Source organism: Megalops cyprinoides, chromosome 1, assembly GCF_013368585.1.
Source record: "Megalops cyprinoides isolate fMegCyp1 chromosome 1, fMegCyp1.pri, whole genome shotgun sequence".
NCBI classification, from domain to species: Eukaryota; Metazoa; Chordata; class Actinopteri; order Elopiformes; family Megalopidae; genus Megalops; species Megalops cyprinoides.
The window spans coordinates 38,904,006-39,047,880 of NC_050583.1; the positions used below are offsets into that span (position 1 = coordinate 38,904,006).

The 143,875-nt window shown below is 43.3% G+C and overlaps 7 protein-coding genes across 9 annotated transcripts in view; 6 read left to right on the forward strand and 1 right to left on the reverse strand.

The window, feature by feature from the left end:
* Positions 1 to 18,311: 18,311 nt before the first annotated feature.
* On the reverse strand, positions 18,312 to 24,172 carry neurod2 (neuronal differentiation 2). Of its 2 annotated transcripts, none has more exons than XM_036544264.1 (2): positions 23,949 to 24,172; positions 18,312 to 20,284 (listed from the first exon to the last, which is right to left on the reverse strand). In XM_036544264.1, exons 1-2 carry the CDS (start codon positions 23,966 to 23,968, stop codon positions 19,189 to 19,191), a joined length of 1,116 nt encoding a protein of 371 aa, XP_036400157.1. In that variant the 5' UTR covers positions 23,969 to 24,172; the 3' UTR covers positions 18,312 to 19,188. The 2 variants fall into 2 exon arrangements, with proteins under 2 accessions (XP_036400157.1, XP_036400165.1); XM_036544272.1 differs by having other exon boundaries at positions 18,315 to 20,284; positions 23,796 to 23,968.
* Positions 24,173 to 35,056: 10,884 nt separating this feature from the next.
* Positions 35,057 to 54,193, forward strand: LOC118782089 (protein phosphatase 1 regulatory subunit 1B-like). The gene is made up of 5 exons (XM_036535722.1): positions 35,057 to 35,511; positions 48,503 to 48,586; positions 48,815 to 48,890; positions 50,615 to 50,779; positions 51,355 to 54,193. Exons 1-5 carry the CDS (start codon positions 35,398 to 35,400, stop codon positions 51,546 to 51,548), a joined length of 633 nt encoding a protein of 210 aa, XP_036391615.1. The 5' UTR covers positions 35,057 to 35,397; the 3' UTR covers positions 51,549 to 54,193.
* Positions 54,194 to 55,100: 907 nt separating this feature from the next.
* On the forward strand, positions 55,101 to 64,904 carry LOC118792636 (stAR-related lipid transfer protein 3). 2 transcript variants are annotated; one of them, XM_036550531.1, is made up of 15 exons: positions 55,101 to 55,153; positions 56,364 to 56,609; positions 57,163 to 57,240; positions 57,730 to 57,807; positions 57,926 to 57,979; positions 58,299 to 58,416; positions 58,686 to 58,787; positions 59,588 to 59,643; positions 60,197 to 60,289; positions 60,449 to 60,511; positions 60,672 to 60,767; positions 61,577 to 61,656; positions 62,477 to 62,581; positions 63,315 to 63,408; positions 63,677 to 64,904. In XM_036550531.1, the coding sequence occupies exons 2-15, from the start codon at positions 56,388 to 56,390 to the stop codon at positions 63,782 to 63,784; spliced, it is 1,347 nt and encodes a 448-aa protein (XP_036406424.1). In that variant the 5' UTR covers positions 55,101 to 55,153; positions 56,364 to 56,387; the 3' UTR covers positions 63,785 to 64,904. The 2 variants fall into 2 exon arrangements, with proteins under 2 accessions (XP_036406424.1, XP_036406431.1); XM_036550538.1 differs by lacking the exon at positions 55,101 to 55,153 and adding an exon at positions 55,200 to 55,743.
* Positions 64,905 to 68,766: 3,862 nt separating this feature from the next.
* On the forward strand, positions 68,767 to 71,083 carry LOC118784780 (melanoregulin-like). The gene is made up of 5 exons (XM_036539239.1): positions 68,767 to 68,858; positions 69,131 to 69,293; positions 69,792 to 69,882; positions 70,212 to 70,375; positions 70,853 to 71,083. The coding sequence occupies exons 1-5, from the start codon at positions 68,767 to 68,769 to the stop codon at positions 71,081 to 71,083; spliced, it is 741 nt and encodes a 246-aa protein (XP_036395132.1).
* Positions 71,084 to 75,694: 4,611 nt separating this feature from the next.
* LOC118783986 (telethonin-like) lies at positions 75,695 to 78,021 on the forward strand. The gene is made up of 2 exons (XM_036537953.1): positions 75,695 to 76,033; positions 76,395 to 78,021. Exons 1-2 carry the CDS (start codon positions 75,885 to 75,887, stop codon positions 76,783 to 76,785), a joined length of 540 nt encoding a protein of 179 aa, XP_036393846.1. The 5' UTR covers positions 75,695 to 75,884; the 3' UTR covers positions 76,786 to 78,021.
* A 5,269-nt stretch (positions 78,022 to 83,290) lies between these two features.
* Positions 83,291 to 85,243, forward strand: LOC118784865 (phenylethanolamine N-methyltransferase). The gene is made up of 3 exons (XM_036539357.1): positions 83,291 to 83,483; positions 83,805 to 84,012; positions 84,805 to 85,243. Exons 1-3 carry the CDS (start codon positions 83,291 to 83,293, stop codon positions 85,241 to 85,243), a joined length of 840 nt encoding a protein of 279 aa, XP_036395250.1.
* Positions 85,244 to 123,017: 37,774 nt separating this feature from the next.
* LOC118775921 (integrin beta-3-like) overlaps positions 123,018 to 143,875 on the forward strand; it is a 22,777-nt gene continuing 1,919 nt past the window's right edge. Inside the window, exons 1-15 of the mRNA XM_036525891.1 lie at positions 123,018 to 123,322; positions 126,077 to 126,168; positions 127,561 to 127,765; positions 128,799 to 129,051; positions 129,167 to 129,329; positions 129,890 to 130,051; positions 130,197 to 130,292; positions 130,592 to 130,681; positions 131,013 to 131,147; positions 132,509 to 132,938; positions 139,368 to 139,590; positions 140,017 to 140,117; positions 140,409 to 140,528; positions 142,741 to 142,907; positions 143,608 to 143,875. The exon at positions 143,608 to 143,875 is cut by the window's right edge and continues 1,919 nt beyond it. Of these exons, the coding sequence (XP_036381784.1) occupies positions 123,247 to 123,322; positions 126,077 to 126,168; positions 127,561 to 127,765; positions 128,799 to 129,051; positions 129,167 to 129,329; positions 129,890 to 130,051; positions 130,197 to 130,292; positions 130,592 to 130,681; positions 131,013 to 131,147; positions 132,509 to 132,938; positions 139,368 to 139,590; positions 140,017 to 140,117; positions 140,409 to 140,528; positions 142,741 to 142,907; positions 143,608 to 143,679 (2,385 nt within the window). The 5' untranslated portion in view covers positions 123,018 to 123,246 and the 3' untranslated portion in view covers positions 143,680 to 143,875. The remainder of the gene's footprint in view (positions 123,323 to 126,076; positions 126,169 to 127,560; positions 127,766 to 128,798; positions 129,052 to 129,166; positions 129,330 to 129,889; positions 130,052 to 130,196; positions 130,293 to 130,591; positions 130,682 to 131,012; positions 131,148 to 132,508; positions 132,939 to 139,367; positions 139,591 to 140,016; positions 140,118 to 140,408; positions 140,529 to 142,740; positions 142,908 to 143,607) is intronic.

Below are 143,875 nucleotides of genomic sequence, written 5' to 3' on the forward strand. Positions count from 1 at the left end.
CATGTTGATAAGGATCAGCAGGCCCTGTAGTTCTGTGGGACCTGAGATATAATTTAAGCAGTATAAGAAATTCTGTATTTATATCTCTAATACACAAACTCTGTTATATCTCCAGTCATGAATCTCTGTGTCCTGGTCACATGAATCCTTATGGCCTGGAAAATACAGTTTGCTTCTAAGATTTTGAATCATAGTAAACAAATGAAATGAAATCCGAACCATTCTGAACAAATAACAAATAGTTCCATCTCTCCAGTGAACCAACAGCTCTTAACAGTGAGGGCTCACTCTTAAAAGAAGTTTTACATGCACATTATTCATTATTTTGCTCTCCAATACACTGCATATCCTTCTCTTGATCACTCTCCTCCTCCCTCTCTTTCTTTCTCTCTCCCCCCACCTCCCCCCCCCTCTCTCCCTCTCTCTCTTTCTTTCTCTCTGTCTTTCTCTCTCCTCCCTATCTGTTCCCCCTCTCTCCCTCTCTCTCTTTCTCTGGCCCTGTTAGGTTTGCAGTCAGACACAGTCGACATATTGAGTGCCTGCAGCGAGATTCTTCCCCATGAGTGGCATTCCGGAGCAGGGGGTCCCAGGGGAGTGAAGGAATGGGAGAGCAGGGAGGGGGAGGGGGACAGGGGTGGATGTGTGGGGAACATGGACCCAAAGAAAGCGTGGGTGGGGAGAGTGACAGCAGGGAGAGATGGACTGTGGGTCCCAGGGGAAGCCTGTTTTTCGCTGTCACTCAGGTCAGCATAAGTACTCCCACTTCCCACACTGAAAGAGTTAAGAATCCCTGACACACGGCCCACTTTGTATGTGTGGAAGCGCAGGGCAGAAGTTCTGGTATGTGGTGCCTTCATTCAGCTCCATAGCCTTCCCTGAAGAGGACGTATCAGTTGCAGAGTGAGCCGGTCCTGGTTCTGGGCAGGTTTTCTGTCTCAACCACTTAGCTCCCTAATTATCATAGTTCAACTGTTCAACCCAATTATCTTTGATTTGCAGAGAACCTGGAGAATGTGCTGGGCTGCAGCTCACCACCTCAGAGCCCACTGTGAGGAACCTGCTTCTCTCTGTGACTTATCCTGAAATGCAGGGGTACTGAGGGAGGAGGAAACAATAATGTCCCTCACTCATTCCTTTTGTTAGTGACTCCCCTATAATGAATAGTGAATAATAGTGAATAATAGTGCCTTACTTTTACCAGTAGGTGGTGACACTAAGGGGGCTCACCAAAGTAGTACCTGAATGTTATTGAACCACCTTTCTTGGGTTTTGTGTGATACTTTGAAAACAGTGTTTAATCATTACTAAATGAGTGTTGAACATATTTTATGCAATCTTTCGGCTGAGACGTCAAAACAAGAGCGGCCTGAGATCAGTTTTCTATTTGTTTACAGGTTGGCAACTGTGGAAGAAAATTGTAAATAATTCACCACCATGCCAAAAGCAGAAATCTATTTCTTTTTCTATTTTCTTTCTTTCTTCTTGATTTGTGTTCAGATTGGGAACAGGAAACCAGACTACATTTCTCTCACTCTGAATGACTGCCAAGACCAATCCATACTTGCAACAACAACCAGCTGTATGAATGTGATCCTATGACTAGACTAGGCTAACTCCTTGCATTTCTGAATGTGTGAATGTGTGCAGATGTGTGTTTGTGGGCCAATGTGTGTTTGTCTGTTTTTGAATAGTGTATGCGATTTCCCATCCAGATGTTTCATTTTGTAAAATGTTCAAATTTATTTGTTCTTTTTTTTCAGTTTAATTTATCCATTAATAGGTGTTGCCTTTCTTCTTTGCAACCTGTGATTTTCCTCTTTTTAATTTTTGTTTTCTTCTCTCATCCTCCCTTTCTTTTGTCCTGTCTTTCCTGGTGTAAATATTTCATTTGGTGTGCAGTGGAAAGAAGACTGGTACATTAACCAGTTGTGCCAGTTTGACTATCTGGTTGTGGCTGGCTGTATAAAAATAAGCACACTCCAGTTGTAATGAACAGATGTCCCTGAATTTAAACGCACACTCAGCCCCTCCCTCCCCCCTTCTACATGCCTGTCTTACACACAAACATACGTGCACATACACATGCATGCACAAATGTACTTTCACAATCACACAACTGTGTGTAAGAACACATACGCATGCAGCCACACACACACACACACACACACACACACACACACACACACACACACACACACACACAGAATACACACAAGATTCACACACACACACACACACACACACACACATACACACGCACACAATGCACACAAGATGCACACACACACACACACGCACACACACACACACACATGCACCCACTACACACACAATATGCACACACACACACACACACACACACACACACACACACACACACACACACCATAGACCCTCTTCCTTGTGCCCTCTCACTTGGCACAAACCCGCCTTGGCTCCTGCCAGCTCTCTGCCGTCCCTGTGAGGCTGTGTGTAACACGGCGCATTTAGACCTCTCGTTATTGTGGGCCTGCACCGTTTAATTTATTTATTGGTTTCCTCACGGAGCCAGCCCGCATCCCGGGCGGCGGCGCCCATGTCGGTACACAGAGGGGGCACACGCCAGCGCACGGCTGTTTTTTCCCAGTGTTTTCCTGCTGAAGCCGTGCCAGGTTCTCCTGTTTCCTGGCTGAGAGTTTTCACTGCTGTTGGGAAGAGAGACAGAGAGCTGGAGAGAGAGAGGGAGAGAGAGAGAGAGAGAGAGAGAGATCCCCACTCTTGACAGCAGGGCTGGGTGAGCACTGCCAGGGCTCCACATGTACCTCTGTCAGCCTCCCTGTTCAGTGCTGGGTGGAAATTCACCTCGTCCAAACAAAAACAAATCACATGTGAGCCTTACAGAGCAGCACTACATCTACCTGTATGATCTGTCCTTCTCCTGCATGAAGGCAATCTGTCTCCCTGTTAAACTAGTTGAAATATACATCTGTATATACAGTATGTGGTACGTGTGTGTATATATATCACATGCTGACCGTTCCCATCAGTAGAGGTTTACATATGTATATCCAATTCTGTTGAATGGTTGTTTTGCATGATGTTAGGTTCACCTTAGTTATCATTCCATGCATGTTATTAATTGGATAATATATGAGAGTGTTTTGGATCTCAGATCAGATAAAGTGAGAACAGAGAGGCTTGTGTCTGGAGGCTTTATCATTAATTCAAGACCTTTCAGATGCCAGATTTGCAGAGGGGGGAAAAAAGGCTTGATGAGTGTTTTGTTATTCAGTGGTGTTTGTGTTTTTCCATAAACAAGTACAGTGCTCGAATGGTGATTTTAAAACTGAGTTGCGAGAAATCTCCGGTGGGAGATGACCTGAGTCTGTGTGGGGCTTATTGATATGTTCCATTACCCGAGCCTGCACGCCTGTAGGACCATCACCATGACTGTATCGTGCACTAATGTCATCCACCATCCTCTCGTTAATCCATAATATTGTCGTGATGCTGTTGTGATAGTGCAGTAGAGCAGTAATGTCACCATGTTCTGCTACAGTTACATACCGTCGGTGAGCATCTTATGCAGTCAGGGACATGTTGCACAAACTGTGTTCTTTGTCCAGCTCCCATTTTGAAACCATCCTATACAACCATCCTATCCTGTTCGACCTTGTTTTTCCGTCACAGTGCCCCCAGTGGCTGATTTTCACTCTGCAGGAGAAAAGCCTCAGGAAATGCAGTGCACCAAAACAGCCAGCCCACCATGGTACCTGAGTGAGGATTTTTACCAGATGGGTTCTTTGATGCAGGCCCTCCCATGGTCTCTTCAGGCATAGGCACTGTAGAGTTAGGCACAGACTCAATCCAGCCACAATGTGCTGTGCCCTTCATTTTTATTAACTGAGTAGCACATAATTACTCAGTTAATACATCAAGTATGAACTTTTCTGACAAGATAACTTACAATGTTGTGGAAGCAAGATTGCTATTCAGGGTGAAGGATGAAGTATGTTATGTTTGGACTGAATGGAGAACTGAAGCATCTAAGTAATGACAGTGCAATTGTCATTTTTTTCTGTGTCAGACTGTCAGGACAGACCGTCCTGCCTCTTGCTCTCAGTGTCCATTAACTGAATGTAAAAAAAGGGGCAACACTGTGTATGCTTTGCTGGCTGAAGAATGGTATTTCCTCTATGAAAATGAGAAGAAACCAGAGCACAATGAAGAATATTAGTAAAAAAAGGGAAGATCCAGGACAACTGCATTGCTGAAATGTCCAGATCCAGGGTCTGAATACAAATGACATACACTATATGGACAAAAGTATTCGGACGCCTGACCATTACATTGTAATGACATTGTATTCAAATACAGATACTTTAATATGGAGTTGGTCCCCCTTTTGCAGCTATAACAGCTTCCACTCTTCTTGGAAGGCTTTCCACAAGATTTTGGAGTGTTTCTGTGGGAATTTGGGCGGCAGTGTAGCATAGTGGTTAAGGAGCAGGACTCGTAACTGAAAGGTTGCCGGTTCGATCCCCGCTGGGCCGCTGCTGCTGTACCCTTGGTCAAGGTACTTAACCCACAATTGCCTCAGTAAATATCCAGCTGTATAAATGGATAACATTGTAAAGAACTGTAACCTATGTAAGTCGCTTTGGATAAAAGCGTCTGCCAAATGAATAAATGTAAATGTAAATTTGTGCCCATTCATTCTGTAGAGCATTTATGAGGTCAGCCACTGATGTTGGACGAGAAGGCCTGGCTCGCAATCTCCGTTCCAGTTCATCCCAAAGGTGCTCGATGGGGTTGAGGTCAGGGCTCTGTGCGGGCCAGTCAAGTTCTTCCACACCCAGCTCATCAAACCATGTCTTAATAGTCCCTGCTTTGTGCACTGGGGCACAGTCATGTTAGAATAGAAAAGGGCCTTCTCCAAACTGTTGCCACAAAGTTGGAAGCATAGCAGTGTCCAAAATGTCTTGGTATGCTGAAGCATTAACATTGCACTTCACTGTTGATGGGCCTAGCCCAAACCCTGAAAAACAGGTGTGGCCAAATACTTTTGTCCATATAGTGTATTTCAGTTTTTATTTGGAATAAATTTGCAAAAATTCCTAAAAAAATGTTTTTGCTTTTTCATTATGGGTTATTATGAATAGATGGATGGCCAATACATTTAATCCGTTTTAAATTAAGTCTGTAACACAACAAAGTGTGCAAAAAGGGGGGTCTGAATACTTTCTGAAGCCACTGTAGCTAACCTGTAGTCCACCTCCATACAGTACACACCAAACTATACAAGGCAAGGCTGTAACTTCAGGCATTTCAGGGAGATAGCTGTGACATTGTACAGTGCCCTGTAGGTTCTGTTGATTTTCACAAGGGATAAGTAGGGTCTTAGACGCACAATACATATGCAGATATTTAACATTTTAACATGTTAAAATGAAATTTCATGCTAAATTAATTTGAGCATTGCAAGTACCTCCAGCAGAAGTGAGCTTACTTTCAGTTAAGGTGCTGAGGGTTCAAGTGTGTGTGTGTGTGTGTGTGTGTGTGTTGGTGTGCATGCAGAGGGAGGTGTTTTAGATGCACAAAGATTATAATTTTATGGAATATGTACACCTCCCAGTATTATTATACTCATCCCCTATGGTGTGCCCTTGCACTTTTTTAAGTGTATCACTTCACCATCCTTACCATGCTGTCCCTCTCTGACATTAATTAATGTAAGCAGATGCTACTATTTAATTATTTTGCTCATTATTTAGTTTCATATTTCTGTGAACCATATTAGAGTTGATGTTTTTGACTGCTAATAAAAGGTTCAGTAATTACCTGCCTGCTTTTTCTTAGCTAGAGGCTACTAGCTAGCAAAAATATGACTCATGCATACACGGTCATACACAGAGAATGACATAAAATATTTTGTATGCCAAAACTCATGCCCATCAGCAAAGACTTTCATGGCATGTGCTATGTCACCATCCATGTCATGAATGACATTGATATGGTATTCTGATTTGGTATTGAATGGTCATATCACTTTGGATGTGGATGGTGACACAGAATTCTCTATGTTAGCCTTTGCCAGTCGGCCTAAATGTATATCCATATCTGTGCATTACTTATGACGGTGCTACATGCTTCTTATGAAGACATTATGCTTGTATGTAGCACCCATCATACGAAGTGTTAACATTATTGTTTCATAGACTAACCCTCATAACCTGCAACTAGGAGGTGATGTTGCACAGGAAGGTGCATTTCCATGGAGCATCTGCACTTTCACCAGCATCAGCACTGCCCACATGAATAACAGCACTTGGGGAGACACACAGTCTGCCATAGTTTTGAGCTCCTAGGGAATCAATGTATAAAAGAATAACTAGCTGTGGGTAACTAGGGGTGTGCATGTAAAAATGAGAATCGATCCAAACAGAATTTGAAAGTAGATGGTTCCCCCACTCGAAGATCACACCTCTCCAGTCACTTCTAGACATGAGCATTACTACACACCATCGAGACACAGCAGACCTCTTTTCGAGTCCGAATGGTATCTGCATGCAGTGTCAATAACATTCACAGCAATTTTGGCACTTATAAGATATGCATGTTAGAGATAATCCTGTAAAATGTAATTAAGGTTAGCAGACCAGTTGGATTATACAAAGATAGCTCTTGATGTTATCACAATCTTTCGCTGAAACTGTTGCCATGGTTGTAGTTATCATGGTGGTTAAACAATGGGAATGTCCATGCGATGTAGGGTAGTGCAGTGCAGTGCTCACTGTCAGTGTAATGGGAGTGTATTTAGTGATGCATCCATACTCACTTTCAGTCACTCTTACAGAAGATATGTTTTGCCCATTTAACAGTACATATTCATTACATGTGTGTAATAATAGGAGTCTGCATGGAGATATGTTGTGATCATAATCAGTTTAATGGCAGGGTAATGAGAGATACTTTGCATTCCGTATAGATATTGTAGGAAATGTGTTGTGTCCAGTGTTAGTGTACCTAAAGATGTGTGATGTATCATTGATTAGTCTCTCTGTGCAGCAGGTGGAGTATGCAAGAGGGAGAGCAGAAGAGAGGGAGAGAGATAGCAATAGGATGGATAGATGGTAGATGTGGGAGAGAAGATGAAAGTGTTGGGGGTGAGCAGTGAGCTGGACGCGATGCCATCTGACAGGTCCAGCTGGGAGTTGGCCCGCCCCGTAGCAGTGCAAACTGGTCAATATGGGGGCCAATTACCGCTGCCCATGTGACCACGGCATCATCTCAACCCCCACCCCCCGACTCACACAGACCATCTGTGCAGACCAGCAACAGCCTCCATAGCTTCCCCAGCACACATATACATAACCACACACACACACACACACACCCGTACACATGTGCATGCATATACACACACACACACACACTTATACATAGAATGCAGTAAACACCTCCACTATTAATACAAGATAACTGCATGGCTGAACCATTAAATTGTTTTGGTAATGGTAATCTTTTAAGTTTCTCAGTGACTGAAGAGCAATGGGGTACTACCACTACTTCTTCCTATACATTCTGCCCAGTAAGTGCCGACAAGAGATGAGTCAGTGTTATGATAAATTCCTTTGATGGTTTTACAACCTTCCAACAAAATGTCGGGCATGACAGAAAATGGTTCTACCAGCCGTTTCAATTCTGACCTGATCCTGCAGTGTGAAGGACAAATCAGTGGGGCAGTGAGTTTCCAACTGCAAAAATAATGAAATGCTTCCTGTGTTGTACTGCAGTATTTGTGCAGGGTTTATTTCTATAGAAATAAATGGTCAATGTGGTCCACAGACATTTGTACAATACTTACTTTAAAAAATAACTGTACAAAGATGATATATTTATATAACAATCCTAAAAATTTGCATGGTGATGATAAAACCCAATACTCAAATATTACAGGGCAATACAAGAATATTAAGCATATATAATATTACACACATTATTCCAAATTAGCTGTGGGCTTAAACAATTACATTTTCCAGTTATATTAATATAAATATATAAGTATAAATATAAAATATTACAGGAGTTGTTCTGTACCTAGGCCAATTGAACTACTTTGGGTATGGGGGTGGGTGTTTTGTTTTGGTAAAGAGTGCAGGTCTGCGGTGTGTTTACCCCCAAAGTGGGAACCATGGACTTGCCACGTGAACGTGAGTCTGCAGAGAGGAGTCGTGTTTCCACAGCGTGTCACTCAACTGTGTGAGGCAGCGCAAAGGCACAGAGCTCTGTGTAGACCCCCCCCCCCCCCCCACACGCACACACACACACACACACACACACACACACACACACACACACACACACACATACACACACACACACACAAACACATAAACACACACAGACACACACACACACACACACACACACACATAAACACACACACACACACACACACACACATAAACACACACACACATAAACACACACACAGCAGTGTTTCCTAGCAGCCTCAGTGACAGAATCTCCATTTTAGCCACCCTCGTCTCCCGCCCACGCAGTGCCAGTGCCATTGTACGATGGGTGAACAGATGTTATGGAATTTCGACCAAGCTGCCAGTCGGTGCCAGCCTTGCCCTTCGGTTTGGCGTCGGGCGTGGTGTACAGCCTGGCACAGGGCCTGTTATGGGCCGGGGTGGAGGATCCTGAAGGAGAGGCCAGGACCCGCGGCAGAGGCGCCCACAACCAGCCCGCTCTCACCTTCCCTGCTCCACGTCTGGGTGGAGACGCCTCTCACTGCTGCGGACCTCTTTTTCATCAGCCAAACAAAACAACTCTTGTAGAGTAACAGTAGATAACAAAGCCACAGGCCCCTGAATACTTAAAAATAAAGAGGCTCCCTTTTCCGGTCCATACCTCCCACCCTCATGCATCCCAACTGAGGGAATGAAAAGATCACTATTTTCCCAGTCGAAATGTTGTCTGTCCCTTGCTATCATAGTTTTTCAGTTTTTCAGCTCTACCCCAAAAGCTCTTTCTGCAAGCAGATGTATTAAAGCAAGCACTCTCTCTCCTCCTGATGGTAGTTCAGTGAAATACTGCTATTACACTGTAGATCACTGTTCTCTTTTTGAGTGTTTTGATAACTTGCAATATACAGACAAATGTTAACATGTATATTACATAGTTTTGTTAATAACATAAACACAGAATGCAGAACTGTAGTGATCCAGTCAGCTTTTGGATGAGAGTGGATTTAGTGAGTGACTGAGGCATGAGGTGGGTTTAAACCCCCACAAGATCTGTGATCCACAACTGCTCAATGCAGATCATTGTAAAAGAAGATGTTGTCACACACTTTTTAATATTTAAATTGAATATGTAAATATTTAACTAGCCTTCAAACAGCAATGACACGGTGGGGCATTCATAGGTTGTATTTTGTGTATACTAATGCACCACATAAAGACATAATGCGTTTAGTGCACATCTGTGTGTGTGTGTGTGTGTGTGTGTGAGTGAGAGAGAGAGAGAGAGAGAGAGAGAGAGAGAGAGTTTGTGTTTATGTCCAACCTTGTGTATGAGTGTGTTTATTTTAATGTCAGTGAAAACAAAGATACCATTTAAAGGCGATTAATGCTGATGGAGCAATCAAGGTAATATAATTCATTATCAGAATGTCTTTAGCACGTTCTATGGTCAGATTATTTCCAGTTTATGCAATTATGCCACAGGTTTAAAGGATTTTCGTTCTGTATATATGCTATTAGGAAAATTAAATCAAATAATAATTATGGCCAAAATCATACAGCTTAATCTGAGTGTTTAATGATAATTGGCATAATGCTCTTATTGTTGGTGACACTAAATCTATAGCCTAACAGTTGTCGCAAGATCAGCCTTACGACACGTGACTGTTGACCCTAAAAATATGGTTCGGACAAACAGGCAGTAAACCAGCCATGTGCTGCACGGATTTATAGTTAGCCACATGTCCGCTTTCGTTTTTAAAATCTTCGTTTTTAATATTGGGGCAGTATCTTAATCTGCATCGTCGGGACTTGCGTTTCCAGTGAACCAAGCACAAGTGCCAAAGGTTACACATCTTGAGCCATCGATGAATTGCACTCAAGGAACCACGTGTATGTTTGCATGCTTTCCAATGATCAAAGCTATTATATAAACTATTACTATCAGCAATAGTAACCTTACTAGCGGTGTTTCGCTAGTTCAAGTAGCCCACTAATTATGTTGTGTAGATGGTACAAATAAACAACCTCTTCAACGGATGATGTAGGCCTACTCACTTAATTGACACCAGAATTATGGACCGCGAAATTCGTCACAAGTTTGAGCTTGTGAAATGTCTGCCGGTCCTCCCTTCCACTGCTTCTTTTTCACATCCTGAACGCAGATATTTAATGTTATGTTTTCATATCATTTTTTAGTTTTACCTCAGCTAATTGCAGCTAGTTTGATTTGCATTTTACACCAGCTTGGTGGTGAAGTACTTAGTTGTGATATTTTGATATCGCACATTGTAACTGTTAGCGTCGTACAAATGTTTAACTTTTGTTTTCTCAAATAATATAACTCCTTGAGCGAGAATGGAGTGGGCAGGGCACGCTAATTTAAACACTGAGATTGATTCACTAATTCTCCGTTATCACTTTTTTCTTCAAACTTGAGAAAAGAGTCTGGTCGTGTGGAGGGAAGTTGGCTCACTCATGAGAGTACTGCTATTCATTTGAAGAGCTGTAGAACATGGTGAGACAAGGAAATGGAGTGCATGAATGAAGATCGAGGATTAGAGCTAACTCAAGTTAAATCGAGGAAAATATGTTCCTATAATTTTTACTGAACCGACACAAAGTAAACAGTAAACATAAAATGAAGTTACCTACCTTCAAATAAAAGTTTATCAAAAACACAAAAAACACTTGCTTGGTTAGTTAGTAACTATACATATGCACATTACTACTACTACTACTACTACTACTACTAATAATAATAATAATAATAATAATAATAATAATCGTCATCATCACCATCATCATCACCTTAAATCTCTGTTTCCTAACTGTTGCCTACGCTGGATGGACGTGAAGGGGAAAACAACATTTCAGTTGCGTTCATTTTATGTCCCTCATCCCATAAACTCAAATGGATAGGCATGCAGACATAAGTGTCAAGTACAGGCATCTTTGGTTTCCGTCTGTAACGCTATTTGAATACTAGAATACTCATGCTTATAAAGTGTTTGTCCTTCTGTCAGCCAAAGCAAAAAAAAAAAAAAAAAAAAAAAAAAAACAGGCCTACCCTGTTTCTCCTGCAGCGGTAGTAAGTAAAATTAGCGCGTGGCTACTTGTTTTGTTTCCAGCAGCGCCTTTGCAAATAGTTATGAGGTAATCTTTGGATTTTGACACCCGTGGGTCGTGTTAGTCTAGAAGAGTCCAGAAGAGTCCCGCTGCATGTTGTCTTATTTGCAGTCTTATCAGTTAGCCTACTCCCTTCCATTTGCAAATGTCATTTTGGTTATTGACACCTTCAAGCTTAGTTAACTAATGCCTACTCTTTGCCTGTGCTTCGAGTATTTTAAACCCACTCCATTTTGTGCACCTCTGCTTTAACTTTAAGAACCTTTTTGTTCTTGTAAAAAAAAAAAACAACAACAAAATGAGGGGAGTTCCAGAACATTGACGTGCATCACCCAGTCTTCACTGTACGGCTCATTTATTCTGATAGGTTCTTCATTCACCATTGCGGTGAGAGTAAAAGTTTTGCAGAATGGTTGTCATGAACCACAGTGACACGTCGTACAGTTTTCAACCCCCTTCTCTCCAAACATTTATAACAAATCTGTCAATTCCTTTCAACGTAAGTTGACTATAGTAGTACGACTGTAGTATTTTTCTTGAATTTGCAGGTTTTTACCATTGTGTTGGTTTCAATTTCCATTTAACAGCATGCTGACTACTTGTTAAAACATCGCATTTCTTTTCTCCCTTAGGCTGCGAGCCCTTGCGTATCAAATACACGTTGTGGATCTGTGGATTGAAAACGCGCATCGTCTTCAGCTGTCGATTTTGAGAATCATTTTTGTGTTTCACGAACTGCTTGCCTAGCGATACGGTACCTGGGCCAGTAACAAATTTACTTGAACAAAGTGGAACTCTCCACGGTGCTGAAACTCACAAGGACCCTCCCGAGCGCCACAGTTAAGCAGACGACACTGAATCGTTTCCATTATTCTTGAGTTAAACGAACAGGATACCATTGGCTGTGAACCCATGCAGACTCCGGGCAGGCTGTGGTATTTCAGGGCATTGTTGAAAATTGAACGCTTTACCTTGTGCACAGGTGTGAAATGAGACTAGGTCACGCGGCCACCTTGAACCCGACACACCATTAACTCCATAATGCCCCCTGTACTGCCCCATCTTTCTTAAGATTCCGCAGTAATTCGCTATATTGGCTCAAACATCAATAAAGCATCAGTGTAAATACTTCCGAATAAACCATGCTCGGAGTTTCGGTCATACTGAACATTTAGGCCAGGCACTGGCATTCCATTATTAAACTTATGTGCGTTCCCCCGGCGTAGGAGCTTTTTAGGGGGCGCACACGAGCTTTACTTTAAATCTGCAGGATAATGAACAGATGCCGCTGAATTAGAAAAGAAATACAAGCTCCTCCCAGCCGCGCCACTTTGGCTGGGCGAGCTGGCACACAGTACAGCTGGCAGCGCTGTTGCTGCTCTAGAGCCCGTATTTACTGGTGCAGAGACATTAAGCAACTTGGCACCGTTCACCACCCCGAGATGCCAGCTTGAGCCTCTGGAAACTACGCACCTCGATCAGGACGGGGAAATATTTTGATAGATGCGCCCTCCCCTTTTCCGCTGGGTTCGACTTGCCCCCCGACCGCCCTTCATGTCGCCACCGCTGCCTCAAACTTTCTTCTGAAGCTTGCTGTTGCTGGAAGTTGTTTGAAGGCGCTGTCAGTGTTCTGCTAGCGTTTGAGATAACTATATTTGTATGGTCGTTTGCTTTGCGTTTTTCTTTATCCCAATGCTCCTCCGAACAACTAAAATACAAATTTTGTGAAAACAAAACAACCATGCAGTTTGGCCTCTAGTTTTAATCAAAGACAAATTCAGTTTGCTGTAAAGCAACAGTGATATGCAAATTAGGATGAAATAATGTTATTTGTCTAAAAATTTGGCTAAACTGTGCCGGACAGTGGAAACAGGTCCTAACATGTCGCATCTAGGCGCAACCATATGCTGTACTTCTGTGGCGATCTTGTTGGCTAACGAGTCTTCTTAATTTTTTGCCTTACAATGTACACGTATGTGCTATAATAAAACGAACGAATAAAACTTAATGTCATTTAAGCTCAGTAGTGAAGATGAATCAAGTGACATGGAGACATTGGACTACTATATATAACTATGTGTGTGTGTGAATTCTGAATTTATATACATACATATATATATATATATATACATGAGAAACAGTTCTGCTGTGTTTCAAAATGTGTTAATGTGTTACATCCAAAAAGAAATTCACTTTTCCTATTTTAGTTTTTAATTTTTTAGTCAAATATTAGTCTTCAGACTAAATATCGTTAGCTTTTCATATTTTGGAAATATTTTTCCTGAACTAACAAACAATTGGCAAAGAAACGAAATGTATAATACTTTCCATAATAAATGCATTTTTCCTTTTCTCTGTTTGTGTGGCATTAAACAACATAGCTTCAATGTGTGGTGCTTCACCGTGTTTCGTGTTCTCTTGAGCTCCCGATGCCCGCCGCTAATAGCACCCTGGACAGTTTGCAGAACATATGGGTCCCGGGGCAGCGCTCCAAACCCAGCCGAGGTGGCAGCGGTTCATCCGGGCTCTGGGGACGCGTGTGAGGGCAACTGCTGCCCATCGTACTGTAAACCTTGCTGGACCTCTTGGACGCATGTCTGTGTGTATTGCTGATACATAGTTAGTATTCCATTTTGTGTTTGGAATACACAGGATTATTAATATCCAAAATTATTTATTGAACAAGTGGATATTGGATATATCTGAATGAAATGTAATATTTAAATGATGCAGTAAACAAATTACAAAATACAGTCAAAACCTAATTTCTAATTGCAATTTAAAAGACAGAAATAAAAATGTTAATTCTACCAATTAAGTTAATTTCAAGTATTTGTTAACTTTTCATACGCAAATTGCACACAAATATCGACCCTACTCGGCTTTTTAAATTTTCTTGTATTTTGTTCTAAATGTACTAAAACCTAAAATGTATACTGATAATTATATTCAATATTCACATTAAATCTATTTCACTTCACTAAGGGACCTTAACGAAATTGCTCACGTTATTCCACACAATCCTCACGTCCCAAGATATTGATGCTTAAGAAAATAAACGGCAACTGAAGAGTTCTTTAAATAATGTGTCATCACCATGTAGTTAATGAATTGTAGTGTCTGTCCTTAACTAAAGTTTTTGGTTCAGTGATATCATGGTGAGCTACTTTATTTTATTTTGCAAAGCCACCATTTTCGTCCTAGAAGCGTGCGATGTGTGGAAGCGAATAAGGACTCGGAACTGACTTTTTCTTGTGAAGCAGAAAATGTTGTGTCGTGGTAGCTATGTTATAGTGAAACATTTTTGAGAAACATGCTAATTACATAGCTTCTGCAAAACTGCCTATGAGGAAAAAAACAGTGCAACGCATGCTGTATTTTTCTATTTGTTCATCGTTAATGTGAATGTACCTGAAAGTGTGTACCTTTTCGAAAAGAAAATGTAGTTGCTGTTATTTATGTATGATTAAAGGCAGGAATTCTAGACTGCACCGGGGCAGGAGAATAATACAAACATGTCTGTTGTCGACATGACCCTTTTGAGACTCCCGGCCCATTTTTTCATGTGTGAAAATCCGACACTGTTGTCAGGTTGAGCATTCTTCTGAAGAGACTTATAAACTACAGCTAGCCCGAATTTCTGCGTGAAGATGTCCATGTTAAGTAAACAAGGTGTCTTCTGGCAAACATGCAGTCAGAGACAGCTTGAAAATATGTCTTATTAATGTCCTTTACAGAATTTGTCTTGTCCACTTAGTGTATATTACAATATAGTGTATATAACCAACAGAATCATAATCCTGTTTGAAACTTAATGATTCCTTGCATTGTGTAAAGGACCTGCTTGGCAGATTTTTACGCTTTTTATAGAAAATGTTCACCTAATGTATAACTTATCTGGTTACAAATGTGTTTTTTGCATTTAGTATGGGATGTATGTCAGTGGGTATTACAATAATAAGAAGTGCGCAGGTATTACATGAAATAAGTTTAATTTATATATTTTTAAAAACAATGTACAGAAATCAGAAGCACAGTGTTTCTAACCAATACGTGATAGAGCCTCTCGTTTCCGGGGGTGGGCATGATAAATGAATAAATGAAACGTTTGAATCGTTGAAACGTTTGAATCGTTGTATTCATCACAGTCAAGCAGAGCACAAATACGTAAAATGAAATGTTTTACAGTTAAGATAACGGAAACCTAAAACACAACGTGTAGCTTTGTTAACTTTTTACAGTGTCATAGTTAAAACATCTTTCACAGTTAAGAGATGCGATAAAAACGGTTTCATCTTCGTTTGCATTAGTTGTCATGGGTATCATTAAATGTGTGTATTTTTCCTTTTTTGTTAGAATGAAAATGTATGAAATTGAGAATTTAAAACACCTATTACATCACCGGTAAATTGATTTAAGTGTCTGAAACAGATTGGTTTAGGATTGAAAAGATCTTGAAATGTAACTTCAAATAAAGGAATACGATTTTTAGGCCCATCTGCCTGTCTGTATGGCATTGAAAGTTATTTTACCTAGGACACTATATACTGTGTGTGGCTGGTGTTCGAGGAAAGGGTTTTAATGTGTAATTTACACACAAAGTTTACACTGGGTTTTTGCTTTGCTTCTTGGGAAGGTACATTAGTCCGTTGCATAAAGAAATAAACTATGTGAAATAATAACAATAATGATAATAATAATGATAATAATGTTAATAATAATAATAATAATAATAATGATAATAACAACAATAATAATATTAATAATAATAATAATAATAATTCATTATTCCATAATCATGTAATGCTTAGATTTGGAGCATCAAAGCTTACATTCTCCAATAATACTGTGGTAAAATACTTAGAAGAGTAATTATCTAATGTAAACATTACTTATTCACATCATCTGAGTGCGCAAGAAAGACAGGCATTCTTGCATACGGTTGTTACTGGACTTTCAGTCTCTGTCCCCACAATGCACAAAAACTTATATCAGTTGTGACACTGCTTTTCTGTCTTCGTTGCTTTCTTGTATCTTATGCTATTGTCAGTGTCGTCCTGTTGTACTTCTTTTTTCTTGGCTTATGCTTGTTACGACCTCTACATCGAAATATGACATACACCTGCTGAAAGCGGGTGCCAATTTTTAAACCTTGTTTTCGAAATATCAAGTCAAACAACGGATGCTCGTTATTTGACTTTGCCTATTTTAAAGGAACATATAGCCTGTTTACAACATCCCTTTCCTTGTGAGATATGACGACTCATATTCCTTCATACCAGCCTGTCTAAGAAGCCAAAAATAGTCTGGCATGTGCTACGAGTCAGAAAGCATACTGCCCACAGAACAGGCGCTGTGACACAATACTGCATGCGCAGTTATATGAACAAGGCCTCGTTGATTTATCTGGGCATGTATTTTTCAATAAATACAGATTTTAAACAACTGTATCGTTTTAACCAACTTCCCATTGTTCATGAAACGCACACAGTACAAGAAAAGCCTTGTTCATCCGAACTCTTTTTAAGAATTCAACATCGCCCTTGGCTGAGCCACTGATAATACCCAGCGCTTCTGGCAAGTGCACCCATGCAAAATCACTTCCAGAAAGTTCAGAAAAGTTCCTGCTAACTCGTGATTGGATCGTTTCTGTTCTTGGAGCATTGCGCTTTTTGGCGTTGCAACAATTTTGTTCTATTTACTCAGGATAACGCAACCAAAGGGTAACCAACGGCCTGCCTGTCAGGGCTGACTGGGTTGCAAGTCTGACGTGGTCCTTTAAGCGGCTAAATGACTTGAGCCGGTTGGCATGACATAGTGAATTTGTATAGCCTACATTTGCACACAATTCTGTTCCTGCCGCTGCTTCTCTCTATATGACCAGAGTCCCGCTTGGTCTAGTTCTCTCCGCTCTGGGGCGAGTTATCTGAGTAGATATAGTCGGACATCAAGATCCTCTACATCAAATGTTATCAATATGTGATTGTCAATTAATAATAATAATAATAATACTTTTCAAATTAAAAGCATTCTTCCAAACTGTGAAACGTATATTATAATATTATTTTGGTCGATATAATTTTGATTGCATGCCTTTGCTTATATGTCCATGAACTGACCACTTCGGAGAATTTTATGGTTGTTATGATTGTTTTGTTGTTATGCAGCCCTCTTTTTTGGGGAGTTATATCTGAAACTGGATTGTTAAAAGGTGAATTCAATATAAAAAAAACTTGCAAAAAGGTAGAAAATAACAACACAATTGATTCTGTCATTATGTTTAAATAATGTTTGTTAAATGCAATCGGCAATATATGCTATAGAATTATCAACAAACTGTCTTTCATCCTCTCTCGTTTCATAAGTTTTCATTTACAGATTTATTTAATTCAATCTTTTTTTGAAAATGTTTAGTAATACTAATTAATAATTCTTCAGGAACAGCTTTTTTTTTGAAAAAAAAAAAAAAAAAAAAAACGGCCTACCATCTAAATGTGTACAGTGATTTCCGTTATAACGTCAGTGTATAAAGTCCGGTGCATACAAGCCTGTATGTATTATGTAAAAACTGCACAGTGTGATAAACCACACAAAGAAACTAATATGTATAATTGAGATTTTTCAACGTGTCTGAATACGTATGTATGCATTGAATGTGTGGATGCACAGCTAGGTCTCGCCAGAATATGAATGCTCGATAAATTATTTGGATAGTCCACTTTGTAGTATGACCGAATGTTTCAGTTGTCGTATCTGTTGAACAATTCTTAAAATAGCTCACTAATTTGCTGAAGTTAAAGATAATGATTTAAAAGATAATTATGTCATGTACAATAGGACTAACATTGTGTTCCCTGATGCTAAAATGAATTACAAAATGATAAATGCAGTGACGAAATGAAATTAAATTGCAATTAAATATTTTCACTGACACAGGAAAAAATGAACATTTTTCTCTTTCGAAATTCACATCTGAGAAAGAACCTTTTTAAAGCCGTATACGGAGAGAAGTCGTGATAATGGATTTTTAAAATGGATTTGTGCAATTTCAGCTTTGCTAGAAAAACAGAGTGTGTGTGTGTGTGTGTGTGTGTGTGTGTGTGTGTGTGTGTGTGTGTGTGTGTTTGTGGGTGTCGGGGGTTTGGGGGGTGGCGTAGAAGGGTTGGACAGACACCAAATCCTTGGTCCGTATGTGGCTGTTTCATCGTTACATACGTGGAGTGTTTCATCGTTACATACGGTCTTGCATAGATTTGTCTATAATTTGTTTTTCCTTTATTGCTTTAATTGTTGTCAAGGCGATTTCACAATTCCCGGTGACGCTGTATTTCCCACCCCCCACCCCACTGACATCAACAATCTGCGTCAGCTCCTTTTAAATTTATATGGATTTCCAATCAAGAGAAAATGCAAATCTATAACATGGAATCAATGCAGTATGTGTTCTGCTGTGTTGAAGTGTCATGGTAACAGTGTTAGTATGTATTTAGAATCATTTCTCATTTATTACCATTACTCTAAACCTGTACATACAGGGCAACATTGAATTCCCCAATATAGTTTTGACACATCGCTGTCTTTGTCAGCATGACAACTCGGGATCGGTTCCATTGAAAACAAAATAAAGGAAAAACTGTGATGGCGTGAGCGCTCTCTGTCTCTCGCGTTCCCTCTTTACACACCTCCGACCCTCGTTCGTTTCCAATGTCCAGTGCGGAGCGTGTAAGGGTGGTTTAGTGACAACAGCATCATATTTTATATTCATTTTCATTCATTGATGGGCTGGTTGTTTTTGTGAAAGGACGAAATGGAGCACGATTTCCGCTACTCAGTTGTGGAAAAAGGCGTTCAGTTCCTCGTACATAGGTGCCCTTTCGTGGTGTAAGTGCATGTCGTGGTAAGGCAGCACGTTTTCAGAGTGGACACCCCCACGCACTCCCGAGGAACCGAACACGAGATTGTGAGCACCGGCGGAGCGAGAGCTCGATAGGGGGGGATAGTGCATAGAGTAGTGATAGCTCTTTTCGGCGACTGGCGAGACAGACTCCTGTTGCTTCAAGGAAAAATTACCGTTAATACACACAGGAGGGCTTAGAGGCCCCTCATATTCGGGGCTGTTGTACTCTGGCGAAGCGCCTCCAGTATAGACTGAGTCGTAGGCTGGGCAGTATGCATGATTCCTTAAGGAGTGTGAGTTGGAACTGGACTGACACTGGGGACTGGAGAGACGGGAGCATTGGTACGAATAAGGGTGCATGGAGAACGGTGGGTTAGGTCCATTGAATCGGTTGCCTTCTTGGCACTGTTCGGTCAAGAAGTTCCGAGAGTTGAGCTGCAGACAGCCGGCAACGAGGTTGGTAGTGGGCTGAGAAAGGCCTTTGCACAGAGTCTGTACGTAGGATACTACGTCTGGTCTTTTCCCATTGCGAAGTATTTCAGACAGAGCCCAGATATAGTTCTTGGCAAGCCGCAATGTCTCTATTTTGGACAGCTTTTGAGTTTTGGAATAACAGGGCACCACTTTGCGCAGATTATCAAGCGCTGAGTTGAGGTCATGCATGCGCGTTCTCTCTCGGGCGTTGGCTTTCTGACGGCGCACCTTTGAACGCTCCAAACGGGCTTGTGTCATCTTTCGCTTTTTCGGGCCCCGCTTCTTCGGCCTGTCTCCTTCGCCTTCATCACCCCCGTCCTCCTCCTCGATCTCTTCTTCCTCCTCGTCTTCGGCCGCTATTTCGGAGTGAGCCCGACTGCTTCCCCCTCTTAGGTCCCCGTCGTCCAGGTCGTCCTCGCCTAGGCGACAATGCTCCTGGTCATCCTCCTTGGTCTTGGAGTCCTCACTTTCACTATCATCCATCCAGCCCGAATACTTCTGCACTTCAGGCAGAAGAGAAGGATCACTGAATAGCCTCGTCAACATGGCGCCACTGGAATACACAGAATAGACACTGTCAGTAGAAGACAACATCGGTTTAATGAGACTGTAAACATCACTCTCATAATATTCTATTAATCTGAGATTGAAGTTGCCTCAGAAAAGATGGTTACGTATAAAATTGTGACGGCAACAGTAATATCAGAGGAAGAAGAATCATTAATTATACTTCATCTGTGTTAGAATGTTAATTTGTGTATCAGTTAGGCCAACCATCCAAATGGCTGTTACGCGATTTTTTCTTTTTACCAAACACATGCTCTCTTATGTTATTTTAGACAGCGTTTGTTCATAGCTGTAATAAATGCTTTTTCATTTTTGACAGTTTGAAACGATCTTCTCCGAGATCAAACAAAATTATGCATTTTTGTGGGGGGAAATGAATAATGGTGAATAATAAAATATAACAGAAATTGGCTACATGGAACTGTGAAGGGGAGTTAAATGTCAAGGAATAGGAGGTGGTTCACAAAATTCACCGAATAATCCCATTTAAACATGAAATTGTTACAAAAACTTTATCTAGAAGAATAGCACAAGACATCGCCAGACTGTTCTTCTCCATAATTCTTCGCTGTCCTCCACGTGCCTGCCTGTGCCCTTTCGCAGCGGGTCTCTCTGTGGCGGGAGCCCCATTACAGATCCCGTGGGGCGCAATGTGATGCGTGGTGTCCCCCAACTTCTTCCGCCTTCTATCTCAGTCCTGGCGGCATTCCAGCAGAGCCTTCTAAAAACTGCACCCTCGATCCCATTTCTCCTTACCATCATTTTTCGAATTAGAAAGCACATTTTGTTATGAAAATTGCCCATGATGTATATGTCGACACTGTTATTATTATTATTATTATTATTATTATTATTAAATTAACCTCTTGTTTGTGCACAATGATGAAGACGAGCCCATTTTGGAAGTGTGCACATTGTGAAAATATTTAAATATTCTCCATCCATTGCGTCCATCACGCCCATTGTGTCCTGAGGCCCAGCAAGTTAGTCGCATTGCTCTGTTCGGCTCTGCTCCGGTGGGATCGGGGTTACCGCATGTTTTCCATATAGATTTACCCATGTTAATGATCCTAATCCTTAATTATTACCATCTTTTCACCACATAAACCATATCAGCCACTCGTAACAGAGCATCTTTAAGGTGTTAACCAGCATATAAGAAATGTACTGAATCGTATAAATGCGAGTTTATCGGATATATCGAAGTATCCACAGCAGTCCATTGCAGTCCATGTTATACACATCCGCTGTAATTGCATGGTGAATCTGTATATACCGAACCATATTTGACTCAACCATGATACTTCCGGTGCTTCACACCCCGGATTGGCACCTTTAAAACAATGGAAAGGAAAACGTATGTACTGGACACACTTGTACGTCGAGCACACTTTAGTTGGACTGAAGCTGATTAAGCCGGTCGTGTGTGCCTTTTCGACTCTCTGAGGATGGAAAAATTGTGAGTCATTGGCAAAATGCACTAAAAATACCCAACTTGGAATATTTTAAGAAGAGTTAAAAAGTGTGACTGTTAAATTTTTACTCGGTGCATAGAAAGTCTTTTGCCATAGAAAATATCTTACATTTTTACTTTTATTTAACTAATTTAAATATTTTAAAAAATAAGGACATTTGTAAAGCATCTGAGGCCTGTTCTAATATGTTAGAAATCAGCCCAGACTCGACACCCAAGGGAACTGCTCTTAGTTTCATTAAGTAGCATTACAAAACGTAAAATACTACATATTGACGAAATGTATCAAGAATAAAGGCTGTTAATATCAAATTTACATTCAGAAAATATGATATTACATTTGGAAAATATTTTCACTTAAATAGCATTTGTTTCTATTGGTGACTGCGGTTTACAGCATGTTCAGTATCAATTCAATTAAAAATGCCCATTATCACGAACGAATCTTGTCGGCATCTTTACCGAATAAATCGGTAAATTGTACAACACTGCACAATATCTCAAAAATAATGATTAACTGAGTCCCGACGGGTGACTTACATTGATCGTAAATATTAACTGAAATCTTCTTATAGAAAAATCATGTTAAGCTTCAGTTGGCAATTAGTCAATATGCATCGCAACTCCACAAACATCAAAGCATTCATTAGACTGGGCCGAAATTAACACTCATTTACAGCATTGCAAAAAACCTAATCAAATGTATGTAAAGGCCTACTGACAACTTGCTTGATGAGCAATTAAACAAAACAAAACAAAACAGTAAATGTAAAACCAAAAACGTGAATGAAAAATACTCGAATTGTGAACGGTTTCAGCATTCTGCACAAGTTTGCTATGTAAGAAATAACAGCATGTTTTGATGAGACAAAGTATAAACTCCTGCATAGTCATTTCTAGGACGAGAAGGGCAGCGGTACGTGCTGTTTATTTTCGAAATCACCGTGTGGTAAAGAACAAAACGCTGCGTGACTAGGGGGTATGCCAGGGGCAAAATCCAGATTTTATTTTAAGGCACAAGAGATTTGCAAAATTAAAAAGGAAAAGAAAAAAAACTTTTAATTAGCAAACCATTTACTTAACATAAAATGGGTTTCACAAGCTGTTCAATATGCACCACTTGGTAATTTCAAAAAGCTTTTAGCAACTGAGAAAAATATGTAATGTGCTTGTACCGCTTTTTCTAGCTAATTAAATATATAAACTGTTCTATGGTGTGACTGGATTAGAAGATGGGACAGAATACAGTGCGGTTTTCAGATTGTGAAACTGCAAAGTGAAATGCGTTAAAATCGGTCATTAAATAAATAAACACATACCAATCATTTAGCAATTGCATAACCCCCTATGATTACTCTTTTCAATTGCCCCCTCCCCCACCTCCTAGTTGTTCAAGGATGTACACCCAGATAAAATTTGTCAATAAATCTTCCCTCTCAACGAAAGACAAGACACGATTGGGAAATGAGTGACGGTGGAGGTGAAAAACGCCTTTCTCCCTCTCCTCTTCACTCCACACTGCACCCCTCTTGGTTTTCTAAACCAAATTAGCTAAAATGACGGGGTGCAATTTTTATATTCCTTGCACGGAAAATGAAAAAATCGAAATACACTGATAAATCTAATGTCTATATTTTTTTCTGTCGTACCTTTGCTACGGTTCGGTTTGCGAGTGCAGACAATCTGTTTCCAGTGCCAAGCAAGCATGAGATAAGGGATTGTAAGACTGTGAAGGAAGGCTGTGGTGTATGCCGACCGAATCCTCATAGTAATAAACTTGAAATGCCGATTGGAAATAACAGACCGATAGGAAGAACAAAACGTGAAATACATCCAAAGCAGAAACCGTTAATTGGATACATGACTACAGCATTCATCAATTCACTCACTGCACACGTAGGCTACACAGAATAAAAACAATTAGTCTACAAATTTCTATGCATTATTTATGTATTTTAATTAATTTATTTGTTGCCATTTGTTCATTCAGTCGTAGATTTGTTGAAATTGTTCTCCAACTTACCTCCGCGGGAGCTCTTTAGGGGTGAGAGCGCAAGTGTTTACACCATCTTCAGGGACCACGAACGAACGCTCCTATAGGTGCGGCTGTGTGCTTCGGAGTGTTATCCGAGCGCGCGGAGACAGTGTGGCATCGCTACCAGGCAGGGTTACATACCAGCTATGATGCCAGGCCATATGGTTGGCACGTCACTGGGAAGAGCCATCACATGAGAGCCGGTGATTGACATGCGCCTGCATTCGGAGAGATTGCCTTCCCGAGGGAAGAGGGACTCGCCATCTGTCACTTCGCTCGCGCTCAAACAGCCAGGAAGAGAGGCAGAGAATGAGTATGAGTGAAAAAGAAAGAGAAATGATCTTGCACGTATTCCACCAAAGTGAGGAAAAGGGTGAACTTACACAGCCTTTGTAGTTATATTTTTACATGTATCCCAAAGCAGGGTCATAACAGCTGAGAGATAAAGTCAAAGGTAAAGGCAGTGGGTAGGGCATTAGTTCTCTAAGACTTTATAACGGAGGAAAATTTATTTTATTTATCTGTTTGATCCATTAAAGCATATCGGTCTAATAAAATAAAATAAAATAAAATACATTCAAATGATTTTTGGGTAAATATGAAGCAATGAAATCTAATACGGCTCCGAGGGGAGACCGATGGCAAAATAAACGTAGAAATTGGTGATCAAATATCTGAAAGACTGGTAGGTGACTGCGTGGATCAGTCAGATCAACAGAAAGATGGATGGGGTGCTTAGGCACTGGTGTTTTGAGAGCGCGAGGCTGGGGGCGCCTGGAGGGGATGTCAGGCTGCCGGCGCAGCAAGCGCGAGGGACCCAGGTGTGTTGTGCTGCGGGTCTGGCTGACACGCAAGGACACAAGGGGATGGCGCGAGCTGGCAACGGTGCCAAGACTCGGAGCGGGCGTTAGGCAGGGGCGGTGGCGATAAAAACAACACATGCGGTGCTGTCACCAGCGACTCCTTTCCCAGCCTTGTATCTTTAGGCCTACAACAATGAACATGCGTTGTGTTTTTTTTTTTTTTTTTAGGGAACGAGGCAGTATGAAACACTGAAAAGAATATGCAACCACCGATGACTCGGAAAAAGCACACAGCCCTGTAATAGTGTGGAACTACAATCTGTGCACACACACGTACACAGAAACTGGTGTAAGGTGTAAGCGTTCATTTCTCTGATCGTCATTAGGGCTTCACCTGCAGCAGTAATCCTGTGCCAGCTGGAGCTGTAACACTGGCCCTGCTGCCATCAGCTTTATTATGGCGGCCATGCTTGTGGCACATGAGACGCCACATCAGTGGGGATGGCAGTCTTTTGGTCCCTGGTGACAGTGCTCCCATTTCCATCACGATATGTGGAGAACCTGCCAGGCTCAAAGGTTTTGATTTGCCATCAGCCAAATTTGGTGTGTGCGCTGTGTCTCAGCTGAGCAGTTGGGGGGTGAGAGGCTTTTCAACAAGTCCCAGCCATTATAGTCTTGTCGCCCATGTAAAACCCAGACGAAACATGACTGGGCTTACACTGCGCTGCATTTGCATTCAGAGTTTAATTGATCCTGCTATCATTGTATTCAGTTAAAGTGGTTTCGGGTGAAGTGGAACAGACTTTTGGGATCTGTGTGAAATGGCTGCTTCTTCTACTCAATGGATCATCTTATCATACAGGGAATTGCATAGGCAGCCACTCAGCTGCCCATGCACGCAAAGCCCATGCGCACACGGTAGGGTAGAGAGACTGCTTGATGGCACCATTGTTTCACTATCTTGGCTTGTGTCGCATGGGTGTGTGAAAGGATGGTATCATGATTTCTGGCTGTTGGTGTGTGCATAATCCTGGCTATGTGTGTGCATCAGTTTCCCTCTCTGTCCAGCTGTTAATTAGGGTAACAAGCTGGTTTGATGTCTGCAATTTTAACAAGAGCGCCCTCTAGTGTATCAGTTGGAAGTTCACCCTGTACAGACGAGGGAAAGGTTAGGTCCTCAAACATCATTTTGTTGCCCCCTGGCCCTCTGTCTACCTCAGGGTGTTAAAAATTAATACAAACAGCATTTGTTAAAAAGATTATCCTCTATTTTTGCATAAACAATTTCATTGACTGCACCATAATGCTAGTCAACAACAATAAGTGGTCAGTTCGTAAAAAAGTCTCCCAATTCTCCCAGTGTACAGTTTCAGGGCACATGTGAGGTTACGGAAGTCTCATATGTCCTCTGAAGGTGACTGAAGGTGGATCAATTGGTCAGTTCTGCCAGTACACCAAGGTGTCCTAATAGTATAACCAGTGTGTATGCCCAAATAGTGTATGCCCTCAACCAGTCTATGCCCTCTCTCCCTTTATCCTCCTGTTCCACAAAGAGAAAAGAGCCCACCCCACCCCCCCCCCCCCCCGACCTCGGATGGTATAACTTTACCTTGACCTCCCTCCTTGCCCTGTCCCCTCCCTCCCATTGGTTTTCGTCTGTTTTGCAACCCCTGCCATGCCATTTTTTGCCCTCCATCTTCATCCACCCAGTACCCAGCTGTACTCGCCACACTCCAGCATCCTAATTGCACATGCACATATGCAAATTCCTATTAATTAATTACTTGACTAATTAGTGCAGTGGTATTTGTGAGCGATAAATCAAGTGAAGGTGGGGATGAGGATGTGGGAGCCGAGGCGGCCGTGCACAGCATTGGAAATTAATCCAGACCACAAGGAGCACTGGCCCGGTCTTGTGTGTGTGTGTGTGTGTGTGTGTGTGTGTGTGTGTGTGTGTGTGTGTGCGTGTGCATGTGCGTATGCCTGTGTGTGTGTGTGTGCTGTGTGTTAATGTGCTTTTGTAGGTGATGTGAACACAGGTATGTTGTCATGAATTATCTAGACTGGTTTGTGGATTGACCTGTGAGGTAAGCCTGCATTAAACCATCTTCACCCCAACTTTCCAATCACCTTCACTTCAATGCGAAGTTCAGGGCGCCACCGAAAACACAGCTGGCTTGACACCACCTTTTTGAGACTCTGCCTCCAGGATAGTGTAAACCCAGCGATATCCATAAACCCATAAAATCGATTACATGCGGTATTCAGGTGGTGTGGCGTGTGTACTCAGCGTGAAATCATGCTTCAGGTACAACGATAAAATTAGTAAATTGGGCGGTTAAACAGGTACAGTTCATTCTATTTGGTAGGCTATATAGGCTAGCTGTCTTACTGTTGTCTGAAAAGCATTAACTGTCATATCTGAGATTATTTTGCAGATTCAGCATTGAAAAAAGTTTGAAAAGTGAGCTAAAATTGGTAAAATAAGTACGCTTATTAGATAGAAAGCTAATTTTGTGAAGAAGCTAATTTTCGCGATGTGTGTTTATTTTCCTCTTGAAAGCTGTTTGGCTAGTAACCAAGATCTAGTCTTCTAGGTATCTGCCCAACTACCCAACTAAACTAGGTGAAAATATTTTTTTTTTTGTTTGTTTGTTGACTTAACATACTCAAACATTTTTATTTATTTATTTATCTTATCAGCTATGTAGCTAGCGATTAAAAAGTTCGACAGCTAGCGAGATGGCAAGGTGGATGAACCCAGATGAAGTGTGAGGGAAATCTATATGTTCTAAATTACTCTACAAGTCTAGGTAGGTGTCAGCAAGCAGTTTTTTTGTTACATGATGAACTAGCTACACGTATTATTAGAAATAATCATTGGCGCTTTTGAAATACACCAGGGTGTTAAAAAATATGTGTCATGCTGGACACGATCAAAAGCAGCCTTGAGCAATGCAATGTGAACGGTTCCACTTCGGAGCTAGCGTGTTGCTTGAGTGAAGTCCCCGATCTGAATTATGACCAAACGATGAGTTCATCTTATCTGTTCAGTTTATAAAGCAGCTTGGTAGATGTGAAAATGGCCGTGGATCAAAAGTTGGGGCCAGCTGAAGACAGCCTTTATAATTTTGGCGCCGTGGCCGTTGTGAGTTAGACCGATGCTTTTATGTTGCGTATGACATGTCGTTTCAGTGGGAAAATCCGCGTTTACCCTGCTTCTGTCAGTGATATACAGGGGCGCTGTTCTACCTCTAAGGTAATACGGTATGGACTACTGCAGTATTTTTCGTCTAGATGGGGAGAAGGCTGATGAATGAGAGATTGTGTAGAGCAATTTAAGATTATTTTACTGCAGAAGTACAAAGAACTGCAGAGACATCGGAGAGAAATCCGATGACTGTGACAATGCAATAGTCTCTCAATTAATCTAAATTGATCCCTCGGTTGCTGTGGCTATTTTTAATATCAGTACAATGTATGCCATTTGGCAGATAACATGGGCAAACATAATATCATTATTTTAGCTTCCACTGCCTCCTGCAGTTAAGTTATCAAAGATAGTTGCTGTATGCTAATAACAATTTTAGTAGCTGAGAGGCGTATTGGCAGCACCAGCAGCAGTCTATCTGAGTGTGTTCTTGTTGGTGTGCCAGGCCCCTATCATAGGTGTCCATGGAGATCTCCAGTCTGAAATGTTCATCTCCTCTGTAGTAGCAGAGATCGTGGGTAATTGTAGCTTCAGAGAACTCCACCTCTCTGTGCTACTGTGGTGACTGAGGGCCAGAGAAGTGGCAGCTTGGGTTTGTGTATGCGTGCATGCATGCGTGTGTGTGTGTGAGTGTGTGTGTGTGTGTGTGTGTGTGTGTACATTCCTCCCCTAAAAGTGTGGCCTTCGGTGCCCTCTGAACAGTTCTTGGAGTGTTACATTTTCTCATTAGAGAGAATTAAAGTGTGTCTCAATAGCAAATATAGATAAAGAAGGGTGCAGAAATGTGCAGTCAAACACAGAAGTCCTAATTTTCTGCTAAGCTGTTCTTTCATTTTCTTTCTCTTTGTTTCCCGTTCCTTCTTCCCCCTCCGTTTTTTACATTTATTTTTAATTCACGTTTCAAAATTTGTGTTTTTTCTATTTTGTTGCAATCCTGATTTGTCCTTCCCCTTTTCTCTCTATTCTCCTGTAGTTCTTTGTCATTCTCTCACAGCGAATATGGACTGCTGGACAGGTCCACAAATCCATTCCCTCAGCCTACAATACCCATAGTGCCCTCTAGATTTTCCACGTCATTATCATGGAGGGCATCATCCTTGGTGAGAAGCAGGGCATAGGAGACTGGAAATCGTTCAGTCAGTCTGTCCATCTGTCTGTCTGTCCACAGGGGTGTCTGGCCCAGGGATTTCATCAGTTCCTGTGCCAGCAATGCCCATCCAAGCTGAACTGTCTTGTGGGATTTTGGGCTTTTAATTATGGTAACGGTGGATTAATTATGGGGGTAGAAACAAGGGGCCATGCATTATTGATGAACAAGAGTGAGTGAGGGGCTGGTAATTAAATCACAGCTCAGTTTGTTCCCCCTCCTACACATTCAGTGGTGCCTTCCGTGGGGTGTAGGTGGGGTTACGAGTGGGAGGGATTTCGCTGTATTTAACAGCCCTCAATGTCTTCTGCTCTTCTGTACACAGATCTCTTACCTGGCCTGATGGGTGTGCTGGTCTTGCATCTTATTAATGACCACGTGACTGTGTCAGTCTCTAACTGGCCCAGAAGGCAAAATGCTTACTTTTTTAATCGTATCTTTTTGTATTATAACACAGTGTAAATTGCCTCATTCCCTGACAGGGTAAACGACAAACTCGGTTATTTTCTTTCACACATCAATTATTTTGCTGTAGTAATGTCTAATTTCTGTCAGATCCCTCTGACTTAACTTTCACTCTACTATGTTGCTATGCATTGATCTGGTTTTTCATGTTTCATTGAAGCAGAAGTTGTAAGTATGTGCATTTTGTATTCCACGCCTTTGCTCTCACATTAGGAATCACTTCACAACAGGGTTACACAGCTTTTGTCATTGAGGGCCACCAACCAGCAGGTTCCTTGGCTCTCTTTAAAGTAAGATGCGGGCAGAAGATGTAGGCAGAAATATCTAACGGGTTCTATCAACAAAATAAAGATGGTAATGATGACAAATTGCATTCAAACAGTGCTATTTGTGGGTATTAATGCAATGTACACCTAGGGGCGTGTCTCACTACAGCCATCACAAATGCATAGTACCTGCCCGGGTGATTGTTTGTTTTGCCATCGGTACGTGAGAGCACTCTCACAAACACGCCTTTGAGCTGTTATGCATTATTACATAGTACTGTTCTAGAGAGTGAATTCTGGGTTAAAATATAGAGTGATAAGGACATCTACTGATCTAAGTTGGAAGTGCAGCTTTCTGCCGAAGAAAGCTGTGATCCCTATAAGCTTTTATCATGACAATAGGTAATACTTGTGACCTATTGACCTAAAATTGGGCTAAAATACTATTGATTGTGTAAACCAAGGGAACTCAGGTTAACAGTTTATATTAACAGTCCATTGTAGTTGTGCCTTGAGTTCAGTCTCAAATCATTAATTTTAGTAAAAAGAAAATCTTCACATTGGAAAGGGAGTGAGATCACCTCTGAGTCTATGTCTCAAGTAGTAGCCAATTTAAAGACCTCTATAAAGCACAAATATCCCTGATCTCAGAGTCTTACATCAAAATCTTTGTAATTGTGCTTATGCATTTGTGTAGAAATGCAATATGCCCTCACTTGCATGGATGAATATCCCTGGTGTAACTGATTAAATGAATAGAAGGCTGCAGTGGTCAGGAGCAACTATAAATAACGGTATGTAATAGTTCTTGGCTTTTCACAGTTTTTAGATACATTTGTGCAGGTGATTTGATCAATATTCGGAAATTCAGTCAGGTTGTCTTCATGGCTTTGAGAATTTGACATCACCTGAGTGGGTTATTATTTTTAACACTAGGGGGCGACAAACACAGCTGAGATGCTTCGGGTTTCTGTGAATTTTTTTTTTTAGCAAGTGGTGCACATTCAGGGTTGAAAAGAGTTCTAGGTGAACTATACCTGCAGGGGATGTCCACTTAAGCCATGTTTATCTCAACAGACTTGCAGTCTGAAGGAATTTACCTTCCACACATGAGTAAAAAGGCATGTACAGAGCATAGAGTACGAGAGGTTTATGTAGCATATTGGTCAGAATAAAATGACAGAGAAGCAAGGTTCACTGACACGAAAAAGTACCTTCAAATTTCTTTACATCCCTGCTCTTGCCTGGTAGTTGATTTTTTGGAAATGCTGTTGTGGTGTTCTTCAGGAAAGATCAACTGATTCCAACCAAAAACAAATCACCTACTGCTTCATAAAATGGCATTTTGTACCCACCACGAGCACTGACAGTGGTATGTTGGGGTCAATACTGGAATTGTTCTCAGTACCAGCTGGAGATCCTGCAAGTTAATAGGTGGTGACAGTAATACTCCTTACTATGCTTGTTTCTACAAATGATTTTTTTTTCCTTTTGACTGTAGGTGCATTTCCTCTCATTTCTCTCTTTAGCTCGCTCTCTCTCTTTCTCTCTCTCGCTACCTCGCTGTGGGATGTAGGATAATCCCCTCAGTTGTGCCTCTGCGGTCCTAACATATTTTAGGCGGAGGAGTATAATGATAATAACCGTAATGACTGTGATAATATCTGCTTTTGTCGGCAGTAATCCTTTGAACTGCGAGGGCCCAACCATCCCCGGTGTGTCTGTGGTGACATTCCGTTAATGAAATCCGCTGTTATAACCAGTTGCCAAGCAGTCCATCCAACATCAACAGTCACCTCTCCTCCCCTGAGGACTGTCAAAGGGCATTGGGACCCTGATGACACCCAATCACACCTACTGACGGGTTCACAGGAGGCCTTCACAAATGTGTAAATTTCACATGTCTGTGCAGCAGTTACTGTATGTCGAAGTGGTTTGACCTTGGCAGTTTCTTGAATTCAGGAGGATGTGAGAGTACAAGGTCATGCAGATATGTTATGCGTTGTGAATGGCAAAACTGACGTAACAAGAGCATATTTATAATCAGTGTAGAATACTGTATATACATATTACATTAGGTCCCCAACCTCACCCATCAGTAACCTTACTGCTAACTCTTGCCTGTATTCTCGAGCTGTCTCTGTAGCAGAAGGTCCACCTTCAGTCCCTGTTATTTTTTGTTTCAGCCAGATCTATTTTAAAGTGCAATCGCTCCGCGTCCGTTGCTAAGGTGTGGTGTTCCCTAGGATGCCTCTCCAGGACAGAGCGGTGCACATCTGCATCTTTCCCAGTGATTTATTTACCCTCGCACCTGGAAGCAATGCGCTGACGTGGGCTGTTTTTACAGAGGCACGGGTCCTACGCTAATTAGGAAGAATGTGTGCGCAGTGAGCAGAACGAGACGAAACTGGGTCTGAGTTTCACTTGGCCGCCGTGCCGTCGACCCACATGCGGAGTGCTAATAAAGAGCCTTACTGCATTGTTTCCTCTAGGGTAGAGCTGACTGGCTTCTGGCAGCTGAGAGCACCAGCACCACTGCCCTCTTTGCAGTTTGTGGCTGTCATGCAAACGGTTTCATTTTAAAGGAACCCAGAGTGGTTCTTTGTGAAACTAAAATGGTCAGGAAGTGTTTGGTTGGACAAAACACGCCTTTGAAGGGTAACTGATTGCTCTAGGGTTCCTCAAAATAAGTGAACAATTACAGACTGTATCAAGATCTATAATGTATGTACTGTATTAAGTGATAACTGTTGTAGAAAACCACTTCTAACTTTTTTTTCCAGCAAGCTGCCCAAGCTACCCTTTAAGTGGAGCCATAAACTCGACTTACATTTACATTTTACATTTACATTTCTTCTAAGTGAGAAAAGAAAACCCATTTATGATGGAAACGTCATTTGAAATCCGGCTGTATACACCTACTTATCCTGGTTCAGGGCTCACAGCGCTGTGTTTCTGTTTACATGGAAGCACATCAACTGTGAGAACCACCTCTGGTGCCTGTTAGCGTAACCACTATAAACACTCTGTGCTGCAGCTTGAGGGCTGTATACAGCACAGTCACTTGAGGATAGGTTACCTCAGGCCTGAAAACCCCCACAGAATTATTTCCTCCTTGGAGACCTTTTGTTTTTACAAATAACCCAGCCGGCATCAGAGGAATCCAAGGCGTTTCACCCTCACATCTGGTGTGATGGGATCGAGGAATGGTGTTCAGTTCCAGATGTAGAGGGCAAGAGTGCGTCTGGTTTTCGGCTGACTCCTTGGTTACCTATGACTCTGTTAGCTGCTGTTACGTAATGCAGCCACTGTCCTCGTTCATTAAAGTCCCGCTCTGCACGCTGGGGGCCCGTGGGGCTGTGAGTCTCCAGGGTCAGCCATGATGATGAATATGGAGGCAGGTTAGAGTCCTTTCCCGCAGTGCTGAGCGACGGGGAGGGAAAAGGGCAGCTTATCTGAGCCCTGGGTATGTCTGTGCACCACACTGGGCTCCTCTTCCTCAAACCAGAGGGGAATCCAGAGGTGTAGGGCCTAGTGATGATAGTACTGTGATGCCCCTCATGCTTGCGCTATCAGGCTTCAGCTCCATAAGTTTATGACAGTGATTTTATGTTTGTAGGAATCAGGGCTGCTTTCAGACCAGCTCCTCTCGCTCTCATCATATTGTAGGCTGGAAAGGTCTTAAATGCCTGTGCTCAACAACATGAGTGGCATTGACTTTGCATATCCCTTCCCATGGACCCAACATTCCTGAACCCCTCTACCCCCAGTTTGGTCAGAATCCCTGGCCATGGTCTCCCTCCTCTCAATGCTCAGTTGAGCTGTCATTCTGGGGTGGCTGTGTGACATGGTGTTTGAAGGGCTGGCCAGTTCCCAGTTTGGGCACCATTGCACCATTGGCCCGACTCACTTATCCTGAAAGGCCCCATCTCAAAACCCAGCTGTGGGTCCAGCTGTAATACCCAGCGAATGGGTAAAATGTGAGTTAAAACGCGAGCTGTGCGTGTCAGCTTGAATAAGGGTGTCACATCAGCTAAGCAAGCAAATAGTGCGATCCAACGTAACGGCAAGCATGGGAGCCGAATCCGCCAGGAGCCACAGGGTCCAAGCGCCACAGCTGTGCAATTGCCACACTATAAAGGCCCAGGCCGCAGACAGCTGTTTGTATTTATGTGTCCGCGGATTCCCACTCAAAAGCATGTGCTCAGCTCTGACAGGAAAAACGAGAGATTTGTGATGTTGTTGTTGCTGCCCCACCCCCGCACCCCCCGCCTCTGTGTGCGCACATTCCTGTTTGCCCAGATGGCCAGCCCCCCCCCCCCTTACAAACTGCATCCTAAACAAAATGCCCATTTATAGTAAATTCCTATAGGAAACTGGTCTGACCCATTGGACGGTTTTGTATGGTCTGATGTGATAATTGATTTATACATGCTCTTATTTCACACCGGATCAGTTGACACCCATAAAGTCTACGGTATTCTTGAAGTTAAAAGACAGAGAAAGAGTAAAATTGAAAAAGGAGTTCCCTGAAACCATTGCCCTTGCACTGTATACTGTATGTCATAACTGAAAGTTGTGCAACAGTGACCAACATGCAGCAGGTTAGGAACTTAAGTTCTAATGCGGTGGTGCATGAATGGTGCCGGAATCAGCGCTATTATAAATGGTCAAATTGTCCAATTGTTGTTCATTTGTTATTGTTTACTCTTATGTCAGCCAGGTTTGGCTAAAAATTTTCCAAAGCTTTAAATTTCATGTAGGTCACTGCTATTGTGCCAAATAGAGTTTAATCCTGCTAAAACCGTGAAATGATCCCAGAGCGGGCCAACAGCACTATTTTTCACTTTGCAGTTTAATGAAGTGTTTATGTTTATATACACTTTTCCAGCACAGTCTGGCTGTTTTTTTCATTATATGCAAGTAGGCTTTTGGTTGGTGAATGCTTTAAGATATATCTTTGTTATGAGTCCTCTCTCCCTCTTTCTCTCCCTTACCCCAACTGGCCCACTTACGTACTCTTGTGGCCAATTCACCCTTTCTAATTTTCTCTCTCTCTCTCTCTCTCTCTCTCTCTCTCACACACACACACACACATCCATGCACACTGCGCAAATCTCTCATTCACAAACAGAGGCCAAAAGAGGCTCAACTGAAGGGACAAGATTATCTTTTTTTCTGATTGCAAATCAACTTCAGCTTAAAATACACACACACACACACAGATACATCAATCTCCCAACACACACACACACACAGAAACTCAACCTCATTATTTTCCTCCCTCCCCTCCCTCTCTCTCTCCATCCCCCCTCCCACCGCTTGCACTAAGGACGTCCCTCCCTCTCTCCCTCCTGCAGCACAGGTTATGAGCGAGCTAGGGAGAGATAAGCCCACACCACTCATACAGAGCCAAGCAGAGTTGACAAGCTTAACGCATACTCAGACAGAGAGCGAGAGTCAGAGGGAGAGGGAAAGGAAGAGAGAAATAAGCCAGATACCTGAACAGGAAAGAAGAAAGGGCCTTGGGGCAGAAGTGAGGAAAGGGAAAGAAAAGGGAAACAGGTTTCCACAGCCTTAGAGAGGAGTAGTGACAGGCACAGAGGTACAGAGCATTGGGAAGTTGGTATCCACTCTCTGCTCTGGGAATTTCAATCAGGGATAACGACCCCTGCGGATTCCAGACAAACACGCAGACATGGACCCACTCTCATCAACTGAAGTTGGAGAAGAAGGAAAGGAGAGAAAAAAGATCCATTTCTCGGTTCCGACTACTGTGCCAACACAACTGGACCCGCGGCAAGTGGAGATGGTGAGTGAGAAAGTTCAGAAATGTGTGTGTGTGTGTGTTCTTTTCTCCAGCTATCCCTTCTGGTTCTTGTGTTTTTCCCTGTCTGTCAGTTCTTGCTTTTGTCTCTGTCACTCTCACTCTGTGCCTTGCCATGCCAGATGCATGTAAACATGCACATCACAGAATCCTGATGCTGGGTGGATCAATCATGCATCGACTCTGCTCAAATGGACACTATTTTCAGCCAACACAAAAATCTATACATTCAGAGCTGGTATAATTCAGCTCAATACATGTGTTTATTTTCATTTCAGTGACAATAGCCTAGTTTCTACAGTCTCTAGTGAGATTATTGCAAAAACCACTGGCCAAAAGCAGAATGATTTTATAGCATCACAGCTTCTCCATGTTGTGTCTCTCTTTCTCTCTCCTTCTGCCTCTCACACACACATTCTGTCTGTCTCTGTTTCCCTCAAAATTCTTGTTTTGTTTCCAAGAGAGTCTGTCTGAGCTGTCATGTTGAACAGTCAGTCTGTGTACCTGGTCTAGTTCAAACGGCTCAGGAGAGATGCGCTGCTCCACCGCTTCTTGTGTTGCGTGTGAGCTGGGCTGTGGAAACTGGGTGAAAGTGGAGTGGCTGCTTGTGTCAGGCTGGGGGTAGATGAAGAGGAGAGAGGGGATGAGGGATGGTGGCAGTGTGACGTTTCACACCCTGAAGTGAGTGGAAGACCATAGTGGAGTAATAGTATGGGGGTTAGAGCCCCAGACTCTGAGCACGAGAGTTGTGGGTTTGGTTCCTGGGTGGCGCCTTAGTGCTACAGAAGTGTTTCTGCAGTGTTGCTCAAACACTGAGATCTGGTGTCACAGAAGGTATGCGATGCAATGTGAGGTGAAGACACTGGCTCAGTGTAACATAGAGCGCTGCACTTCCAACGTTTGCACACTTAGCCAGCTCAAAGGGGAGCCTTCCCGTGCCCTCTTCTGTGTACAGACTCATCCTTGCGCAGTGAGTAGACCTTATTGGATCCTAGGTCTGAGGGGTGGAGGTGTAAATGTTGTGTGTAATCTTGCTCTTCTACCCTTGGCCAACGTGCAAAATTGTAGTCGCTACAGTAAACATCTAGCTGTTCAACTTGCTACATCAAATGTGTGACCGAAGTGATCCTAGCTCTGGGTGCAAGGGCAATGATGATGTGAAAATATGCAGATTGGACAGGAAACTGCTTCCAGATTTTGCGCAGCTGCTGTTTACAGTTGCCCTGGAGCTTCTCGTGCACTGCTACGGCATCTATTGCTGCATTCCTCTGGACACTTGGCCCGCCGCCCCCCAAACAGTTTGTTTATTAGCTGCTTGTCTGCCCATTTGCAATGACGCCACTGAATGTAAGGGACGCATTAACACATGAATGGGCACTCTGTCACGTTCACTGATAATCTGCACTGGAGGGGTCTCCTAGCTCTAACGGAGCAGCAGCGTGGTCTAATGCTCTAACAGTAGTGTGTTGTAACTGTTGCTGTTGCTGACGTTTTTTGGAGAGCCCTTGCGCACATTTCAATCGCAGGGCAATGCAGCGGACCAATCATGTGCCAGTTAATGTACGCACTGCCTAACCTTCAGAGGGAGGAGACGCCAGACCCTATGTACAGAAAATTAATATCATTGCCATACAGATGGACTGGTACAGGAGTTGTGCGTGTCGGGGGTGGGGGCGGGGCACACTCACTGAGCAAATCCCTGAGCGCAGTGTCACTGCCATCATTCACACAGCGGCACTGACCAAAGTCCACTCTGTCTGTCAGGTGACATCATGCTGGAATGACTGTGGCGGTGAACGTTCGGAGCACACCGAGTCATTCACGCCGAGCCATGTGGCATCTAAACCTGCCTGTCCTGAATTCAATACTGTAGATCAAGGATCAAGAACAATGGAAAGTACTAGGTATATTAGTGGCAGCAATACCGCCCCAAATAATAACGTACCACTCTTAGATCATGGCTATGACATTGTAACAACCTGATGACATTTCTGGCAATGCTGCACAAATGTTGTTAGTGCGCTTGGAGCTACCTTAGTAATTCTATTACTTCTGTGGTACTACACTGATAACAGAGCATTATTACATTTACCGCCATAAAGTTAACATTGTATTGATAGTTTCTGGTTATTAAACAATTAGGCAAGGCAACATTACCGTAGATTTGTGAGCGGTTTGCATCTATCAATATGTATGCATACTTTATATGCATTGATGTGAGCAGCATTCATTTGAATATCCAGTTCCTTAGCTGCTGCTAAAATCTGTTGCCAGGTGTTAGAGGTTGTGTGTGGAAGCCACCCACGTATAACACCCACTCAGAGCCATTTTTATTCTGCTCGGCTCACACAAGCAAACAATGGGATTGCAGAGGACAAGCCCATAGGATCATTTCATCATTAACTTTGCCAAAGAATTCTGATTCACTATCAGCCACTTTGCTTCCAGTGTCATAATTACTGGTGGAATTTTTTGTGAAGTCTGACCCATCACAATGAAATGCTCAGCAAGCAGTCTTATTTTGCATAATGAAGTCCTTTTTCATCTCACATCTTACATTTGTTTCTTGTAAGCCCTAGTTTGACCTTATCCAACCTTCTCTACCCTATTGCTAGTTGTTGTCAATATATCAAATTAAGGTAAATAAATTTTCACGCTTTTTTGGGGGAATAAAAGCAAAACAGAATCTCTCCATATCTCTCCCGAGCCCTGTTTCAGAGCTGCCTGATTGTACGTGACCTTTGGTGCAGTTTGTGTTTGTGGGTAAATACGGCCGGCCTGTGAAACTGTAAACACTCGCTCCTATCAGTGGAAAATCTCAGGAGAAACGCCAGGCATGCTGGGAAGGGGACATAGTGATCTTGGCGAAAGGCAGGTCTATGCATTGAGGTTGTCACTCGGCACCGTGAGGGTAATAGATGTTTATCCATCCCTCAGCTGGGCTGGGTTGAATACAATATTTGAGCTGAGAAAATTGAGTTGCAGTGGCCCTGTGCCAATCTGCTCCACTCACATGCAGCGAGCCCCAAAACTTCTACTCCGTTGTCTCTGTGCCAGCACTAGGTGTTACACCTCACCCATGTTCATTTCACTCAAGGTTAGTCAACCATTGTGAGCTGTGCTTACGATCTCTGGGGGCTCGAACATCCCATATTCTGTATTTATGGCAAATAATTTTCTCCCATGTAGACAATCAGCTATGCCTAATGATGTGGTTTAAGAACAACTTTAGACTGCTGCCCCCATTGAGGCACCAGTACCATACTAGCAGAGTAATGACTGCATCTCCATGGAAGTCTCTTCTGCAGCAGACACCCTGTGACACGTGATCAGGTTGCTGTGTTTCACTGCACTGTAGCATTGCGCACTGTGTTTCACTCTGCACCGTACTGTCCACTGACATCATGACCCAGACAGCAGGCCCTCTCAGCACAGATGAAGGGAAGGGTGCGAACGTTGCCCTGCAGCCTCCGCATGGTAGTGCTGCTGTGCATCGGTCGCTCTCTCTCTCATACACTCTGCTCTGCGCGGGTGTGTGCCTGCTCTCTCAGTGTTGTCCCGGTGCCTGTCTGAGGTCCCTCCTGCTCCTGCTGTGATGCTACGCAGACTGGAGCCTTTCAGCTCCTCTGCAGCCCCCAGAGGCTCCAGTGCAAAGGTCCCCTGTTTGGGGTGTACAATGGTACAAGGCCAGGCGCTGCTCATCCTGGTATAATCCTGTAGTATCTTCTATGACCTGTCCTAATGATGTCACGTGACTGTACCTTGACAGCACCGGTGGTTGAGGGAGTGGGGAGTGTGCAAGGCTGTTCGTGTAACTGAATGTAGACTTATTAAATGATCTTCTGAAGTAATTCTTTAAATCTTAACACAAGGCTCATGTGTGTGAGGTTTGAATTTGGTTCAGGGAAAATCAGAACAGTTAGAAAAGTATTTTTCTCTGTCTGTTCTTGGCCAGGGAACAGATGAAAAGGTTTAGCTGAACGTGAGGAATGGATGATAAGAAACAGAGCATCAGCAGCACAAAGCCTTCACTCGGGGCTTGTCAGACAAGGAATTGATTCCAGCCTCAGTTAATACGTGGTGGGGGAGTGTGAATCCATCGATCCATCGCTGGCGCACAGGGTTGGACCAGTTATGCCTCTGTCTGAAACCATCATCTTTATAATCACTAGCCATTTCAGATTGTCACAACTTCCCTTAAATTAGTCCTCTTAAATTTGTGAATAAAGAGTTTTTAATATGTTGTCATTTTGAATACGTGGGGTCTTTAGGAATATTGCGTTAATGTAGGAGACATCTGTGAATAACTGGACAATGGACATGCTGGTTTGTGCCTTATGTGTGTGTGTGTGTGTGTGTGTGTGTGTGTGTGTGCGTGCGCGCATGCCTGTGTGAGTTGCTGTGACTGTGCTTGTGATATAGAGCAACCATAAGGTCCAGCTGTTAGAAGCTGGGGAACACACTAACTCTCTTGCATTTTTTGCAATGGCATCTCTTAATTAGTATTGGAATGCAAAGCCACCTCGATTGCACCCGCTGGGAATAGCTTTGCTTATCTGCATTAAACAAGTCACATCATCTTGCAGCTCATATCAGACAATCAGCTATGTTAGCACTTGTTTATTAGTATGTTAACTAAGTTTCCGTTGCTGTATATTTTAACAGCCATTATGCAATACCCATTTGCACGGGGGTATGTAAGCATTATTCACCTTTGTGTATATCCAGGTGTCGAGTTTGTGCAGCACTTCAACTATTACCATAATAACAGCCACAATGTGCAATACTACTGGCGACATTTCTTATGAATGGAGTCGATTTTTGGGTGCTCTTCAGCAGTATCTTGACCCGTTTCATAAATTGCCAGGGAGCAGATGCTACCAACCAGCAGCTCGTGGCTCTTCAGAGACTAGATACACCTTCAGTATGTCTGGCTGGAGCCATGTGATCTGAAGATATCATCTGCACCCCAGTGATGCTTGAATGCTCTCCAGAATGATTCCACAGCGCTGGTCCAAGAGTCTGCATCCGCCACTTGAGGCTGTCGGAAGCAAGCCGAGTGACAGACACACAGTAATCTGTCACATCCCGCCAGCACGAGGCCCCAGGGGGGAGGCTGCACCCTCTCATTATTTTGCGTGTTCTTTCAGGGTAATGAGTAATGAGCAAATGTGTATGTTGTGTATGTTACTTGTCCGACTGATGAAGTATATATGTCTGGACAGTGCGGCTCAACCCTCATGACACACTCCCCCCCTTCAAAACTCTCCCTCAGCCCTTTGGTCTCTTGAGCAGGGTTGTACACTTGAGCTCCACTTAAAATCCTTTTTATCTCCCGGCTGTTGGGACTAAACTCCAATCTGGCTTTCTTGATCTGGCCCCCTTATCATTCCAACAGTTTGATTGGCTCTGCAGTGGCTGCCTCAGCACTTAAAACTGACGAGTGATGATCTTTCATGAATTGAGGGGATGTTCTCTCCCTCAGTGAGGGTTTCAGAGACCTTTTGAGCTTGATGAAAAAGTGCCACAAAAACAAAAACCAGTTTGCATTGTAGTGCCTGCTGTCTGTCAACAGCAAGTCTTAATATGTGTTTCTGGGGGGATTACACTGGCAGACGAACAGTCTCCAGTCTTTTAGTGGGCAGTATTAAGGCCTTTCTAAGTTTCTGGAAAGGGGCCTGTTACTCACAAACAACAAATATATATAATCATGGGTTTTTAATATTATACAACTATTAATTAATTTTATATAACTATAACAATTAATGTTATATAACTATAAAATATCATGCCTGGAAACAAAAACAGTTGCTGTTGAAATATCTGAGTTAGGCTCACTCTAACATTGTGCGTTTCACCAATCACAGACTATTGCTCTGGCAGATCATTCATTTTAATATAATAAGCATTCTTTTTATCATTAGTATGCTTTCCTAAAAACGGCGAACCTAAGGAATATGTTCTTGTGACTAGAACATTATAATTCTGCTGTTATTTTTTGTTATGAAAGCTTTCCAATGATAGCCTATAGATGATAGCCTATAGATGGGACCAACTTTTGGACCAAAGACACCATATTGGAGTGACTGCAGTCAGGGTGCACCACCTCCAGTTATACAATTCATTGAGGTTATCTGAGCCATACTACTGCCTGTAACCTTCCCTTGCCTGCAGAGGATAAAGGCCATTATGAGGTCAGTGCATCCCAATTGAATAATTTCCCACCAGAGTTTAACTGGACCTGATAAGTATTTTTCTTTAGGGTTCCAATCACATTGATATCAAAATGCAAACAAGGAACTCATTTATGGCAAAATTTTTCATGCATGATCAACATTTCTGCATGTCCTTGCTGCACTCTTTTGCCCATATGTGGTGGATTACTGCAAATTGAGTACAGTTTGGACAGCTGGAAGTCTGATCCCTGGTGTAACTCAGCTTCAAATACTAATACAATTTAATACAGCTTAATTCAGCACATTCAAAAATTGCTTATGCTTCCATAATTTCATAATGAATATGTCATAAATATAATGACAAAAAACAAAGCAACAAAAAGTTGTGGAGATTTTCTCTGGCCTGATAAGCCCTACATGAGTTTACCCGGTAGTGTGAATTGATGGGTGGTAAGAAATGACACTAAATCAGTTGTGCGGACGGCAGAGGTGGAAAACCCCGGCTTCAGAGAGTAAAAGTCCTACCATGTATTTGTTCTAGCCATTCATGAAACAAGGTGATTTCACTAATTAGCTCCTCTACCTGGCTGAAGAGTTGTGCTAATTAAATTCAGCTGGTGTAGTGCATGGGTGGAACAAATACGTGACAGGACTTTACTTTTACTGTGCGCTGTTTTTCTCTTCGCCACACCCAGAGTCGTGTCAATACACCTCTGCTCTAAGATCCCAGCAGCTATGTTTAACACACCTTAATCCAGGAAAGGGTGCAGGGCGTGCTCGGAAGAAGTGCAGAGACCACAACCACCACCCCCTCGAACATCGCTTGTGTTTCAGCTCCCACTGCAAATTGATGGTCATCTATGTATGTTTTTATTTCAGCGTCATGCATGGCCTGCAGTTTTTGCAGTGGGCTGTGGTGTGATAGAGCGGGACACATTAGATCATTGCTGTTCCACTCTAATACATCACATGGCTGTCACTTGCCAGTTGATTATCTCACTTGTTTAGCGTCACCATGCATAATGTCAGCAAAATAAATTTGACAGAAGCGTTACAACAGAATTGTTTTTGTTAAATGCTTCAGTCAGTCTCTTCATCATAAAGACCTTCAGGTGCCTGGAACTAATTGCTTTGATCATTGTTTCCATATCACACTGGCAATACTCAAGCCTTTTGTATGACTACATCCATTTAAATTTGGATTTCAGACTGTAAATGCAAGTGGGTGAGATATACTGCTGCTAAATATAAAACTTGTTGTATATTGACCACTATTATCATAGTGGTACTTAGGCAATGCATTGGCTGCCATATACTTTACCTGACTGTGTAGAAAGGTATCTGACTGTGTGTTTGTGTAGAATACCTGACTGTGAACTGGTATAGGATACCTGACAGTGTATGAGTATGGAATACCTGACAGTGTATGCATGTAGAATACATGACTGTATGGGTGTAGGCTATCTGACAATATACTGGTGTAGGATACCTGACTGTGCACTGGTGTAGAATAGATGACTGGGAATAGCACACTGAACTGCATACTGGGGCATGACCATATACTGGTGTAGTATACCTGACTGTGTAAGGGAGTATGATACCTAAATTGAATGATAATGATTTTGTGTGAAGCATAGTCTCCAAAATAGTGGTGTATACTACTAATGTGTGTTGTGCTGTTATGGTGGCGTGCACTGAAAAAGAGATGGTCTGTCAGATAAAATGGGGGATTGAGAGAGAGAGAGAGAGAGAGAGAGAGAGAGAATGAAAATCACAGATTATGTACTAATTCAGAGAGAGAGGTGCAGTGAGAGAGAGAACAGACGGGAGAAGGGACCCAGATTGAAGAGGGATTGAGTGTTGAAACAGCAACAGTGTTGACCTGCTTCTGAGAGAGAGTGACAGAGAGAGTGAGAGGAATTTAATTGGTTGACAGTAAAAGGACTGAAAAATGACAGGTATGTGTGTGCATGTGTGTCTGTGTGTGACTGTGAGTGTGTGCGTGTACACGTGTGAGTATGTGTGCATGTGAGTGTATGTGTATGTGTGTGTGCGTGTGCGTGTGTGTGTGTGTGTGTGTGTGTGTGTGTGTGTGTGTGTGTGTGCATGTGTGAGTGGGTGTGCATGTGAGTGTGTGTGTGTTTGTGTGTGTGTGCATGTGTGTGTGTGTGTGTGTGTGTGTGTGTGTGTGTGTGTGTGTGTGTGTCTGAGCTCACGTACTGTAGGAGTAAGAGAGCATGTGGGCCGACATCAGTCTGTATCCCTCAGTGAAATTACAAGATTTTTATGGAATCCACCATTACATTACCAACAATGTTCTCATTCCCAACACAATTTACATATGACCAGCCATGCCACATATTTGTAGTGTTTAGAGAGCTCTCTTGCAGCGCCAAAGAGCGTGTTTCAAAAGAATGCTGAGCATCTCTGCCCTCCCATTGTCTTTGGTGTGGGCGGGAGCTCTCTCGTCCCTCGGGGCCCCAGATCTAGTTTAAGCTGTCCTGGTGCTTCTTTTAATAGGCCGGGGTGCAAGGCAGCAGATCCGTAGGGGGCTGTCCCAGCAGGGGAGGCCCATATCAGTCAGACCTTGTTCTGGTCCAGCTTGCACTCGTCTGTCCAAAGCCTGACCCAGGATCCCTCACTTACGGCTGTCTCCATCACCCAGGCTCCGATTTGAACTTTCAGATCCAGACGTGAAGCCTGCACGGCAGTCTATGTGTGTCACATGCATTACGAATTCTGCTCACATACACACCACCATCTGAGGTAAACCTTCTCAAGGAGTGACAGTGACTTCAGAGAGACAGAGAGAGAGAGAGATGAGGAGAAATCGAGAGCAGCCAACAAGAGGCTGACGTGGAACTATACTTCACTAGAAAGTACGAGAAACTTACTCCCCAAAAATAACAACTCTTCTCACATTTCCCAAGCCTACAGGACATGGATAGATTACCCATCCTCCTGGGAAAGGCACAAAAGACCGAAGTAATGGGAGCAAGCTTCATTTCGCTCCCTGCCACAGAGGGACAGGGAAAGACACAAATAGCACCTCATCCACAACTCAAACACTCTAGGTTTCTAAGACAACTTCTTATTTTCAACTTAATTATCCTATTTAACTTTGCCCCTGTTTACCTTTTTCGGAACTTTATCTTGTTAATGACAAGCAGTTGCTGTTACTGTTTTTGTGTTGAGTTTTTGAGTTTGTCGTTTTCATCAAGTGTACTGAGTTTAACTGGAATGACAGAGAGAGAGGAGAGAAAAAGAGAGAGACTTTTGGCTTTTAAAAGCCCCTTATTTCAAAAATCTGTTTTGACAAGTAGCTTTGAAAAGAGTGCTATTTACATATTTACAAGTAAGGAAAAGACAAAAAGCACCATAGCCCAAAAAAACTCCCTGAAAAAAATATAGCCACCATGAACCCATCCAAAGAAAAGAAAAAAAAAAGAAGATAAAAAAATCATAACACTATTAAACATAAATGATTACAATATTAGCTTGAGTATATCAATTCCATTTCACCCATTTTGTTTATTTTACACAGGACACCATTTAGCAGAACTCACCCAAAGACCCCAAGGTTTCACCCAAGACACAATCATAGATTCCATAAGAAAAACACAGTTGTCCCCTGCTACTCTATTTCCACTTGTCTAATTTTAAGAATCTATATTTTTGCAGTCCCAAAAATGAAGTTAATAAGTGTGCATGCATTTCTCTTTTCTTTTCTGTACCTCACCCCGAATATATGAAACATGTTTTAGAGGAACATTACCCCAACTTTGTCACCCAACTTTGTCCTCTAAGACAGAAATAGAAGCTGTAACCTGGAGAAAAAACCAAGTAAAAACATTTTCTCCATTCTGCGGAAAGAGTATCCCTTGCCATGTGCTAAGGTATTGGCTGCCATGTTATTAAAACAGAAAGTCTGTCAAGCACTCCATGTCATGCAGCACCTCAGCTAATTTTCACTAAATCCCCTACTCCAAGTCTCCATGCGATCGATGTGATCACGACAGTCACCTTCCAACACAACAGCGTTTCACTCCAGATGAATGAACGCATTAGTGACATCTGACTGTCTGTGCCCTGACGGAATTTGTGTCCATTAATCATTAATCTTAAGTATGACAGACTGTGATTAGGAGCACTGGAGGACGATGCTCTGTGGAGGGAGGGGCTGTTTTAAGCAGCAATCTGTCCTCGGGCCGTCCTTGACATTACCGGGACACGGCGGGTTTCGGTCTCTGCGGTACGGCCTGTCAGTTTACGCTTTGGGAGTCCCTGGGGGAGAGGGTCGCGCCGGTCACACTGTTTCAATTAACACCCCTCATCCCTAACGAGCTTCTGGGCTCATTAAAGCACCACCGGAGAGGCAGACACAGAGATCTGCAAGGAGGCTGAGGCTGAAGCTTGCTGTCTTTCTGTCTCGCTGTCAGTTTCCTCTGTTATACTTTCTGCTGGCTTTCGTCTTGCCCAATCAATGCTGACGTTGAGCGGGCAGCTGTCTGTTTGTCCTTACAGCCACAGTACATAGTACTGTGCATGTGAAGAGCAGTGTAGCACTGGTAACAGAACTGAACTTGAGGCCAGAAGGTTGCAGGTTCAGTTGCCTGTTACTTTATAATGGATAATGAATGACACATAATGAATGCATGAATGACAGATACATTTTGTCTTCCTCAAACAGATGTCCAAATGGCCATGGCAATCAAACCAATTGCCCACTGCACAGTTGCACACCTAGGGCGGTGCTGAAAGCATGGCAAAGATACACTCACATCACTTTAAAATGAGGATTTACAAGCACTGAGAGTGTAACCGGGCAGACGGAAATAGTGAGGATTAGACACAAGCAAAACACCATGAGATTATGTGAGGATATGTCAGAACAAGAAAACAGAAAACAACGCTGAATGTAATCTGACTGTTTGTGCCCTGATATTCCCGCGAATGAGAAAGTCACGACTTACATAACACTGAAGTGGGGCGATTTGGGCTGGAAAATTACAGAAGGCATCGTTATGTCACCAAGCCTCTCTCTACCATGAACCACCGTCACCCTAACTGCAGTTGTACACATGCCCTGTGTGTGGGGCAGGCCTCATCCCACATGTACATCACCATTCCGGGAAACACTCTGTACGTGAGAGTGTTTACGTGTGCATGCGCATGTGTGTGTGTACATTTGTGTATCCTCTCTGTTTGGGATTAAGATGATTGGAGATGGTCTATTAGAGGGTAATTGAGAACATTAGAATTAAAATCTTTATACCCATTTGCCTGTCTGTAAAGCACAATTTCAAGGCAGGAGTCATGACCGCTGTGTGGAAAAGGCCACTGTTGATTCTGATAATGGAAGCATTATGGCTAATACAGATAAGCATACACACACTACACACACTGTACATATTTTCCGCCAAAGTCATTGCTGGTTCTAGGAATACCTGCTCATGAAAGGGGCAAGCTTAGCCCATCCAATAAAAGTCTGGTTGCAGGCTTTGAGACATCTGGGCTCCGCCTCATCTCCAGAATGTCCTGTCAGGGAGTTGAGGTGGAGCGGGACGGGGGTTAAACAGAGACCTGCTGATGTGACAGGGGCGGGAGAGACCGCGGTCCTGTCCTGTACCAGCGGGAGCACTTCCTGCTAAGCGGGAGTAGAGGTCAGAGACAACGGAATGGAGAGGAATGGAAATAGGAGAATATGCAGGACAAACAGGAAGTGAGGAGGAGGGGATCGGAAGGGGATTGGAACAAATAGAGAATCAGAGAAGAGAAGGACATCAGTGATGCGATTATCAAGCATTTAGACTGTTATTGATAAGAATGTAATAAGGGACCAGCGAACCACTGTGGTTATTATCGGCACAGTAGCTTTCCATTGTGTGACAGGATGCTGCTGTCATAATACTGAACATGGCCAGGGGGGGCCCATATGAATTTGAATGCCAAATGATAGAGTTGAATGTATACAGTGATGAAAGGTGATTAGAAACAGTTCCCTGTCTCAAAAACACTTCTTTGTTCTGTTGTTTGAGACACCTCTCAGGCAGCCTGACAGAGCCAGGTGCCACAGGTGGCCAGCAAGACTTTTTCTGCAGGTACACAGTTTTACACCACCTAAGAGAAGGTTTTAACGTCAGGTGCTCAGCAGAGAGGAGGTCAATGTCTTTTGTTTTCAGTTATGATCTGAGTCTCCTGCCAGGCACAAGCCTTCATTAGAAAATGTTGTTTCCCTAACCAGAAACTTCCTGGTTTTCATCTCATCATGAAGCTCAGTCTGACCAGTTGGGACGCTGATCTGGAGAAATAATAAACAGATGGCCCGCGGGCCTCTGGCAGTAGTAATGTGGAGTCTTGTCATTGTAAGAAATAGGAGCCTGGTGGCTCTAGGCAAATGTTGTTGTCCATCCCTGCCTCGGGGGGAAGCTGTTGCAGCAGCAGTGTATGTCCTCTCCTCTGCATGTTGAGTGATAGGTCAGTGAGTCCCTGCTCCCAGCTGTCTGTGCCGGGGCTCTTTGGGGAAGGGGCCAGAGAGTGAGACTTTGAGTTTGGGCTAGACACATACTAATTCACTTACATCCAAACGCCCACCTAGTCAGGGTACAAACATGCGTTATTTTGAACAGGGCTCTAGGAATAATAGAAGCTAGCACAAATTCCAACTGTAGATGCAAGCAGAGACACTGAAATGCTCACTCACACACTCACACACACTGAGCGATATTTCATCATAGGCATCTTCATCTTTTCTTTCTCTTTCTTTGTGGGTCCATTTCTCCGCGTGACTCCGTGTGCAGATCCGACGTCGGAGACCCACGCCTGCCACACTGTTCAGAGTGTCAGACAATCCATCCCCTGAGGAAGAGACTGCCACTCACCAGGTCAGAGAGTGCCATCCCAAACTGAGAGGAATAATTACAGTTTAATCTTGAAATTCATAATGTTTTCTATCACATACTGTAAATTTGGCAGAATACAGGGTAGTGAGACATGAAATTGTGAAACATTTTTGAACAATTAAATGTGTATTACATTTTATACTTTTACTCATGAAATATTAAATAATTTGGTACATATTTCTTGGCTTTGGTGGACAATTGTGGTTTCAGTGGGTCGTGGGGGAGAATGGAATCCTCAAGCCGAAACGTGTCAACCCGTGCTCTTACCAGCCTCCTTCACTGAAAGGTAGGTACATTTTTGGGGGGGTCGCAAGGGGATCTGTATGTGCCTGACTGCAGAGCATCAATAGAGTGGTCAGTATGCATATAGGCACGCGTGACTGTTGCTGCAGGGGGCAAATTAGATGTGCCAGTTGTGCATCACAACCTCCAGAAAGAGGACTTTGTTTGGATGAGCTCCTTTCCTTCTGTCAAAATCAAAGATGCTTTGATAATTTTTTAAATGCAAGCAAAAGTAGTAATTTTTGGTCTGTTTATTGTACTGTTTAATTAGACAGGTGCTGTCGTGTCTATATGTGTGCATGCGGCTTTGTCATGCTTTTGGCCTGCTCTCTCAGTGATGTATTGGAGACCATCAGATTTTTCTCATGTTCATAAATCAAAATGAGCTGTTTTCTGTTTTTGGATTCTGATGTCAACATCGAGGTGTGAATTCTCACCTCCTTCTCTATGTGGAGCCAAGAGTCTGACTTGAAAACTGTCTTTTCAATCAAAGCGTTTTCAATCTATTTCCATCTGCATTGCACCATGAGAGGGTGTTCACATGTGCTGCAAAATTGAGTCACGGGACTTTAGCTGCCATACCTTTCAATATGTGCTTATGTGAACACAGCCTACGTGCATGTAAAGCATGGATTGAATCAGCATTTGTCCTTGACATTGACTGTAACATAAATGCAAGCATTTTCCAAACACCAGCATATTTTCTGCATCCATTACTGCATTTGTTATTGCTGAATTCCCCAAACTTTGTTTATGAAGAAAAAAATGACCATTTACATTTAACTGTGAGTCACAGTTCAGGATAAATGCTCGTTGAATAAAGGCAATGTGGCTGTTGGTGCTTGTATGTATTGTCTATACATTATCCTTGTGTGTGCTGTTTTACCAAGCTTCACTACACCACGCTGCTAGTTACAAATCCTGGTCTGCGCTTGTGACCTCTGAGCTACCACTGTGCAACCGCTTGGCAACTGCCTCACACTCTCTCCCCTTCTCTTCAAGGTTGCATGCTGGCCTGGGCATGTGTCTTTGATGAGTGTTCTAATGAGCAACAACACACTCAATGATCTGATCTATAGTGTCACTACTACTGTACCTGTATGTTCTGTGCTTCACAGCCACTTCTTTGTGTGTGCTGTGCCTGTCTCTTTGCCACGTTTCACTATTACTATTCAGTTTCTACTCCAATGTGCTTTATTAGTTTCACATCACACAGGTGTCTCTCTCTGTCTCATGAGTAGTGCACTGAGAAAATCATAGAGAAATGAGCGAATGTGTGTGCGTGTGACTGTGTCCGCGCATGTGCATCCAAGCGTGCGTCTGACACTACGTGTGTGTGTGCATGCGGTGTGTGTGTGTGCATGGTGAGATTAGGAGTAGTGACAGCTGTGCAGCGAGTGTGAGTCTGTGCTATTCTGGATCATCCAGGATTACAGGACAGTGCACACAGCTGTAGTACAGACACACACACTCGCACACACACACACACACACACCCACTGGCTTACACTGGTACAGATATCTGTCTGTTCATACAGATGTTTCCATCTTGCATCAAGGACATCTTGCCTTCCATCTGAATGCACAAGTAAAGCACAGCGATTGTGGTTCTGAAGCTTGGTAATAAAAAAAAAAAACAATCTATCCCTTTATCCCTGTGTTTGTACGTCTGTGTTTGTGTGTGTGTCTGTGTACGTGTGTGTGTTTGTGTGTCTGTGTGTGGGTCCAGCCGTGCAGCGGATGGCTCAAGCTCACATGCAGACTCTTGGCGCCTGCCCCCCCTTGGAGGATGCCCCTGGGGGGGTGGAGAACGAGGACTGCCCCTCCTCAGGAGAGGAGAGTGAGGAGAGTGAGGAAAGCGAGGAGAGTGACGAGAGCTCCTCCTCCAGTGCTGGTGAGAGGGGCACTCTGGGACCAGGGACCCCCCTGAATACCACACTATGACTCACGGGCTCTGACACTGCTGATACTCACTAACTGAGACTGACTCAGTGACGCCGGTGCCGACGCTGATTCACTTTCACAGGCACTGACTCACGGACACTGATAACAGCACTGGTTCACTGACACGGTTTATGACACTGAAACACTCACCAAGACACTGATACTTGCAAAAAACTCTCACACTGATAGAGCTACCATAGGTGTGGTTCTGCAGAATAAACCAAGTGTTTGCTGCTGCTATTAACTTTTTAAATGCCTTTGACATGAACACTGTTGTGGTGGAGCAGGCGTACAGTGAATGTGAGAATAGGACAAATTTTTGTGTATCCCGAGGAGTGCTTCTGTTGTTTGTGTTGAACCACTTTGTTTCGCCATGAAGATTTCCCATGCATGTCCCCTCCCTTGCGTGTCAATCAACAGACCCACTCAGAGATAGCCTCGAGGAGACCAGCTATGTTTAGTGGGCCCACTTTTGACATCATTTCATGTATCTTACCCCTCTGCCATCACTTCCTGTTTCTCTAGATTCTCAAGCAGACGTGAGCACTGTGGATACCCACACAGAGAGGCTGCCAAGGTCAGAAGCTACTGGCCTGGGAAGGCCGACCTATCCGAGGGCCCAGAAAGATGTGGAAAGGGATGAAGACGAGGAAGACGACGATGAGGAAGACGACGATGATGATGACGAGGAAGGAGAGGGGCGAGGGAGATGGGAGTGACTGACAGGGGGAGAGAATGTTGGGAGTGGGAGAGGGGGAGATGTTTCTCATGGAGAGAGGGAGGAGGGGAAAATGAATGAAGTAAGAGGACAATGCAAGCTCAGTATCATGAAGGAAACAGGTGTGTGTGTGTGTGTGTGTAAGCATTTTTATGTATGCGAGAGAAAGAGAGAGGGAAGGAGATGGGGTGGACAGCATGTCAGTGCATTTTGAATGAAACCCTATGAACAGGTGCAGAGTGATCCAGATGGCACCGGTCAGTACCTGCAGACCGCAGGAGGGGCCGCTGCACTTCTGTCAGTTAAGAGCTTATGAGTTAGGGGAGGGCTATTGAGGTCAGCTGAAGGGGCCAGACTCACTATTCCCTGCAACACTATGCTATTCTTCAATTCTGGTTACTCATTCCATGGGTTTGTGCATCTACATTGATTCAAACAAATGTTCCTTTGTGACACGGAGGGCATTAGCAGATGGGGCACTGACATGGAATTTGAAAACACAGACACACACATATTCAATGTATTGTTAATACTTTTCATTTTTGGTTGGTTTTGGAGGCTTGTCCTTGAATGATGTCAGAGCCAGCACTATAACCCCATATTTAAAAGGCATTTCTGACTGCCCCCACTGCCATTTCATTAGGTGCACAGGCACAGATATTTTAAATATAGATAATGCAGATATATGAAAACTAAATTAAAAAACATTGCAGTGTACTTTTCATACTTAGGTACTCTTCCAGTAGTTGGTCTATAGCAATGTGTCTGATGTAGCGATACAATGATAAGGACTGGGGAAATGCACTGAATGACCAGTCTTTGACTATATATTATTAACTTGTGGTCACCACCCAAAGCTATATAGGGGACATCAACTGGATTAGATAAAGTAAAGGACTTGAGACATTTTGTGTCACATTGTTGACCATGTTATGACTCAAATGCAGTCACGCTGTATGCAAGGCATGCATAAAGGGACCATGTATATGTGTGAGTGTGAGTGTGAGTGTGAGTGTGTGTGTGTGTGTGTGTGTGTCTGTGTGCGTACGTCTGTGAGTATTTGTGTTTCCTGACAGCCAGATCACAGCAGCAGGGTGGCAGAAGCATCTGGAACAGCCGGGGGGGGGGTACCTCTCTCTCCTCCCCACATCGTCCCTAATGAGGTCCTTACACTCATTATTCTTGCTTTAATTAGATGCAGTCTCCCTTGTCTTTGACCGAGTTGGAGTCAGCTCTAGTTTACCTTTACCAAGCATTAGCAAAGGGATGAAATACAACAGCTGGAGGCGCCTTAAGCCATGACAGTTAGGCATTTGAACTGCTGGACAAACTAAACTCCTTATCAGAGTCAGCTTTGTAAACCTTTGAAAAGAGATTTTTGATGTGTTTTTTTCTTCAATTATCTCTTTTACAAGATCCTGATAAGATGTAAATCTAAGCCAGTAATCCAATCAAGTCAAGCTGTGGTGGTGTTAGCAGTGAGCCCCTGAGAAAGAGATAATGGCTGTTTGGATGATACAGAGAACAGGGAGAGCAGAGAGAGGGATGTCAGCTGTCAGAACTGCCGTGCAATTATGGGAACTGATTTTCTGACTGTCATTGTTAACAAATAATGGATCATCACTACAGCAGACCCTTCTGTTGGCATTACAGCACTGCTTCAGATCACTGTCTGAGGAAGTTCAAATCACAGTTTGTTATGCATTTTGTACCACATTCAATTTACTAGTCCACACCTAAGGCCAGTCACTGTATACTTTTATGATAATATATATTACCAGTATGTATGGCAGGCTATTATTAACATATTATATACACTGAGCTGATTACTGTCTTTTATTATAGTTACATTGATATTTAATAAACCAGAAGAGTGAACTTCTTACTAAGCTGTGGACTTGTATGACATGCAATACCCAGTGGTAAAGTTCAATAATTGGTCATTTTGACCAGTTATTGATAAATCACTGAAACTGACTCCAAGCTAAACCTTCAGGAAACAGTGAATTAGATCATTTATATTGCTGTATTTTTGTTAACTTAGCATTAACACTGGTATAATAGCACATCTCATAACTTTGTGTCATGACACTGAAGTATGTTTTAAATCCTGTGTGGAAATCCCTGGGTGTGGTGAGACTGTGCAGAAGCATACACTCATGTAAGGACTCCCCTGAGCAAGTGTTGCCAACTCTCCCATTTTGTCACCAGATCTCGATATTTTTCCAGCAATGTTTACTCACAGAACTCACATTTTACTTTTTTCTTCACAAGGCATTATATCTAAAATTCATTTAATGTGTTTACAATAACAGGGTGCCCCAAAATCAAGGAAAGATGTGAACAATATTCTAATTGTGCTCCTGGATAAACCCCTCAGCTCTCCCCCGAGAGACTTCTGAATGTGAAACTGGCTTTCAGAGGGCATGGTGACTGTTGTAGTTGGAAACACTGCCCTGGACCATGGCCTGTGACTCACTCTCTCTCACTCACTCTCCCTTTGCTATATGTACACTGCCACAGAAACACGCAACTTGCTATCTACTTTATTTTTCTTCTTTGCAGATTATTTTGTTATTTGGTTTTTGGCTTCTTTGTTTTGTTTTCTGAACCTGTCAAGATGTAGATCATGAAATCTGAGCAATAATAACATACCTGATCAAAAAAAAGATCTTTGACTGGTTTATTTCTAATCCACGTCTCCACGTCTCTGCAACTGAAAGTGTGTGTGTGTGTGTGTGTGTGTTAGAAAGCATTACTTGACAGTTATTTGGTTACAAGGCTGGTTTAAAGACAAATTTCCCTTGGGAACAAAAATATGATAATGATGATGATGACGATTATTATTATTATTAGGAATGAGGGGTTCTTAATGCTAGAGATTAATTATATTATTTTATAATTGTGTGGAAGGTGTATAACAGAGCAGCAATATCATATGTACAATATGTACTATGTACTGCGTAAATTGTGCATTTCAGCCACTTGACGGCGTATAGCAGCCTTTTTTGCTGCAAGACTGCCGGTACAGCTTTCTCAAGGCATGCTGGAAGATGTAGTCTTTTCACAAAATAAAGTTGTTTCGTTTCGATTCTGTTGGCTAGTCGTGTTAACAATAATATAAACGATGTTTGAACATTTTGTATTTATCTGACTGATACAACGTCCACTGCATCGACAAAGAGCTTTGATCCATTTATTGTCTACAAATAGACAAGTTTGACATTGGAGTTTACTGGGAGACACATAGGCTACACATAACCTCCGGTATAACTGACCCAACGCACTTTTCCACCACATATACATGAACATTTTTTTTTTTAATGAAAGTCATTTTTAAAGGTACGTTGGTCTTCTATTTGTAAGGAACCGCCACTCTCAAAGTCGCTGACTGGTCGTAATGACATCAATGGTGATATCCTCTGATTACCCCTGTTACAATATGTTTCACATTTGAACCAATCATAGAACTGCTCACGATGTTTTCGAGGAGATAAGAAACGGTCTTGCTCTTATTAATCCAATACCCGCTGAGCTAGCGGAAGCGTCATTGCAAGTTTCCTGTTGTGGTCCCGGAAGCAGCTGGGAATGTGATGCGGTGATCAGGTGAGTTTCGAAATCTTAAACAGTAACGTTATATCCAAATAACAACAAGCAACACTAGTAGCCTGGTTTGCTTACTGATAATACAAGTCACACGATTGCTCAAGCGATTTAGCTCTAGAAATTAGCTAGCTAGCCGGACAAGTTGTCATAAAAAACGGCTCATACCTAGTAAAACTTGATCGAAGGGAGGCACAGACTTCTGTCTAGTCTGTAGCTCGTCTATTTAGCTATGTAGCTAGCTAACTATCTGAAAATTTGGGAGAGCTACAGCCAGTATGGCTAGACTAGTTAGCCAACGGTAGTAATAGTACAATAGTCTGCTTTTTGTTATTTTGTGTTAACAATCAGTTTGTTGTTTGGTGGCTGTGAGGTAGCTACATTGTAAGCTAACTACTTACGTTATGCTCGAACATCCAGGTTGTGGAACAAAATAAACTCGCATTTGATTAGCTATCTAATACTGGCTACAAAAATCATGGATGTGCAGTACCAAATCAGATTTTAAATGTACTTGATGAACGAATAACGCTCCCGCGGATTGAATACATCGAGGAAAGAATGCAACCTGCATTTCATTGGGTGCCAAACAGGTTTGTGTTGTTTATGTGGCCATAAAATATGCTTTCAGTTTTTGTCGTAAACGCTCACGAAACTGCTGTGGAGAGAGTATTTTCGTTCAATTATACACCTTTCCATACGACTGTGTTTTCCTCAACCCTTAACAAAAGTGAAATTCTAAACGGTTGATTTTAATATAATGTTAATATTGGAGATGACCACGTTAAGTTTTGTTTTTGTGGGAAATCGATGTCATCATATTGGCAGAGGTTTGATAAAAAGTTCAAAGAGGTCGTTTCCTCACACATGCCATGTTTGCTTGTCCGTCCAACCTGGGGTTTCTGAAGGTCGCCACTGTACTTTTTCGCGGACGTGAGTTCAGAGCAGGCATCATACCCATCCACAGACTGATATTTTATCAGTTTGGATTGATAGTGGAGGTAAATAATTAGATGATGGCATTAGCATGATATGAAGATAAGTGGAGCTGCGCTGCCACTTCTCTATAGTCATGCCTGTGAAGAAACAGATCATAGCCCTCGAGCTCCAGAAAATGCTCTGGGAGTTGAAAGTTATAGTGTAAGGAGGATTTTAGTGCATTCGTTCAAACCTCCACATGCCCTCCTCAACTCTCTGTTCCTGTTTGGGCCAGGTCGGGCCCCTTGTCTCTGTAGGAATGCCGAGTGGGGTGGAGTATGGCGAGTTCGGGGGCAGCCTCCCGGCCATCGCCTCCCTCAATGCCTCCTACTCACAGACCTCGCAGTCCCTGCCCTCCCCGTACTATTCGCCATACGCGCCCGGGGAGCGCAGGGCCATCTCTGATGTACGCCGCACCTTCTGCCTCTTCGTGACCTTTGACCTGCTCTTCATCTCCCTGCTGTGGATTATCGAGCTTAACGTGAGTTCACCCCCCCCCCACAACCCCATCCCAAATGCCTTTCTGTGTCCCCTGTTACCACCCCCCCCCCCCCCCCCCAACCACCTTAAAGCTTTATATCTGTGCCTCTGTGTAGCTGTCTCTGTTTTGTGTTGTAAGGTTTTTATGGGAGACCACAGTTTCTGTTTCCTTTTTCTGAGATCTCCATTTTACTGAGTGTGACTGTGGGAAGTTTTTCGTTCCACAGCTGTTATGTACAGGGGGTGAAGTATGCCTGTTCTGTGTGCTCTGCAGTGTGCTCTGTGGTTATTTGTCACTTGAGCGCCCACCCCGCTGCGGGGCTACTAGTTTGGCCTCGTTTTGAGCTATGTCAAAGTAGTCAGCAGTCAGATGTTTAAGTATTGAGGAAGTTTGTGGCCCAGAGAATTTTCCTGGGGGAAGTGCGTCTTGTCCTCCACTTCTCCCTGTTCCCTCTGCCTCTGTCCATTCCTCTGCTTGATCCTGCTGGGCCATTGAGCTGGGCTCGTCTCTGCTCCTCAGTCCTCATGAGTCTTTCTTTTATCTCTCCCTTCAGATCACATCGACTATCAGGGAGAATCTGGAGAAGGAGGTCATGCACTACAACTTCCAGTCATCCTTCTTTGACATCTTTGTGAGTGTGAGAGTTGAGTGTTGTGCATGCAGGTCATGTTGAAGTGCTGAAGAGGAAGGGGAACAAAAATCAATTGCAGACGGTTCCTGCAGGAGCACAAACCCAACATGTGATTCTTTTCATGTAGTCTTCGGCAGAATGACCCACAGTAACGCTTCCAAATATAGATCTGTTGTGTCAAGCAAGACTTTTCTGTAGCGTGAAACCAAAAGCAACAGAAGTGTGACAAACTTCTCTAGTTTGCAATGCAAAAAAAGGGTATTGTGATAACAGCAAAAAAAAAATCCAGAAGCAATTGGAGAGTGCAACAGCTGTGCACTCAACAATGTGGATCAAACACAAAATATGGTAAAAGAATCTAGTAGGAAGAATGTCAAAGGCATGGGTGGAGCACAGACAACAATTGTACATATGTAACATTAAATCTCAATATTTATAGCTGTTGAAAACGAAAAGGAATGTACTCTGAAATGATGTGTTCTGTCTCAGCTCCTGGCACTATTCCGCTTCTTATGTCTTCAGCTGGGCTACGCCGCTTTCCGCCTGAGGCACTGGTGGGTCATCGCGGTAAGAACTCATGAAGGCTTATGCCCCCCACAGATCTACACACAGAAAGTTCACACCTTCACATTTTGGCTTCTCACCCCTGATGCTGGTATTAGCTCTTTGTTTCTCTCATTTTCAGATCACCACTCTGGTGACCAGTGCCTTCCTCATTGCCAAAGTGATCATCTCCAATGTGAGTGAGCTGCTGTAGGATCACTGCCTTACTACCATGCCATCTACTCTTCAGTATCCGTTCTGTTGTTCTGCCTCTGCCTCTTGTGCACTTCACTGGCACTGGAGCTGATACAGTTCTTACCACCCTGCCACACTGTGTTTATAAATAATAGTATAGTGAGTAGTTAACATTATCAGCATGCTATCAAGTCGGCTGTTCTGTGAACTGTCTGTCAACTTCCTTTTATCTCATTAATCACACCAGCTCATGTACACTACCTGAGACACACACTCACACGCAGAGCTATGCCAAATGCACTATCTTCGTCCCACCACAGTTGCTGTTCCAGAATGCCTTTGGATACGTGTTGCCCATTACCTCCTTTGTGGTGGCTTGGCTGGAGACCTGGTTCCTGGACTTCAAAGTGCTAACCCAGGAGGCTCAGGATGAGAGGGGTGAGGACGGCTGGAATGGGTGTTGGGAGGAAAGGGAAGCTTATGTGAATGAAAGGATGGCACAGTGAAATGGTTGTAGAGTGAGGTAGGAGATCTAGAAGCTTAGGAAGGAGGAGTTGGGGGAGAAGCTGAGTTTTGGAAAACGGAGAATAGAGGCAGGACCGGAGGATGAGGGGAGAAGGCTGAGGGACAGTGAAGAGGAGCAGGGTGCCACGGGGAGGGAACAAACCGCTTCAAATCAAATGCTCACCAGCGCACTTGTCCCCCAGCATACCTGGCCACCCTGAATGCTGCGTGCGAACGTGGGCCCATGCTGTACCCTCGTGCCGTGTCCGATGGGCAGTTCTACTCCCCACCTGAGTCCATGGCAGGTACTGTCCTCACACACACACACGTGGTCCCGTTTGTCATCATCTTCCACTCTGTGTCCTGTTAGGGCTGGACAATATAGCCGTCGCAGTATATCAAATAGCTATTTGTAGCACAATAACAGCTATCCCCGGCATGTGGTGTTAGGTTTCTTCCTGTATATTTTTCTCTTTAGTCATACCTGACGGGGGAGCACACCTCCAAAGTTCAGTGAAATGCTTCCGGGGCAGAAAAATAACACTTCTATCTGTATGTTGGTTAACTTACCTATTAGCTGTGAAAAACACATAGCATATGTTTCCACTCTTTATCTTTGTAGCCATGTGTTTCTATCCACCACATAGAAGCAGCATAGTGTTGTTGCTGTGATATCAACACTGAATAGATACGAGTGGCGTTTTTTCCCCCGGAAGCATTTCACATGGCCTTTGAAAACTGGAGTTGTGCTCCCGCATCAGGTATCACTAAAAGGAAAAAAATACGGGAAGAAACCTAATCCCCACATACTGAGGGTGGCTGTTATTGCGCTAAAAACAGTTATTCGATCTATCATGATGGCTGTATCGCCCAGCCCTATGTCCTATACTGTAGTTCATAGTGGCAAATTATTATTGCCTATATATGTATTTGGTGTATTTTGAAATTTGCTCATTTTTCTTTGTCTGCAACTTCTGACATATTTTGCACTGTATCTTGCCCTGGAGAAAGACATCTTCCACAGAATTAATTATGACAGTGCTGCTTGCTGTGCCACAGTCTTTTCATTCATTTGTGAATGGCACATGACCTGTGTTGGTGACAGGGTCTGACGAGGAGCTGGACGAAGAGGGGCTGGGACGCCGAGCGACCACCGCTCAGGTGAGACCAGGAGATTGGAGCCCGAGAGCCTGGGCTCTGTGCCAAAAGGGGGTGCGGGCAAACGGGGCTTCGCCCGTTACCTCATCCAGTCAGATGCTTAAGACTGCTCAAGAGATGAATGGGGTGTTTGTGCTTGCATTTTCTCTCTTACAACAATCCTCTTGTGAATTCTATCAACAGCGCTGCATAACAACGGAAAACATGAACATCGTGTACTCTTTGGTGCTCTGTATGTTTGTTTGTAAGCTCAATTTAAGTAGTGCAGACTTGTATACATTGAAAACATTGAAAAGTCATATTAGCATTGTTATAGTTGATTAGGGATATTTTTTTTTCCTTGTTTTGGCACAAAATCCCGGGTACCATTTTTCAGTTTGTTTCTCTGACGGACTGATCACGTTAATTTCCCAGCCGCCCATTGAAGGCGACATTGTGTCTGGCAGCTTTTTTTTTTGCTCACGCTGTCAGCCTTTGAAATCAAACGGATCCAGAGTGAGTGGTTGATGAGAGCAGGGGAGAGCGGTGACCCCTCCCCCCTCCTTTGCCTCTTCAGGAGAAGGAATTTGTGCGACAGGGCCGGGAAGCCATGGCTGTGGTGGAGCAGATACTGGCTCAGGAGGAGAACTGGAAGCTTGAAAAGAACAATGTGAGTATGGTGTGCACGGACCGTCTGGCGTTGCTTTTATCCCGGTAATGCTGTGATCGCGAGAGATCTGAACATGCTTAATAATTTATGCTCAGAAATGTTTGCAATGGCCCTCTTTCCATTGACATGCTTTTCCACGGCTTTTCTGGTCCTGATCAGGAGCTGGGAGATTCTGTGTACACCCTGGAGATCCCCTTCCATGGCAAGACCTTCATACTCAAGGTACGCTGCCGCATTGCATCATTGGAGGTGGAGTTCTTTTCTATTCTCACTGCACTTGTTTGCTAATAAGAGCTCACCACACTCCAGAATTGTGCCACATCATCCTAGTGAACGGTAAGTGTTAAGTGTTCAGACTGACATGTGTCTCTGTCTCTCTCAGGCCTTCATGCAGTGCCCTGCTGAGCTGGTGTACCAGGAGGTCATTCTGCAGCCCGAGAAGATGGTCCAGTGGAACAGAACCGTCTCCGCCTGCCAGGTGCCTTTGGGGCCCTTCCAGTTCCCACTCCTCCTCTGCCGCGTCACAGCGGGCATCTGCAGTGCAGGCTGGTGCCTGTGGCTCCCAAGGCCAAAGGCTCAGAAATCTGGAAACACGTGATGCTTGATGGCCAATCCTGAGCAGTTATACCCCTCTGAAGGGGCCAAATTGCATGCGTTTTTTGTAGCGAAGGGCGAGAGCAGTCACACCACCTGGCCTCAAACCCAGGTCTACGGGGTACCAAACATGCGACTTTGTCCACGACGCCAAAGAGCCAGGCTCATTGGTATGGCAGTCAGAGCACACACTCAACCGTAGTGATAGCACTCTGTCACTCTGCCCTCCCCTTCGGGAAGCGCATATTCAACCATAGTGACGGCACTCCGTCACACCAGCAAAATAGTGTTATCAGACAGAGACAAGGTTTCATCAAGAGCATTTTCTGCAGAAGTTGTTGCTATAATTGGTACTTTAAGCACACAGCTCTGCATGTGTTAGTCATTTAAACAAAATCGAGCCTTTACAGCTCGTAGGTCAGAGCATGCATCAGCTTCGGTGGAGGGAAGCCACTTGATGTGCGTGTGCACTATCTCGGACAGAGCACCAGTCAATTGAAAGTCCATTACCTTAATCTATATCTGTACTGCTGTGCACCAGTGCAGAATGGGTCTTTAGTGTAGTTGTACCCATAGAGCCACTGAACCAGGCGCTACTAGTCTAAAAGCAGGACTGAACATATATTGAGCCTTTCATACAGCATTAATCTGTTGATATGTTATCTGATGCATTTGAATCTCTCTCGCCCTCAGATCCTGCAACGTGTGGATGACAACACGCTGGTGTCGTATGACGTCTCGGCTGGAGCAGCGGGGGGTGTGGTTTCACCTAGGTAATGCTTGTCCCGGTACCACTAGCCACATTCAGATATAGACCGACAGTATTATGTGTTTAAAATGGTGAATTTAGCTTTGCACAGAATTTCGTTACACCATTACGTGACCCTGGATCTATTCCAGCAGCCTCAGAGGTCAGCTCCTGCTCACGCATCGGCCTGCCAGCTTTGATAAGGCATGACACAGTAGCGTTTTGCATGTGTGAGTTTTGTGTGTGTATTGTTTGTGTGTTTTTTTTTTTATTGTTCTTGTGGAAGCTAGCAAAACATGCAGGCTGAAAGAGAACCTACAGCTCTGGCTCTTTTGAAACTTCTGATGGATGTCTGGCCTTTATTACTGCAGCAATTCTCAAATATTTGGCAGCACTGTCACATGTAATTAGTATTCCAGTGTAGTTTGACAATACATTTTAAGTATATAAATGCTAGATAGTTATCTGCCTCAGTACTTTAAGGAATGATTTTCCCCCAGCTATGTGAGAAGGCACACACCACCTTTGCTGCTCTGCTAACTTCTGGCAGGCACATTGAGATCAGTGTGTCTTACTTTATGGTCTCACCATAAACACATCTGCTTATACTCACTTTTGGTTGAGTGGAGCATCATGTCAAAAAGTGAGCCAACAGAGACTGGTCCTGGCCTTGGTTGAGGTGTGTATGTCGGTAGTATAAACATGGCAGAACCCCTTGAGGTGGAGCTGAATCTGTGCTGGTAGACACACCCTGTCACACACAGCATCAGTCAGGTGTGATCGTAATGACAGTGCTGCAGTGCGGTGAGAGCACACGTAGAAATGCCTCTCTCTCACACTTTCAGGGACTTTGTGAACGTGCGGCGGGTGGAGCGAAGACGGGACTACTATGTCTCGGCGGGGATGGCCACTGTCCATGATGCCAAGCCACCACACAGCCGCTACATCAGGTCTGTGGCACTCTCACCAATGAGAATTCTGTTAGCTAGTTAGAAAACCTAACAGACTAACAAGACTATGTTGGGTGATTCAACACTTAATTTAAAACTAAAATCTGTAACTGAGACACTGACCTGTGAATTGTTATGGACAATGTCCACTATGCTAAATAATTAGCATACATCACTGGTTTCAGCCAGCATATATAGTGGGAATCAGATTTGCTATCTGGTCCATACATGTCCAAATGCAAAACATTTTTGGTGTCAAAATACACAAATATTAATTAGTTACCCCGCTTGTGCTTTTCACCTTGAAAAATAAACCTTTTTAACCAGGTGAGATTTATTTTATCTTTTGATTCAAAATGCATGATAAATCATGGTTAGAAGAAAAATAATGAAGGATTTGTAATAGCTACATTAAAGGTAAAGTGAGATCAGTTTTAAACTAGGTTTAACATTTGTTGCAACCTTATTTGTGTGTAATCCATTGTTTAACCCAGTTCAGCAGTTAAATTCCTCAACATCTGACTGGGCCCACCACAGACGTCTCTCATGCTGCAGTAGCTTATTTCTGTATGTATCTTAAGATCTTGCACATAACTGAATGCAAGATGACATGATGGCTGTACTATAGTTTGCCACAATACAGACGTCATTTCATGAGGATGCAATGCAAGTAGACTTTCTACATTCTAGTTCTTATGTAAAGTTTGTCTGATTTCTGTTCCAATTCTTCCAGGGGAGAGAACGGTCCAGGAGGGTTCGTGGTCCTCAAGTCCAACAGTAATCCATCTGTGTGCACCTTTATCTGGGTCCTCAACACGGACCTCAAGGTAGAATCTGTGTGTCTGCTGACTACTGGATCAGACGTCTTTCTGCTCCTTTGTGTGCATGTGCCTGAGTGGGATTGTGTGGTTTGTGAATGCTCTGAGCATGAGAGGGTTTGTAAATTGGCTTTTGAGCACACTGAATTTCCGCAACACATTGTACATTCTTCTACAGTATTTTGTGCTGCAAGTGTCTGTTCAGTGGCCTGCCCTCTGTAGGGTCTCTAAAATGTAATATTCATTGTGTGCGCTGTTCTTGCTTCCCCGGTTTCAGGGCCGACTGCCCCGCTACCTCATCCACCAGAGCCTGGCAGCCACCATGTTTGAGTTCATGTCCCACTTGCGCCAGCGGATCAGCGACTTGCGTTCGACTCTGCGGTAGAGCACACCTGTTTACGCTACTCGCAGCGAACAGCTTGCTCCCAGGATGGAAGGCAAACTACGCTGCCCGGACCTTTGGAACGGTTGACCATGCCTTGAAAGTGCTGGGGCTGGAGGAATCCGAATGAACTGAAACTCAGCCCCCTACCAGAATATGACGCTGGCTGTTTGTCCATCTGTCTGTCTGCGTGTTTTCATCACTGAGATCTTGACGGAGAGGAAATCCATTGAATGGACTCTGAGAAGGAAAAGGATCACTTTTCCCTCACACACAAACACACACACTTCCCACAGATGGTCTCATCTGTTGTTTATGTATGACTCTTGTGCTGGAAAGATATTTTTCCCCCCCTTCCAAGATGAAGTCATTGTCATGTAGAAGGATAACAGGTCTGAATATGACCTGACCTGGACTGAGTAGCAGTTATGAACTGAACTAAGGGGGACTACCCCCGACTGACCTGTAGCCGATCGTTTCATGTACCCTGTGATAGAGCGAAAGCATCAGAGCCTTCACCAGCAGCACACGTTTTAACCCTGCATGTTGGTGAGCGATCAGCTGCCGTTTCTTGTCTTAACACGCTCTGTCTGTGCACCTGGCTGCCTGTCTCCATCACTGATCGACACTATGCATGTACAGATGCTCAGCAGACTCCACTGATATCATCACATCCCCCTGCTTGCTGTGATTCGGGCCACAATGACGGCTAGGCTCCGTCCTCGGGCCACCAGGAAGAAATGAGGTCACAGTAGAAGTCACAGGTGGGATGGAGCCTTAATCTGTGAACAAGCATCAGGAAATCATTTCTGGTTGCATTATTTTTTTTCCACTAATATTTTTTTTTTAACAAAATGAAGGCTTTGCCAAAATCATGTTTATTATTGTAGCTGAATAAGGTTTTTTGTACTTGTACTTGATGTATTGTATTATGATTTGAATCACTTTATTATTATGTTGAATCACTTTCAGTAATGCACATAACTCACTTGAGGTTACAGAGATCAGGCATGTTTTGTTTTAGATTGAAATATTGCAGGCTTTTTTTTTTAATCCGAGGCGACCCCGTCAGGTTTTACAGGGCCCAAATCAAACATAATAAAATTCAGTCTATTGATTACTATTTCATGTGGCTGTCATTTATCAGGTGTATCAGGTTGTAAGCTGTCCCATCATCATACTATCCAGGGGAAACATTGTGATATATGACATCATACAGTCATTACTGGCTGTAGGTGGGGTGGGTGGTGTAATTAGGAACTCTCCAGTTGGGTGACAACTTTCACTACTTTTAATCACTAATTCATTCTAGTGCTTTGTGATTTAGTATGTTTTAATTGTTACATTGTTTACATTGAAGCCAGGCTGACCTGTATAACTATATAAACTAAAATGACTAAAAATTTGAGTAAAATAAAAAAATGAAATTATTTATTAATAAGCTTCTTTTGAAAGTTTTTTTTTTAATAACCTGAAAATAACTAAAGCACTGATTCAAACCACTCATTTGTTTTTTGTATTCCTATCTTTGGATGAAACTTGGTTCCTGTAAAGTTGACAGGTAACTGTATTGGCATTAATCTTCCATTAGCTTTGAAGTTGCCAAATGAACATACTTTTTTCTGATTGTGCTTTCATGCCCTCTCAATCCAATCTTTCCATTCTTGATTGAATCGGAGTCACGTGCAAAACAGCCCGGCAGTGGCACTCTCCACACTCCCTCCCGCTGTTACAACAAAACCGCAAGCGATTACGGTGTAATCACACTGTGGGTCACATGTGGCAAAAAAACAGGGGCAATAGTATCTATGATGCTTAGCTGACTTCCCTCAGCCATTGGCTGCAGTGGTAGAAAATGTGTGCTGCTTTCAGCCTATTGAGAAACCAACATTACTTTCTTTTTAGAACACCTTATTGCGTATCAGAATTTATTATGAAAAAAGCATGTTTTGATGTCACAATTATAAAAATCCTGTAAATGACATCCAATATTACTGGCTTCCAGCCCAACCCTGGTGATATTTACAAGAATTCTGTGTTCTAGGGCAGTTTGAGACCCTCCAATCAGTCTTCTGTTCCTGTTAAAAACACTGCCTTTTGAAAGCATTCAGTAACTAGTTCCTTTAGTAGTTTATTTTTTTATCTGGATTTCCATAGAATTTCCATGTAAGTGCTTAATTTAATGTAAATAAGAATTTATATTCTTCCATGACATTTTCTTGATTTTAAAGGACAAAATTTAGTAGGCTGGAATGTTCAAGGATTTATACAGGCATGGAGTGGGCTGAGTACTAAATACTTGATCGCAAAACAATGTTATTCAATTGAATGTAACCAGAAAATGTCATTGTAGAAAAAGATAAATGCTGATTTTTTAAAAAAATATTGAAATGTAAATGTTCATAACAAAAAATGATGTCTTAACTGATTGTGAAGCACACTTTGCGATGAATCACTTCATAAAATTTATTTTTGCTGGATGGTCCTCTAAGGTGAAAATGTTGACATAAGAAAATTAGTTATGCTACGCAAATATGAGTGCTTCTCTGCTCAGACTTGTGATAGCTTGAAATCTGTTAATTCCATCTATGGTGTTCTTACAAGTCCCAGGGCTGCTTTCAACTGGCTAAATCATGCTGTTAAATTCAAATGACAGTGACTGCTACATTTTTTATGACTTCAGGTTGAGCTCTACAGGGAGTGCTGGCAGCAGGTAGAAGGATGGTGGTTGCAGGAAATGTCCTATTAGTATTGGTGAGGTTAAATATGCTTGACCACCTCTTTGATTACCTTGTGCAGTCCCCACCCTTTGTGATGGCACAACGCAGGCTGGCTGGCCCTGTGACTGTACGCCTCCTCCCACATGAGGATGGTCCACCAGCAAACCCTCAATAGCACCCTTGTTCCCTCAGGATTTCCTCCTAGCCACTTTTTGCCTTGGGCCCTCTCTCCATGACCTTGCTGTTACTGTGATACCATACTGTGATTAAAAAAAAATCTCTCTCCACACATTTCTTTCAGTACCTAAAGCCTAGGGGTGTCAGTTTCCATCATCTTGTGACTCCAAGCACAGACTGTCCATAAATTGTCTTTAAAGACTCATTCTCCCATTTTTTTTCCCTCCGTTTTTGTTTCTCATGCTGGTTTGCTTCTGTGCTGTCCTCCGGTGGACTGTGAATGCTCGTGCCCCAAATCTAGCCCGCCGATGTAATGCCTCCTCTGTCCTCCCCTTCCACTGAGTCAGTTTCAAGCCAGCAAAAAATACCTGGAGGGACATATAGCAGTGGAAAATATGTTACAAAAAGAGACTCAGATGACATTAGAAAAAGGCTCTCTGTTAGGCCAGTTTTGTTTTTTTTTCCACTTTGAATCTTTAGTTTGTGTCTTAGCAATTGCACCACTTATTGCTGTGTGAACTCCCCTCCCCTGCTCATATTCTAGTGGTTGCCGTTTGGAGTAAAAGACTGTTGTCTGTATTGGTGTGAGAGGCAGAATGAGAGGGGCTTCTTTGGCTGCAGGGGGTGGAGAGTTGTGCAGTTCACATGACAGCGCTGTGACTTACTGAACAAGCACACGCCTAGATGTGCGTTTAATTGTGTGCGTGTGTGTGTGTGTGGCAATGCGTGAGAGAGTTTGAGTGATAATCTCTCCTTTCATTGCCATCTGCACCAGAAAGAAAGAAGGAAGAAGTCTCTGAGTCACTCTTTCTAGGTCCTTCTCAGGTTGCTCGTCATCTGAACGTGAGGAGACATCGGCAAGGTCTGACTTGGAGACTGACACCCCATTCCACATCTTAACTTAGATCTGTCAAATCCAACAAGCCTCAGGGGAGCACACCGTATCACTGGCAGCAAACTGGACCAATTCGAGAAACTTCTTATTGAATCAAAGGGAGTGCATCTGTAACCTGGGACATTAGATTTTGGATTGCCACAAATCTTCCTCCAGTAGGTTATTTTACGATTGGACAGTGTTTCCTAAACGCTGTCTGGCCTGTGTTTTTTTTTTCCTCTCTTGTCGAGGCCGGAACAGTAGTGGAAAAGCCACAGGGTCTGCTGCGTTCCGCATCGGTGAACCTCTGCACGATCCATCATCCAGAACACCGTACGTCTGGCTGCATTTCCCACGGCTGGTTTGGGGTGCGTGTGAGTACGGACCTCTCATGGAGAGCTTCGGCAAAAGGCATCACTAAGGACCAGAGGCACACTGGGAAGGGCCCCACCCAGAGTGTAACCAAGTGACCAGGGCGCAGACCAGGAAATGGGGGAGTGGGGATGACCTCAACACACCGCAGTTGTGCATTTGCACTGAGGCTCTTGATGGGGTGCACTGACATGCGTGTCAGTGAAACTCGGTGCTGTCATTGCCCCTCCTGATTGTGCATGTGGGTTAAGAGAGCCCTGGACCCAGTTTTTCTGTAGCCGCCCCTAGCTGGGAAACGAAGAGCTGCATCTCCTCTGTTCCACAATGAGTATTCAAACTCTTGTGTTAATTGGCGGGCTGGTGCTCAGTAAAACAAGCCAACAAAACCAGTTTTTACAGGATTTATGCGTATGTAGTTTGATGATCTTTGGTGTAGACTACTGCAGTCCCTGGGGTTGGATAATCAAAAGCATTTTGCCTCAAGATCTCTCTTTGTCTACTTTGGTAAATTATGAAATCCACAAGCAATTGTATATATGTATGTCATTCATTTTGATTGTGGATAAGTGTTATTTATTAAAAATACTATTAAAAAGTGGAAATCATTGACAATAACTGGAAACAATTTTTGGCTATTTAGTGCAGTTTGTATTAGAATGTATTCCTTTTCACATCTCACGTATGCCGTTTGTTGCGTGTTGGAATAGATAGCCATGTGAAGACATCTTATATTTCTGTCCCACTTATCTCCCTGACCTCTCCCTCCCCCCCCCCCCTCCCTTTTTCCCACGTATGTCTCTCTGTCCCGCTGACTCCAGCCTCTCCCTCCACCCTCCTCAGGCATGGGGGCTGCATTTAGAAGTTTCTGTGCTCGGTGCTGCTGCTGCTGTTGCTGTGAAGAAAATGAGCCAGAGGAGAAGGGGCCCTTGCTTAGGTATACATACCGATATCCCAACACTGAGACTATTGTACATACTGGTACCTGAACATTAATAGTATTGTGTTCACTGATACTGTAACTGGTATTCTGTGATATAAACATTATATATTAATACTGACATTATTACATACATTGATCTCCCAACATTGTCAATGTAATACACACTAATATCTGCACACCAGCATTATGAGATTGACTGATCTTTCACAGTTGATTTCTGTGTGTGTGTGTGTGTGTTTGTATTTGTGTGTTTTGTTGCTCATGAGCAGTGAAACGCTGCTGTACTTTGATCGTGAAGCGAAGAAAAGGAGGGACCAGGAGACAAACCTGTGGAGTGAGCCGGGAGACCCCAGTCACTCAGAGAGAGATGATGACCGTGAGCTCTACAACCTGCTGCAGAAGAGGGCCAAGACCCGGCGTGGTTCCCAGGTCAGAGAGAGCAGGGGAAGGAAATAGTCACTGCCAAGAGTTTTATCCTCAGGGGTTACGCTGTTCCCAGCTATCAGCCTATTAGTCGTACTGGTCCAATGAGTTAATCTGATCATATGCTCTTAGCTTTGTGAATTCCTCAGTACAATTATTATTTGATATTGATATAGAACACCTTAATTTTTACTCTATGATTTATATATTGAAATTGACTGAATTGGCTGTGTAATGGAGGATCAAGAGCAGAACAGAATCCAGCATGTTCACATTCCCAGCCATCCATGGGGGAAGCTTGCAGTAACACCAACAACCACTAGATGGCAAACCAAGCTCAAAAGCTCAAAAGATATTTTTGTTTGATGGGTCTCTTTAACGCCAAGTTTTCTGAGGTACAGACAGAATCTCGAGCCACTTTAAAGACCATAGGCTCAGATCATTCTGATCAAACGGAGTATGTTTCTGTGTGTCTGACGCAATGACTCCACCTGTGTCCCGCAGGGTTACCGGCGCCTCAGTGTGGACATCCATGCCATGAGACAGGTGCGCCGTGGCGTGAGGGAGAAGTGGAAGATGATCCTAGAGAACCTTGGTGAGAGAGTGGAATATGAACATGATGAATGAAGATAATTCTTTATCCATTCCATATGCTTTGTGTTGACTGTGACAGTGAAGTGGTATCCAGAGATGTAACACAAAATTTTAAAAAAAATTTAAAAATCATAAAATTATATATATATTAGAGGATACATGCCAGTACTGGTTTCTTAGTTATCCATAGTGTGGATAGTGAGGATACGACAGACTTAGATATACCGTGCCCTGAGCGAGGGCGTTCCTTTTCTCACCTTTTGACACAGAAAGGAAGTTGGTCCTGTTTTGCCACAACCTACGCATGTCTCTCTCTCCCTCTCTCTGCAGGGTTCATGGCTGAGGCAGAGTCCCTGCTGACGGTGTCGACCAGTGCGTCATACGACCGCATGCGCAACGCGGCAGCGGCCCGCTCCCTGCTGCACACGTTACACTCCGAGACCTCCATCTTTAACAGCAGGGAGGCGCCGCCCGAGAGATACATGTTCATCCTGGTGAGTGAGGGAAAAACTGTCCTACTCTCTCTCGAGATCCGCTACAGACAGATAAGTGCCCTGCGCTATGATGATCTGAGAGAGAGAAGCTTACCCTTCAGTGTGGCGGTAAATTACGGAAGTGAATCAGCGAAATGTGTACTATAGAAAGAGTACCATGACAGCGGGTGAAGCAGTTACATTCTAAGGGCTATACTGATTGGGGGAAAGGAAACAGGGATGTGGCAGGCAGGGGAGTTATTGTCTCCCGCGCTTCTCATTGTCTACTCGATCAACCTCTCTCTTTTTCCTCTTTGATGGGTTTCTCTTTCATCTCTTCCGCTCACTTCCCTGTTGTCTCTGTGCAACTGCTGTTCTCCCTGTCCTCTCTCTTCACACTGTCCCCGTCTTTTTTTTCCCCTCTCCCGTCTCCTCCCGTCTGTGTCTTTTCCTTCCTGCACTGCATACCTCTCATTCTTCTCCCCCCCACACTCACAGGATCGTCTGATCTACCTGGACGTGGCCGAGGACTTTGTGGCGAAGGCGCGGCGCTTCTACCCCAAGGGGGAGGAAGACGAGGATGAGGAGCCCACCCCGACCCTGCCTCTCCTAGTGAAGAGATCCAGTCAGGGAACCCCGGGGGAGGAGGATGAAGACGGGCTGGATGAAGAAGAAGGGAGCGGGGTTGAAGCCGATGACGATGCCTTCATTGCCAAGTCCCTGGAGTGACGTAGTCCTGTAGTATCAGCAGATGGGCACCAGATGGCAATATTGTTGCAATGCAAATGCAGTACAGTAGTTGGCATGTAGTTTTGGCACACACTGAAGGGCTCCAAGAGGCACTGAAACATCCTAGCTAATGGCTTCATAAATTATTGACTGATTTGAGCCAAAAAGCAAACCACTTAGATAATTTCACATCAGTCCACCATTAATTATTTACTAAATGTAAAACTTGTATTATTGTAATATGGTATCTTACCATAATAAATTGACTGAATACTGAATTTCCAGAACCCTGCAAAACAACAAAAAAGTCTGATCCCGTAGTTCACTCTATTCCAATGTTCTGTGAGGGGACCTCAAATGTTATACAGATGTTTTCCTCTATGTTAGTCTGCTCCTCTGTTGTTATACTGTAAATTTCAGTATTTATATATATACCTATGATGGATGGTGTTTTAACACACATGGTACATTCCTTTTGAGTGTTAGGGAAAATCCCACTGATTCCCAATTCCACTTTGAGTTGTGAAATAACTGCCCATCCACATCCACCACGGAATGCAGATCTGTGCTGTCATAATCAAGGGGGCGGTTTTCATTGCAGCCATGGTTTTAGGCACAGATGTATAACACCAACTTTTTAACACAACAGAAACTAAAAATTCTGGTGAGTAATGACTGTGATGGATGGAGTTGTTGTGATGAAGATGACTCATTCACAAGTAATCAAAATGAATTACTGCCCAGAGTCAAAGTGTTTTGATTGTCTCTCAGTCATTAGCAACTGCATCTGTGGAGCGTGTTAAATCCAGGCTGTACCAGTCTTCCTTCTGGTGCATTAAGATGGACTGATGAATCTTCAAGCATACACAGACACACACACACACACACACACATACATATGAGACAGGAAGCAACATTGGCAATGTTTCTGGTGGTTTAAGAATGTGCTGAGGGGCATGAGGTAGTTTGAGGAATAGCGAGGGTGGTTTTGTGCTTTAACTGGCATGACAGAAAATACACAGGACTACATACTGTACGAAACAGGCAATAAAGAAACACACTGGCTTATATGTGCTAAATTGGTAGTGTGTGTGTTTGTGTACATGACAGTGGTTTTGTTTGTTTGCTTTTTAAACATCAAGCTATGCCTACTGAAATAACTTCTTGACCACCATGACCAAAAATATTTTCCCAGCTCTGTTTTTTCACCAGCATGGAAATGGATAGGATTGGGGTTGTAATTTGGAATAGAGCTTTAGCCACCATAGGAAAATTGGAATAAAAACTGCAGGCTTTTGTTGTGTGTGTGTGTGTTTGTTTCTTTGTGTGTGAATGTAAGAAAAAGAAAAACCAGAGACAGCGTTGTGTGGTATTGTGTGTGTGTGTCTGTGTGTGTGTGTGTGTTTGTTTGTGTGTATGCGCCTGTGTACAAGCATGAGTGTGCATATATGGGGACAGGCTGCTGCTGTGCTGATAGATGTACCCTTTCAAAGTAGCTAATTACATAACCCTGAGACAGCTGGGCTCCACAACATTGCCATAATGCCGTAAGGGTTAGCGGAGCCTAGCTTTGGTCAGGGGATCATTCTACAGGGCATAGCATGGCACAGCAGGGTGGGGGAAGGCAGTCAGCTTCGATATGGGCATTGGCTGGACCATGCAAGGGCTACAGTCCTGCACATGTGACTGGGATTTAGTGACGTATCTAAAGCATTCAAATCCAGGGCTGCGCTGGGGTCAGATTCCCTCTCTCTTTTTACAGTCTATCTCTGTATCTTCCACTCTCAATGCTTCTACCTCTAAATGTTTCTTTTCTGTCTCACCATCCCCCTTTCTCCCTTCTCTTCTCAAACTCAAATTCAAATTTTGCTTTATTGTCATAAATTCACAATGTACAGTATTCCCAAAGAAAGGCAACAAATGTGAAATATAAGATACACTAGAAACAAAAATAATAGAAACAATAATTTATACGCATATCTAGCTGGAAGATTTGCTATCCTACCCCAAGAGAAAGATTTTACAGTAATCTTTGAGGTGCATTCCAGTTTCAGTCACTCAGAGTTCACTATGACTGTTCTTCTCTTTTCACCTCAGATATTTTCTACCCTTTTCGGTCAGGCTGCTGTCACTGAGTCTTTACTCTGTTAGAATTTGTCTTTCTGTTATTTTTCTGTCTCAAATGCATTCCATATTCCCCCTTTCTTCAGTTCAGAATTCTCACTTCTATTAAATTCAGAATACATGATTTGCATGATGTAGAAGCAGCGTATGGCCAAAATATAAGGCATATCATCTTCCTCTCTTTCTCTAATACTGGTGAGGTGATACTGCTGTGCCCTCGTCTGCCTCCATTAGTGGCATAATGAGACGTACCACACGGAGAGCTGTTTGTGTATGTGTGAAAGAGAAGGGAGATAGAAAATCTGTACTGTGTTGCAGGGTAGATTCACAAACTATACATTCCTCTCCCTCTTTCTACCTCTTCACTACACCTTCTCTTCTTCCCTGTAACTCTCCGCCTTCCCTTTACTTCTTCCATCTCTGGCTTTACAGATCTTTTCCCTCTTGTTCACATTCTGTGCTTTGTTCTTTTCTTCCCACTGCGGTCTCTAGGTTTCCTCCACTGATATCCATCTCTTCTCTCCTGTGCCTGTCCTCCCTCCTACCCCTTTCCTCCTCTTTCTTCCATCTTTCTTTCTCCTCTCTCCTCCCCCTGAAGGCCCTCCTTGGTTAGTCCTCCTCCTCCTCCTCTCCTCACCTCCTTGGATAGGTGAATTTACTGCTCTGTTAGTCTGCTGTCTCTCATCTCATCTGAAGCCCCGTCTCTGGTGAGCTCGCATTACGCAGTCACACAGCCGGACAGAGCACAGGAGATAAGCACTCCAACAGAAAGAGGCATCTGTCCCATGGCTCCCCTTAGAGACCATCAGCCCTTCCCTCTGTTTATTTTGAAGTGTCTTGTGCTGTTAGTGCTATAAACATCACATCCTGAATATCAAAGTCTTCAGAATCATATTAAGTTACGCCTCAGTGGCATTGCGTAAGGGTGAGTGAAGGGAACTTCTCAAAATCTATAAATGAATAAAGCTATTAATTATAAATAATAATCATAATAGTCATAATAACAAGACAGCGATGGGTGTCAGAATATGAGGGTGAGCATGACAGAGGACCGGGACCTTCTGTTTATGTCTGACAGTTTGACTATGTGAGTTGTGACCGTGAGAGCAGGAACTTGATGGGAAGCTTCGTGACATCACTGACATGAGTGTGAAAAAGAGCAACAAGGAGAGACAGTGTGCAGCGGACTGTCTTTCACTCCGTCTGAGTGTGAATGTGTTGGTCTGTATGTGTGTGTGCTTGAGAGGGACATAGAGAGATGGGAGGGCAGTGAGGTGACATCAGTGTCTTAGAGGGACAGTGTGCCATGGACTGTCTTGTACTGTGTGAGAGAGGTGGGGATGGGGTTAAGGTGACATCACTGTCTGTAGAGGGACAGTGAATCAGAGGTAGTAACTGATAGTGTGGGGCTGTATGTGAGGAAGTCTGCTGTGCTGTATGTGTGACTTACCCTGCCGGGTGAACAGTAACATGAGAGCTGAGAGACCGGGCGGCCACAGTTCGGGCTGTCAGCAGGACAGTCAATTACCCAGCGGGGGTGCTGGAACGAGTCCCTATGTCATTTCCTCAAAGAAACATTTCTCCATCTCTATTATGATGTATAATGAGTAATCTCACTTATATAATCCAACTGCAGAAGGCATAACTATTATTATTAAAGTGTGTGTGTGCATGTGTATGTGTGTGTGTCTGTGTGGATGGGTACATATGCGAACATTCATGTGGCTTTGTAGACCAACATTTTGCATTGTATTGAACCTTTTTTAAAAGGGGAGGTGAACTGAAATAACTTTATAATCCAAACAAAGATGGTTTTAAGGTTTTGTTTGTGAAAAATGAATTGAATTCCATGACACATGTGGGTTGCCAGGGCCTTTGGTTTGTCTTCCACAGGGCCGGTGCTGGAATGAAAATAATCAAACTGATAATTGTGTTATGATATTGAACTCTTGGCAAACACGGCGGCTTGCCAAGTTTTTTCAGGACACCCACTTGTGGACGCAGGCCCTCTGTAGCTCAGTGTTAGGACTTTGGCCCGAATCTGTTTGTCAGCTGAGGTCGAGCTGAGGGGGGGATCATTTAAAGTCCCATTGACGTGCTATCAGGCCACCCTCATCACCGACACACCCAAATGTCCTCCCATATCAGAGAGGGCACGTACTGACTCCCCCTGCAGCCATCATACTCCACCGCCATTAAAATTCCTGCAAGTTCCTTATATAGAGGCCGCCCCCCTCTGTGAATTGTGTAAGTGCGTCTGCGTGTCTGTTTATGTGCATGTACTGAGTGTGTAGTGTGCATGCCTGGTGTGTGTGTTTCCACTTTGTGCTGGAGGGATTAAGGCTAGACTTGGGGGGAGGGGGGGGATTTCGGGGATGTCAGGGGACTTGGTTTTCCCGTCAGCTGGCACCGTCACAGTGTCGGGTGTCGGTGTACTCAGGGTGAAGAGTGATGCGATCATTCAAAAATAGCAGCAGGGCGTCTATATAACCCAGGATCACATGCCTGCCGCAGTAGACACAACCTGCAAACCAGACGCACAGGGGACAAACCTGTGAGACATCGCGCCCAGATAGACAGACAGACAGACACACAAAAAGACAGACTCCTGAGGAGAAGGTTCAGACAAAGCCTCCAGAAGCTACCAGACTTCCTCCAGACAGACGGAACAGACAGTATGCAGGGCTGCACAGTGCTGGTGAAGCGGGCAGGCAGCGTGGCGGGGGCAGAGCTGGGCTGCAGCGTGCGGGAGGAGAACCGCACACAGAGGGAGAGCTACAGCGCAGACTGGCACAGCGTGCGCCTCAACACCCAGCCTCAGGACAGGTGAGCTTTACTCTCTGTGCTACACTCACACCAGCAGCCTCATCTCCGAGCGCTCAGACACACTCGCTCATCATTTCCGCTGTACAAGCTATATCTACACACACAGGGTAGTTTTTCTGAATAGACTGGGAGCAGTGCCACTGGCACAATACGCAGTATATGCTGATAAAAGTGTGGTCTGCAATAAGTAGTCAATCATTTGCTGTCCGTTGGAGTGTGCATTGGTACTGGGTATGATGGTTTGTTTTTACTCCGCGTTGAATTCAGTTCATGTCTACTATAGCAGTGAAACTTTAGTTCGCTGAAACAAGCGGCACAAGTACATGTTCTCACCCTCATTGTTAACTGCGGCCCCCTGCAGGCAGACAGTGAATGAGGCAGACGATTCCCGCCGCGAGTCCTTCTCCAGGCAGTGGGAGGCGAGGCGGCTGGTGCAGGCCTGTCCCTCGGGGGTGATTCGGCTGGGCACCCTGGAGCGGGGGGTGAGGGAGCACCAGCAGCTGCCCTACAGAAACACCCTGCCCTTGCCCATCTTCACACCAGCAGAGCTGGGTGTCAGGCTGGGCCGCGGTGCCCCTCACACCCAGGAGGACTTCCGGCCATTCTCCATCCCAGACGGCGCCTGCCCTGCCAAGAGAAATGTGGGTGACATCACAAAGGACCTGCCCCCGGTCAAACCAATCAGGATGGAATTTGCCAAAGCGCCCAGGTCCCTGGGCCGCTCTATGTCACAGGAGGCCCAGAGAGGGTGAAAGAGGAAGAGGAGGAGGAAGAGAGGGAGGGAGAGAGGGAGAAAGGGAGGGAGAGATGAAAGGAGAGAGAAATGGGCTGCCACAGAGAGAAAAGAGAGGGTAACAGGGGAAGTGAGGTGTCAGAGGGGCGGTGGATGATGTCTAGAATCGATTAGAGGAAAAGGAAGGACATCTGAAAAGTGCATCAGACTGGAAGTTGTGATACTTGTATATAGTTATGTTGCATTCATTTGGGCATTGATTTGTTGCTTTTAATCTTCCTTATCATCATTTGGTGCCAGCTGTGTACCAGTGTCAAAGTGCCTGAGAACACACTGCACAACCAGATGATAACAAGCAGGCTGATAGAAACAAAGCAAAGGTTTTGTAGCAGACAATGCAGGCATATGTCCCATCGGGGCAGAATGATAGATGTGTGGGGTCTACTGCTGCAGCTGTACAGTGATCTAGAGACAATGCAGGCCTCAGACTGGGATTACGCACAGTCTGATATTTGCTTAGATTGCTGTGTGAATCAGGGTCAGTCTGGGGCCACTGCCTTGTCAGACACCGGCAGTGAACTGTAGGAACAATCTTTTGATTTATGTATACCTCAGATGTCAGTTTTGGAAAGAAAGATGGCTGGATTCCAGATCTGATTTGACAGATGAGAGAGGATGGGAGCCCTGCTGGAGCTTAAATGAAGTGATATCACAGTGTTTTGTAGGGATTGAGGGCTTAGCATAACTTGGAATTTAGACGGCTCAAGAAAGGGAGGCCAAAATAGAACTGTGATAGCCAGTGTTGCTGGGCCTTTGGCCCTTGGTGCCTGGACAAGTCCTTGGAAAGTCCTTCATATTAATACTGCAGGAATGTGATGCACAGTCCTGTGTGTGCCATTTAAAACTGTGGAGGGGAGGTGAGCAGCCTTAAGGAATGAATTGAGGGCAACTGGCCCGAGTCCTAGGTTTAACTTCTACTGCTGCACTGCACTTTTGAATCAGGTTGTGTAATATGCCTGGAAAACCTGCCACTTTAGTATTGTATTGACAATGTAATGATTCATACACAGACACAGACTCTAATTTAATGAAGGCAATTATTTAAATGTGGACTTAATCTCTTGCAGAATTAATGAAAGAACTAGCGATGCGGCTATGAAGATGTACTTTTCATCCACTGTATACTAGAGATGTGCTGTAATGGATAGTGATATATTTATTTTTCTACAATAAATTGCGCCTGCACACAAATGAATCAGATCTGTTGTCCTTTTTGTCTCACTATCTGTCTGGGAGATATTTACACTAAGTTAAAATCTGCATTCATTCCAGATGGTCTTTACAGGCAGCATTAATTACCAAAAAAACACACAATGCATCATAGACTGATGAATGTGATTGCAAATACCTCATGGGGATAGAGTAAACTTTGATTCAACCACCAAGACTTGTGGATCCAGTGGAAGCCACCCTGTCAGGTGATGGGATTAAGAGGTTTGGAAGCCAATTAAAATGTTGTTAGAGGTTACACTCAAAAAGCACTGAAGTGGACCCTTGTAACAGTACTGGGTTTACAACAAGGCAAGTCGGAGTTTTGATGGAATTCCAACCCAAGTTCAGAACAGGACCTCTGCCAGAGAATTAAAAATAAGAGTTACATACCTATGGCAAGGCAGGTCAGACTTGAATGATTTGATTCCAGCCATAGTTCAGATGCTTGAGAATAATTAGAATGTTGTGGAGACTCATGATCATGTGCTTGTAGCCCTTAATGCAAAATGGGGTTATGCTGTGCATATCCAAATGGCTCTGACAGAACAGGAATAGTGCAGGGCCTCTTTGTGATAGAGCTCAAAGTAATCAGCAGCTGCATGGCTGAGGCTTTGTTGTTGTCCTTCATTAGCAAGAAGCTGTATTTTTAGTTCAGCCTCTAACTTTTCCATCAGGTGTGATAATCGTTGTTGAACTAGTGCAGCTGTGCAGAGCTGTTGGATTGATATCTTCTGGATTACTGTCCTCAAAGGCCCCGACCTCCATTCAGCCTCCCAAGATCCCCGATCTGCTCCTGTTGTTCTGGTAATACAGCTCCAGCCCACCATTCTCCCATTCTATCACTCATTCAGCTCTGCACCCACCCATAGCAGTGCTGAGACTCAGGCCTTCCCTGTTCCAGCAGTAGCACAACTCGCAGTTCCATCCTCTGCCCTAAAGATCAGTTCATTCCATCAATGGCTGAAGTTTCTCTACGTCAGACCCGGCTGTATTGAATGATTGTTGACCAAGGCCTGGTTTCATTTCAACCCTATTTTTTGTTTTGGACTTATCTTCAAATAATGGATTTCAGAACGTTTTATTTGTCACTTTCACAACAATGTTCATGCTTGTCAGTGGTTGTCAAACTCATAATGTTATATATGTAATGGAAAGGGCACACTTGTTCAAGCCATCTTGTTCAATTTTATTATTGTATGTTTGTATCATATTATCGTAAGTAAGGACAAGTCCCACATATAATTGGACTGAATCTAAGCCTGCTTTAACCCACACCCTGAATGGATTACTGAGAGTCACCAAGATATGACGGGCTGCCTCTCAGTCATCATTCCAGGTGGGAAAGTAACAGTTAAGATGACCTTTGACCCCAAAAGTTGTATCAGGACCAAATCTGAAAAAATTGCACCACCAAAAAGCAGGAGGCTGTTGAAGAAGGATTTAAATGTTAAACCCCCAGATTTCTCCTTTCATCTCTTTTTATTTTCCTCTCTTATATGTCTTTCTGTCTCTGGCTCTCTTCATAGGCTTACTGCCCAGAACGTTCTGTTCCATGCCCCCCTCCCCCCAAAGTCTTTCAGCGCAACTGTACCATGGTATTAATAGCAGAGTAAACATTGTTATTGCTCCAGAAACAGCATTATCTGCCCCCATCCTGCTCTGTGCCTATGAGCCCGTAATCCCATCACCCCTTTCATCTGAAGGCTGGCTCCACTGTCAGTGCCTTCAGCTCAAAATACCCCCAGTCCTGGCTGGATGCGAAGCACTTGGATGGCCACTTAGCTGTGGTCAGGTCAGTATGTTCCAGATATACACTGTTCTGCTTCCAGTTGCTGTGAAACTGCTCGGACTCTGGGCATCAGCAGCATGATGGAAAGCACGTCATGTTTCCAGCCCTAGATGACAATGCAGGTACCTGCCACCACTCTGCGGGCACCTTTAATGTTTATATTATGTTTGGCTATATGTGTGCATGGCTGTTGTTAAACCCCTGAGTGGTCCAGACAGGAAAGGAATCCTTCAATTCACTGAATTTGCTGAAGATCCCTGATGCCTATTTCACAGTGTGCTCCTCGACCAATGACTCATTAGCAAAGGCTCAGAGTCTCACTGGGTAAAGGCAATATCTATGCAATAGACAAAACACAAAGCAAGCACACATTGGTGAGCCAGTCAGAGATACCCTCCTTTCCAGACCAAGTACATTCAGTAAAGTAAAGCCACTATCCTGACTGGACATGTTCATAAAAAGAGTCATGGCACTTATCAAAAGAGTAGGGGTTATAAAATCTGTGTTCTCTCCCATTTCTCGATCTGGCAACCTGATTGGCAACACCCTTGCAACACCCTTGCATGCACCACCCATCTTGCTGTCCCCGGTGACCAAAGTAAAAGAGAAACAACCTTCCCAATTAGAATAAATTAAAACAGGAAAACATTGCTCATCACTACAACTACTATGTGCAATAAATCAATTCCAATCCAAAAAGATGGTTGCAGTACAAGATGAGATGTGTTTTGCACATGTACTGCACAGATTCTCTAATTGACTTTCATTTGTTGACAAAGTAGATTTGGTTACTAGATGTACCTATCACCTTCTTGGCCTCTCATCCTCAGTTCAGCTGTCCTTCATAAATAGTACCGTAGCTGTGTCTGACATTCGGGACCCATTTGTTATTCCAGCTTGCGGATTCAATGTGGATGTTCAGGGTGTTAATTGGACATATTGAATTACGCATCCGAGTTTTTCCTACCCCACAACTCTGGTGCCATGGGTGCCATGGGTACATTTTCCATATAAGGAGCAATAGAGAGAGGCTATGGGATTCACTCACCAGATACTCACCACAGATGATTTCAGGCTGGCACAAAACATTACTTTTTCAAGCACAAAGTTACTCTTCAGAGCTATGACATTTATAATAAAGGGTTTATCAGGTTTTTAATAAAGGGTCAGTCAGCCTTGATCAAGTTCTAACACAACTGTCTTTAAAACTGATGGACATAAAAATTGTATGTACATGTACATGTACACGCACTCGCACACACATTAATGGAAATGATTTATGTGACATATGGCACAGTAAGCCTGCAAATATCATTGCTTAATGTGTTATGCTGCCTTACAACACAACAGTTAATTTTGTCCATATTATACTGTGTACTCTACTGGATTTGATATACTATCCCTACTGATACCAATTACGATCTGAAGAGTGACTGATGTCCCTCTGGATCTACTCTGTCTGCTGAGGGCTGGTTGCATGATAGCACAACAGCAGGTTTATTATCCTTTTCTTCTGCAGTGTCATTTCTTCCCCCAGCACCTTTCACAATTCTTTGGAAACCGCTCTTGTCTGTTGCCTGGTAAACCCCGCACCCGCCCCCTTTCCCCTGCTCGTCTATCTGTTTTGATATTTTATGGAGCCCATATCTGGACAGCTGGACACTTTCTGAGCCAATCACCACATAGCAACACAGACACAAACAGATGCGCATGACAGGCGGACAGAAGCATGACTCGTGGATGGACACGTGTGCAGATATGCGCAGAAGCGCCAAATGCACACAAAGACCACCCCTTGTTCAACAGTGTGACACACTGTTGATCAGTCTCACTCTTTTCCTCTGTGCAATACACGGAAACACTGAAAAGAGTAACATATTCCAAATATATTGCATGTATTACAGTCATTGCTATCATTTCACACAACATTTTATGTACACATTGTAGAATTAGATATGAGGTTTAATTTAACTGGATATTCTACAAGAATGTGTAAAGTTTTACATATAAAAGTGGAGATCCATACATTTACTTAACTACTGTAAACAGTACTACTGACAAACAACTAATAATAGAAAGCACAGCAATCTGTCTGTCTCACGCTCCCTCTGTGAATCAGGGCTGAAGCAGGAGACAGTTTGAATGTGACAGATTTTGGGGTCAGATTGTCTCTTTCTCTGCAGGGGAGAACATCATGGTATCTGTGTCTCAGGGCTAATGGGCGGGGTGGACAGTTCTGGCAGGGAGAGAAGGGGAGAGATACAATCACCGGCCCTCTCCACACTGCAGAGATTCAGGGTCAGGAAAGGAGGCAGCATTGAATTAGTATTCCTCTCGGGGGTGGGTAGGTGCTAATTGTGTCGTCAGTGTCTAACCCATATCCACACAGATCGGGAGAGACAAGATAGGTTTTCACAGTGCCCAAACACACACACACACACACACACACACACACACACACATAAAATGCACAAATCCACCCTTCCTGTGGACCAGCTAAATGGAGCTCTCTGACAGTAAGTATTTGAACAACATAAAAATCATCTGTGGTTTAATCTGTGTACATTTCAACATCCAAAGTGAAAGACACACGCAAATATGAAAGAAAATCCAGGAAGTTCTGACGTCATAAGTCAGCTCTAATGTATTAATCTGAAACTTTTATTGGACGGAAAATAGAAACATATGTTGTTCCTGGTGCCAGTTTGGCGTCAACCTAGGGCTGTTAGTTGAAAGTAATCTCTAAAGCTCCCATTTCCAGGATATCTCTAGAAACACCACTGGAACTACTACGGTCAAATCAGTGTCTGTATGATAAGTGCAATGTTGCAGCGTCAGGAGCTCTTTGATTGTGTGGCGTGGAACAGTAAAGACCGTAGAATCACTGAGATAATATATCCTCCAGTTACATCTCAGAAAGCAAAGCGTTGGAGCGATGGAGAGATAGAAGGATGGGGTTACAGCAGAAGCGGTGATGGCAAGATGAGAGGGCCTGTAGGGGAGGACGTCCATTAGTGGATGTCCAGGTTGAGAAAGCGCTCTCTCTAAGATGGCATCAGTGCCCTGGGCAGGGGATGCACTAGGCCTGAGTGCTATCAGGTAGTCACACGGTCTGAGGGGATTGCTATCTCCGCTGATAAGAAGCAACGGGGGAGGGGAAGCCGGAGTAAGACTGACCATACGCACCCTGACTGGCCACAACACTAGCACACACAGCCACACACCCACACGCACAGGTATAAATACTGACCCCACAGAGACCTTGTGGTGTATGCACACCAATGCTGGCATACACAATGCCATACACACGGACGGACTGACACGGGAAGACTGACTCTCTTTCTTTGGTTCACTAACGCTCCTGCCACCAAGCTGAAGGGAATTCGACTATTCAAGGTAGACTATTCAAGGGAAGACTACTCGAAGGTACTGCCTGACAGTGCAAGAAGACGCAGTCAGGGACATGGAGCGAGGGAAAGGGGAAGAGAAGGAGCCATGTTTGGAGGACGGTGTGGCTGCAATGGCGCGCTGCTACCGAGGGTTCAACCCCACAGCGTACCTTCAGTACAACTACACCCCTCCTCGCGCGGACTTCACCCGGCCGGACAGCATCGTACCCTGGAAACTTGCCTGCCTGCACAGAGCTTTCACTGAAGGTGAGACTCTCCCGGGTTTGTTTGCATTGTGTTATGTGTTTGTGCATGCATGTGTGTGAAAGTGAGAGATAAGAAACATTGTGGCTATCTGTGTATGCTTTCACGTCTATGTGCTATCACACATTGTGTGATAGAACGTGTGATAGCGCATAGACATTCTGTGATATCACAGTCGTTCTGTGATATTTTTATGACGTGTTACTTGGACGTATCTGTGTACATTTCACTTTTTGGAAACTTTCACTAATCAATTAGTCATTGCTTCTGTTTTGTAAGGTTTTGTAAGATTCTGAAAGCCGTCCCCTCCTTCTCTCTTCCCAGGTGACGTGGGTGGCGAGATGTTGGTGGACGTGGGTTCTGGTCCCACCCTGTACCAGGTCCTCAGTGGCTGTGAAAAGTTTGGCCGGGTGGTTCTAACGGACTTCCTGGATGTGAACCGTACAGAGCTGAAGCGCTGGCTGGGGGAAGAAGAGGGCAGTTTTGACTGGACTCCCTACCTGCAGCATGTCTGCCAGCTGGAAGGCCGTGGGTGAGACATTATGGGAGCTCTGGGCACACTTGGATTGCTTATATATAAGCACACACACACACACACACTTGCATACAGAGCACCCACTCACACTGACAGGAAATGCCATGCCCCGGTGGAATAGCTGGCCCTAATTTCTATTTATGTTTTTGAGGTTATTAGAAGGTAATTGACTACTGTCTGTCACTGTGTATCATTAGCCTTATCATCATTGTCCTTCATCTGTTTAGGCCAACTCTCTCCACTTTTCTGGTGCCCTCAATTTCTTCTTACCCCTGTGATTTCCCAATAAGGTGGAATAGGTGAGGGAAGAAAACTGCATAACCATTAAAATGAATATAAATCATTTTGGCTACCTTGTTAATAATATTGACCACACACTGAGAATACACATAAAATACAAGTACCTTTATCATTCTCTTCATGAATTTGTACCTTGCCTGGCCAACCTCTGGAACTTTGTCAAGCAGTATTTCTTATATCATTGACTCTGTATGGTTTTTCACTTGAGTTGTGTTGTACCTCACTTGTAAGTCACTTTGGATAAAAGCGTCTGCCAAATGAATAAATGTAAATCTAAATGGAAATGAAACATCATCAGAGATAATTCTATTGGATGGACAAAATACAGAAAATGATTTGAACAAAAATTAATCATATTTTTAAAATAATTATCAGTGGTTATACAGGGAATACATAAATGGTTTACCCAAATGTGATTTGGCGTGTTTTTTTTTTTATGTAGTTATGCCAGTGAGTCATGGTGTCTCTCTGTCCCTTTCCTCCTCTCAGTGCTTCTGCCTGGCAGGAGAAGGCAGCACGCTTGCGTTCGGTGGTGACAGAGATCCTTCCTATTGACGTTCACAAGCCCTCCCCACTGCCCGCGGGCTCCCTGCCCTCCTCCGGGGCCGACTGTCTGGTGTCCTCCTTCTGCCTGGAGAGCGTGAGCCCGGACCTGGCCTCCTTCACCCGGGCCCTGGGCCACGTGTCGTCCCTGCTGCGGCCTGGTGGCCACCTTCTGCTCATCGGGGCCCTGGGGGAGAGCTACTACATGGGAGGGCCTGGCGTTCGCATCCCTGTGGTACCACTGGACGAGGCCCAGGTCTGCGACAGCCTGAGGGCCAGCGGTTACACCCTCCTCCACCTCAGCATCTACACCCTGCCCCCGGACATGAGGGTGGGGGTGGATGATGTCACCGGCATCTTCTTTGCCAAGGCCAGGAAAGCATGATGGGAAGGTGGAGGGTAGGGCATGGTGGTGGTGGAGAGAGAGGAGGAGTATAAAGAGATGGTGGAAGAGGTGAGAGAGACAGAGATGAGATGGAAAGGCATAGGACTGAAAGGAGGCAGCTGAGTGGAAAATTGAGCAAGGATTCAGCGAGGGAGCAAATGAGGAGAGGCAGAGACAGACAGCGAAAGATTGTCAGGGAGATAAGAGAGAGTTTCAAATGAGAAAATGAGGGATGAGACATCTGAGTTGGAGAGAGAAGGAAATACGAGAGAAAGAGATATTGAGCTGTGAAGTAACCTGTGAGTTTGTTTTAATCTGAGCTATATATGTTCTCTTCAGTCAGTGTGCCGAGGTTTCCTATCTATGCTTTGCTTCACTTTGTCCCATAATATATGTGTTGCTGCCCCCTTTTGGACAATTATTCAGTGCATGGACCGGAAATGATGTGCACACTTTACATAACTATGTTTTTAATGATAAAAGATTCCCAATTAGCTGACATATTTATCCAGGTGACTTCCACTTTTGCAATTTATAATTGAGCTTAAGCGCTTTTCTAAAGGCTACAAAAGCATTCCATCAAGTGCTCAAAGACTGGAAAGTTCAGAGCTGGACTCAAGGGAACTAACAACCCTCTATTTAAAATAGTTCTGTACACATCAATGTACAAAAATCTATAGATAACCTTTTTGATGCAAGCCAAAATGTAGGTACATATTTCAGAAATATTTGAATCGTTGCCACTTTCACATATGTTATCTCAAGCACATATTTTTGACTATATTTACATTTTCCATTTTATGCAATTTTTCATCATATTCTACTGTAAATAAATATAATAACATATGAAAGTGGCAACAACTGGTATAATTTGTAGTATACCATGTATATACAGGCTATTTTACATATATTTAATAAATTAATCCATATATATATCATGTTACTTCCTTCCTGTACATAAATCATAGCAATGAACCCAAAACAATTGCATGTGATGCCATTTTATCCAGTTTGGTTTCCAACGCAATAGTTTACAGTAAGTTCAGGTCTCACAATAAGGACTTTTCACAACTGGAGCCTTTCTCAGCACTTGCTTGTAGGTCCTACTCATGAAATGCCAGTCATTCCCTTTCTTTCACTGTGTCTTGTTATTTAAATTGCTATATTATTACACTGTAACATGTTGATGTTTGTTAGCTGAGTTTTAATACTTAGTTTGTAGATGTGCTGTGTCCATCCAGTTGATATGAATCAATTGTGTTTAAATAGCCAAATCTTTAATAAAAATAAAACATCGCTGTTTTGAGCATTTGTTGTTTCTACACATTTGCTGCTGCCTCATGCCATTGTTTTATCAGATGTAACTTCTGATTGGTCTTCATAAACCACTGCTATGCTCCCTCCCCGGTCAGGGCTCTTCTCTCAGATCACAGTAGGAGAATCACCTGCTTCAAAAGTGGTCACAAATATCAAAATGTACAATCACTGGATATCTGACCATCAGTGAACTGGGACACAATGCACAGCTTGAATGGAAAACCCCACAGCACTTTCCAGTTACCCCGGGCTTTGAGAATGACCAGGTGCTTCAATTATATTAAGACAGTTATCAGTCCTGCAAGAGCCAGATGAGCAAATCCAAACCTCGGAATACTACAGCAGTTAATTACGTGCGACTGTGTTCAGGATGGGATCGGTCTCATAACTCACATCAGTGATTAGGATGCAAACAAGCAGATGTTTCAGATCGATTGTACATAACATTTCTCCAACAACACTGAGAGGCTTTAACAATGTTATTGGGTTGTTGTAACATCAAACCGACATGGAAACAATGTTGCATATTAGCCAGACTGGTGTTAATGGGGGTTTGTGGAGCCAAGAGGGTATGTGTTAGTACCTGTATGAGCAATGGAGGTTTTACCTGCATGAGCTGAGTGCTGACCTGATCAAACAATCTGAGGTCACAATGTTCACAATGGCCTCTTGCTCTGGTGTGCTCTGGACCATCATGAGCTCCACCAGGTCTGCCCATACACAGACCCTCACAGACCCAGAGAAATCGAGACAAAGGATGGCCTCACATTGCGATGATGCTGCTCCTACTGCACGGCAGGCGCTCTCCTTTTTTATCTTCAAAGCTCCTGTTAGAATTTGTTGTCTCCAGCTTGTTTAGCTCTGACGGTGCAAAACCCTGTGATCATCTACACGATGTGACATGGCACCCAGACGGTCTATTCTTGTGCAAAAGTAGTCTTGAGAGGCACAGGTTTCATAAGGGAAACAAAGCACTTTTCAGCTTTGAAGCACTGTCATTAAACAGGAAATCATGTAGTTTGGGTAGGCTGAGAGTACAGACAGGCCAAGGCCTCAGAGAGAGCAGAAGCAAGAAACAGTCCAATGGTGTCTGCATTGTATTTCACACATACACAGAGCAAAATGCAAGACATAACCGAGCAATGAACAAATCAGTGACAGTAAACAGATACATGACAATTTTTAATACACAGGATTGATGTAACATCAAACACTATATTGGCCCAAATGCAAGGTTGGTCCTCCCTCAAAAAATGCATGTGCATGCAACTGTCCATATATTTGCAGGGACCTCAAAACTGCTGATGCTAACTTGAATAAGATTGCACCATTAGCCACAAGTGACACAAGTGGATAGTGCATTTACCAGACAGGACTTTTCCCTCTCCTTTTCATCAGAATTTCGGACTTTCTAATGAAGCATTACCTCTGGCATACTGCAACACCTCAGCACATTCACAAAGGAAAGTAGTCAGACAGTGTGTACCAATATAAATCCTCCAATATGCTTGCTTGGCGCAAACAGTTATTCCTCACAACACACATCTCTCCAGGGAAGACATAAAGATTTTCAGACTCATCATATAAGATGTCAATAACTGAGCGAAGCTCATGTCTGTAAACCAATAACAAAGATTGAAATACAAAAAAAGAACTACTTATAAGATTTGCAAAATCAACAATTTTATCATTTGCAAAATAACAATTTTATTTACTTCATCAATTATTTGTATATGTGCCTAGACAATTGCCGAAGTGGTCATATCTTCGACAGGCACCTTTAGGTTGCAATATCAGTGACAGTCTGACATCTTCTAATCCTCTGATGAACATCAGCTTTCCTGTAGTGCACTATGGGACTTATTACTGTGGCTACTGTATTAAGTAGCTGTGGCTGGAGGAGCAAGTGCAAATAGTGTATTACAAAATTGTCTGCACATCACTTTGAAAAGCGGGATTGATTTGTAATTAGGTGCAGCATGATTCACAAGGATGACTAAAATGACATGCTGCAAGACATATCCTCTAGATGGCACCACAATAGTTTCAGTTCAGGTATTATCAATTCTGGGGAGAGAAGAGATATTAGACATAAAATTGTTAGGGATGATGAATGTTACCACCATATGTCCAATCATTGTGATGTGTACTTCCAGTTTCCAAGTACCAGATGCTTGGTAAGTATTAAATTGAAGGAAAATATGTCAAATAAACACCTTACACCCCACAGAGTTTTAAATAGGGAAGTGCTTTTTGAATTTTGTCTTATCGTGAAAATTATGAAATGCATTAACATTTTTATACCAGTGTCACTGTCAGTGGCACCAATATTATTATCAGTAAATTTAGAAAATTTGAATCTTCTCATGTTGACTCAACTTGGTGGGAGAAACGTCAAAGAAAACAGCAGTGTAATCCCTCTGCTCACACACTGCAATTCCTCAATATGGAGGAATTATTTAAAGAGCAGGAAAAAGAGAAATCGTTAGGCAAGAAAAATGAAGCAGGAAGAAAACAGCTGAAAGGTGATTAATTGGATAGGTGTAGTATGTGTACACAACAACGGATGTTCATAAAATCATCCAATCAAATTGTCATTTGCTTCTGTTATTCATTTAGAAATGTAACTGCAATGATAAGGTCAACTACGATGGCATCAATAGCATTGAACAGGTTCATTTCATGTCTTCCCTTACAATTTAGAGTAAAAAAAAAAAACTGAAATCAGTTTCCCAAACAGAAATAAAACATAGATATGCGTGTAGTAATTAGTGAATAAAGTTACATCCGCTCTTATTGTCGGACAAGAATCATTCCACCAAAGACAGTAAGAGGACAACTTTCCATGTTGACAGAATGGATTTATTTGGTGTAGTTCCTCTAAAATCTGAAATGTAGTCTTTTGTCAAAAAGCCAGTCCATCAGATGTCTGCATAGCGCTCTTATCAGAGGAACTGTGAGAGCGCATACTACAGAGAAACAATAAACTTGAACTAGTGGCAGAAAAGAATCACCAAGAGGGAATAGAACATTGGGACATTTTCAGTATTAAACTGTATTAAATATTGTGAAACAGTATTAAATAGTATGGAATAGTATCATCTGTAATATTTGATTCTGAGGAGCCGCAGGCTCTTTGAAATATCGCATTAATAATGAGAATTCACCCTCTGTTCCCTAAAATCACCTTTACATTCTTGCCATGTTGCCATATCTTTCGGTAGAGTGTTTAATTAGGTATAGCCTCCAAAGAATCTAAGCTGCCAGTGTCCGTCATTGAGAGCACTTAGAAAACAACAACCCAATGAATATATTTGACATACCATTTACCATCTATCAGGCAAATTAATTTATAGAAATCAAATCAATATTCTACCTCAGTATATAGCACTAAACAAACATGTTCTCATCGGAAGCAGAAATATACAAGAGCAGAAACAGAAACAAACAAGATAATAGGTTAAGTTCCTTACCCATGATTCAATCCATATAAAGTGAATCAAAATCATACAAAATTAAAATCAAGGTCAGATTTTGTTTGACAGTGCTCATATTTGACACCACTGCCTACAATTTGGGGGAATCATTATCAATAAAATAATTTCAATTTTCTATTCAGAACAGGGCTATCAAACTCACCTACTGAAGAGATATAAATTTGATGATTTTCACTCCGTTCATTCTCTTGGCTTCATTCGTTGTTTTGGTTAATTAGCTGTGTGCATGCATTTCTCATAACACTCGGCAGCAATATGTCCTCTGAGACACAATCTTCAGCTTCAACCTGTTATTTTCAGAAATGTGGAAAAAAATGTTGAACTGAATAAGCGATGGAGGCACAACTGGTAATCAACAGTAAATACTAGAGTCAAAACCAGCATACATCTGACCCTTCCGGGGAGATGATGCTCCCTAGGGTGCTCCTATGAATACAGTGAATGCCACATAATTTAAAATTGTATGTTCAGTCTGTAAAATGTTACTTGTCAGCAACATGATTAATAATGGAAAAAAAATACTCAGATTAAACAAAATAATAATAACTGGCTGAAGGCCTTTTATTTCAGCTTTCTCACTATATGCAGCCAACACTTGCTGACCTTTTAATATTACCTAGATGAAATGAGTGCCGTTGTATGCGCATGGAATCATTTCAAAGCGTGGGAGCTCCACATTTTCCACAAATGCTCAAATGAGCTTTGAAAGTAAAGATTGCCAAAGAGACTTGCCTTGAAGAAGAATCAATCTATCTGGCAATATAATGCACATTTTCATTAATCTGGTAGCCATGGGATCTGTGAAATTACACATAGCATAGCACATGCAGAAATTGCTTTCTCTTGTTTGTATTAATTGCTTATGACCAAATGGACCAGCAAGTGTATAAATAGATGAAATTATTAATGAACACGTTTTGTTTCAGCTCTCTCTCTGTCTTCTGCCCTCAACACAAACAGCCAACTTCCCGTGGATGTGAGGTAAATTACTATTATTAAAATGTGCAGTCACTTTCTTAATTGTACTGTATCAGTTGTATATTGACCATCATTTATGCTTATTTCTTTTAGTTTTTGAATATATTTTGGTCTAGGCATAGCACCAATGAAAAAAAAAAACAATACAGGCACATTTAATAAACATGCTGGCTGCTTAACAAAAGAACAATCACTTAAGTTGATGCCTTATTGTATTATACTCTGTTGGAATCTAAAGATACAGGAAGCAGCATGTTCTCCAGCTAGGTATCCAATTAGTTGGTTAGTTCGCTTGGGTGTGTAACTCATTTGAACATTTTTACTAAAACACCGCTCAAATAAAAATATAAAAAGGCCTGGACATTATTAACTCTCGTATGGATCAAAACGTCTTCCTTGCCATAAAAACTCAGTTTTCATGTCTAAGAGTGTGAGGGCTTTTTCCCCTCTCTTCATGAATAAGATCCTATGCTCTTTCTCAGCAATGATGAATGCTTAATGGTTCATCTTTGGCAGACCGAGGGGCCACTAGCTGTAAGGTTCTTGTGAGCCTGCTACACAGAGAGTGATAACATGAAAACCAGTTGGTTTGTTAACAACAAGCTGTATTACAGCAAAACATGATGTCTTTCAAAGTAAACTTAGCAACACAATTGCAGTGTAGCAGAGATGTAATTTTCATTTTCTCATTGAATAAAAGTCCTTAGATGTCTTTTGTTTCCTCTCATTTGTTACTTGCCTGATGTATTTTTCAAATTACAGATGATGTAGTAGAGCTTTATCTAATTTAGCATGCCTCTTTCTACAATCTGTTGCGCTAAAGTTCTATTACTTTTCAAACATATAACCAAACCCTGCAAGCAATTCATCATCATTGTGCTTTCCTTCATAACCTATGATTTTATGAATATATTGGACAGTTTGTGTGACATTTTTACTATTCCTATGTATTTTTAATCAGGTAGAGATCTGTTTTAGTTGGCATTGCTCCGTGGTGCTGGGCCTGGTCTGTTTCTTTATGTGTGCACTTATTGTAAATCACTATACATGGACTTGGATGTGTATATGAAGAACATTGACTGTTGGCTATTTCAGGTCAAGGTTGAATTTTTAGTGATTTTTTTCATGCTAAGGCTATTCTAGATACAGTATAATTTCTTTTCACAGCCATATATTGGTTTGAGGTAACTATGCCCCTGTCAGCATATATTACCAAGAGGAGAGGGCATCAGTCATCACCTGTCTTTTGCTTAGTTTAGTGTGACACTATGAGGTTAATCCCCTTGTTCTGTATAATGATGCAAATGTGAAAGGTCAAATTGTGATCACAAATGTTGTTCACTTTGACAGCATACTCCTGTTCCATTCTTCTGCACTTATTATTGTGGTTATCAGAGCATCTAGATAGACTAAATATGTTTGTCATCTACTGGATTCACTCACTCTTTGTTCTGGCTATTGTCCATTTTTGGCAACCAAGTGGCACCATTGCTCCGCTCCAAGGTAATAAGAGAAAAGAGAGACCTTAATTTTGGGATGGCAAGTTCTCTCCTTTCGGCTGGCATTTCCACAGTGCTCATCATGTACAAGCAAAGAACACTATATCCCTGCAAAAGCAATTTCAGCCCCTTCAGAAGACACACAGCCGGAGTCTACAATTTACCCAGGCCTCAAACAGAGGAGAGGAAGACTGGGTTGCTTTATGGTTAGCTGAGCCTCAAAATCTAAAGTCATTTAAAAAGCTGACACAATTCCCTATGCACTGAGCTCCATGACATGATGAAATACCAGATCAGGGGCTCAGTGTTGGGGTTTTATAAGATCGATGAACCCCTGGTTTATCCAAGAGCAGTTCACCCTGCTGCAAGCAACAGATGTTTTAAACATCTTCTAGTTAAGGTGCACTGGAAGGTGTGGTGTCGCTGACATGTTTAATTTATTTTGCGCTCATTCTCTACAGCAAAGGAAAGCCACAGCTGGGCATTCTCTCACCTCACAGTCACCTGTGTCTGCTTTCCTTTTCACTCCCGCTCCCGCCTCGTCTCCCCTGCGCCTGTTCCTCTCCTCCTCGCTGCGGCTTTCTTCCTGTCTCTCTCTCTCGCCCCGCTTCTCAATCCCACTGTCGCGCTCCGTCGCACTCTCCGCCTTACTGCGTGCACTCCTCTCCGCCTCCCACTGCTCCTCCGCTGTCTGTCGCTCCCACACACACGGTAACATTTAAAGCTGTAATTAATCAATGCGGTGCGGGCTAATCTGGAAGGATCGCTTCTATTTTTAAAAGCCCGTTGCCATGTGGGAAAATGATGAGGGGGATGAAAGAAGCCAACGGGCAACAGGTAGCGTCGTTCGTGCGCTGCGACGAGGGCGCAAGATTCAAGCGAAGATCACAAACACATACTTCAAAATCATGTTTTGCAGGGATTCACTTTTTTGCCCGTTTCATCTCTGTGGCTAAGGCATGCTACTTCGCCTTGAGTGATCAAAGCAGAGCTCTGACAAACCTTTCATGGCAGAGTTGCCACTGTCATTGCATTTATTAAATGTCAGGTGTGAGCAGAGGGAAATCAGTGTTTACCTGCAGGACCCAAGGTATCTGTTGAGAACACTTGCTACCCATTGAGATGGACAACAAAGAACAATGCATTCTGTAATTAATCATATAATCACTAAATCTATAGTGGTGATAAGTAACAACTGGTATTACTGTTTGTTTTACTGATTGTTTTTGTGTGCACATGTGTGTGTGTGTGTGTGTGTGTGTGTGTGTGTGTGTGTGTGTGTGTGTGTGTGTGTGTGTGTGTGTGGATAATAGGATAATAGTTTTCAATTGGCATTTTCTCTCCCTCTGCTGTTTGCTTCCCCAGCACAGTATTATACTAACCAGAGTCAGCCTGCTTTATCTCTCAGCAAGAAAATGTCTGCAACTGCACTGTACTTTGCCTCAGAATCCGTTGCTTGTTTATTGATGCAGGCTTCAGATTAGGCTACATCATCATTTTACGAAAAGTCTTCAATAATGGAAACAGACCATACCATTAGACTTAACTTTCCTTCAGGATAATTTCAGTCTTGATGTGAAGGGAGGCACTAAAATGGACACAGGTCACGAGTGTTACTGCATTAGTAATACTTTATTCATAAATCTAAGTTCTTGTCAAATCCAAGACTGGGAAAGTACTTTACCTAAGCAGTCTTTTCTGTTGGGGGCCTGAAAAATCATGTGAGCTCAGCTGGGTTCTGTAATGTGAAGCAATTTGGTATGCAACTATGCCCCGTTCTCAGGATGCTGTTCAGCCATAGAACATCCTTTTAAAGCTGAGTGCCAATGAATATGTTTCTTGTGTTTCCCCCCACTTCACACAAATGCAAGCATGCACACACACACACACACACACACACACACACACACACATACACATACACCCAGGCACACACAGACTCAGTGCTTCCATCAGCATCCTCTCCTGCTTGAGTCTCTGACCCCTCTGCATTACCATGGAGATACTCGCTCACAGTCAAACTGTGAAAAACACACAGAATCTATGCACAAATGCAACAGACTCCTAAGTCATATACAGAACGATCCCTGGTGACTGACTCGATGGGGTCGAGGTGGGCATGGAGTCTTCTTTGGGCTGATGGACTCCTCCAATAGACAGGTCCATGCACTGGGCTGCTGCTGAAGCACACCACCTGGAACCTGGAGTGCCCCTATGGGTGTAAATGGTCTCCCATCCTTTCGAAACAGTGGGACTCCAAGGCTCAGTGCCCCGTGGTGTCAGCGAGAGTAGGGAGAAAATGGTTCATGCCCCCCCCCCAACTGTGCTCATCACATCCCTTGTTTGTGGAGCAGCAGGTCAGTTCCTCTCCCTCCGCTGGAACGATAGAAACATGCAGCGTGTCTCTGAGGCTGGGTCTGTCACACAGCCCTGTGCGTGATTGCTTTGGTCAGGGTTTATGCGCAATCACACCCCACCCTGTACTCTCAAGGGCGGGGTCAGAGAGCACCAGTGTCAGGAGATTGGACCTGTATCAGAGAGCACTGCGCCGTCACGTTAACGGCAGGAGGGTAAATTTGTCTTAATTTCACAGTCTAGTTGTCTAGATCATGTGTGGCTTTAATTCCAACACTCACAATAAGGGCGTGCTAAGGCAAAGGTAACAGCAAGGCCCTGAAAAACTCCCCTACCTTCACAGTACGCCTGGTGATCACTTGCCAATTTGGATTCAAACAAGTTAAATGTCAAGAGAGAGGGGAGGGCGGCAGTGGGGTGTGGGGTGCTGAGAGAGAATGTGCCTCTCTTTGACATTGACTTTGTTCCATTTAGAAGACGGGGGAAGTGACAGGGAGAGAGATAAAACTCTGAATGCCTGCCTGTACTGATCCCCATGAGGACTTGCAGAGTGACAGCCCGCCACTGTTAGAAGGACTGAGCCGCATGTCGCTCACTGCTATCCTGGGCCAATTAACAGCTTCCCTCAACCCCTGCACCGCTCGTTAATCTGGTGAAAGCGGAATCGGCCCATTAAACGTGGACAGGAAGTTACTGGCGTTTGACCTTAAGTCTGAGAAACTGTCTGCCTTTGAGCCGAAATGGTTAGCACCCTCCGTTGACCCTCCTAAAGGTCTGCATGGGGTGTCCTGACCCATGCTGTGCTGTGATCAAGCCCAGCTGTCAAACGTGTAGTGTTTGTTTCCTGCATATTATTCTCTCTCCTTTCCAATCAAGCCTTCAATCCGAGGCCTCTGGTCGCCGCACAGTGCCCCCAGCATTACCTGCGCCCCCACCTATTTGGGCTTATTACGGGTGATGGTCAATGGAAATTGATGGGACAACGCCCACGGCCCTCCAGGGAAAAATCCGGCCCCTGTCAATACAGTTGTCAGTGTGAGTTCCGAGCTAGATGGCCTGTGCCTCACTGCGCCTCCTAACAAGCAAGCAGGAGACACAGACATGACAACCCCCCTGGGGAGAGCCGGCTGACATCCTTTTCAGAATACAGTCCTGGCCGGCTCTGACGCCTCCAGTCCTCGGGGGCAGATGGAGGCCCTGCAGGTTTGCAAAGTTCAACCTTTCGAATTTCAATATGAGAAAGAGGCTGTGGCTGCCTGTCAGACCGACAAGGAGAAGCCAGGCAAGCGGCACATGAGTCACCCACTGTAGTCTACTCCGCAGCTCTGGCCGGCGTGTGTGGGTGCCACAGCCCTGGCAGGTACCCCACAACTTACAAATCCATAAGAGTGCGACCTTTTGGAATCCACAGCCTCAACGCACTTGGAAGGGGATGTCTAGAGCAGTGGTTCTCAACCCTGCTCCTGGAGGCATACTGTACTGCATATCTTCTATCTATCCTTGCTCTACCTGCCTGACTGAAGTCATCAGTGGCACTTTTGATTAGCTGAGCACACCTGATTTAATCAAGCAGCAAGGATAGATAGAAGATATGCAGGACAGTGTGCCTCCAGGAGCAGGGTTGAGAACCACTGATCTAGAGCATGCAAATATAAAGTTGGGCCTTTGTCCGAGATCTGCATTGAGAAAAACAAGGAAGAGTAAAGCTTTTCCTAAGGAGGGTTTGCATGGGGTGTTAATTTTATAATGTCATTGGCTCTGTTGATGCTGTTGTTAAGAGTTAGGGTTCTGTGCAGCTTGAGGAATGTTTCTTCCCATTCAGCTATTGATCAAGGGCCAATCATTTCTTTCTAAATTGGGTGTCTGGAGGCTTGCACAGTCTTGTGAACCCCATTTCTTCATGTTACTGAAAGCCTGTATAAAAATATTTGTTACCACTGGTAGTTGGTTGCTTTACCACCATCCAGGCTGTGTCAATCACATGGATGTAGCTATGCATGGTAAAATGGAATATTTTTGACAATGGCGAGGTGATGTATCACGATGGGTCCATTCATGTGCCCTTTGTAAAGGTTGGTCTGTCCCTGCTGATACATCCCCACGGCTCAGGCTGCCAAAGGGTCACGCTAATCCTGGGCCTCAGACTCATCATCGGTGCAGCAGCCGTCTCCATGGACACATGTGCGGATGCTCCAGCCGACCTCGGCGCAGCGGCCCTCTGCGGGTGGTCACGTGAGCTGAGCTTTTTTTTCTCTATAACCACAGTCCGTCTGCACTGTGCCTCATCAGCTCATCAGAGTGTGTGGGTGGGTGTGATATCTCAGGCAGAGAGTGCGTTTTCAGCCCTATGCTGGTTATTTATAACATTCAAAGTAAAAAGATCTGTCCGTGTTTAGATAGGGATATGGAGGGTGGGGGGAAGGGGGGGTGTAGAGTGGTGTAACAAGAAGGGGTGTGAAAGTTGGTGTGAAACTTCCTGCTCTGGAATCTGCATTGCACCTGCTATTGCTGCAGGATTGATTTCGCCGTCTCATTGATGCAATCCAACTACCAGTGTGTCTTCACCTAACTCCACTAAGTGTAATGCCAGAAGGCTTAGCACGGAAGTGTTGTATGTCTCATCTACATGCAGCAGTGCACCACTGAAACGTACAAGGTTTCTACTGCCAGCTAGCCTGAACAGTTTGGAATGCAGGTAATCTATTGTATTTCAAAGTTGCACCAGAGTAAAAGACAAAAACACTTAGTTCTGTGCAAAAATGGGGGTGAGAAAAGGGTCTCTAGTCTGGTATTCTTTCTTAAGACTTAAAAATACATTATAAATGACAGGGGCTGGAAGCCTTTTTTCACCTGGAAGGTAGGGGGACAGAATGAGATATAACAGGAAAATTGGTGGACGGACCAGAATGCAGACCAGTGGTAAGAGTGCTGGTCTTTATTATTGGTATTATTGGTCAGATTACCCTAACATACTTCAATACCTAGCTGTTTAACTGTGTTATATTTAAAATATAAGATACAGTATATTGGTAGCCTTACGCCACAGTTTTGGTGAAGCAAATAACAAATATCATTTAAAATAAAAAAGTGACAGGGTGAGGGATGAGGAGGGGAAAAGAAAACGGGAGACTCACTTTGACAGTTTGGTTTCCTGGACTCAGCAGGTAGAGGCAAAGTGCCCTGGAGCTACTATTACACACAGTTCTTATTTGACAGCATTTCTTATAATGAGCTACCTTCCCAAAGTGCCCAAGATTCAACCATGCAAACTTTCTCACTCTGGAAAAAAGCGATATCTCTCGAGCAGACGGTCTGGCCAAGACCTTTGAATGACTGCCCTCCAATGTGTAATTTGGAGAGGGCTCTATATCAGAGGGGCAGTGATAGATGGCCAGCTTTAGCCGACTGTGCGGTGGTGAGGGAGACGTTTACTTGGACTAATTTCTTTAATTTTTCATGAGCTGCTTGGAGCACAGTTGCAGATTATGTCTCATTTCTTCATTTCCTCGCTGACACGGAATTCATCACAGAAAGAACAGAATACATCGTGGTCTCCCTGGGGACATGTAGACAGAGAGCGCGAATGAGGAAGCATGCAGGGAGGGGTGGGGGCATCTTTAAACATTTCAATTGTTTTAGCATTTAAATTATTTTGCCAACTCACTCGTTCTCTTTTAGAAATGAGCTACACTGAATTGCACCGAATGAGAGCCCTTTCTTTGCAAGTGTTATTTTGCTGGTTCAGATACTGACAATGCATGTCTTTAGAAATAGTTTTCTATTCCTCAAGGGACAACTTAACAGGTTGGCACTTTCCTTATAAAAGGACTAACATTTTCTGGTGAACACTGTGATTTTCCCCTTAGTTTTGTAACTTGAATCCCCTTGTTTGTTCAAACCATCGACACCTCCTTTTCTTTCAGGGCAAGTGCAATTTAGAAGACTTGCTAGGTGTTTTTGGTACCCAGTTTGGCACAAGGAGAACTCGTGTTCTCCAGTCCTCTCCTTCACTTAAGAATTTCCCCAGCACCTTTAAAAGTTTCCAGTCACAGTTACCTTTCCCCTTCTCTCCCATCCCTGGAGCTCTGAGGTGGCCCCTGCTGAAGAGGTTCTCTCGCTTAGGTTCACTCAGTGTGTAGCAAACATTTAGAAACAGTAAAACTCTCTCTGGGGCTTCCAAAACTCAGCTTCCACCACAGCACAGGTATCTGTTTTCCTCGGTATTACACACTAAGACACCCCACATCACACAGAAGTGAGTAGCATTTGTGTGTGTGTGTGCGTGCATGCGTGCGTGCATGTGTGTGTATGTGCTGGCTTGTTTTAAATGAAATAAAGAGAAGACAATGTGCACCAGTATTTCATGTAATTCCCCCACCATCAATGGTGTATAAAACCTCAGTGTACTAAAATGGGCTGTGAAACAATCCTATAACCGCAGATTAATTATGTGCATTATGTGTGACAATAGAAGCATGGCATGTTTAAGCAAGTTGAAGTGTGCATGTGTGTGTGTGTGTGTGCATTAGCAGCCTGTTTTATAAAGTCTATGGCTAGTTTTAACCCATTACTCATTCTAGAGCACATCACAAGAAACAAAGCATGTATATAAGGATGTATTTTTGGAGTGACAGTGTTGTGGAGGTATTAAATGTTAGTCTTTATCAGTGTTCTTTGTTGCAGGGCAGAGCTGCTGGAGGAAGACCGAGGGGGGCAGGGGGAGGGGGGCATCTCAAAGGAGTCTGTCGGATATGTGTGTTTTGAGGATCTCTCCCTTTTCGCCTGTCCTGACATTTTTGGCAGGGTCTCATTATCATTGCTTTCTAAAAAGGAGCCCTGATATTTCTTTAATACAAAACAGCACAGAGGTGAGGTAATTGCCTGTACCCAACATCTCTGGGGTGCTGTAGTTACTACTAATGGTTTTCCATTTGTACTTCACTTTCATTGTGTAAAATCCATCAGAGCACTGGCTCCCTATGGACAACCCCCTCTCTCCTCTTCTCTCATCTAATGTCCTCCATCTCCCCCTTTCCCTCTGCTTTCATCTTTTTCCTTTGTGCCTGCAACCACGTACGGTGTTACATACCTCTAGATTGTGCTGAAAGCTGATGAATTCAGGCCGTTCTAGTTGTGTGTAATACAGTGAAAACTGATACGAATGGAACCTTCGCTGCAGTCATTCTGAAAGCTTTGCAAGCACACCATACGATGGACAAATCTCTACGATAACACTGCTTGCTTGCTTGATTCTTTAATCTGGCCATTGTGTTAAAGAGAGGCAAAGCTCATTTTAATATTTAAAAGTACATTAATTCAAATATTCACAAGATTCTACAACACGTTTCTATATGGAAGCATGACAGCTATAGAGCGTAGTGTCATTGTCAGCTGGTCTACAGGGCTGGTCTGGTGTTTGTTTCTATATTTCTAAATTTCAGATTTCAGTTGCGAGTGGATTTATTAAGAGGGAACTTGCGAGTGCTCTGCATTGATGTGATTCATACTGTGATTTGCTGTTCATATCAACATGTGGTGTGTTTTTTTTTCTGTCACCACGGAGCTGAGTTTAGCTGTTACACTCTCAGAGGCTGGGGTCTCCTGTAATGAGTTAGGAACTGAACCCTCCTCATTTTTTTCTAAAAATAGCTTACTCGCGTCACTTCCCTGCAACAGGGCAACACTGAGCAGATGTATGCAATCTCTCATTACTACCACATCACTTTAATGCAAGATGAAAGAGACACATTTGAGAACACAGTCAGGGAGAAACATTAGAATACATACACATCAGTCAGCTGTGACTTAAAAACTAGCCCAGTTTAAAGCCCCATGCATAGTTTTCCATTCAGACTGTGGATTAGGGTTAAAAAGAGCGATGCTCTTTTGAATATGACTGTCATCTTGAGAAGTGTTGGATTTGTAATGATGGCCCGATTAAGTTTTTCTTCAGATCACATTACCCATTGCATTACTTCAGTAGATGTGATGATAATCTACGTGTAGTGTAAGTGAGACTGTGAATGGGTCAGAATTATGATTTAATACCTTAAAAAAGCATGAACAGCATACATCTCAACAAAAGATAATGCTCACTATAAACCTAGCCAGTGGCACTTAACACAACCACAAGTCAGAGCAGACAGTATTTATAATTTATATAATATACAGCACTAAATATACAACAACTAAGACAATTTGTACGTAATTGTCATTAATCCAGAATTTCACCTCAAGCTCAAGATTAGCCACCCACATGAAGCAGCTTGAGTTGTACTGGGACGGAAATGCCTCTACTGAATGCCAATAGATCACTGCTGAAACTGAGTTATCAAAGATTGTGTACAATATGAAAAAAAGCAATGGGGAAAGCCTGTAACACACAAATGTGTTTTGATGTGGTTTCAGCAGGAGCCCATTGCTCTCTTCCCACACACTGAAACAATGTTCAATTATGTCAATGTTCAATTCCCCAACTATAAACAACAGGTGTCATGCCCCAGCAGGGGATCTAACATGTTCATCATAATCTTGTAAATAGTGTTTGTGAATACTGTCTGTGAAAATTGCCATGTAGCGTCTGTGAACGTTGTCTGCTGTGCTAGTCATTGTCTGTAATGTTTAATGTGATGTTGAATGTCTTATGTGATGTTATTATCTGCCTATGTTTGATGTTACTGACACTACTGAAATTGAGCTTATCCTTCATGCTGTACCGAAAGCAAATTCCACCGACCTCGGTCGTGTGGTCATTAAAGATGATTCTGATTCTGATTCTGAATTTTATGAAACTGATTTCCTGCACTTCTTGTTGTAGCCAAATGGAGATGTCAGTCAAGCAATAGTGGGGTACCAAACAGTTTTGCGCCTGTTCAGAGCTGTTTTATCACCTTCTTGTGCAAGCCTTGCACCAAGGAAAGCAGCCAAAGACAACAGAGATCACTTCAGACCAGAAGCTTAGGATATGAATCTAAACAACTGCTATGCTGATGATGGCCTGAAATGTGTCTACAGAAAGGTATACTATCTCATTGTCCAGAGGTCTCAGAGCTGCTTGTGCAAAGAGGTTGTTTCACCTTATGGAACAGTCATATTGTCTTTGCATATTTTGCCCACCAGGACAAAGTGTTGGAAGTGAAGGATTTAGACTTGGGTTTGCGTTACCCCTCAGTGGCACATGCCCTTAGAGTGCAGCAGTGTATGAGTCTGATCAGCCACTCATAAGGAGAGGTCTTCTCTCGGTCTTCAGTTCAGTGAATAACCCTCTAGGACTCCCTGCTCCTTTCATTTTCTCAGAAAACATTTCAGCTTCATGAGTTGTGCATTATGAAATCCACCTCAGCTGAAGAAATCCCAGAGTGTACATTCAGCAGTGGTGAGTATTTGGCAAATCCTCATCACTTACCAGCTTCACTGTCAACAGATGCATCAAGATAGCCAATGTTGTAAATAAGCATAACAGATACATAACATCTGTACAAGTGGAACCAGTTATCTGTCTATAATCTACCTCTTCACAAAAGCAGAAACCAAAATGATTCCCTTCTTCTTTGGAAAAAGCAAATGAGCAAATATGAGCCCGTTGAAACAGATCGCCACTACAAGGATGGAACCCCCCAACGCTGTGGTCACAGTTAGAGTTGACAGGATGATGAAGAGGAAATTGTTGCTTCATCTCTTGGGCTCAGTATTTGGACAGACAGCACTTTAATGCTGAAGAACATCGAAAACTAACATACAATGTTCCTCCACTTTGTTGCATATAGAATTTCGCTTAGGGAGGCTTCAAGCGCATCACAGTGGAAATATTTAGACATTCAGTGCTGCATTCCATGTTTCAAGAGTACTGAAAGTTGAGTTCTTGTTGACTCCCTGTTTGAGAATGACAATTGTATCTGTGGTACAGCTTTTCTGGAAGTGAGAGACAGAATGGCAACCAATGATCATCCAAAACCGTAACTGTATGGACAGATTGTGGCTAATGATCCAGAAGCTAAGAAGGCAGTCACAATGAACTTCTTCATGGGGAAAAAGTCATAGATGCAGTAATAAAACTAATGAACCCCTTCTCTAAATGGACCCATATGAAAAAATGTAGTTGCCTCAAAGTTAATAAGACACTCTTCTGAAGAAAGGATGGGCCTGAGAATAACAATCAGTCAGTCTGAAGTTGACCCAGAAAAGCAAGGCTATTTGTTGTGTTGCCAAATGATACCAAATGCTATCCCATCTCAGATTTCTTGCAGTAGGAGTCATGGCTCATGGCCAAAGCAGATAGTTTGTGTAACTAACTTTTTAAAAAAGCATCATATTAATCTACAGATTAATTCATTAAATAAAATAAATGAATTAATTTTTCATTGACTGGCACACACAAAGGCTGAAGCTCAACAGGCGTCTGCCCCCACTTTTTTCACATACTAGTGCTCCTGTGGTAATTAGTAGATAAGATCTATAATTTCATTGCACAAGATGATAGTATCGCAGGTTTTAACCACCCACAAACCTTTCGTATGCTTTCCCCTAAATCTCCAAACTATTGATGGTCTGAAACCGAAGATCTGTTCAATCAGAGGCGACAGGGCAGGCCCTAGCATTTTTGGTGCAATTTTTGATGTTTTGTCCATATCACTTCTTCGAGCCACAGTGAGCCCTCTTAACTATCAGACAGATAAATACAAATATAACTCAAAAGTGTTGAGTTATTACTTTTTAATCACTACCAAGTCATGATTATGTGTAGCGTTAACCTCAGCCTGCCAGATTACCACAAGTGTTGGCAACACAGAATCAACAGGCACGTAGGTGTGTTGATTCCTCCCTTTGGGTTTTAGCCTAGAGAGAGATGCGTAGGCGAGGGTATTGTGTGTGTCTGACCATGTGGCAGAGGCGGTAGCAAGATTACATAGGGGTGTTCATCTTTGTGTGAGTGGGTCTTGTGTCGACCTCTCCACTAGTCACTAGGGATGTAGAGCTACAGAGAGACTGAAAGAGACAGCATTCCTTATGGCATGGCTCTGCAGTGTGAAATCATTGTGCAAGATCATTCACAGACTTATCTGCTGAAAGGAACTGAAATGATAATATGATCATTTATGATACATGAAAGAGAGGGTGAGAGAGGGAAGGAAATAGATTTTTGACTTGAAAAAGCTTGGTCTAACATTGTTAAAGTCAGTACACTTTGTAAAATGAAAAAAGCAGCTACAATACAAAAAAAAACAAAGAAACTCACATTTTTTAAATCAATCAAAAATATTACAGATTCCATTACACCCATATTATGACAGAAAAAGCACCTGCTGTGTATGATGGAAATAATCCTGCTAGTAACACTGAGTCCATTATTTGATGAACAGTCCTTGAGGACACCAGCTTTTTTAGAGAGGGAGCTTTTAGAAAACAGCCCCAGGAATGGCTGGACCTCTCGTGTGTGTTAAGCTAGCTTATTAACCAAGGCTTGACACGTAATAGATACATGTTTTCTTCTTCCTTGTGTGTTTGTTATTTTGGAACTGTTCAGAGTAGAACTCTCTCCATCCCTTCCACTTTAACAGAGGGACACCCACTCTGGCCTCGACTTCCAGCTGCTGAAGGTTTATAATAATGTCAGAAAATTGATTATTGCTCTGGGCCAGATCCGAGACAAGAACTCTGACCTCTCAGAGGAAAGTGCATTCCTGCAGGACCTCACTAATCGAAACAAATGTACACAGTCCTCTCTTGCCAGTTCAATTTCAGTTTTACAATGTAATACAGTAACATATACAGTATTGGATGGCAAAGGCAGAGAAAACCACTGTGTACTTATGTAGCCTGATGGGAATGCCGAACTAATCCCATTCCCCATATAGCACAGGCATAGGAAACCCAGGATTGATCCTAACTTGAATTCCTCCTCTGTATGATGTCAGTTTTCATCTCCTCCCTTTGTGTTTTTCTCAGTGTTCTCCTGGTTTGTTTCATGTACTCATCAGTGCCAAAGAAAACATCTAGGGTTTTGAAACACAGCCTATTCCACTGCACTTGACTTGGAGGAGGTAGAAGCCCTCTCTGCTTGCAGTCGCTATCCATAAAGGTCTCCACAGGTATTTTTGCAAGGAATGTATGAGAGAGAAAAAAAATCACATATATCTTACAGGAATCCTTTAGAGGGAAAGGAACAGAACACACCCAGATTATATTCAGGAATACTTTCTATTTGGAAATGAACAGAGGATAGTTTGGTGTATTGTAGAGAGGCAGCTATAGTAATGTATACACACTCACATACACACACATCCAGCACAGTCGGACAGACACACGGACACAGGCACACAGATAGAGTGAAGAAGAGAGAAAGCGCAGTGACAAGTTGTTCTCAGCTGTGCTGATGCCGAGAAATGTCAGCTTTGTGAGAGATCCCACATAAGCCCGCGTGAGATTGCTTTCAGCACCTCATTCAACCTACCTCTCTCAGCCTCAATCTATTGTTCCGGTCTGGAAGAATCGACAGGAGAATTATCACTGAACCAGACTGAGCCCCTGGGGAGAGTACTCACGGCTTGTTGGGAGCTGAGGGGAGGTTTTTCAGCTGCATTCAGCAGCCACATAGAGGGCTGGTTAGATTCAGTGGACCCAATCTCCCTTGACATGCCCACTCACTTGTAGCTGGCAGAGTTTTCATCTCATTTAAGTGTTCTGGGAAAGCTTGAAATGAGACTCCTCTAATTTGGCAAACACTTTCTTTTTTAAAGTGGTGTTCTTCGAAGTTAGTTCCCTTTGAGTGAGGCCTTCACCCTCCCCCACCCCCCCTCCACTTCAGACCTAGACTATCACTATCCCTTTCTTCCCCTCTGGGCTATTATTTGCAACTGAGCTTTGTCCACTTACAGCATGTCAGTGCCGTGGAATTGATCTGGCCTCACATCTGGAAACCCAGCAGACGTTTCTGGTCTCTATATAGCTCCATCTCACCAAGAGCCAAACACACAGGAAAGAGCCATGCAGCAATTTTAGGTTTGTATGCATTACCGGTCAAGTATCTGATTGATTTAATGCAGTATTTATAGGCTCCTATAGAGCACAGCATCAGAACCAGATCCAGGACTAAGAACTGAGGAATACTGCCCAGGGTGATCCTTGAAGCTAAGCAAATGCCTGAGGTATTACAACAATGTGGCATTTAATCAAGGTCATTTTCAGACAGGCAGTTTTATGGTTAAAGCCTTGCTGGTTGTTTTTTTCCCGCCTTCACCGCTGCCCTGACCCCTGTTAATTAGCCACCCTTTCAAACGTGACACTTCCAGCACTCTATCTGACCTCATTCATTAACAAGCATGGCTGGTGTTGTTTTCTGTAACATCCTTTTTTCTCCCCTCTCTTTTTGTGGTTACACTGCTGCAGTAAAATCACACCAAAATGTATCTATCCAGTTATGTATTCTACCCATAAACTCTGAAACTGAAATGGTCTCATAGTCCTCACGGCAGATATTAAAGGTGCTATGAAATTATTTCCAAAATTAAATTTTTTAATTGTGCAAATAAAAAAAAATCAGTAGCCATATAGTTGTTTTACAGGAGGCAACTTTATTTAAGTGATCCTTATTAGAACCACAGATTTTTCACTAAATGCCCTCCCTGGCCAATTGGAAGAGTCTCCACTGGGTCAACAGGAACATCTGCAGTCAGCTACAGCTGAGAGTGAATTTTCAACTTCAAACCAGAAAATAACTGAAGAATATTAGGCAACAAAAAGACAGTTATCCACTGCTTGCATGTGGCTGCCAAAAAGTTGATTTTATAAGAACCCAGGTAAATGTTTGTTTTATTGCCTAGACAAGGGGATACTGTATTTGCTGTGCCTTGTCATGGAAGAGGCACTCACAACACTAAATAAATATGCTCCTGTTTGCAGGGGACATTTTCCAGAAGATATTATCAAACAAGTTTTTAAATAATATCCCAAAGTCACCAAAGAACAAGCTCTAGAACAACGTTTGTTATGTAGTTATGATGCAGTTGGCTAGCTAGCTAACTCCACTCCGTGGTCTCCAATATGTTTGTGTTCAGTGCTAAACTCTTCACATCACTCGTTCTCCTTAAATCATTCCTCAGCTCTTATTTGTTTTAGCCCCCAACCTCTTGCCACTCACATCTTCATCAGCAATGCCACTAACCATGCTCAAATTTACCCCCTGTGCACAATGCTCCATGTGATGAAACATACAGCGGGCAGAGAGGTCTACTGTACAATACATGTCTCAGAATTCAGGGAGGCACAACGTTTCATAGGCCTTTAAAGTCTTAACAGCTTTTCAATATATTTGCATGTCACTTGATAAACATGTTAACTTGGCTGCTTTGTGCTCCTCATTTCTCAGCCCCTCAAACTACAGCAGCATAGGTTTTTGTCATCTCTAAAAAATGCATATTGCTTACTGCAAGGTCAGTCTTATCTCTTGTAAACTGGGTCAATGAATGGCCAGTTGGGTTCAGTGCTGTGGTTTTCATTCCATGTCCAAGTTGCATCAGCTAGACCACGGGTTTTTAGAATCACCTCAAAATGACCATATTCTTGCCCTGCAAGTCATGTGCTGGCTTCAAACAACTCTGGTAAACCACATGCCCGCTACAACTTATTTCCCAAAACACTGTTAAATCAGCAGAAAATATCAAGTAAATGTCTTTATAATTGTGTGGTAATAAAGTGTATTATTAATTTGATTGCATATGTATAGTATGTAAAAAAATTATACAAAACACGATGAAATTATATTTCATATAAATGGTAGATATCAAGCAATATATTTCATCTAAGAATGATGTAACACATTCAGATGCATCAGTTCTTGTCCACCTTTTAATGATCAAAAAAACTTTTAATAATCTTGTCATGAGTAATGATGTGTTTTTTAAGTTGTTTTTACATAATAAGCAATAAAGTGTTTAATGCAGAATAGTGTTCTTCCTCAATTCACTGAAGGAGCAGTACAGACAGGCAATGTGTGTCAGAGGACAGGCATGTAGCTACAGTCATCATCAAATCTAATCCTCCACGTTACTTCTTGTATGTTGACCTTTCCTTTTAGTTTCTTCTTTTGTTCTGCACCTTCGTTTGAATGCAATTTCACCTTTATCCAGTGAAGCATTTATTAGACATGTTATAAACTTTTTGGTTACTCACTTGTACAACCTCTATTATCTGTTTTAAGGCATGACACAACAGCACCATACATAACATGGAAAAAATCTGTGGTGTTTTGTTAAAAACATGTTATAGAATGTAATATAATTTTGTAATAACATAGAGAGATTAGTCGTTAATTCAGTAGCTGTGAATTTCCATACAATCAAAACATGACAGGTTGCAACTGATTTTTCTGTGGTAGTACTTTTATTTGCCCTGGAGTCCAGCGAACGAATTGCACCTGGTCACAGGCCGAGGTTGTTGACCCCATTTGAACATTGTAAACAGGGAAAAGATGGGGAGATGGGGAAGGGGAGGGATTCCATGAACAGCTGATGCAGAAAGGAAGACATAAGAGGGATTTTTATAGTTGAAGCTAGGATCGGTTTGTCTACATTTGGTTCATTCATAGGAATTGTCTGTAAAAAATATCCAGAATCTTCATTTAGAACTTCAATAATTTTCAAAAAAATGTGCAGCATTTATAATTGACAAAGTTTTGAGTGGGGAAAATACACTTGAGAAGTACCTTGACAAAATTCAGTAAATTTTGGGGTTGATTTATTTTAACCAAAGCACTCCGCAGCAAAACAGTTGGTCCACAAAAGGTCAGCCAACTGTGTGGTAAAATAAGAAAGTACAAGAGGCAAAGAAGAAAAGTAGAGTAGTAAAGACAAGAGGCAAGATAAGCAGACAATAGGAAAACTGAACCATTACCCAAAACAGAAATAACACATTAAGAAAAACACATTATAATAGACCATTGAGTCAGTGTCCATCCAAATGTAAAAATTTTATTATAAAACCAGGAAAGCAAATGACATGTCTCCACCTAAATAATCATTTCAACCTCCCCCAGTGGGGAAATGCACAACATCCATTAAAGCCTAAAACACATGATGCCCCAATCTGGCCCAGCTCCAATGACCACTGTTAGGGGTCTTGTGGAAATTAGGTTGTGCGCACTAAAATTAATCCTCACCTTAATAGTACAGGTTTTCTAGTGTTAGGTACTCAGGAGTGATTTTATCTGGTCCTGCAAGCACCTATGAATCAATTTCTAACAGCGTGTAAAAAATTTCACCAGAATTATGTTCAGTGTCAATCCATCTGATGAGATCTGCCAACAACCCAAGAAATATTACCACTCAGCAGCATAATATTCCAACAGCTGTTTCCTGACAGAAGAAAGACACAATGGGAACATGATATGAGCACTGACACAAAGATATGTAAGACCAAAGTGGATGATAAGGACCTTACTGAGCTGCAGAAAGAGCATGTGAGTGTTTAACCCATGCACAGAAACGTATTCACTGCAGTTACCATGACCAGCAACAGTAGCACAATACATGCATATCCCAGTACCTGAAATATAAAATAGGCTGGGCTCATCAGTGGCTCAGCGGGTTAAGGTTCTCTTTCTGCACAGACTCTTGTTCAAGTCTGAGCTGTGCCGTTCACCAACAATGAGTCCATAGTGTCTGCAAAACAACTGGCCTTGTCCTGCTGGAGTAGGGTGGGTTCTGTCAGTCAGAGTCTGGCCCATCGACTCACAGTTATGGCACCCTCTAGCAGCTCATGAAGCAATAGCAAGTTGCTGTAGTGTTTACTTTGTTGTGGTGCACTGTGGGAGTTGTAGTGTGAAAATCGGTTTTGCTCCATGTGAAGTGTATTGGTTAGTTGCATTTGCCTCTTGTGTGAACACAGAGGGTATTGTAGAGAGGCAAGCCTATTATACTGGTGATTGGCAATTCCATATTTCAAAGGAAACAGAGAGCTTCATAACTAATAGTTGTTAGTACTAATAGTAATGGTTGCATCTTGAATTAGTGACACATACTATGACCATGCATGACTATGGCTATGACTTCCTGACTTCAAGACATTTGTGTTATACCAAGCACCAACCATTCTACAGTAAACAAAGTTTGGCTCTAGTCATTTCCGTGTTATTGTAAACTTCTCCCAGTCTTAAATCAGTGTATTAAGGCCTTAACAACAGTGCCTAAAGCTTGTCAATTGCTGTGGGAACACTAATTTAAGCAATGATTACATTCCTTACACCAATTCCTTTTTAGTCTGTGAAGAGTAAATCCTGTGGAGTATATAATGCAGTTATCACAGACTGTAGGGCTTGTGTGACTACTACAGTCGTTTTTCCTCACCAACATGTTTTAAAGTAAATACACAAAAAAACGTGCAGGACCCCTAACACAGACATTGAGTCCACAGGTTGCTATCTCCAATCAAAAGCAGAGGCGTCGACCTCCTGAATGATTGTTTCCATTTCCTTGTTGGAAATATATATAAATTTCTTGAGCACAACCTGACTTATCAAAGCTTTCATTCAGAAACATTTGTTAGGTCTGTTATTAATCTCCCCCTATCGGTAGTAAACTGTCATACTTGATGCTCTTGTGCAGAGCAAATTCATGGTTTAACTGGATTTTGTTTATGGTGTGATATTGTAGTAATGGATCACTATTATGGAGTTATTTTGTGTCTTTTTAACGCAAGCATAAAAGATCGTTTGAGAGCAAATTTCTCGCACTGCAATCAAAAATCAAGTTTGTCTTTTTTGCGTCACAAAAGTATTGATTGCGAATCAGTCCTCTTAGCTTGCGAATCAATTTTTTTTACTTGCGAGTCAAAAGTGTTGCTTGCAAGTTGAACTGGACGTAATGGGCTGGATCTGCGTTGATGGATGAGAGAAGAGTTTCTATTGGTGGGTTTGACTTAGATCGACAGCATGGCTACACCCATAGATATAGAAACGTAGATATCTCATTGGTCGCTGCTATTTGTCGCCGCTATGCGTCTGCATGGTCGCCATATTGGAGCGGTCAGGATCTGCTAGTAAATAAAAACGTGTGCATTGAGAGATGGGCTACAGACTTCTGTATAAAATGGACTGTAACTCGCTTAATTCTGAACCTATTTTCATAAAATTTGGTTTGTTATAAACGTGCGAAATCGAACATGATACTGGTTACTCATTGGAATTCAATTCAGTTACTGGGGGCGGTAGAGGTAAGGTAGAGGTTGCAGTGCAGTTTGCAGTGTATTTTACCCCGATATCATACGTTTCCGTTTCGAAAGGAGGCATGCTTATCCGCGCTACCTGCAATGGCCGCGCACAATTGATTGGATTGAAATGTCGGTTGACATGTTCCTTAACGAGCCAATTAGTGACATTCCACCAGTGAGATGACATTTAAAGAGCAAATCCAAAAGCAGCACATGTACACCTATCAAAGTCGCAGCAATGGAAAGAAAATCTAGGAAAAATAAAGGTTCACTCACACGTGAGGTTCTCTCACAATTATTCTAATCGGTATTATTTTCCTGTACTTGCTATTGGCATTATTTTGAATAAATTATGATAGTATAATTTCTGTTTTTATTATTAGTGTTTATATTAACATATATTACTCCAGCACAGAAAAAAGGAACACTTTTTTCGAATATAGCGCAAACATAGCAACATATTCTTCATATCTGAAGAAACACTGCGGAACGTTGGTGTGCGGTTTTCTCATATACACTGTACATCACTTAGATGAAGGTCTCCAGCAATCTACAGTAGCAGAAATGAGCCACTGACTACTTTTCTGCTTTTGACATTTTCATCTGGCACTTATGAACTAAAAGTACATTGGTTCCAGATCGAAAGAAAAAAGCACTCGAACCATGATATCCCCTACAATGTTTGCAATAGGAACTGCAGATGACCGACCTGTCCTCAACTTTGTCTGCATAGCACGAGTTGCATCAGAACGAAGAACTGTTGTCGTCACTTTCACTGGTGCAGGTGTGGCACAGTGGCGTAGCCTACCGTTTCAGATTCTTCCTCAGTTAGCAATACATCGCACAGCTGTTACTGCGGTGCAACAGAGCTGTGCGACATATTGCCAACCCCTACCAACGGAGAAGTGAAGATATCTGATCCAGAAAAGTTTGACCAGGCCCAACTGTTGTGTGCGGAGGATGAGCCTGTTCTGTTTCATTCTCTTCCCTTTCCAGATGCAGCTGCGACATCAGGTGGGACCGCATATAACCTCCATTGTTGAACGCAACTGAATTGAAATAAGCGGTGCAATTTAATACCTAAGGGCATGTTTTAATTTCGGACCATCATTTATTTAAGCGGCTACACAGTAACTATTTGGTGGGGAAAAGTCTTTTCAAAGTAAAACCAATGAAGCGTTACAAAGTAAAACCAATGAAGCAAATTCTGCTTCCACGGTGCGGCTGACTTTATGAAGATACACGTTGACAAATACTCTGTGTCACCAAAAGTGTTTTTCACACTCCATTTTTTATCGTTAAACTGTTTGAAAATCAGACTGCCTTTACGCGGGCAAACAGAGCACTTCTGGCCTGGTATATCGTGCGTATACGTCAAATAATGTTCTTTACCTCTTAACAGAACACATTCACTTTTACTTGCTTTTAAAAGGCCTTTTGAGCTTTAAAGACCCTGGGACACTTTGTCATTTGTACCTGCAAGTAATTACCTCTGAGCTCAATTTAAAGTAGCCTATGCGATAACGTACATGCATGAGATAGCTTCTAATCAGTTAATCCCTGAATAATTCAACAAAGTTGGATTTCATTTGAGGCTTTTATGATAAGCTCCGCCTGGTATGTTTTAAAGGGAACGTGCCGTTGAGATTCCTGCTGATATGAAGATGTAATACATCTTAAAAATATTTTAAACCTAAAATTCACGGAGAACAATGTTCTAATTGATTAACTTCACAAGCCACAAAGCGTGACAGTGGAAAGTCTGTGACTAAAATTGGTCGTTTCTTTGAAAAATGATCTTGCGCAGGCTTGTAAATACGTTGTGAAGTTATCCTGTTCCCGGACTGCCCTCGTGCTATCACTTGTCTTTGTTGAAATGATGGCTCTGGTGTGAGGGTAGCCTACTTAGTGCATATCTTTCAATTATTAAGATGTCATCACAGAGCACTACGTTAGCCATCATGCCACTTCCAAGCGCTTCTAAAATAGCGAACATATCTTCTTTTATACCAGCCTGGGCCCTTTAGACCGAGCGTTAGAAGCACCACTGAATTCTTTTGTAGTATTCATGAATCGTCGTGTTCGCACATCAGTTCTTGCTGCGTTGATCAGTCTCCCCAGCGCTTGAACGAGAATGAAAAACAAAATACAGCATGAATCCACAATTTGCATATATGAAGCAATGAGTTGCTTACATGAATGCGTAACAAATGTTATTTTTGACTGAAATTATACTCTGTTGGTGGAATTTAGTTTAATTACAAATGTTATTTTCACACACATGAAGTGATAAGCTCCGCTCTTTCAAATTCAAAAGTAGTGTTTTATTCGGGAACTGTGATCACGTTATTACCATACTGGAATAAAATAACAAATGATCATAAAAATGACAAATCTGTGAAAACATTTATATATTTATATTTTAATCTTAAGCACATATCATTCAAGTTTTTGTTGTACAAAATCATGCAGCATTTGGAACTTCATAAAAGTGCAAAACATTATATTCAATTTCACCATAAACAAACAGGCACCGCTCATGCGTTTCAATAAAACCTTAATTTGGTACAAAGTGTAGCTGAGAGAGTGTACATGAAACATGCACAGTGGATAAACATGCATATCTCCCGCCGCAGCCTTCCAGAGCAAACATTTTAAAATCTATGGAAAAAAAGATAAAAAGTCAATTTGCATCTTCACTGATGCAATCTCCAAGCACACGAATCTGCATGCAACAGCTTTCCCTCTTCAAACCTTTTCGGTTTAACAACCATTACATTACGATTAGACTTAAAGATAAAAACTTGTAAACGTGTCTTTACCCGTACATTTCATTTTTTTTAGGAACAGAGTGACTTGTTCAAAAAGTTAAATGCAACTAACATCTTTAGTTTTCCATCAATAAATACAAAACAATGTTTTTTTCTTCTGAAATGCACGTCAAAAATGTCAAACAGCAATACATTCAAATTTTGATGACTTATAATAAACATTTCTCAATGGAAATTGACAGTACTGAAGCACCGAGCAGGTCATGATCGGATTTGCTATTCTTTTAATTGGTTTATCGATTTAACTTTTTCAATGCATTATATAATTTGCATATATCACGCCGCACTAGGAACCACAAACGGCCCCACAGCAACCAGCTTGAGGTGCATTCAAACAGAACCAACAGCAACGTTGGCAGTTAGTCAGTTTAGCCCAATGATGACAGCCTCTACGTCTTTGGAAGGTCTTCGCTCCTTTACCAGAAAGTTGATCATGCTCTCCGACTTAATCATGAGGTTGCAGCCGAGAAAGAATATGCCAAACATGACCGTCAACGACAAAACACACAGCACGGCTATCTGAACCACGCGCATGATAAATAGGTTCCGTTCGTCCGGAGGAAGAACCAGGGAACCGCCGTCATTTGTGGTCGCGATGCTCCCGTTGCAGCAGCCAGATAGCGTGCCAACAAGGTCCTGGGTGTTGTTTAAGAAGATGCTGTGCGATAGCGCAGTCTGATTGAAAAATGTGTCGTTCATCTTTCGGCTGCACTTGAACTGTGCAACACAGCAGCAAACCCCCCACAATCAAGCGCAAAAACTGTTGCCACTCGAACTTTGCGTCATCAAAAGACAAAATAATAACAGATTTAAAGTAAAACTAAGTCTAAACGCTATTGTTATCACTGGCGAGAGTTTTGCTAACAAGAATAGATCAGCTAGATGTAGTATGTTGTTCCAATAAAACTTTGATGCGTTAATACCTTCGGCGCATGCTACTCATATCACTAACAAAACTGTTCAGAGTAGAAGTGAAACTGGACGGATCGGCATATTGTGGTATGGCAGCAACAGTATGTGTCCGCATCTTAGTCTAAAACGAGTCCCTTTGGGCATGCCGTGTCAAGTGTTTTTATTTCTTCGTCTGAATCCCAGGGAGGCGGCTCAGCACCTCTGCTCGCTTCTGCTCTTATTCAAAAGCAGCTGTATCTTCTGTAAATGGATTATGATTTCCCCTCGGACCACACCATCGTCTAGCTGGGGGAGGTTGGCTTGTGTTGAGCGACGGAATGAGCCAATTGCGGGACTGCCAGCGAAGCGGTGACTAAAAGATCTGTAAATAGCACGTTGAAATCATTTTAGTTGGTCATGTTTCAGGCGATAGATATATTAATAAATCAAGTCACTCAACTCTTACGAAGTGAAATGCACGGTCTGTGCATTTTTACGGTAGCATTTCCTCTCCGCTAAGGCTTAATTACAGTCGGGGCTCTGGGTTTCTAGTGGAGGAATGTATCTATATCCCCAAAGGAGTACAAAAACGAAACATTTAGGGAAAATCACTTCTCGGCTCATTTAGTGTGTGAATCAAATATATTAGAATTTTTCGTGCTATGTACCTGTTAAGTGTTAACATGACCCACAATGCTTGCTTGCTTATTTATTTATTTATGTCTCGCCAATTGAAGCAATTAAATGTGTGTAGATAAATACGCAACTGCATTTGCTCTAGACAAAATCTTTCGCGGGGGGTCTATTCTTCGAACATTTTTCAAAACAGGCTGTGCTGCTCTCGCCGTTGTCTTTCTGTCGATTTTCTATTTCATCACGGCCGATTATAGAACGGTTTAAAGTTTAATTATATGGTCTTCTTTAAAATATCTGTCTGTCTTTACGACAGACATTCTATATTTAAGTTCCGTTGATGCGCACACACAGAGCTGTCAGCTTGTGAATTTGCGTTCTTAAAAGACATGACTAATAAAACGTTAATTAAATGATGGTTACGCCCTCTGAACATTAATTTATTTAAAGAGCGTCTCTTACGCCTTGTATTCAAAACCTTACAACCCCCTCAAAATGCTTGGCGTGTTTGTGTAGATCCAGCACGGCGCTGTTGAAAAACTGTTCAAGAAGTGAAAGTTAGTCACATAGTGAACCCTGAAGCCACATCTCAATGAAACTGAAAACAATACCGCGTCTGTACGTAAGTCACAAAAGCCGACATATTTACACATCGCATTTAGCCAGTCGCCCTTGGAGAATGTTGAATAATTTTATTTGTTATGTCCGTTCTAGTAAGATGGAAGATAGACTTTATCATGTATCACATGGGTACTTTTGACTTTAACCCAGGGATCTGAGAAAACAAATACAAAACTTTTCTACTGAGAATGGTGTTTCAGCATTTTCCAAGGTTGTTTTGTCTGTGTGTAACAGTACATTGTCAAGCACTGTGTGCCTATTTTGTTAAATTCCGACCTCTTCAGTATAGAGACAGCCCTTCAGGGCAAGGTAAACGGAGTCAGTGCGACGGTAGGAAATATGCTCCCGTTGGGCAGAGGGCAATGGAATCCATTGGAACTCAATTCGCCGCTGAATATGCCATTTAAAGGTTTTCACTTAAATGCCTTTTGTAAATGACAAGAATAAAAACTAGCTAGAGACATGCATCAAAGTCTGTGAGCAGCAGACCGACCTGTGCAGAGCTGGTAAAGGTAATCACGTCGAGGCAACACAGCATCAGTCAGCCTTTATGCTGTTTTTGTTCTTGGTTAGTAGCCAGTGATGATTAACTTTTCTTGTGATTAACAAGAATTAACCTATTAATCTCTGTGACAGTGTTACCTTTCCTAACTTCAGAGTAATTCATTTTAATTATAAAATACATCTGGTTTTAAGATAAGACCAACCTCCACTGTCTGTCATAAAGAACATGACTGCATGATTGCCAGTCTGCACTATAAAATAGGTTTTTTCTGTGGAGTACAAAGGCATTGTATACTTCAGCATCAGTCACAATGAAATAAGCAGTCATCTGCACATGGATGATCAATGGTGGAGTTTGTTAATTAATGATGATTATCATTTTACACAGTGTGTACATTCTCTGTCCCCCTGATTTCTCTCTTGCAGGCTGCCACCTTTGCCAATGTTCTGCACAACAAATTATCAGTCTGTCAAATGAATGGCCATCTTGTTTTTTTTTTTCACAGTTCCTCCAGGGGAGGTGCGAGATGCTGCCGTAGTGTCTGTGGGTGTTCAGGCATTATCAGCCTCATAGGCGTGTTTCCTCAAGCCCGCCGTGAAGGTTGCATGACAAAAACGTTGTTGATTCATGCATTTACAAACCTCATAAATGTAACTCCATCTACGGGCATTGCCTTGGAGAGGTGAAATTATTTTCAGGTGCCAAAATGAAATTAGGGCCTCTGTCCTCAGCAAACCCATCCATTAAGGACATGTGACGTTACTGACAGAGCTACAGTGGCAAAGGCCATTGTTTTAATGCAGTCCCTCTGATGGCCTGGCAAACAGCTGGCTCACACAGGGCATTGCCATAATTACTTCATAGCCATTAACAGTATGTGACTCTTAGGCCTTATTACATGTGATTGTAAGAATTTAAAAATCTTTCGCCTGCAAAGGTCAGAGCTGAACTGTAATAACTTGCTGTTTTATCATTGTAAAATCCCCTTTCAATCATTTTGCAATGAATTTCATTCATATGGCAATATTTCATCTTTTTTGTATTTTCTTCCGCTATTTCCCCTGTTGCCTTTCCCAGCCAACACATTACATTGTTTTAATGTTGCCATTACAATGTATGCTATAAATGTTATGCATTAGCCAGGTTGCCAGGTTACAATACATTAAGTAGCATGAGGGAAAATGTGTGTAACTTGAAAGTATGTATCATTCTATTACTGGTAATCCATAATACCACAAGCTCCCCAAAAATCTTTTGATTATAAGGGTATGATAAAGCACAGTAGCTTTACCCAAATAACTGCCTTAGGCAATGGTTATTATTAGTGTGATTAGCAGTCAGGCATTGCCAGTGTGGCTTGTAGTTCATTCAGGTCTTGGACAAAATTTCAATGACTAGATAGAATATGAATACTCTTCACATCTACCAAATTATGTCCTATTTATGTCACAATTATTTTCATTTATGTGGGTAAAATTTCAATTTCAGTTCCTGAGATGATCTCATTAAATCTATAATGCTATTTGCATTACCACTGCAGTACCCTTTGAATTATTTTTCATTCCCTGCTTCCATGTGTGTTTTGTTGGGAAATTATCATAGTATCAAGAGGTTCCCCATATTGGTATCCGTCCAAATAATGCATTCAATGAAATAAAATGGCAAGTGGTGAAATTTCATGGAAAAATATGTTAATTCTCACTAATTGTGGAGCTGAAAAATTAGGTTTCTAAAATTCATTGTAGTGGTAATAAGAATGTGTTATGTCTAATTCAAATGAGAAGTGCCCACCAGATGAAAAATGCAATTTTAAAGTATGTTTAAAGTATGTCAAGGAAGGTTTTAAACATGCATACATACATAACATAAACATCCATCCATCCATCCATCCATCCATCCACCCATCCGTACATGCATTTATACATACATATGTTTAATCATTTCCCCCAGCAACTACAATCCCCCAGAAAGAGCCATGACAACATCCTACCCTCCTAGCAACAGCCAGGACACCATGAACCCCCCCCCCCCCCCCCCCCCCCCCCCCCAAGAACTGCTGCTACATCAAGGCCTTGGTAACAGCCAGGACAGTGTCCAACGCCCATAGCAATGGCCAGGACAGTTTTCCACCCCCTTGCAGTGGCTGGGGTGATGTCCTGTCCCTTCAAAAAGAAAGAAAAGAGAGGGTAAAAAACAGTCTGAACAATGGAGAAAGGAAAACGTTTCCACTTAGCACAGAGGAATCAGCAGCCTAGCAACACAAACTAAGGGAAGACATCCCCTAGCAACACAGAGAGAGAGAGAGAGAGAGAGAGAAATCTAATGTTAGCCCAAACTCTCTGGCTATGTGAAGCCATACTAGGGGCACTCCTGCCTGAGTAGCAATATCATAGTTTCAGCTGTCAGTTCCATCAGCACCAAGTCCCCACAGGCCTGTAGTTCTGGGTTGCGCAGCTTACATTATGCTTGTCTGCGGCCCTGCATCAGCCTTGGTTTCACAACACCCCTCTCAGCTACCCACTGCAGGCTCTCTGTTGCTGGACATATTTATTACCAACCCCTTGCTCTGGCACACTGCCATCTTATCAGCTCCGCTGCTGTCATTCTTCAGTCTCTCGCGTCCCACTAATCTTCCTCCCACACCGTGACAGTAACTGTGCCACTGCATATTTCCCCTGCCGCCTTGTTCTCGTCTTTTATGTTTAGATTAAACATGTAATTGCAGTTTCACCTCCTGTGTGGATACAGTGGGCTTTTGTTCTTTGGTCTCACTGCTCTGTCCATCTCACTACCTCCTTGCTCTCTAATATGCTGTGCAACCAGGCTGAAAGCATCTTTAGGAAATAAACGATAATAATAGTTTTTAATCTCTGACAGATGAAACTGTTAATATGTCATATGAACTTTCCTTCAGCTTGGATAAATGGCTGGAGAATGTTAAAGATGTTCTGATTGAGGATTTCCATTTTAATGCTGTTTGTATGTGGGCTATCTATTGCCTGTTTAGTATCCCCTCCACCCTGGCACATACACTCATAAACTGGGTTTCCAGTGAGTCTCCATGGGCTTTAAGCATGTAATGCAACAGACAGTTTTTTCAAACAACTTGGAGAAACCAAGTGACCACAACCTGAATGTCTCACTGAGGGTCTGCCAACTCAACCCACATGAAGCCAATAAATGCACTCTGAGAACAAAAGCATGGCCACAAAGAGCCAAGCAACAAAGCAAAGGGAAAAAATCATGCCTGAATATGATAATCTGTTTATTTATTATTCATTACCTCGCATTAAGCCGGTAATAGGCTGGCCTTAATGAGCTGTTACACAGGTCAGGCCATGTTTCCGCTTCCCCACTACCATATCTAGGCCTAATTGAATCTAATTTCTATTTATGTGAGCAACTGTCAGAAAATGCGGGCCTCAGGTCCTGTCCCAGACGTCTCCCAAATGGTCCTCACTGGAACATTGTATAGACATTGATGGAGCATTTGTAATGTTTTCCATTTCTGTCACTCTTTTCACTCCACTCCTGTCCCTTCCAGGAAATATCACCTGGCCTGGAGTCACACAGTAGGCTCCTGAAAAAGCCAGCTATGAGAGAGGCGAGAAGTGTAATGGAGAGCTCTTCACCCTGAGGGCAACTGATGAGGTTTTCCAAATGCCTCATCTCAGACGCTGTTTATGCAGGTCATCTGCTCGGTGAGGGGCACCAGGGGTGAAAGAAAACAAGCTTTTGGGAGAGCCAGGAACAGCTAAGGCTCCTTAGGACAGCTTGAGGCGTAACCCTGAGCAAATATTGCATGGAGCATGGTAATCGGGAAGAACCCCAGTCCCTGAGGACTGGTCACATTCTACGAGAAGTCTTGCAACATTTCACTTAGCGATATGGTAGAGGAAAGTGGTTTACCATTGTATCCAAATGAGGATCTGAGGTAAACCACAGTGTGTTACCCAATGAAACATGGTGAAAGAATGCTCTCAAGTGACCAGAGCAAGTGGTCCGCTGCCTTCTCTCCATTTCAAAAATCAGTTATCACTTTATTGGGTACCATTGTTATTTATTCCAGCACTCCTGAATGGGCATTGATTTTGAGAAAGGCTGTGGAGGAGACAGAAAATGAAGGCAGTTAATAAAGCCAAACCCAAAGACAGTAACCGACAAAGAGCCATGTGAAGACTGCTAACACCAGAGGAGTGATCAGAAAGAAATGCCAGTGGCTAGACAGAGTATTATAGCTTATCTATGTATTTTCCTTTTTTTGGCATAGCAATACACCAGAACATTGGTGGCTGTAACTTAGCAACCGGCCGGGCAGAAAATAGAAGCAGGAGAGGGGCCATAATTCAATAAGAGACAAAATAAGCAAAAAGATCAGAGAGAGGCGTTGTCTGTTCAGCTTCCACCACCAAGTCAATTTCTATAGGGAGGCAACGCCAGTGAAAATGGACATTGATCTAATCTTTTCCCGTCTCTCTGGCCCTCTCTTTCACTCTCTCCTCTTCTTTCTCCTCTGTCCAGGAACTGTCTATCCACTGAAAAACAATTCATCCAGACAGTCACAGCCACTACGCTTTAGTAGAGACATGTGGTATTTATATCAATGTTTTCACACATACAAACACACATACAGGGAAACAAACATATACCCATGCATGCGCGCGCACACACACACACGGTCAGACACACATACATGGACACACAGGCACCTGCATATTGAGGCACATGCACATACGCACATAGAAAAAAGACAGAGGGGGAGAAGAAGAGAGAGAATAATACCTTAAATGGACAACCTTCTCCAGATTATTGGTGCTTCAGTAGAGTAGTGCAACAGTCCCTGTCTGTCAGGACACCTGACCACAGACCAACTAACTAGAAACCGCACAAAATGGAAAAACCAGACCATGAAAGAAATCTTGTTTCTGATCTCTATGGTATGCTACCAATATATTCTATCCACATTAAACGTGATGCAGAATAAAATCAGTTTTGTGACTAGCATGGCTTACTTTTGCATTTAACTATTTCATATGGTGGTAGCATTTGAAGCCACAACAGTTTGGAAACAGTGTAAAAAATGCACAGTAGGAAGCAGTGTTGTATTGTGGTAAGAAACAGGGCTTGTAAGACAAAGGTGCCTATGTGATTCCCTGATGGTACACTGCTGTTGTACCCCAAGCTACTTAACAAGAGATGCCAAGGTGAATATCATGCTGTATAAAGGGAGATTATGTATATATGAGAAGTATGCAATGTAACTCTAGGGTAAATAATACCATCTGTTGACAGTGCTTTCGTCAGTCATTACTGTGATTGACTGGTGGAACTTGTAGATGTTTCCTTATTATTCTCCTTATTAGTGAAGATGTTTCCCATCTTCTCTAATAACGATGGCAGAGGGTACCCTAGACGTTGCAGTTTCAACCGTTTTCTGCGAACTGAATAGAAATGAATTCTGCCACTAGAGGGCACTCTATAGTTATTCACTCATCAAAAAAGCAGCAACTCAAGATTTAATTATCAAAAACGCTCAGGTCCTCCGCTTCCCTTAGTAACACACATATCAACTATCTTAACCACTGTCCAGAAACACTGCAGATCAGTGTGTGCCCTGTGCGCCCTGCTTATCCCAGGTCAGAGATCATTGTTGTTGAGGCTTTGTATGGAACGCAACCAGAGTGTTAGGCAATTCTGTCTTGTCCTGGAAAGAGCGGTAATAATCGTACTGTAGCTACCTAAACCCCCTTCAATTACTCACTATGTACAGGCCAGAATTGCATGTCAGCAAAATAAAACTACATGACACTAAATTTAAGATGCAAGAAAATCAACTTCTGAACAGTAAGTTTAGCAACCCTTTACACATCATTCATTGTATTAAGTTGTTCTTTGCATGACGTCAGTTAAAATAGACTATCTTACCATCCTATGTTATTTCAGCATTAAGGCACATTTTAACACACTGTGAACTTGCAATGCGTTCGGTATTGTAACGTTATATGCGAGCATATATTATCTTACACTGATTAGTCATTTAACACTCAACTGGATAAATAAATATGTATATTGTTTATTACACATGAATGCAATTTTCATGAAGTTTAAATAAACGTAATGAAAATTGCATTTATTTATATACATAATTGATGTATTTATATACATAAAACAAGAGAGTCCAACAGTTAAACTATCTTGTTTTATGTATTTGCCAAACAGTAATACAAACTGGACAGAAATATCCAAGTCTCCATAAAAGGGGATTGCCATAACCATGTTACCTTGGTTGATTGGCTTTTTTTTTTCAGATTGTTTTACCATCACCGTAACTATGGTTTACGCTAGATATCATGGGTCTCGAACGCAGCGTGTAACCGGAAACAATGTTAGGTAACTTTTTTGTGAAACGATGTTGTCATCTGAGCTCAGTTTATAAGTGTTCTTAGAAGCTGCCCGAGGCGGCTCAGTTCTACGGACGAGGTCCCTCCGTGTCTGTCGTCCCTGTTGTAACTCCGTAGCTTTCCGGCCAGAAAAGGAAAACTTCCTAATTTACTCTATTTGGTGATCCAGTTGTCTGACACCACTGCGCAGAAGAAGCGGGCATTTAAAGTGACAGAGCAGGCGAAGTGGTCTTCACAACGCACTCGCGAAACAGACACGTTACCTTCTGAACAAGATGGGAACTTATTTACCGCAACACAGAAAACTTTGGATATGTTGTGTGGTTTTATTTGCTGCGTTGGATGTTTGGGGTAAGTCTGAACATAGTAGGTTGTTAACTTTGTTCAAACATTCAGTTCCAGGTGTTTCCCTGTCATGCCTTGCTTGAGTCGCTACCCAAGTTGCCACCAGGTACAGTATTTCTGGGCATCGTTATACTCTCCGTCTGTAATATTTGTTCCAACTGTATGTAAGACGTTGTTTAGACTAGTTGCTCATTTAGTTCTTTGGCCTGTCGACAGTTGATAGATAATCTTGTGTTGGAACATGGGGAATACTTACGTCACCCTCCGAATAAACTGCAGTTAATTGGGACTAAGAAATGTATAATTCCTTATAAGGAAGATTACGCGGAACGGTATGTAATTCACTGGGCAAAACTCGAGGGCGCTGAGTTAACGTCCCCATGTACTCCCAGCGCCACACAATTTAAACAAAAAAAGCCATATTGGTTCACTCCTACACAAGACAATGATGGTAAGAACCGCAGAATAGTGTAATTTGTTTGTTTTCTGTGTGTAACAGAATATAAATGGTTTTATGTTTTAAATAAAGCTTGTAAAGTTTGTTAGCCTGATTAAGACTTGTTTTCATTTATCAGGAGCAAAACATGAAAGTCATCTTAAGCTTGGTCTGTGGTCTGATTAAATTTAGAGAAGAAGTTAACTTTAAATGAGGTTCACGTCGGTACTCTCCTCGTTTTAAATCGCCTTTTCTTATGAAGGAGCCCAGTTGTAGCTGCAGTTCTGGAATGACTGGGGGGAGTGATGAGTGAGGTGCTACAAGTGTATGGGTGATTCATTCTCCTACTGTACACAAGGTTTGAAAAATCTGGTTTACACATGCATGATACAGTGATGTTGAAGGTAGTCTAGCAAGGCATGTACACCGATTGCAGTGGAAGACATATTGACAGTATTTGAAGAATGCGCTTAAAAGACTTATTACAAGCAGATACATGTGCATCAACTTTATATTTTAAAGCTGTCACGTACGTAGAGAGAATGCAGGTAGAGAGAATGCAGACACAAATTCTAAGCTTTCCGCAATGGAAAATCATGTCAATGCTCCTGGTCTTAAAACACAATATTGATGTTTTTAGTAATGTTCATGATTAGAGTCATTTGTGGAGCTCTGCAGAGCTTAGATCATAGCCAACTGATGCTTATATTTAGACTAAGCTTAACTCTGAAGCCCTTAGCTGGAAGTTGATGTGCTACACAACAGCCTCAGACCTGAGAGGACATCCTGTAGTGTGTCTGTGAGCGTGTTTGAGTTTTGTGCCAGACGTTCAGCATCAGAGCCCCTTCACGCATTTCCTTCACAGCCGCAAAAGGCTGCTGTATCATCAGAGAGGAGCCAGGGTCCGTCTGAGGCTGTGGCCTCTGTGCGTGACACAACAGGCACGAGACGCTGCGGTGCAACGGCAGCGGTGGACAAAATACCAGCCTGCAGGCATCAGGGCAGGCCGGTGAAAATAACTCATGGATTTCACGCAGGAGCCACCACACCGCTGCCGGAACAGACGTGGTCTCAGCCGCACAGTTACAGCGTTTGCTATCCCGCTCCTGCCCAGAGCCTTTACTCAGTCTTCTCCCAGCCTGCATGCCTGCTGCAGTCATGTCCTGAGATTTCACAAACCGTCCGTGCATACCAAAGGTGCTGCCCTCAGGAACAGCACTGGGGTCATTTAACAGCTCAGGACACTGGCTTCTGAGGCAATTCAGGTTAAGTGCTTTGCCCAAGGGTAATAGCAGTGCCCCGCCCAGCAATCAAACCCTCAGCCTTGTGGTTACAAGCCCCTCTCTTTCCCCACTACACCACACTGCTGCCCTTGTCTGTGTCCTTGTTTGTCTCATACAGCCTGTAATTGACGTTCTTGGAAGAACTTTAGGCAATGGGGAGTCTTGCGGGGTGTGGTGATGGTGTGTTCTCCATGCCCGTGATTCTCAGTTGCTGTCATCAGATGAGATCAGCAGAGTTACAACACACTCAACAGGTGCAGTGAGTAAGACCCCCCCCCCCCCTCCCCCCACACACACACACACACACACACACACACACACACCTGAATCTTACTACATTGCAGGCCCTCACCTGTTCTGTCCCGGCTGCAATCTGCCCGGTATGCGGTCTGCTCCCACGGTTACTCGGCCGTACTGGATTATCCCACAAACAGCGAATTATGGGATCAGGCCAGGGAGATCAGTGCATGACAGTGTGGCTACAGGGCCCTGGGTGGTGCATGTGTCTATGTGTTCATGTGTCTGCATGTACGTATGCTGTGTGTCACCTTCCTCCTTGTTGTTGTTGGTTTTTTTTTTAAGTGTTAGGTGGGGTCGAGGATGTTTGCACAGCGTCTAGGCTACCAGGATTTGATAAGGCTGCAAAACAAAGAAAACCTCTCCTGTCTCTCAGAAGTACTGAGTCAGTCTCTAGTCTATTTTCTGCACTGATGTTGAGCCTGGCAGACTCATGCTGGTCTCTGTGCATAGCCAGGGCATTACATGTCTGTTTATCTGCTGAAGCCTTAGGTGCCATGGCCTGTACATGATTTCACTTCAGCTATTTTGTATTTGTTTTCTCCTTTTTTAGGATTAGAGTCTTGATTAGGGAGGTACCGCAGCCACCACTGAATGGACCTCATATAGAAATTTAATTTTTGACTGTAAGCGATATGACCCTGGTTACGTTGAAAAACACGACAGATAAATGTGTGTCATTTTAGTTTTAGTCTTGACGCTGTCTAACTTCTCTGCATGTGAGTGGTCTGACCTCTGCTCCAGTTGCAGGCTCTAACATCTGCACAACCAGAGGCGTCAGCACGTGTAAGCAGTGCCTGGCGGTCCATCCCAGCTGTGCGTGGTGCTTCCAGGAGGTGAGGCCATAGCAGCATTTTCCAGCTCCGCCTGTCTGTCTGTCACAGTCCATCACTTACCATCGTTAAGCGAGTGGGATGGAAACACGCCCCCACCACCACCCTTTCTAAACCATTGAAAGGAGAATATGCACTTTTTTGCCTCCAGTGCCTGCTGTGAATGTTTAAGAGGTGATCGCAACATATAGATGGGTTAGAATTGAATGAGAGTGTGAGTATTAGTGACATTTTTTTCCCACATTGCAGTAAAAACTGTGTTGGATTGAGCGCTAATATTGAAAAACCATGATAACATCATAATACTTCAACTTCAGCACCCTGCAATCATACTGACATATTTGTTAGTTTTGCCCCCCCGAACGTGTTGCGGTTGTTATGGCGCCCATGCAAAGGGGATTGTTTGCTTCCTCCCTCTGAGGGAATCATGCTGAGTTTAGCCCATGGCACCATCATAAGTCATCCACCAAAACTGCAAACTTCCACGACCGTCCTTAGAGAGCGGTTATGTTGTGTGCTCCCTTTCAAAGATGGGGGTCACTGTGAGAATGTACCTATAAACCCCTTTGGATATACTCACTCGGAGTCCACTGGAGGGAAAAGACAGTTAAAGTAAACAAACGACAAGCTAAGAAAGGACAAATACCCCGCAGATGTGACATGAATTCACCTTTTTTAGCTTGTGGAAGACAGTAACTAGAGGGCCTAGTTCCTGGCTAGTGCTTGTTGACTTTTTAGGGGGATGATTAATGTTCCAGTCAGTGGTTTTAGTACGGGTTTTGGTGAGCCAAAAAAAACATGTTGGTATCAGAACTGGGGGTATTGTGCAAACCGGCAAACATGAAACTCTGCAGTGAATGATACATCTAATTTTGTTTATTGTCTCACTTGGCTTGCAACACAGAGGCATAATGGGACACAAATTGTGTACACAAATTGTGCCCTGGTGAATTCCCATGGGGACATGTTGGGGCATGTGCTCCTGTCCCATCACCATCCCACATACAAAGGAAATACTTGGTGGTAATTATTTTTCTTTCGTCAGTGCACCACGTATGAATACATGATCCACAATCCTTTGATCTTGGAGAGTGTAACATTTTGTCAGAGCTTCTGCTAGCTGTTGTGCTCTGTTGAGGGTGCTTGTCTGCATCTGTAGGTCTATCCTCAATTGATGATTGCTTTCTACACTCCATTCCTGCAATGCCTGCTGAAAATAACCACACTGTCCTCCCTCAGGCAAAAACAAGTGGCTTCCCCATTGTCATTTGTACCAACAGGACTTTCAATTTTCATTTGTGTTCTCCTACATATAATAATAGAAGAGGTCTTAAAAAAAAAAAAAACACTGTTTTCGTTCCTAAATACCTGTGATCCCGTGTGTCATCGTGTCAGGATTTCGGCAAGGGGACGGCTGGCTCATCCCGCTGTGACCTGAAGGAGAACCTGCTGGCAACAGGGTGCTCAGCTAAGGCACTGGAGTTCCCCTCCAGCAGTTTGGACGTGACAGAGGACAGGCCTCTCAGTGACAAGGGCTCAGGGGCGGCCACCGATGTCACACAGATCCAGCCGCAGAAATTGCACGTCACCCTGAGACCAGGTGAGGTGACGCTTAACACTGAACAATACTCTGATGACATTATGCTGATAACCCGATGACTGCCATAGGACAACTGCCGTGGGACAACTGCCCGGGACAGTAGGACAACTGCCTGGTTCCAGCAATGACCATTTTCCGTCCTGGCACATACCTCCTTTGTAGTTTAAAAATGCAAATGATCATTACTTGTTGGGATAAATCAACAATGCGATGCATGCAAAAGCAAGTGTTTCCTTTGAAAGCTGCATCAGAAAACTGAAAGCACACTGAGCAGGCAGGTTTTAATAATGTGAAACTCATTTGTTTTCAGTGCTGTTTCTCATTTTGCAAGCAGCATTTAGTGAAATACAGATTTACAGAAATTGGTTTGGTCGCATGAAAATAAGGTTCAGATTCACACTCTAGGAAGGTTGTTGTATTTTTATTTTTAAAAGTACAGTAGTCACTTTATTTTTGTCGTGGAAATGTAAACTCTGTGAACTCCAGAGTTAGCCTGGGACTGAGCTGGGAATACAAAAAAATCAGAGAGTGAATCCAAAAAAAGTAGTATTCTCACTTTTATTCAGCCAGCTGTCTTACTTTAGAGCTGTCTTACACTCCTCTCAAACAGCTTCGTTCAGGGTGCCCCTGATGATGCCCCCATCTGTTGCTCCCTGTCGCCTTAATCAAGGTGCTTTCACTCAGCCGTGTTCACCGTCTAGAGCAAAGGGAGAACCGAGGGCATTCCTGCAGGTCTGATCTCTCCTGCTTTCACATATGTGGTCACAACATGGGGTGGGTGAAGATGAAAGAGAAGGCTGAAAAGGGCTATTGTTAGCTGCAGCAGATTAGCGCCACTCCGGCACCCGGGGCAGCGCACTTACTCTTTAACACGTGGACTTTGATCTGAGCCAGGGCGGATCAGGCCGCCAACTGTTTGCGAGCGTGGAGAGCGCCGCGGCGCGTGCCCGGCCTCTCTCTTCTCTTCCCCGCCAAGACGCAGTCCTTTACTTAGCGGCGTCTTTTTCCACACTGCTCTCCACCCTTCCCCCAGACGATTCCAAGCGCTTCACGGTGAAGGTGCGGCAGGTGGAGGACTACCCCGTCGACCTGTACTACCTGATGGATCTCTCCTACTCCATGAAGGACGACCTGTTCCGGCTGCGCACGCTGGGCAACGGCCTGGCTGAGGCCATGGGCCGCACCACCAGCAACCTGCGCATGGGCTTCGGGGCCTTCGTGGACAAGCCCCTCTCCCCCTACATGTACATCTCCCCGCCGGAGGCCGTGGCCAACCCCTGCTACGGGTGAGGGGGTGCTCCGCCGCGCTGAAAAAGAGCGTGTTCAGCTTCAGGAGACTGAGGCAGGCGCTTGTGAGAAACACCTCAGCTAATCGGGCTCTCTCTCTCCGACCCATGGCAGGATCCAGACGACCTGCCTGCCTCAGTTTGGGTACAAGCACGTGCTGTCCCTGACGGAGCAGGTGTCCCGCTTCACAGAGGAGGTGAAGAAGCAGAGTGTGTCGCGCAACAGGGACGCGCCCGAAGGGGGATTCGATGCCATCATCCAGGCGGCTGTCTGCAAGGTGTGACGGGCGCCGCTGAGACACACGCACGCGCATACATTGAGTCACCCCTATCGCCTTAGATTTATCTCCTCACCTTCCTGTGACGAGTCGCACAATCACCTGTGACGTCTCTGAGGTGTCCCTGTACACGCACGTCTGCACCACATATCTGGGCAGTTCATCAAGCTCATCACCCTAAGTAACATTTTCACATAATGAGTCATTACATAACATATAGTTGCTGAGCAGACACTGGTATCCAGAGCTGCTTACATAGCCTACAGATTTTTACATGTTATCCAGTTATCCAGCTTACTGAGGGTTAAATACCTTGGCAGATGGTACAACAGCAGTGCTCCACTGGGGAATCTACCTGGCAGCCTTTAAGTTATGAGCTGAAACCCCTCTACCATATTGTTGCCCTGTCTCCCCCCTCCTTGAAGTTCAAACTTCTCTTTATTGTTCCATTTAGGTGACAGAAATGTTCGACTCATACACCGGTCACATTTGACCTTGCAACTCAACATCTGCGTCTCTTTATCTCACTTCCTCTCTCCCTCTCTCTGTGCCGCTCTCAGGAGAAGATTGGTTGGCGGCCAGGCGCTTCTCACCTGCTGGTGTTCACCACTGATGCCAAGACACACGTGGCATTGGACGGGCGTCTGGCGGGCATTGTGCAACCCAATGATGGAAAGTGTCATGTGGGCGCAGACAATAACTATGACATGTCTACTACATTGGTGAGGAATGTATTAGTGTTGAATGTGTGTGTCTGTTTCTGTGTGGTTCAGTAAAAGAAGTTAAGAGTATGTCAGTATGGGTGTGTCATTGAAGGAAGCAAAGGAAACGCAATCAGCCTTCATCTCTGAAATCATTTTCCTGCAGGATTATCCCTCCCTGGCCCTCATAACAGAGAAGATGTCAGAGAACAACATTAACCTGATCTTTGCTGTGACCAATCACGTGGTTCCTCTCTACCAGGTGAAGATCACCTACTCAGCAAAAATTACATTAAATGTCATTACGTTCATTTAGCAGATGCTCTTCTCCAGAGCGACTTCCAGCACAGGAGAACATAAGTGTATCCATCCAAGTTATGTAATGCATCCCTGTCACTATGTGGTCGTGGGGTACAGTGGAGCGGGCCTGCACTGTATGTGCCCTTGGTTATAAACAAGACTGAAGGTTCGCTTATGTGGTGGTTTGGAGAGAGGGTGAGTCAGACAACATGCCATCCTAACTCACCTCCCCACCCCCTTCTGCCCCCCTCGTCTGCTCAGAACTACAGCGAGCTGATTCCAGGAACCACGGTGGGGACGCTTTCGGACGACTCGGGCAACGTGATCCAGCTCATTTTGGACGCGTACGCAGTGAGTGTTGATCACAGGCTGGAAAACAGTGACACATGACAAAGTACCAACATTGCATAGGAAGGAAGTTCCAGGGCAGAGCACGCTCTTCTGTTTCCGGTAGCTAGCGCAGCCAGACACCCAGATGCTCCGAGCTGACACCGAAGCGAGACAGAAATGTCAGATAAGAAACCCCACAGCCACAAACGCAAACACACTGAGCTGATGAAATTACTATCAGCGTCAATTGATGGCTATATGGCTGTATATTAGCCTGTGGCAGGGGTTACCATCCTCTTGTGCCATGTTCTGTGATGAGCCCCCCTCTGAACTGGCTGTGTTTCTTGGACAGAAAATCCGCTCCAAGGTGGAGCTGGAGCTGCTGGGAGTTCCAGAGGAGCTGTCCCTGTCCTTCAATGCCACCTGCCTCAACGGAGAGGTCATCCCCGGACTCAGATCCTGCTCCGGCCTCAAGATTGGAGACACTGTCAGTACCCCGCTGTGCCTGCTCTTCTCTCACTTCTTCCTCCACTGCCCTGGCTCACTCTCATCTCATTGTTGGGTGTCTCTTAGTACAACACAACAGCATACTAATAGCCTTGGTGTTGACCACATCTATCGGCCCTAACCCCATACCTTAGCATACTCCTCACATGAACGTTTGAATGTATTTTTGTGCTAATCATTTGGATCCGTGTTTCTTTTAATTATTCCTCTTTTAATACTCTCCCACCCGCCTCCACCCTTCTCCCAAAGGACTGCCAAAAGAACAGCACAGATAAACTGTTTAAGTTTGTTCAATAAAACAATAGTGTCCTCCCCCGCTGTTGCCTTGACTCTCTCCCCAGTTCCCAGTCCAAAATCCTAACCGCTGAAATGCATGTCTTTACTCATCTGACTGCAGCCCACCATGTGTCCTGTTCTCTCCCTCCTGCCCCTGCTTTGTACAGTTAATGAAAGGGCATGCAGGTCCGCTCTCTAGAGAAAATACCGTCAGTGCAGCTTGCAGTTATCATTTAACATGTATGTTGAATTCAATCTTGAAAAAAATATCTTTTTTTTTTATTTGAACCCCAGTCAAAGTGTGTAGTTGGCCATAAGAGGGATATGCAAAATTTATGGTCCACAAAAATGTGATTTATGATTGTTATATCAGTCCAGCCAAACAGCTTCAGTGTTTATCTTCTCATACAGAATCATAGAGGTGCCTTTGAAGGGTTAAGAGGACTAAGTTGGAAAGAGCATATTAATCCCATGATGAATGATGATGATGATGTACAGCTCTGTTAGCCACCCTGTGAATGCATTACGTAAGCCCTATCCTGCTCGCTGGTGTTTAGAGCGAGACTGAGCTGAGGTCACTGCTCTGGGCCAGGGAGGGGGTTTCATACCACTCCGGTCTGCTGTGTAAACTGCACTAGAGGCCAGAGGCCAACGTGTTCTGCGCAGGGCTGGGTGTCTGGGCCATAGTTACAGTCTGTTTCCTGTCCGGCACTGCAGAGGTCTGACTCACCCCACCGGCTCTCTGTCTGTCTGGAATGTGTCAGAGGGCTGCCTTTACAGCTCAGCAGATCCACACACAAATGGGTGCACACACACATACCCAAACTTACACACAAACACGCACACCCACGCACACAAGCACACACATACACGCACTCCCACCCACACACACAAGCGCACACATCCTGACACACTCATAAGCACACCTCCCACGTCCCAGCTGAGGTCATCCAAGGAAATGTTTGACTTTGTTTCAGTCTTTGTTAGAAGCAATTGTCTTTGCTCACTGAACCACAGTTCAAAGGTTGACCATGCCAATCTCCTCACCGCCCCTCTCCTGTACAGGTGTCATTCAGTGTAGAGGCACGGGCACGGGGCTGCCCCAAGGAGAAGCGCAAGACCTTCACCCTCAAGCCGGTGGGCTTCAAGGACGCGCTGGAGATCACGGTGGATTTCGAGTGTGAGTGCAACTGCCAAGCCCAGGCTCAGCTGAACAGCCCCGTCTGTAACCAGGGCAACGGCACCTACGAGTGCGGCATCTGCCTGTGTCACACGGGGCGCCTGGGCCCTCGCTGCGAGTGCGCCGAGGGGGACTACAGCCCCACCGAGCAGGACAACTGCAGCCCCGCCCCCAATGCTGCCGTCTGCAGCGGGCGCGGCGACTGCATCTGCGGCCAGTGCGTCTGCCACAGCAGCGACTTCGGCAAGGTGTGGGGCAAGCTGTGCGAGTGCGACGACTTCAACTGCCTGCGCTACAAGGGGGAGCTGTGCTCAGGTGAGAAATGGGGGAGGGGTTCTGCACAGTCGGGGATGTGTGGGAAAGAGACAGGTTCAGCTGTTCTTCTAATCGGGAACCAGGCGTGCTCAGTGATTGGCTTACGAGGAGGTCGTAGGAAATGAGTATGCATTGTGTGCAGAGAGGGACTGAGCTGACCCTTATACTGATAATGGTACAAGGTTTTGCAATGCTGCAAAGTTAGACCCATGATGGCAGAACAGGAACAGAAAGAGGGACAAGAAACAACATGAAGAGTCTGAAGCAGAGGCAAGGTGGAAGCTTAGGAAGCTGGATTGCTTCATGACATTTTAATTAATCAATATTAATTAAACATTATGTAGATTATATTCTACAGCTTTAAATCTGTTAATAGTAGAGACTACAAAGGGCAGTGTTATCTTTTTGTGAATTCTTTTATAGCCATCTCACAATTTGTTGTGGTCAGTGACCATTGCTTTCATGTTTCAAGAGCTCTCTCACTTTGATAGTACATGTCACTAATGAACTCTGTGGGCCAAATCCTTTTATAACCCAAGGGAAAAGTAAGTCTTTGAATGCCCCTATATAGTTTCAGAAGCTTCCTCTGAGCTTGCAAAATGCAGAGTGTTGGTGTAGGTACATTTTTGTTTGATTTTATTTAAAAGTTTACTTAAAGGTGTGAATAAATGTGACCTTCATGCTTCCAGAGTTAAATAATACCATATTTGCAAATTATCTTAAATTGCTCTCTGCAATGATTATGATTAAAGTGTAACATTTTAAAACATCTTAAGCAAAAAAGATCCAATATTTATATTTTTCCCATCATATTTTTTGTCCCTGTTTAATCTGGGGTATGGATACATTTGGAAGGTACTCTATGCAGAAATATATAGAAATATATAGACTATTTATTTATAGATATTTTACCATATTTTGACATACACTATTTCTTCATTTAATCTTATGTCAGAGCTTGGAAAATGTCTGGTGGTATGAACATGCTGGAAAGTACCAGTGACTGTTTCCGTAAGATAGCGCATTGTGGTCAGCCAATCATCTTGAATGACAGTTTTATTTTAGTGGGGGCAAGTGGTGTGGTGACACCAATGCATCTAACAGAATCCAAAAGCATTTAAACACAAAGAATGTGTGTCATGTCTGCATGTATGTGTTTGACTTAGTATCAGCTTGAAATACAACAGGCACAATACCTGCAGTTAAAGCAAGAAACTAAAATTCATGCATCTCAAATACTGGGCATTCCTTGCAGTCTTCAATTTTTCATTCATGGAGTTATTAAGAAGGCTCCAAGTTGATTAGGATGGACGCTAAATGCTTTTGTTATGTATCCAGGTAATATACTTAAGACTCTGTGAATACTACAACGTGATTGAAGGTGACACTATTTTACTGTCCTATCAGTTTCCAGTTAAACTTGAACGCCCAGCAGCAGATGTTCTGAGCCAGCTGAGAGTCTGTCATAGGGTAGGACCGATGGTCGATGCCCCCCCCGATGTCATCATCCATTGTGGTGTTTCTTTGTAGACATTGTCATATGCCCATTCGGTAGACATCAGCCAACCCTAGTCTGTCAGTCAAGTTCTGGGAAAATAAATTATTTGGGAAAAAGACGTTTTTGTCCTAGCTGTTCCTTTGCTACTGAAGGTTCTGGGCAACTGTACCTTTTGCTCAATAATTTTAAATCCATTGCATTATACATGCAGCTGACTTTTTTTTATTGTAGGGGCCTTAAATCACCAGTATTGGCATTAAGCTGATGTTTGGTTTCCCAATGAATCACATGATGTGCTAGTCACATTAGTCTGGCTTTGGTGCAATAGGTTCAGGTCAAACATTTGAATCAGAACGCAGGATACCACTACTGGCATGTCTACTACAGCATGGGAATCATTGAGCTGCCAGACATAGGCTATGACTTTTAAAAACTGATCTCTCAGTTTATTTTTGAAAGAAACTGAAAGCCTCTGCCATCTGAGCTTTTCTCAGGGTTTGTAGTACAGAGATTAAAGACCACGAGGACCTAGTTGGAACATTTCCAGTGGTGGATATTTCTCAGTTTGATAAAGTTGTTTTTTTTCTTCCTGCCTCTTCAGTTACATTTTGGCAGCCTCACTCTGGTACAGCGTACAAGAGATAAAAGCTGGGTTTCCATCTCTGCCCAGTCCCTTTTCAGATAGTCCCCAGTCATCCCCACTCTTTTGAATGAGCCTCCTCTGAATTGGCGGATTCCTTGAATTCACTATCAGTACATAATGTTCTCACATTTCTTTGGTGACATGTTGGAGCAGTGATAATGCAACATTCTTAGTGTCAGCATGTTTTCTTTCAGTCGTCTGGGATATGGCACTTGGAATAGCCACATATTTTTGATTTAAACGTGTAAGCAAAGAAAATAGGATCAAGCTGACAAAAGAAGCAAAAACTGTGTGTCGGCTTGTGAATTCAGTACAGTTTAGAATAATTCACTCTGTGTGCCTCATAGCATGGAACTTCATTTCAATGATGCAGGAGGAAAATTGAGTCATCACACCTGAGGGCATGCCCAGACATACTGTCACTTTCCCAATCACAATAAAAAGATATTCGCAATGTATCTGGCACCATCATAATTGTGTGATTGTTTTCATGTTATTGACAAGATGCTGTAGTTGCTGTCTTACCCTGGAGTCAAACAGATACTCAGTTATGAAAAGCACACTAATGAGAAAGCATTAGTTTCACCATAGGTGTAATAGGTGGTGCTGCGGATTAATGGTAATTTGTATGTGTCTGAAGATTCTGAGTAATCTCTCATATCTACCATTGAGAGACGGAGTGAATGATGAAGCATAGCCCTTCTCCCCACAGATGTGGAAAAGTGACCATTCACACTGGAATGTGCTTGTCTGTCCATCCCTGCAACCAGTGTTTTAGCATGCTTGTCCCACTGTATTTCCTCATTTCCACATTCCTTATTTATTTCCCTGATGAGCATTTCTCACAGGAATCTTTTTTTTTTTTTTTTGTAACTTACTGTAATGTAATGTAAACTGTCGGTTCCTTTGAAAACAAAACCCTACAAGATGGCAAAACATTTCAAGAGTGCTCCACAAACCCTTTTTTTAATCTCTGATATCTGTTTGTGAAGAAAATTCCTCGCAATATGCCCCGCCCCACCCCACTGCTCGACCTCACATGGGAAAAATTAACAATAATAATACAGAATGTCTCTGGGCTCAGCTAAGGGAAAGCGCTCTTTCTACAATAAACACAGCAGCCTGCATTAGACAGAAGCTGTTGGACTTGGCTGCGTGAGGACATTTTGCACACCACACCGCAGCTTGTGTGTTTGTGATTATAGGCGATGGTGAAACAACGAGCAGTGGGCTGTGAATAGAGAGTTTCTGTGGGTTCACAGTCTTCCAGCATTATAGAAATGTTGTAAGAATGTTGTGTGGAGGGTGCGTGCTGTTGATACTTTTGTAGTGGCTTTGCCCCCTTTCCAGGCCACTTGTTTGAAGGTGCATGGGTAAAAAGTACCTGTGCTGTAATGTGGTGCTGCGCAGTTGGTCGTTGTTTCAGACACTGTTCAATTTAAAATCAGAATAGATGAATGTTTCTCTTCTGTGTCAGTGAAAATAGACTTTACAAATGAATTGCCTGTGTTTTATAGAAGGGATAAAATATGCAATTGGAATGTAGATTAGAATGTGGAACAAACGTGCATGTTACTACTTTTTTGTTTCTGTGGTCCGTTGGGTTTGGGAGGAGTTGCAGAGAGGTTTGGTAGAGGACTGTGTTTCCCCCGTGAGAGATGAAGCTACTGACACCCAAATGGAATGTGTTGTACACTTTGTGTTTATGTTTGGTTACAAAACCCAGAGGGTGTGTTCCTTGTGTTGCTGGAGTCTTGGGTTCTCCTTGTGTTGCAAGGGGATGTCAGCATAGATGACATCAGCAGTGCTTTAGATGAAGAAATGAAACTGTGGTGTCTGTTGAGACACAGCTGTCGGGGACCACCTGTTGTGTTTCTTTCTTTGGGATTCTCTCACTGTCGCTTCCCATTTCTGCAAGACACTCTCTGGGTAATATGTGAGGTTTTCTGGTGCAGTGGAGTAGCAAGGGGAGGTACCTCATTCCTTACTGGGAAGGACTCCATGGGAGACCTTGAAGTGTAGCCGAAAGGAAAAGCTCCATCTCTGCTGTCGTGTGTCGTCAATGGGCCATTAGTCGTGTGACTGCTCAATCTCCGACCAATTGCCCGAGGCCTCGGTGCGGCAGTCAGTGCTTCACTCCCATGCCATACACCTACAGCGATGTTTACATTTACTTCCCCATGACTTGGGCCTCAAACAGGAGCAGGAGTAAGCCTTCATAGCTCCAGGCCACAGAAACAGGCTCGTATATGAAAAGTGTCGTTTTTCTCTGGGGACTCTGCACTCTGCTGTTTCTCTCTGGCACATTTATCTGTCTCTCACCTTACTCACTGTTTCTTCACAGTGGCTCTGGCCCAGACTGCAGGAAGGGTTGTCATACCACACTGAGCACGGAAAGGAAAACGAGTGGAATTTTGGTGGAAATTCGGTGGGAATTTCCTATTTCCTCAAAGCTGTCTTTGAAAAGGCAATGGTGAATTTATGTACATGACTTTTTTCAAAGTAATCAGAAATACAGCAAAATACAAAACATATATTCTGTCAGCAGCAGCTTATTACAAGCTCCTGGAAAACCCAGAATCTGTGCACAACGAGAATTTGTGTAAATTAATGCCCCTGAGCAAGCCCATAGTTTTGAGGGTCCTGCACCCATTCTCATAGCCTTCCTCCCACTATGGCTCTCACTGTATATTACCGGTATATCAGTTCAAATCCCAAATAACTTCATTGCCCATTAAAAACCACACATAGGGGCACTTGGACATATGTTCCCCTAACCATACTGAAAGCAAGTCTATTCTCCATGCTGGTGTCATGTCCTTATGATTCAGCATACACAAGAAGACAAAGCTTTGTCAGCGTTGGCTCATTCTGTTCTATGTCTCATCATTGTGATAAGAGCGTTATCTCAGGCAATGCACCGGTTGTTTCTCAAGGTAAACATGAACTGAAGTACGCTCCACAATGCTGTTTCTATAAGCGACAGAAATGCTGTCTTTGAAGGGAGACCTCTCTTCTCAAAATAGTTTTCCTTAGCCTTGCCCAAAGAATTGCATTCTCACAACCTTGAATTTTTTTTTTCCCCATTGCCTGCTGGTTACCAGGAAAATGTCTATTTGTGTTTTAATACGCAGATGATGTCATAATGCTAAATATAAACTTTTGGGGAAAGGGGGAGGGGGCTCTGAGTGAATAAGGTGGAATTACTGCAATGTGTGGGAAGTAGGGGAGCTGCTCTGCTACAGAGTCAGAGTGAGGCAGCTCCAGGACATTGTAATTACAAGCTGGAAATCTCCATGGACAAAGGGGGCTAGTGTAGCTGGTTTTATCCAGACTGGCTTCTCTTGGAGCGTTTCCTGTACATTGTTTATCTGGGTCTGCTCTGTGGTGATACACTGCAGAGGGAGAAATGTGGACTGAATTGACACTCAAAAATACCAACACACAGAGCCAAGAATTTCACACACAGGCCTTTCCCCCTTTTCAGGAACATGTTACATTACCCCCGTGTGTTGTAAAATAAATGCAGTACACTCAGGTGGAAAACCCCGGCTTGAGAAAGTAAAAGTCCTACCATGTATTTGTTCTAGCCATTTGCTAAACAAGGTGATTTCACTAATTAGCTCCTCTACCTGGCTGAAGAGTTGTGCTAATTAAATTCAGCTGGTGTAGTGGATGGGTGGAACAAATACATGGCAGGACTTTTACTTTCTGAAACCGGGGCTTTCCACCTTTGGCAGTACATCATTCCTATTCCATTATCATGGTACATTAATACACAACATTTCTCTAAAGGTGCAGACTGAGTGTGACAGGCAAAGATTTAGAGGAATATCTGCTGGTGAAGAAGAAGTGCAGTTTTGTACATAGGAAAATTCAAACCATGGCTTTCACAGTATTGAACAATGTGATAGGTGAAAATCTGTTTAACTCAAGAGCAACCACGATATTGTCTGGAAAAAAAATTCTTGTTTTTCATGTCAGGTTCTTGTTTTGTGGACAGTATCTTATTGAGTTTATCACAGTTCTCTTCAATGGAAAATTCACCCCAGCAAAGGTGTTTAGCTGGTACATCCCACTAAACTCTTGAAGCCAACACTGGTCCTTGTACTTCAGAGAGTTTATTTCTTCAATCAGGCTTTTAGTTACTGTCGGTTATAAAAAGATCTGAGATCATTTAGACAGTCGCATTAATAGAATATGGAAGGCTTCTCTGTGCATGCACGCCTGTGTTGGTTGACAGTATCCCAACCCTGCCACCCCACCCCCTTTCACTCCGCCTTCCCAGGTCATGGGACGTGCTCCTGTGGGTTCTGTCAGTGTGACTCGGACTGGAAGGGGGACAACTGCAACTGCTCCACGCGCACTGACACCTGCATGTCCAGCCTGGGCCTGCTGTGCAGTGGGCGGGGCCAGTGCGTCTGTGGCAGCTGTGAGTGCACGCAGCCAGGCGCCTACGGGGCCACCTGCGACAAGTGTCCCACCTGCCCCGACGCCTGCACCATCAAGAAGTGAGTCCCCCTGCCTCCCCATGCTCTGGTGCTGGTACCCCTCAATTCTAAGCACCGTTCATTCAGAAAGGCAAACCGCAAAGCAGAGGATAAAATCAGAATGGGACCCCTGAGTAGCTCAGTGGTCAAGGGTTTAAGGAGAGATTCTAGCTGTCCTCTTACCCCCCTCCTTCACTGTGATGGGGTGGGAGCATCACGCTCCTCCTCTCTCCCGGTGAGCAGTTATCGAAGCACTGTAGAACAGATCCAGGGGGACCCCGCACTCCCTCTGCGTTCACATTCATTCATTCAGATATAGCAGGCGGTGTCTCACAACAGGACAATGCCTACTCTCCTTAGTTTGTGATGAGTGGCCTCAGACGGGGGTCTTTGCTCCTAATGGTTACACGGATGCACTGGATGATGACCGTGCTGTTGCCGCTGCAGGGAGTGTGTGGAGTGTAAGCACTTCAAGAGAGGGAAGCTCTTTGAGGATAAGACCTGCGCCCGGATCTGCAGGGATGAGATCCAGCTGGTGGATGAACTGGGTGAGGAGCAAATGCACATTCACTCTTTCAGACTGGGGATCCAAATTTGCTCTCTCTTTCTCTCTCTCTTTGTCCATCTGTCTCTTTGCCTCTTTCTCTCCCTCTTGAATTAGAGATGAAACAATAAACAATAGGAAAATGCAAAAAAATAACAACATCAGAACAAAGAGAGAGATGATACTGATGTCTTCATAATCCCTTGAAGGCTTTACTTTACATCCAGCCCCACTCACCCGTGTCAGTACAGGTCACCTCGGTCTCACTCTTTCCTCACTCTTTCCTCTTCCTTAGTCTTCCATGACAAGAATGCTGTGAACTGCACCTACAAGGATGAGGACGACTGCGTGGAGCGCTTCCAGTACTACGAAGACGCCAGCGGGAAGTCCATCCTCTATGTGGTCAAGGAGCCAGGTGAGACATGAGCAGCATGGACCACTCTCTCGGTCACAGACACGTGTAAACGCACACAAACGTGAAAACAAACACACACACACACACACACACACACATGCATTTTCATAGCACATATACACTCACTTCACACACTGTATTCATATGAATGTGCGTACTTTTCAGTGTAGCATTGTTTTCCGTAGATAGGAGCATGAATGCACCACCAAACGAGTGTGTGTGTGAGAGCGGAGGTTTCTGGGTGGCCATTTCAAATCTTCGTGCTCACAAAATGCTTTAGAAGTTTTCAGGTGCACAGTGAGAGTCCTTCTCCTCCTACCCCCATCAGTCCCCCTCTTTTTGCCGTGTGTGGCTGCCATCCAATCTCAACACAGCAGGAGACGGCTTCTGAAACAGGGGAGGAAATGAATTGCGGGGGGGGGGGGGGGGGGGGGGGGGTCATGTTCTTGCCTAAAAATAGTCCGTTCCTGGGTGGCAAGTCAGTCTTTGCCATTCAGAACAGGGAGAAACTTTGCAGAGCTGCCACCAAGTTTCAGTGGCGGTGACTCAGCCACCTGGACTGCTCCAAACTGTCACTGTCCCATCTCTACTGTCACTCTGCCCAAATGGCAGGAAACCCACCTGGTCCTTCTGTGTCTCTCGGCTTCCTGCTTCTCTTACCGTTTCCACACATCAAGAAACAGCAGCAATGCACTGTCTCCGCCGTTCCTTGTCTGAATGGGACAGTCCCTGCTTCACTCCACTGCCCAGCGAGCACTGTGCACAAATTAAATCCAGTCCCGGAACATTTACATCACTTACTTCTGTGGAGGTGTTTCCCGATATTTGGATATTTCTTGCGAAAGCATTGTATGCTGGCAGGGATGCGTCTAAAACACTGCTGCCCCTTGGATTTCAGTCACTCTTGTTTGTAGTTTGTAATTACTGTTTTGTCTCCCAGTTTGAGTTGTCGCTAAAAACATATATTGAAATAGTCTGTGAAAACAGTGGTCTGTTAGAAGGAGTGGCATTTGGATTTGCAGTACAAGCTTCAAGAAATATGCATGAGGTCTGAAAATTTGGGTTTTAGTAATTCTGCAAAAAAAAAAACTGACTATGCAAAATGTAACTGACCCATTTGCCTGAAAGCCGTGTGCTCTGATGCTGCCACCCATCACGTGCCATCTACATCTGCTTGTTAAGTTGGCCCTGGCGGACTGAGCTGGCGGAGAAAGTTGTAAACAGAAATCCTGCCGTCTGATCCTGCAGAGAATGTCTGTACCCTGGGCTCTTTAATGGACCCACATGTGTAATTTGGTCCTGATTAGGTAGCAGTAAAGCAGAGCAAACATCCCTCGAACAAAAAACACCCCTCCTTGTAAAACATAGTAATAAACAACATGCCACCTCCCGAACATCTTGCTGACGCTGCACATACCGCAGTGACTGATCAGAGAAGAGAGAGAGAGATCAGGGCGGAGAGACAAGGGCAGGAAGAGGTGGAGGCAGCGCGAGACAGTATGCTACCAAGACCCTAGCTAAAATGGAGCTATATCGAGAACAGTCAGTGCCAGCGGTCAGAACCAGGAAACTAGAGGCTATCATTCACTGCGATAAAGCTACGTCATAGTGTAGGTGGAAGAACTGTACCTATACTGAGATGTGTAAAGGAACATATACAGAAATAAATACACTTGCATGCAAGCACACATACATTCCTACACAATCATTTCCGGTATCTAAACATATTGCTCCTGCATTTATGTGAGATATAGATTAAATGTTAACAAAAAAAGAAAATCTGAGTTATAGATGTTAAAGTGTAATTTGGTCTCTTGGTGAAGGCTGATGATGCTGTCTCACAAAGAGACAGGGCTGAACCAGTGTCATTGTGCGTGACAGTTGAATGAAAATGGTAGCAGTGCCTTATTAAAGTCACGCTGAAAAATGAGTTTGCTCATTATACATTGACAAATGGCCTGCTTAAGGCAGGTGGTGCATGGATCAAAAGGTATTCTTTGCAGATAGGTGACTGGGGAATAGAGAGAGAGAGAGAGAGAGAGATGGAGGGTCAGGGCGCAAACAGCCTCTGAATATCTGTAAAGGTCTGATTTAATGAGACTGACAGCAGGGCCACACAGTCACCGACACCAGCTGGAAGATTGGACGGTAGCGAGAAGTCAAGGTAAGCTCCGTTTTATGCTCTGTTCCCTCTCCCTCTCCATCGGCCCAGACTGCCCAAAAGGGCCAGACATCCTGGTGGTGCTGCTGTCCGTGGCGGGGGCCATCCTCTTCCTCGGCCTGGCCGCGTTGCTCATCTGGAAGCTGCTGGTCACCATCCACGACCGCCGTGAGTTCGCCAAGTTCGAAGAGGAGCGCACCCGGGCCAAGTGGGACACGGTGAGGCCAAGCATGCAGGGTGGCTCCCACACCCATACACCATCAAACGCTCGCTCTTGGACAGGGACACATTCACACACCAGTGTCGATATGTGCAGTACACGCACTGCACATACTGTCTGTACGCCAGGAAAATTATGCAGGCACTTTTGTACAGATGTCACAGTCACCTCTGCAATTCAATTCATTAAACCATTTTTAAAATCTTTTTTAAATCTTTTGAACTTTGACTAAACTATTAACTACAAAACTATATAATTATACAAAAACTTCTCCTGAGCGTTTGGAAAGCTGCTGAGCAGTGGGTGTTGGTGGGACTCGTTTTGTGGTGTGTGTTTGCTTCCAAACTGAACAAAAGAACGCCTCCACTTCCTGGGGTGTATTTGTTTTAAATTAGGCAATGCTAATTAGGCTTTACTGCCAGGGCATGTAGTCCCATACCGATATCCTTGCAGAGAGTGCTTCTACCCACATCTGGACCTCTCTCTAATCCCCGCTGTCTCGCAGCCAAGGCCTACTAAGGTTCTCTGTTCAGTGATTCTGTGTTTTGGCTTGTATTGTTGTGACCGTGTTCACCAGCAACAGCGGTCGGATTTGGTTTCTCTTGCGCTGCCATCTGCTGATGCATATATGAATAACAGCCCTTTAACAGTAGCTCTACACACCGTCTATCCACTGAGACCCTTTTTTCATGTTGCAGGGCAACAACCCGCTATACAAAGGAGCCACCTCTACCTTCACTAATGTGACGTATCGCGGCAACACGGAGTGAAATGGACCTCACCCAATTGGGACAAGCAAAACTCAGGGGTCTATGAACGTGGAATCAGTGTTGGGGTTGAAGGGATGGAGGGAGGGGGGAATCCATACAGAATTTGGGCCATTCCATTTCCTAGAGGGAATTTTAAAAGTATCTTTTTATATGTAGATTCTACGATCACAGAAAAATTATATATCAGATATGTTCT

Bases quoted from the DNA above. Each gene is read 5' to 3' on its own strand.
- neurod2 (XM_036544264.1), bottom strand. From the start codon at position 23,968: ATGGCCTGGCATCATAGCTG. The intron at 20,285-23,948 runs GTATGTAACCCT...TGTGTATTCCAG, and splicing joins ATGGCCTGGCATCATAGCTG to TGGCGCCATGTTGACGAGGC.
- LOC118782089 (XM_036535722.1), top strand. From the start codon at position 35,398: ATGGACCCACTCTCATCAACTGAAGTTGGAGAAGAAGGAAAGGAGAGA. The intron at 35,512-48,502 runs GTGAGTGAGAAA...CTCCGTGTGCAG, and splicing joins ACCCGCGGCAAGTGGAGATG to ATCCGACGTCGGAGACCCAC. The intron at 48,587-48,814 runs GTCAGAGAGTGC...TTGTGGTTTCAG, and splicing joins AAGAGACTGCCACTCACCAG to TGGGTCGTGGGGGAGAATGG.
- LOC118792636 (XM_036550531.1), top strand. From the start codon at position 56,388: ATGCCGAGTGGGGTGGAGTATGGCGAGTTCGGGGGCAGCCTCCCGGCC. The intron at 60,512-60,671 runs GTACGCTGCCGC...TGTCTCTCTCAG, and splicing joins GCAAGACCTTCATACTCAAG to GCCTTCATGCAGTGCCCTGC. The intron at 61,657-62,476 runs GTAATGCTTGTC...TCACACTTTCAG, and splicing joins GGGGGTGTGGTTTCACCTAG to GGACTTTGTGAACGTGCGGC.
- LOC118784780 (XM_036539239.1), top strand. From the start codon at position 68,767: ATGGGGGCTGCATTTAGAAGTTTCTGTGCTCGGTGCTGCTGCTGCTGT. The intron at 69,883-70,211 runs GTGAGAGAGTGG...CTCTCTCTGCAG, and splicing joins GATGATCCTAGAGAACCTTG to GGTTCATGGCTGAGGCAGAG. The intron at 70,376-70,852 runs GTGAGTGAGGGA...CCACACTCACAG, and splicing joins AGAGATACATGTTCATCCTG to GATCGTCTGATCTACCTGGA.
- LOC118783986 (XM_036537953.1), top strand. From the start codon at position 75,885: ATGCAGGGCTGCACAGTGCTGGTGAAGCGGGCAGGCAGCGTGGCGGGG. The intron at 76,034-76,394 runs GTGAGCTTTACT...GGCCCCCTGCAG, and splicing joins AACACCCAGCCTCAGGACAG to GCAGACAGTGAATGAGGCAG.
- LOC118784865 (XM_036539357.1), top strand. From the start codon at position 83,291: ATGGAGCGAGGGAAAGGGGAAGAGAAGGAGCCATGTTTGGAGGACGGT. The intron at 83,484-83,804 runs GTGAGACTCTCC...CTCTCTTCCCAG, and splicing joins GCACAGAGCTTTCACTGAAG to GTGACGTGGGTGGCGAGATG. The intron at 84,013-84,804 runs GTGAGACATTAT...TCCTCCTCTCAG, and splicing joins TGCCAGCTGGAAGGCCGTGG to TGCTTCTGCCTGGCAGGAGA.